At 25.6% G+C, this 121649-nt stretch overlaps 18 protein-coding genes across 19 annotated transcripts; 10 read left to right on the forward strand and 8 right to left on the reverse strand.

Moving 5' to 3' along the window:
• Positions 1 to 5077: 5077 nt before the first annotated feature.
• OCT59_010188 (uncharacterized protein) lies at positions 5078 to 6382 on the forward strand (the record flags this gene model as incomplete). The annotated part of the gene is made up of 2 exons (XM_025308859.2): positions 5078 to 5479; positions 5582 to 6382. 2 exons carry the CDS (start codon positions 5078 to 5080, stop codon positions 6380 to 6382), a joined length of 1203 nt encoding a protein of 400 aa, XP_025168641.2.
• Positions 6383 to 8719: 2337 nt separating this feature from the next.
• Positions 8720 to 9777, forward strand: OCT59_010189 (uncharacterized protein; the record flags this gene model as incomplete). The annotated part of the gene is made up of 1 exon (XM_025330803.2): positions 8720 to 9777. The coding sequence occupies exon 1, from the start codon at positions 8812 to 8814 to the stop codon at positions 9775 to 9777; it is 966 nt and encodes a 321-aa protein (XP_025168640.2). The 5' UTR covers positions 8720 to 8811.
• Positions 9778 to 11784: 2007 nt separating this feature from the next.
• Positions 11785 to 13199, forward strand: OCT59_010190 (uncharacterized protein). The gene has a single exon (XM_025321535.2). It carries the CDS (start codon positions 11800 to 11802, stop codon positions 12430 to 12432), a length of 633 nt encoding a protein of 210 aa, XP_025168639.1. The 5' UTR covers positions 11785 to 11799; the 3' UTR covers positions 12433 to 13199.
• Positions 13200 to 14432: 1233 nt separating this feature from the next.
• Positions 14433 to 15701, forward strand: OCT59_010191 (uncharacterized protein). The gene has a single exon (XM_025321534.2). The coding sequence runs from the start codon at positions 14678 to 14680 to the stop codon at positions 15509 to 15511; it is 834 nt and encodes a 277-aa protein (XP_025168638.1). The 5' UTR covers positions 14433 to 14677; the 3' UTR covers positions 15512 to 15701.
• An 18777-nt stretch (positions 15702 to 34478) lies between these two features.
• Positions 34479 to 35514, forward strand: OCT59_010192 (uncharacterized protein). The gene is made up of 2 exons (XM_025321532.2): positions 34479 to 34613; positions 34750 to 35514. Exon 2 carries the CDS (start codon positions 34801 to 34803, stop codon positions 35263 to 35265), a length of 465 nt encoding a protein of 154 aa, XP_025168635.1. The 5' UTR covers positions 34479 to 34613; positions 34750 to 34800; the 3' UTR covers positions 35266 to 35514.
• A 5848-nt stretch (positions 35515 to 41362) lies between these two features.
• Positions 41363 to 42943, forward strand: OCT59_010193 (uncharacterized protein). Its single transcript, XM_025321531.2, has one exon. It carries the CDS (start codon positions 41741 to 41743, stop codon positions 42788 to 42790), a length of 1050 nt encoding a protein of 349 aa, XP_025168634.1. The 5' UTR covers positions 41363 to 41740; the 3' UTR covers positions 42791 to 42943.
• Positions 42944 to 45384: 2441 nt separating this feature from the next.
• OCT59_010194 (uncharacterized protein) lies at positions 45385 to 46763 on the forward strand. The gene has a single exon (XM_025321530.2). The coding sequence runs from the start codon at positions 45474 to 45476 to the stop codon at positions 46344 to 46346; it is 873 nt and encodes a 290-aa protein (XP_025168633.1). The 5' UTR covers positions 45385 to 45473; the 3' UTR covers positions 46347 to 46763.
• Positions 46764 to 57843: 11080 nt separating this feature from the next.
• On the reverse strand, positions 57844 to 58644 carry OCT59_010195 (uncharacterized protein; the record flags this gene model as incomplete). 2 transcript variants are annotated; one of them, XM_025311746.2, is made up of 1 exon in its annotated part: positions 57844 to 58644. In XM_025311746.2, one exon carries the CDS (start codon positions 58642 to 58644, stop codon positions 57844 to 57846), a length of 801 nt encoding a protein of 266 aa, XP_025168632.2. The 2 variants fall into 2 exon arrangements, with proteins under 2 accessions (XP_025168632.2, XP_066000470.1); XM_066132865.1 differs by having other exon boundaries at positions 57844 to 58293.
• Positions 58645 to 61338: 2694 nt separating this feature from the next.
• OCT59_010196 (uncharacterized protein) lies at positions 61339 to 62527 on the reverse strand. The gene has a single exon (XM_066132866.1). It carries the CDS (start codon positions 62450 to 62452, stop codon positions 61580 to 61582), a length of 873 nt encoding a protein of 290 aa, XP_066000471.1. The 5' UTR covers positions 62453 to 62527; the 3' UTR covers positions 61339 to 61579.
• An 11358-nt stretch (positions 62528 to 73885) lies between these two features.
• OCT59_010197 (uncharacterized protein) lies at positions 73886 to 74542 on the forward strand (the record flags this gene model as incomplete). Its single annotated transcript, XM_066132867.1, has 4 exons — positions 73886 to 74041; positions 74260 to 74293; positions 74367 to 74403; positions 74503 to 74542. 4 exons carry the CDS (start codon positions 73886 to 73888, stop codon positions 74540 to 74542), a joined length of 267 nt encoding a protein of 88 aa, XP_066000472.1.
• A 1994-nt stretch (positions 74543 to 76536) lies between these two features.
• OCT59_010198 (uncharacterized protein) lies at positions 76537 to 76812 on the reverse strand (the record flags this gene model as incomplete). The annotated part of the gene is made up of 1 exon (XM_066132868.1): positions 76537 to 76812. One exon carries the CDS (start codon positions 76810 to 76812, stop codon positions 76537 to 76539), a length of 276 nt encoding a protein of 91 aa, XP_066000473.1.
• Positions 76813 to 77852: 1040 nt separating this feature from the next.
• Positions 77853 to 78546, forward strand: OCT59_010199 (uncharacterized protein; the record flags this gene model as incomplete). The annotated part of the gene is made up of 5 exons (XM_066132869.1): positions 77853 to 77864; positions 78035 to 78040; positions 78135 to 78186; positions 78284 to 78446; positions 78528 to 78546. The coding sequence occupies 5 exons, from the start codon at positions 77853 to 77855 to the stop codon at positions 78544 to 78546; spliced, it is 252 nt and encodes an 83-aa protein (XP_066000474.1).
• Positions 78547 to 81256: 2710 nt separating this feature from the next.
• OCT59_010200 (uncharacterized protein) lies at positions 81257 to 81592 on the reverse strand (the record flags this gene model as incomplete). Its single annotated transcript, XM_066132870.1, has 3 exons — positions 81257 to 81313; positions 81397 to 81479; positions 81526 to 81592. 3 exons carry the CDS (start codon positions 81590 to 81592, stop codon positions 81257 to 81259), a joined length of 207 nt encoding a protein of 68 aa, XP_066000475.1.
• Positions 81593 to 83911: 2319 nt separating this feature from the next.
• On the reverse strand, positions 83912 to 84435 carry OCT59_010201 (uncharacterized protein; the record flags this gene model as incomplete). Its single annotated transcript, XM_066132871.1, has 3 exons — positions 83912 to 84039; positions 84109 to 84189; positions 84339 to 84435. 3 exons carry the CDS (start codon positions 84433 to 84435, stop codon positions 83912 to 83914), a joined length of 306 nt encoding a protein of 101 aa, XP_066000476.1.
• Positions 84436 to 86829: 2394 nt separating this feature from the next.
• OCT59_010202 (uncharacterized protein) lies at positions 86830 to 88523 on the forward strand (the record flags this gene model as incomplete). Its single annotated transcript, XM_066132872.1, has 2 exons — positions 86830 to 87610; positions 87679 to 88523. The coding sequence occupies 2 exons, from the start codon at positions 86830 to 86832 to the stop codon at positions 88521 to 88523; spliced, it is 1626 nt and encodes a 541-aa protein (XP_066000477.1).
• A 2411-nt stretch (positions 88524 to 90934) lies between these two features.
• OCT59_010203 (uncharacterized protein) lies at positions 90935 to 92249 on the reverse strand. The gene is made up of 4 exons (XM_025321527.2): positions 91990 to 92249; positions 91789 to 91889; positions 91478 to 91721; positions 90935 to 91407 (listed from the first exon to the last, which is right to left on the reverse strand). The coding sequence occupies exons 1-4, from the start codon at positions 92223 to 92225 to the stop codon at positions 91200 to 91202; spliced, it is 789 nt and encodes a 262-aa protein (XP_025168628.1). The 5' UTR covers positions 92226 to 92249; the 3' UTR covers positions 90935 to 91199.
• Positions 92250 to 100214: 7965 nt separating this feature from the next.
• On the reverse strand, positions 100215 to 100892 carry OCT59_010204 (uncharacterized protein; the record flags this gene model as incomplete). Its single annotated transcript, XM_066132873.1, has 1 exon — positions 100215 to 100892. One exon carries the CDS (start codon positions 100890 to 100892, stop codon positions 100215 to 100217), a length of 678 nt encoding a protein of 225 aa, XP_066000478.1.
• A 10218-nt stretch (positions 100893 to 111110) lies between these two features.
• Positions 111111 to 111474, reverse strand: OCT59_010205 (uncharacterized protein; the record flags this gene model as incomplete). The annotated part of the gene is made up of 3 exons (XM_025329101.1): positions 111111 to 111238; positions 111329 to 111390; positions 111455 to 111474. 3 exons carry the CDS (start codon positions 111472 to 111474, stop codon positions 111111 to 111113), a joined length of 210 nt encoding a protein of 69 aa, XP_025164069.1.
• Positions 111475 to 121649: the final 10175 nt, after the last annotated feature.

Genomic DNA, 121649 nt, shown 5'->3' on the forward strand with positions numbered 1-121649 from the left:
TTTATTATTTATCTATTTCTCATAAAATAATTCGTTATCAATTAATCACAAAATTTTTCCTTAAAAAAAAAGGACCCCTGTTTCAAACTTTCAAAATATTTGTTCAAACTCAAGGATTATTATTGGGTAAAATTTTCTTATTTGTGTAAATATCCTTTTTTTGTCTAGCCGCCAACAATGAATATCTCAAATTAATTAAGACCGGCTGTGTCACTCAAAATTTAAGTAATCAAATAATCAAATAATGTTCCCAAAATATTCGTTCTTGTTCTTATGACCAAACTTATGTTAATTTTTGGTATATTAAAAAGCGATGATCGCAAACTGAATATGATTTCAATGATTCCAAATGATTTCAATGATAATCTGATAATCTTATTAAGAAAGAAACGCGAATTTTATCAAAAATCAGATTACTATTCGAAGAAGTATTTTGACAAATATGGAAATTGTTCACATGAAGAACTATTATTATTTTCTCATTGACAAGTTATTCAAGAAAGTATAAAAATAAAAAAAATCAAGGGTCTGAATATATGCAAATTAATGCACGATTACGTTTCATGCATATATAAATCATTACGAGCATAAACCGTTTGCCATTAACTTAATTAGCGCCTCTTATATCACACAAAATATATTAATACTTATGTGATCATAAATTGTAATGACTTGTAGATTCTGGTGAGAGATTTTAATTGATACATTTAAATACATTTAAATACATTACAAACAAAAAAAAAAATATTTATTAACTTAATTAAGAACTAACGATACGGGTTTAATTGGTTTTAAATTTCATATATAGAAATTAATAATCGGACAATGGTGAAAAAGGGATCATTCTGATATTAAAATATAATTATTAACAGTGCATTGCTTTTTGACTCAGTGAAGACTCGGTTTTTTCCATTGTCAATACAAATATTTCGGTAAATTAAAATGTTTATGTTTGTTTTTCATTTTCCCCCACATTCTTCTAATTTATGGTTTGTCTTTTTAGCATAACAGCTTTACCATTTATAGTTGAATAAAAAAAAATATACTGTAATTAATTATGTAGTGATATCATTTTATCAAATATCACAACCCCCAGAATATGAAATTTTTTTTTAGAGGTACTGAATTTTCTTCCAAGCGACTTAAACCATTATGAAGGCTAAAGCTGTTAAAAATTTATCAATATTTTTGTTTAGATTTCCTTTCGAGACATTCCTTCCAAACTGATAAAAGATTATCGCGGAAATCATTTTCCAAAAATTAGTATACCCGTAAATATATAAGAATGTTATTTATTTTAAGATATTGCTATATTTCATCACTTTTATTTTAAAATTGAAATATATATATACTGTATATACACAAATAAATAATATACAGTAATATACACTACTGCTAACTGAAATTACTTTAAGATATAGAATTATAAACACTAACGAAATCTGCGAAGACGATGTCCTCACGATGAAATCCGAAATTTCTTTAAAAATGAACGAAACAGTTTGAAAATAATCTTAAACAACATACGTAAGACGGACATTTATTACATACTCCAGTTACTCCACGATAGTGGGAAATTTATTTCCGTATTAATAAAACAACGGCTCGGGTTTTACCGTCGATCGACTCGATCGTGACTAAGCGTTGTGCACGTGTTCAGGAGTTGGATATACAATGTACACCCGTTTATTGGGGTAACATATTTTGTATAAATAAGATAAATAATTCTCTATTACTAAATGCTAATCTGAATAATAAACATAGCATTCGCAATTTATGGACCATGTTTTTTTAGAAAGCTAATAGCAATGCTATTAAATTTGTAGGTAAATACGATAAATTTTCATCATTTCATTATTTTTCTTGTGGGAATAGCAGATGTGATCATGTTCTGATTCACGAGAGTGACGAGACTTATCTGCACATGGTTTCGCGGATTCGAGTAAAGCGTGAGTAATTTTTAGCATACTATATACATGTATATATATGTATAGTAACTACTCATAATAATAAATTTATTAAAATGTAGAAATTTAACACTTGGGGACTGGTCCAGCAAAACAAGGGGTTGGGTCCAAAAAATTTTTTTTTGAAATTTTATTATATTTGTAATTTTTAGTGGAATTGACATATAATTGTCATATAAACTTAAAAAGTTTTTTTTAAGACCAAACCCCTTGTTTTGCTAGACCAGTCCCCACTTGCGTTCAATATTTTAACTCAAAGTCGAAGTCGAGTTAAAGCTCTTTTATCAATCATATTCGTTAACTAATGTGCTTCATGAAGTATTATTTCTTTAACGTTTACCTATCTAAGATGCAATTATTTTTGCAAAAATCACGATTGAGGGGGTAAGATTTTATTTGTTAATTAATAGAACATTTTTTGTAACGTATAATAAACACCACAAAAAATTTTTAGAAAATTGCATATCGGAGTTTTTTTTGGAATGAAAACTAAAAAAATGATCATTTATCGGAATTTTCCCTATTATTTTTGTGTTAAAATACTTTGTAAATGAATTCAAAATTAATCGCATTTATTTATTAAATGAAAATAACATTATGCATAGATTCGTCTACTTATAAACTATTACTAAATTTAGCTTAGAAATTACTTATTTGTATTTACCAAATTAATTTTTACCGTACGAACTTCAATACTAAAACATATTTCGTGTTACTGTTTGCATTTGGATATTTTTGGAGTTTATAATTGTCTAATATCTGTTAGAACTCTTAAGAATTGTTCTTTTTTACTTTGTCTATCTCGAAATTATTTATGCCAGTTCGTCTTAAACCCTATAAAAAATTTTTTAGAAAATTGATCCATGTTTGGAATAAAAACTAGTTTTTCTAGGGCTTCGATCCGTTATCCGAATTAGAATCGGGATTGAAATCCTAAATTATTTAATAATTATATTATATATTATATAAAGTTTTTTTTTTATTCTTTTAATAATATTAGTATGCAATATAAATTTATTACACTTATATTTCTAATACGCTTCATCTTCTAAGTTATTCCAATCTGGCGCGAAAACTTCCATAACTTTCATATTTCGTTTTAAAAAGTGCATTTTAGTCACTATTCCCTTTCATCCAAGAATGTACGTATGCATAGTTCTCCATTAACATCAAAACATTTTATGTGCGATACTTGTATATTTTCTTTTAGCACTGCCCTCTTTTATAAATATTAATTAAAAAAAGATAAATTTTTATTCTTTTTAATAAAAAGAATTATTTTACAACCTTTTCTTCTAATTTCATGGGCAGTAGTCGCTAAATTTGTAATTCTTTGAACTTAAAGGGCTTTGTAAACTTTTATTAGGAAATTCTTCATTATCCAAATCAATTTCAATATTATTATTTTCTATTGTTTACAATAACTTAAGTGAGACGTAAAGAATTTTGTTTACAAGTAAAAAGTGATTATTAAACTATTTATATACTAATCCGGATTACACAATCCGTCGTAAGGATCATCCTAATTAAAGCTCGGATAACGGATTTATCCGGATAGCTTAAAAAAGGATCGAAACCTTAGACTTTTTTCCAAAAAATTTTTTATAGGGAAAGTTGCATAGTTTCATTAAACTTGAATGCTGTCCTTTAGTTAGACGCTCTTTATGACAAATTTTGATATTAATGAATTATTTAATACAACGGATTTTTCTGTTTATCATATGGTATAAAGAAGAAATCACAATGAAATAATAAAATTTTGCAAAATTTGTCTTGAAATTTGGATGATGACAAATATTATCTATCGGCTGCTGAAAGATAAAATGTTCAACAGTTTAATTCTTATTTATATTCAAAATTTTATTCACAAATAACAAATCCTTCTTTTATAAGTTGCATATGATCCGCTTATAACCCAATTTTTTAATGGGTCTTTCCTTCGTTTAAATACAGTATATAATGGATAAAAATGATACTACTTCCGTTAACGACAATGTCGCTTGAATATTTCAATATTTTTGAGTACGATTTTTACTTCCAACAAATCGGAATAGATCAATTTTACCGATATATTTAAAATTAATTTACCAAAAAAAAAAATTTCAAATTTGGGAAAGCGCCTAAATTACCATTAATTATTTTAGGAAAAATAATTAATTTATGTGAAAATATTTTGGTTATTAAAAGTATTTTATTTATTTATAATACAATGTTACAATGTTTTACATACTGTTTTACAATTGAAACCTCGATTTTTGATTTCTAGTCACGTGACTTAGATTTTTCCAGAAAATTTTGGGTCTGGGTCATTTCACCGACACATGCACGTACACGTGACCATCACGGGGTGAAAAAATGTCGGTGAAACGTCTGTCGGTGAAATGAACGGTTCCCGAAAATTTGAAACAATTTTGAGTATAGATTTCCGGCACCATATTATAACTAATAGATAATACAAACATGACACTTCATAATTTATGCTTAAATTTTAATTTTTACATAATTATCAATTTATTTACTATAAAATATTCGATGTAAAATATTCATATATATATGATACAAGAAAATTATACCGAATTTTTCCAGAAAAGAGCAAGTGATAATTACAATTTTCTCGTAAGCATTCCACTCTTCTGTTATGTTTACATGTGGTTCATTTATTCGTATTGATATAAGAAGAAAGACGAAGTTCGCGAGAGGAAAAGGTAATATAATTACTTGTTTTAAATATCACGTATATCACGTATATCACATATGTGAAATGATTAGTATCCCTCTCCCTTATAGTATCTCTACTGCATTTGAAATTCACTCATTGTCTAAATCAAGTCCAGATTTTTTTCCAGAAGCTATACGGTACTGAAATCAATCAAATAGTATGTATGTATACATACTTTTTTTTTTTATAAACTATTTTAAATAACTATGCCGATCGGGTCTGATTGTTATGTTTCCTTTTTTTGTTAACATTCAAAATTCATCTTCAATGATCATTCATGGGGAATCATGGCTATCATCTAATCAGTTTTTTTAATTATAAAAAGGCACTACATTTTTTACCGGAAAAATTAACTATCAATACTATTCAGTAAATAAATAAATAAATAAAAATGCCCTATCAATTTATTTCAAGAGAAACAAAAGGTTGTCCGGACTGTAAAAAACCTTGGATCTCTTTTAGATGGTGTAAAGATTGCGAAACCAATTCTATGAAGGGAAACTTTGATTATTGGACATCAGGAAATAAAGAGATTGATGAGCTGATCCGTCATACTCAATTAAGTACCTCCCAAGCCTGTGATTACTTAGAATGGTTCCCATTTGATAATTTTGAATTTGTTAAATATAATGGGAGTGGTGAATTTAATAGTATTTATTCTGCTATTTGGATGGAAGGACCGAGGTCTAATTGGAATAATACATTTAAAGAATGGACTCGAACTGGTCCAATCAAAGTTGCATTGAAACGCCTCGGTAATTCATTAAACATGTCGAGTTCTTACGTTGATCGGGTAATTATACTTATGTTAAATGATTCTTATTTTTATAGTAAAATAATATCTTACTACAATTAAATTTTGGCGTCATTTATTTTTTTATATTCCCTATAATAGATCAAAATGTTTCATAAATATATTAAGTCAGCTTCATTGGCTGAAACGTTTGGAATTACAAGAGATCCAACATCAAATTATATGATCGTTATGAAATATTATGAAAATGGTAACTTGTACCAATACCTTGATCGTCACGGTGGAGTTCTTTCTTGGAAAGTTATAATAGATTTGTTACGAGAAATCACCAGTAGACTTGAAAAAATTCATTTTGAAAACAAAATTCATGGAAATCTTCATGGAGGAAATTTACTTGTTGAGGATGAAATGATCGTTCGTATTGGTGACTTGGGCATTTATGGGCCAAGTTATATTAATTTTGAAAATAGAAATTTAAATCAAATTTATGGAGTTTTGCCATATATTGCACCGGAAATGTTACGTGGAGAAAACATTACTATTGCTTCTGATATATATTCGTTTGGTATTATCATGTATACTTTTGCAGCCGGAAAAAGACCTTGGTATAATAGAGCACATAATATTAGTTTAGCAAAAGATATTTGTGATGGTAAAAGGCTTGAAATTCCGGGGGATACACCAGATTTTTACGCCAAATTAATGAAACAATGTTGGGATAACGATCCAGATAAACGTCCAAATGCAACTGAGTTATATGGCGGGCTAAACTGGATCAATTTAATTCGTCATAATCCAAGTCCATTTGATGATAATTATTACATTTCTGAAGAAAACAGATGTAAATCGTTCAAACCATATACTCATCCAGAAATACATCCCGAAGCATATTATACAAGTAAATTTTTTCATTTTCCTGAATTAATCAAACATGATCACTGATTTTACATAGAATTTTTGAAATAATTATTTTTGGAATTTTAACTGTTGATATATTTAGTTTTGAGTAATATTTATTATTATTATTATTAAATTAATATTATTATGGGGAAGGCGCTACCGCTAGATACAACACTAATACATACTGAACTAGACTAGTTGATTTTATATAATTTGTCACAATGGATATAGACGACATAGACGGAATTCAATTTAACGAACTCCGGTCTAATATAAGGGCAGACATATATTACGTAATATCTTACGAAATGTGTACCGTATGATTTTTCCCAACATATGCAGTCAAAGCAAGCAAATTTACTAAAATTTTACTAATTAAACCTCTTCAACCATTTTTTGTGTGTATGCGGTGCGGTGTATGTGATTAATAATTAATTTTCTTAATTCAGTCTGTATATACAGTATATATATATAATATATTTTTTTTTTCCATTTTTACTTTAAAAATTGTATCGGCGGTGTGAATATTAATTAATAAATTTACTTAGCGAAAAAAAATTATATTTTTTTTTTTTGTCAATAATCTCTAATAATAAAAATTTTAATTTTATAAACGATTCTAAAAAATTTTCACAAATTTTTAAATTTTGAAGTTAAAAAATTTTTATTATGCATTTATTATGAATTTTAAAAAAAAATTATTTTTATTACGTTGAGAAAATTAAAAATTTCGTTTCGTTTCACCAATTTTTTTAAAAAGTAATTTTTTTTCAAAAACAAAAGATAATAAATGTAAATTTTTTTGTTGATCATTTTTTAGAGCGAAAGGTCACTAAAGGTTCACCGATTTTAAAAAAAAGTTTTTTTGTCAATCTTTTTTTTAAAAAAAAATTACTTTTTTTGGGAAACATATTCCCTGCTATGTTTAGTTTCACATAATAACATAACATTTATAAACATGGTTAAAATTTTATGAATTTTTTTTTATTTTATTACTTTTTAGGCAACCAACTTTTTTCAAGAAAAAACAGGCAATAATCTATAAGTTGTATTATTGATTTTTTTTTTTTAAAAAAAAAAAACAAAATTTGATCGTCGTGGAACGGGGCGGGGAACGGAAGGTGGGAAATGGAAAATCGGATACTTTTTTAAGAGTTGATATTATTTTAATTTTTTGGTCATTGTATAACAAGGGTTAATAAAAATAAACCTGTTTAATACTGTAAATAATCGTAATCAGCAAAAAAAAATTTTTTTGATAAATCTAAATTTATCGTAGGTTAAAAAAAAAAAAATCTAAAGATAAAAAAGTTACTTTATATAAAAAGACGTTAACTAAAAATTATTATATTCGGGAAAATAAATATCCAAAAATATTTTTTTCTAAAATCCAACTAAAAAAAAAAATACAATGAATAAGGAATAAAAACGAAAAAGTAAACAACGAAAATACGAAAATAAATTTATATATTTTAATAAATAAATTTTTTTTGTCGGTTTTTTTTTTATTTACTAAAATTTGTTGTTTCCTACATTTCATTTATTTGATTATAATGATTATGAATTATTCTACTCTGACATATTAAACACATGTAAAAAGAATTAATGTAATTTCCTAGAGGAAATTTATGGAAAACACATGGAAAGAAAAAGAATAAGAAAAGGAAAATGAAAGATTATTCTTTTTCTCTAAAGAATAATAACTGTAACAAATTGTTTAGATACCATTTAAGGATACTCATTTTACATATTCTTAGGTAAATGGTTCTTTTTGTTTATCATGCATATACTATTTCTTTGTTTTAAAAACAATGAGAATTTTTCTTCGAATCAGAGTAAGAGTTATGGAATTGTGAATTAAAAAATGAATGTTTGAAAAGGAAATTACATAATCAAATTGACAATAAAGAAACCTTCTAGAAGGGTTACCTTAAACACTTATTCCACTTATTCAGGCTTCATACCTTTTACAAAAAGGAAAATAACATTCCATCTTTGGTAAAAAGTATAACTGTAGCCCATTTTCATGAGTTCTCAAGGATTGTTCGATTTTTGGTAATATACGGCGTAAAGAAGCATGACGACGATTAAATTCGCTTTTTTGAAATTACCAATAATGGAAATTTTATTTAACACATGGACATTTTGCTTTATCTTACCTTCCTATAATGGATGAAAAATTTTTTATTCGTTACAATTTTTTTTAAAAAAAACTGCCTGTTTTATAAAATAAGTAAAAAAAATGTCTCATATTTACTATTATGGTAATTTTTATATTTTTTATTTTATGATTACTCTTTTTCATTATTTTCATTATTTTTTAATGTTTTCATTATTAAATTTTTTATAAATACGACCTAATCAGTTCATTAAATTTTTGAAAAATTGAAATTGATCTTGTAAATTAAAGATCTAACAGATCAATTTAATATATTTCTACGTCAAATAAAATATATAAAAAAAAAATTACAATGCCGGTTACGTTTTCAAAACCCATTCAAGACATTCAAGGCGACTTGTCTGCAAGAGTCCTTACAGAAAAAGAGGACGAGTTGGAAACTCTTATACTCTTATTTGAAAGCAAAATTGATAATAATAAAATGCCTACAGCTAATGAAATAGTAAAGCATCAAGATTCGAAGAAAAAAATCAAACGTCCGCCAAATTCCAATATAATCTACACAAACCAGCTCGGAAAGTGCGGGCTATTAGATATTATCAGGAATTTTTGTGATCATCATGGTATAAATAAGCAAAAATTAGTCCCCATTTCCAAAAAAGTAAGCAAAACATTATGGGAAAGACTATCACCAGTTCACCAAGGATTTTTTGAGGAATTGGCTTTAAAAGTCAGTAAGGAACATAAATTAAAACATCCAAATTATAAGTATCAACCCGAAAGAAAAAAAAAGAAAACACCCACATACAAACATTATGATCCTGAGAAAAAGTTAAAACATAATACCGATTCAAATCATCACGTGGAAAATCCTTCCGCCGATAATGAAGTAAATGAGCAACAATATGAAGAATCAAATACATCAACCGATAATGAAGTAAATGAACAACAATATGAAGAATCAAATACATCAACCGATAATGAAGTAAATGAACAACAATATGAAGAATCAAATACATCAACCGATAATGAAGTAAATGAACAACAATATGAAGAATCAAATACATCAACCGATAATGAAGTAAATGAACAACAATATGAAGAATCAAATACATCAACCGATAATGAAGTAAATGAACAACAATATGAAGAATCAAATACATCAACCTCATCTGCAAATTCTTCACCAACTTTTTCAGATTTATATTATTCATACGAATTGGATCCACCTACTTTTGTTGATTATGACTTATCGGAATATTTTGGTGAAGGTCTACTAAATAATTTAAGTACTAATTATGATCCAAACGCCTTTTAAATATTTTATTTATTAGTACCTATTCATTATATATATATTTATTATAATAGTAAGCCTATGTATGAACAATTTAACAAATATAGAATTAAGATTTTTTTTTAAAAAAAAAGTGTTTTATTTAAGGAAATTTACTTACTTTAAAAAATCAAAAAAATCAAAAAAAAAAAAAAAAAATTTAGATTTTTTTTCTTCCTGTAATTAGAATTATTATTATAAATAAAATAGGAAATTTTTTTTTTAAAAAAAAAAAAAAAAAAAGTAAAATATGATATCATATCTTATTTTTTCAATGTTATTTAAAGTCTTTACTTACTTGTTTGCTTCAGTTGTTTGTTTTCTTATTCAAAATGGGTTGCATAATATGGAATCTTATTTTTTTAAATCTTTACTAACTTGCTTCAATTGTTTGTTTTCTTATCAAAATGAGTTGCATAATATAGAATCTTAAAATTAGTTATTTAAAATCTTTACTTACTTGCTTCAGTTAATTGTTTGTTTTTCTGCATATTAAATATAGAATCTTATTTTTTTTTTAAAAAAAGTTATTTAAAATCTTTACTTACTTGCTTCAGTTCATTGTTTGTTTTCTGCATAATATAGAATCTTGTTTTTTTTTAAAGTTATTTAAAATCTTTATTTGCCTTAGTTTATCAAAATCAGCTGCACTAGTTTCAAAATTGCGAATTATTCGTTATTAGTTGTAATGTGAGACGAAAATTCGAATATATAAAAAATAAAATGAAACTAAACTTTGTGAGCCTACTCGCTAGGAATAATTAGAAAAACTATAATGAAACTAATGAAATTAATGAAACGAAACGTTTGTACAATAATCCATCGGTTACGTGACTATTTTTATTGTAGTATATTTAGATGAAACTATAAATAATCAGAAAATTTTTTAATTGTAAATAATCGACAAATATCTACAATATCGTACCAATTAAAGTAATAAATAATGAAAATAACTTACAAAAAAAATCGAAACATGCCAAGAAACGCTTTCTCATTTCTCAATAGAATAATTAGAAAAGTTGTAAGTGAAAGAAAGAAGGAATGAACCTCCGTCATAAAATCAAATATTAATACGGTAAAAATACAAACAAAATAACCGGATGACGGAAAATTTTATAATTGAGTCTGTTTAATTCCTTATAAAGTAAATAGTAATACTAAAATAACAAATAATAATATCAGTATTTTTGTGAAACATTATGAAATATTATTTACACATTTAAGATAATATTGTTTATTTCTTCTTGTACGAAAATGTATCTGATTAAATGTTCTTTGTGATGAATAAGAATGTATTAAAAATCTGATATGCAATGATCTACAAGTTTTGAAAGAGATAGATTCAAGAAAGTTACTATTTATAATTTGTATTGAACAAATTAAATTATTTTGTTTTAGGTTAAATTTTTAGGAAAAGAAAAGAAATAAAAGAAATAAATAAAAAAGAAGAGAAAGAAAGAAAAAAAAAAGTGTAAGAATAGAAAAGAAGAGAAAGTTTTTGTAAATAATAATTTTCAACCTGAAGCCGTGTAACGAAATTGTAATACATCAGTCATTTGCATTATTTCTTTTTTAAATCTATCACCAAAAAGCCTCAGAACATAATTAGTTGTTTTTTACTTTGACTTAACATTCGGGATTATTCTTATATTATATTGGGTTAGTTAGATATTTGGCTGTATCGGATTCCGGAGATTTTGTCCTATTAATATTTTTTTTTTTTCATATTTATAATCAAAAACTAAATTTATCTTGTTGTTGTTGATTTTTATAGTATTTAAATGCATTGTTTCATCCTTTTTTTTTTTTTATGTATATAATATTATAATATTATTTTAGTTATAATATTTATTATTGTTGTTATTTTATTTTATAAATAAATAAATAAATAAATATACATATATATATAATATATATTGTTAATTTTTTAAATATGTTGGTACTTTAAATTTTCCAATAAATACTTTGCATTTTTTGTAATGACAATCCCTCACCCACGTTCTAATTATGACCAGAGCTATAAAGAAAGCTTGTAGTAACGAAAGTAACGAAGACCTCATTAAGAAATATGGAAAGGTCCTCGATGAAGTTCAAGATACTTTAACGATCACGATCTCAAATGGGCAAACCCCAACCGCTAACGAATTATTAATCAAGGGAGATTTGAAGAAACCCACTAATTCCAGTATGTTATGCATCAATCACCTTATCAAGACTTGCGGATTGATGGATGAAGTTCGAAAAGTTGAAGGAACTTCAAAAAGAACTATGCAGATTACCAGGAGGCTAGGGGGGATACTATGGAAACGCATGGACTGTCACGGTCCAAACAAATTATTTTTTATCAAGCTCGCACAGGAGCTTAGACAAATCCATAAATCGAAATTTCCTAATTACAAACCAACTTCAAAGAAATCGGCAATACGACAATTCAAATTTAAGCAATTTAAGCACGTTAATGATCACATACATATTATGAATGATCATCAGATTCAACCCAATATAACTAATCCTCAAAATTATTTACCTCAACAACAACAAATTTCACCACAATTAACACAGCAAGATTTTTCATATTCATCACCATATCAGCATGAAATCCTTTGTTATTCCGACGGAAACAACCTTTATATTTTTTAAATTTATAAGAATTCCTTTTTTTATCTAAAAAATGTCATCAAAAAAAAATTTTATGATATTTTCCTAAGGAGTATATTTGCACCCGATTTCTTATGGAAATTTTACTATTCGGAATAATTCGTTTTTACAATTGACTTATTTAAATTATAGTACAACGGAAATGTTATTCACCTTTTTTATGATTGTAGTACTACGAAAATATTATTCACGTTTTTATTTATACTCACGTTTTATAGATCGACAAATTCAAAAATCTCAATTTATTTTAAATTTTATTCGCGTTTTTTATTTCAAAATCACAATTTTTCTTCTTTTTTCTACGAAATTTTTCTTCGCGTTTTTATTGATTTACAAATTCAAAAATCACAAATTCATTTTTAATGGAAATGGTATATATGTACAGTAAAAAATATATATTTTTTTCTTTCTTTTTAAATAAAATTCGTCCCCCGATAAATTCTATCGTGAAAATTTTTTTAAGATATTTGTCATATTTGTCACGTTTTTTTCAAATTATTTTGTCACATGACATGTATTATCACATGATAGACTAGAAGAGGTACGCGAGACGCAGCAACAATTAACCAATAAAGTACTAAAAGTATTCGCCAACGACATCATTTTTTTACAGATATTTTTTTTTCTTTTTTTCTTTTTTTTCTTTAACATAGATACATCAATTAAATTTATTGTAATTATTTTTATTTTTAAAAGAAATAAATTCAAAGAGTCAGTCACATTAATGCAATTTTATGCAGAATTTCATTAAAGAAAAAAAGAAGTTATGAATAAATGATTATCTCTTATTACATTTTTCTATCTAGAAAGGTATTTATTAGATATACTTAGTGATAATTCTTTTTATGGTAAAAAGAAAATTAATTTTTAATCAGTTTGAAAAATAATAATTTATTATTTCCTTTACAATGTGACCAATGAATTTCTATAGAGCGAACAAATCCCATTATTGTATGACATCATAAGCAAGAAGAAATTTATTTCTTAATACAGTAATCAAGATATATATTAACTAGAAGGATATTGAAAATTTATTATTTGAATACTCGTGAAATATTAAAAAATCAATTTATTGGTTTAAAAAATATGAAACATTATAAAAATATATATATATATATATATATATATTAAAAACTAGAATGGCGTAAGTTTCTCCTAAAAATAACATTCCTTTTATGAGGAAGAAGTTTTTTTGAGAGATCGACATTAATTTTGCAATTTTTCATTATATTTATTAAAATGATGAAAATCGACGTAACACAACAATAATGAAAATAATAAGCCTACAAAAAGAAAAAAAAGAAATTATTATTTATTAAAAAACATTTATATAATTAAGAGAACGTATACAAGAAATCACCAATTGAGGGAGTTACGTTACTCCCGTTTCGATAAAGATTAATTATTGGTGTTGTTTAATAAAATCAACGTCAAATAACGTGTATATATTGAGTTACGAAAACTTTTTAAAAAAATACATTACACAATTAGCACAGCCCGATTCTAAATTTTTTTTTTTTTATTAATATTATTATTATAATAATTAATTTAAAAATTTCTTTTTTTATTTGTAAAATGTTTTCATGATTTATTTTACTATTGAAGGATATGAAGGATATTTTAAATAAATAAAAATAAAATTTTAATATAATACCGATTTAATTAAAATTAAAATGAAATATCACAAATCTTTTTATACAAGGGATACAGGAAGTGATATAATAAAATATATAAAATATATACACATTATATACATACATACATACATATATATATATATATTATATAAATTTATGTACTTTTTATTTATTTATTTATTTTATACCGTTACTTAATATATTAAAAAATTTTTTTTTTTTTTATCATAGATTAGTAATTTATTTTATTTTATTTTTTTTTAAATCGTAAATAATAAAAAAAAAATTTTTTTTTATATTTTTTTTATATATATATATGCATTAAAAAATCACGAATTACGCGTATTTTATTTTTTATTTTATTTTTTCCAAATCTCTTTCACGAGATAAGATATTATTATACAACTGATAACAAAAATATATATATATATATATATATCATTTTAAAAAGAGTTGATTTCCCCCATTTTTTATTTCTAAAAAATAATTATTTTTTTTTTCACAAATTTTGAACTTTCCCTTTCTTTTTTTTTTTTAAAAAAAAATAAATCTTGTTTTTTAAAAAAAATAAAATCTTTGCTTTTAAAAATATGAGTTCTCTAGTAAATTCTAATTCTTGGCAAAACAAACTTAAATCATGTAAAGGAGACTATCCAACATTAAAACAACAAAAAACAATTGAAGAAAATTTTCAACGAGATGATATCTTTGGACACAAATATAACGTTAATGATCTATTTAAACAGTTCTACAAAGTTTGGCCTGAAGAATCTCAAAGAGTAAAACCAAAAAGACAACCAAATTCTTTCATGATATTAAGAGCCGTCTTAGGATTAGTGGCAAATGATAAAAATATTAAGTCCAAAATTGGAGATGGAACAGAACAGAGTAGGCTTGCATCGTTTATTTGGGGCGGAGCGAGTGAAAATGAAAAAAATAAATTTGAACAATTATGCTCTGAATTTAAAACATTACACCGCCAACTCTACCCTCAATACGTTTACAAACCAACTCCCAGAAATACAAAAGTTGGTTCCGTCGTGGAGATAAAAACGGCAGAATCATACCAGTCTCTTGGTATTTCAACAAGTATATCCGCTCCCATGGGTCACATAGGGCATTCTTTCCAAACAGAGATAAATGACACTTACCAACACCAAGAAGAAATGGAGATGGAAATAAATACAAGTGAATTAGATCAGCACACATTCTTTGATGGTTATTTCCCCTATGTACAATATAATAATCAACATTATTCTTCGATTTCCGTAAATTGCCCAGATCCAAATGATGGTCAAACATCATTTAGTGGCAACGTCGATCTACTCACACCATATTTCACCACAGTCCGTCATCCTTTTGGAAGTTATCAGGATCTACAATTTCCCCGTGCGGGACAAAATAATAATAAATTTTATAAATAAATAAAATAAATAAATATAAAATTTTCCTTATTTCTTTAAAAAGAGAGAAAAAAAAAAAAAAAAAAAAGAGAGCCTCTAAAGAATAATATTTTAAGCAGATTTTATTAAGCATTCAATATACGATATAATTATAATTATATATATTTAAATATGTTTTTAATTTTTTCTGCATCTCTTTAGTTGAGAGAACAAGTAAGGGTAGTAGTATTCTTCTTTAAAATTTTTAAGGTCAAAAAATATGTTTTGTAGGGAATTTTTTTTTAAAAAAAAATAAAATAAAAAAAAAAAAATGTATATTAGATATATATTTTAATGTGTGTTTTTATTAAATTTTAATATTTTAATAAAAGAAAAATAAAAATTTTTAAAAAAAGAGAAAATTTAAAAAACTCCTTTAAAAAAATGTATATGCAGTGTAATATTAATTCCTAGAATTAAGTTTTGTACGTTTGTATCATCACACAAATTACAAATTTAGACATGATTATCAACTGAACTTTTTGCTTTGTATTTTTTAACAAATTTGAGAAAACCTTTTATTTCTAAATTGCTTTAAAATGAGATCATAATTACGTTCTTGGTTGCATATTTATTTATAGTTCGGCCGAAGTCCGAAGGGTAATTATTGTTTGTGTTAATGTTTCATTTTTTTTCTCTTTCAAAACATTCCAAATCAAACTCACCAAAAAAATTCTGATAAATATTTTGCGGCCCGGAACGCATAAATATAATATAAATGTGTATAACGTTATGCGCAGTTAATTATAATTAATTATTTACACAAAAAATTACATAAATTTTTTTTTCTTTTTTTTTAAAAAAAAAAACTTGAGCGAAATTTTTTTTTTTTTTAAAAAAAAAGAGATTAATTATTAAGAAAATTCTATTAATATAAATGGATAATATGAAATTTTATGTACTATATAATGCCATATTTTTTTTAAGGTTACATTTATATTTGTTCGGAACTTAATTATTGTTTAAAACTTAAAAAAAAAATAAAAATTTTTTTTTTTCGGAATAAATTTTATCCGTATGTTTTTTTAATTAGGCAATTGCGTTTTATTTTTTATCAGTTGTACAAATATAACACTGTTCTATATACATAGTAATCTTAATGATAATTTTGGGAAAGAATTTGTCAGTTTCAGTGTCGAAGAGAATGGAAAACGAATCATATAATTGGTATTTAAGGATAATATCATTCACTCCGAGGTGCAATGGAATTATTATAAGAATAGTTCCGATTCATATTGTTATAAAATATGAAAAAAGTAATAAAAAAAATATTATTATAATTTATATAAAATATGAAAAAGTAATAAAAAATAGTTTTATAATTACAGTAATTCGAATAATCTTTATAAAATATAAAAAAAGTAATTTTATAATTACGGTAATTCGAATAAATCATTTGTAAAATCTTTAGTATATTGTATAAACTGTGGCCGAATATTAAATCGAGTGATTAATGAATTTTCTAATCTTTTTAATCTTTTAATATTTCTTTTTGTTTCCTCATTTTAAATTTTTTTTAAAGTTTATTTTAAAAAGGCAAATCTGAATTGTAATGGTTGACTCAGAGTATTTTCATCATTTTGGATAAGAAAGCAATGGCACATGTTAATCCTTTCATTACTATCTATTTTCTACGGAAATCATGAACTCTAAATGGTTTACAAGAAGGAAAATGTATTATACTTTCATATGATTTGATATTTTCACCTCTCCTTCTTCAAGACAAAAAAGATCTTATCTTTTATCAAAAAAAAATTATTCATTGTTAAAAAAGAAAACAAAAACAGGTCATGAGGTCAAAAAATAACAAAATAATTATGCAATAAACATTATGCGAGTCATAATCAAAGTAATAAAATAAATATTGTTCTAAAACTTTCTGACTGATAAGATTAAAAAAAATGAATTTTATTATATTGCTATATTAGGATTAGTTCCGGGCAATGCAGTTGCCGGGTTATCGGCAAATCTTTTATCCGATTTATTCCGATTTATCCGATATTAAAAAAAAAAGAAATTTGTATTTTACTTTTACAAGTTCTTTTATTATTATTATTATAATAAACATATGACGCGTATTTTCTTCTTTTCTTCTAGAATATCAAATTTAGTAAAAATTAATCAATCGCGTAAGGAAATTTATTGTGAGTATGAGTTATAATTATTTCATGACTCAGAACTGACTCTGATATTTCTGTATTTTATCATTGAATCGCGTGAATAAAAAAACTATTTAAAATAACCTGCATGTCAGATGTTCATTATCGTAAATATAATCATTTTATTAATGCATAAATGCGGCGAAGTAAACAATATTTATTATCATTGTTTGACAAAATATACCAATCATTTATTATTAATCGATCGGTGTAATTTAATAGTACATTTTACTTTCTCATAAAATAAATTTATAAATATCACATACTCTTGTAGTATGCCGAAATTTGCCCGCTTAAATAATTGACATATCGAACCTATGTTCTAGATTTCATGCACTGTGGAATTAAGAACATCCGTTATAATGTTCTAAGCTAAATTTAGAAAATTGTCATTAAATCAGGTGAAATTATATAATGGGCGTTACTAATTACCATTAAACGCGATTTTCCAAGTTAATATAAAAAAACTAATTGATTTCAATATATCCCAGTATAGGTCATCTGGTCATCTGCCCTTTTGTAATGTTATACGAAATAAAATGAATGAAAAAAAAAATCTTGTTTAATCTAGTATAATAATTATTTGACTCGGTGAAAATAATGAAAATAACTAAATATTCGGATATAAATTAAATTAATTAAAAAAGGCGTCACAATTAAATTGATGCAATATAATTTATTTATTTGTAATATAACAGGTTTTTTCACGGAAAACGGGGTCCGATAGATTTTAAGTTTGAATTTTTTTATTAAAAAAAAAAAAAAAAATTTAAAATAATAATATAATAGTAAGCAATCTGATTTGCCACAATGACGCACATGATGTGGCGTTAAATATCTTTTTTTTGGAAATCATTTGTCTCCAGTCTTGTTTTAAACAGGTTTTAGCCGGAGACAAACTGCGATGATTTTTTAGCCACTGTTATTTTGTTTATACATTTTAAGCCCATTAAACCGCCACAAATGGTTAGGTACTAATAAATAATATTCAATTGCATATTTTTTCTTTCAAAATTTCTTAAAGAGAAATATGTTATTGATAGTATTGTCTGTACTCACAAATTAAACAGGTTGTTCATATTCAATTACGGGACAAGATAGTTGATGGATGTTCTCAGTTATAACTCGGCAACCCTCAGGGGGATTGTTTCAAATAATGGGATAGTATTTGTGGCGCATTTATAGCATTTATATGTGACAACACAGTTATCATTTCCTTTTTAAGTTTTCATTGAAAAAATTATTTTAGTTTAAGGAGCTGCGCTAATTCTGTGTAATCATCTGGGCTGGGAATTTTTTAATCAAAAAAAAAAATCGTTTTTTTTTTAAAAAAAAAATTGATGTGCATGATTATCGTTTGATTTTTTGATCGTTATTGTTTTAATTTTTAATCGTACAACATTTAATTAAAAAAAAAATGCTGTGTTCAATGGAATTTACGAAACTTTATTTTAAAAATGGAAAGCAAATATTTTTTTTTAATCAACCCCTTTGGCTAAAATGACTCATACTATTCATATATGAAGAAATTTCCATTGAAATAATGATTATTGATGAAATATTGTTTAGATAGAATAATAATATAGAATGATTTAAATCATGAAACGTTGAACAAAAATATAAATTTATACAAGACGGACAATAATAAGACGGAACTTTTTATATAATTAGCTATTCTTTATCAAAACAAAATTAGATAAATTATATATGCATGATGCACTTTAGTGCTTTTTTTGATGATGTATATCTTCAAACAATAAACCCTTACTAGGACGCAAATCGGAATCGAAATAACGATTTGATACAATACATCAAACATAAATTATAAATTTATCCATTACCATAAATTTCTTGATGAATGCAATCCTCCTTTATTAAGAAACAGGTCAACAAAGATTTTACATCTTAATTTGGATTTATATTATTTATATTACAAATTTATAACCCCAAAACTTGGTCTTTTTTTTTTTGAAATTGTAATATTGTAAAAATATTGTATAATATTGTACAAAATTTTCTTCTCCATACAAATAATCGGCGTATGAAAATTCCCCGATATAAAACTAGTTTTATTTATTTATGATTTTGCATACAATAACAAAAAATCATCATAGAAATCAGGTGTCATGTATAGCTAGAACGCACAGATTTTGTTTCATATGCAAAATTATATTATTTTCAACCAAATTAAAAAAAAAAAGATTGATTAATTATATTTGTTTGACCCGCGTCTTTTTTTATAAAGATCTACTTTTATTGGGTACTCTTAAAGGGGGTAATTTTTTATAGAATATTCCAATCATGCAAATTCATGCTGATCACGTCTGTATTACGTTTCTATGGAAGGTTTGCATAACATTCGAGAAAACTGTTCCATGAAGATTAATTATTGTTTCATAAAAAAAAAATCAACAAAACAAATAATTAAATACCAGGAATTCTATCTTTTTTTTTTCATCTCATTCACCCCGTCTTCAAACAATTCCACAAAATTAATTATTTTAATTAATAACATCAATGAACATAATAAAACATAATAAACACAAAATAATAATAGTACCTTTTTTTTTTTAGATTTACTAAAATAAGTAATTAATTTATATTTAGCTTTTCTAGAAATTAATAAAATTGAACAGTGCAAAGAAGCATATTAACGTCACAAGGAACGCCATATTGCATCACACATATTTCATATGAAATAATTAATTGTTTTTAATATTTTGCATTGCATTAATAATACACAAAACACAAAAAAAAAACAAATCAAAAAAAAATTTTTTTTTTGTGTATCGATTGAATAATATGAAGAGTCCAATCTCAATCTTTTCTTTAATTTAATGAATCGCTTTCCTAATTGGTTTAGTATATGTATATGCTAATTAACTAAACCTTGTATTTTTAATCATCCATTGTATAAAGGTTAAAGTTACGAACAATTTCACTTACTTTGATTGTTTATTAGAAACATAATACAGCAGTATACCGCATACATACAATAAATATGAAAAAAGAAAAAAATTTTTTTTTCTTTAAGAAAAAAAATAAAAAAAATAAAAAAATTTTAATATCGGAATCATTGACGTAAAAAAAAAATCAAACAATATTACGCAAAATCGATTGTATCGATAATGAACCGAAATGAAAAAAAAAAATGTAAATGTTGTGTAAATCTTGCCTGTCAAATAAATGTCAAAAAAAAAACAAAATAAGTAATTCAAAATAAATTTAACTTTTTCTTTCACAATAACAACAATATAAAGGATATTGTTAATATACAATTATTAAGCTTTTGATTTTTTTTTTTAATAACAAATAAGCATAAATATGGTATATCAATTAATCTAATTATAAAACAAAGATATGTTTATTTGACATATGTCCTACGTGATTAGTGAAAAAAGTGGCTTATTAAATAATATAAATGGGATATTTGAGATATTCTTCTAATAGTAAACGCGTTAACTAATAGAAAATCGCGTCGCGTTCTGTTTGCGGTGTGGCTTATGGTTAATTGGCTTAGATTTCGCGAGGCGGATCAACCCGTGGCTGATATCAAAATTTGATATTAACTTTTTACACGACACATTTGAACAATTAAAACTTCTTAGAGTAAGTTGTTCAACACATACGGAAATATCAAGAATATCAAGTCAAATTTCATCTGAAATTGAACAGTTATGACATTGAACGGTTATGATCTATTTTATTTATACAAAGGTTAATACATATAATAAAATAAATATCGCAATATATAAATTAAAATAAGCATAGGACAGTTATTTCTAATTATTGAAATTTACCAAACTTTTAGTACTGTAAAAAGTTAGCCAAATAGTACAATTCTATACTAATAATTTTAGTTTTTACATTGTGTTCCAAAATTGGTACAGTACTTCAGATTCCATACTTTTACTATATATTAATTTTGATAAATGAATTACAAATTAAAATATAGCCAATAGTAAAATTTTATTAATTTTTTTGTTGCACCTACCTGTTCATCTATCAGTTTTTATTGTCCGGGCTCAACATTTTTTCCATTTCAGTTTCTAGTACTATTTTAAAAATTAAAATGATCATTTAATTTACACGTTATAACTGATTGTATCAACATTAACTGTTAATATTAAAATGAGCTGATCTACAGATCGGCCAAAATTAAGGATTTATAAATTTATTCTATTTCGATTGTGTTACATGATCATCACGTGTAAAAAAAAAATTTTGTACTTAGATTTAGAACCATTACTTAATTTTTTTTATATAATTTAAAAATTAAATACTTTCAAAGTTATTTTTATTTATTCCTGAATTTATAACTAAAAGAAAATGAATAAACAAAAAAATTGTATTTTATTAATTACTAATATTTGGCTATTAATTAGTTATTACAATTATTTAATATTAATTTCTATTTTTCTGAATTATTATTTTTTTATTTTTTATTTATTATACTTATTATACATTTGTATTTTTTTTTTAATATATTTTCTAAAATAACATAGAATCATAGATATGTAATAAATATAATTATTTAATTTTTAAAATTTTTTAAATTTATTGGCAAAAAATTATTAGTAAATATAAAATATTAAGAAAATTTTATTATTTTATTTTCAAATTAAAAATTTATTAATCAGAATTTTATTATATATATTGATTAATTTTTTTTTTTATTTAACTTTAAACTTTCTAGTATTTATATATTAAAAATTTTAAAATTTGTAAAAATATAATATATTGTAGTTCAATAAATTTTAAAGATTTAAATAATTTATTTAAATATAATTAAATAATATTTTTTTTTTATATTTAATATAATTTATTTTAAATTTTATTATTATAATAAAATATAAAATTCAGAATATTATATGCAATATAATATACTAATAGTTTATATACTAATAGTTAATATTACTTATAAATTTTTTTTATTTTATTTTACAACTAATAAAAAATCTCATTATATTAATATTATATATAATTTTATAATATAATATTACTATAATATTTTTATTCTTTTACAGTAATATATAAGAATATATACTGATATTTTGGTTATATATACTAATACTTAATTTTACTTAATATTATAAATTTAGTTAATTAAATTTTAATTTGCATTATAATTTGCAAAATATTATCAGTAGTAATTATTACTATTAGTGATTTTATTAGTTTAATTTTTTAAATTTTATAAGATTAATATTAAATTAAATAATTAAATAGTATATATATTATTTTATATAAAATATAAAATGAATAATAAAAAATATGTATAATAATTATTTTTTTAAAAGTCATCTTAAACTTATATTATAACAATTTTTTATAATCAGTATCACTATATATTTAAATAAATTTTCTTATATTTTTTTTATTAATAAATTAGGGAAATTACATATATTACGTAATATTCAGTTTAATATAAACTTACTCCCCTTCCCCCTCTTGTCAGATTTAATAACCAATCAAATTTTATTATTTATAAATCATATAATCCCCCTTTGATAATTACGTAATATATGTAAATTCCCTTAGTAATATATTTAATATATTTATAAATTATATAAATAATTACTAATAAATATTAAAATTATTTTTTTTAAAATTTCTTATATTAAATAAATGAAAATTTTTTATAGAATTATATTATGAAATTTTATTTTAATTATTATTTTATTTCTGATTGGAATTTTCTGATTGTAATAATATAATACAATAAAATTATAAAAATCTTACTTATATAATAAAAAAAGTAGATAAAATTCTTATAGTTAATCAGTTCAGAAATTGTTATAATATAATGTAAAATTGCTTATTAAAATTAGTGAATTTTGTCATATCAAAATTGTCAAAATTATTTTTTTATTTTATTATTTGCATTTTAATTAATTTTAATAATAAAATAATTTCATTATTTTGTTATAATATCAAAATATCAATATTTTTAATATTTTGGCAATAACCTTTTTATTTTTGGTAAACAACTTTATGCAATACTTAGTTCTATGATTTGAATGAAAACTTATAATTGAAAACTGTTAATTTTATGAATTTTAAAATTAAATATAAGATGATTGGATTTATTTGCTTTATAGGAAAAATTTATAAATAGTATCTTTGTATAAAAAAAAAGGTGTAATGCGTTAAGATAGACTGTTTTAATAAATTATACTTTTTGAATAAAATATACCACCTAATAGTATGTATATAAAGTACTCTTTGCATGTATAATAAGTAATATGATAATTAATAATATTAGAGTAATATAAATAGTGATTTTTATTATATATATTTTTATTTCTTTTTTTATTTTAATAAATTATCATATACACCATACTGGCTGCAGAAAAAAAAAAAATATAAAATCACATAATTATACAAATATTATGTAAATATATTTACTATTATTATATTATTTAATAGTTTTAAAAAGAAATAATTATAAAGAAAAATTTAAAATTATTTAATAAACAAAATTATATATGTATTAAAAAAAAAATAATAATAAAAATTAACTGTATATTACAAAAAAAATTCATTGTATTTAAATTTTAATTTAAAATTAAATTATATAAAAAATTTAATTTAAAAATTGAATAATACTCAAAAATATATTTGTAAAATACTAAATATATAAGAAATTAAAATATAATTATTATTAAAATAATTAAAAAATTAATAGAATTACTAAAAGAATACTAATTAAAATAAATTTTTATATTAAGTAAAATATCTGAATTTTATAAAGAAAATACTATATATAATATTAAATAATAAAAATTATAAAATGCTTGAACATTACATTATATGTTCATATATTATACTAATCAGTTAATTATTTTTTTAATTATTTTTTAGATATGTTTATTACTGTATTTTTTTTTTGTTTTTTTTTAAATCAGTTTTTTAGATATAATTGCTTTTAATTTTAGAATTGGATAATAAGTAAGTTTTTTTTTTATCTTTTATTAACTTATTTACTTTTTTAAAAGTGATTGTTTTGGTTTATATTTTTAATAAAGATTCAAAATAAGCCTCTTTTTTTTTCTTTTTTTTTGCTTCTATTTTTCTTTTTTTTAAATACAGCTGTTTTTAGTTTTTCTTTTAATGAAAATTTAAGATGAATTTTACTTTTTTTGTTTTTTTTTTTGTTTTTCTTATTTAATTACTAACCTTTTATGTTTTTTTTAAATATATACTATTAGAATACTATTTATTTTTAATAAAGGTTTTTGAAAATATAAGGTAAAATTTATATTAAAAAAAAATTTAGGTCTCTTAATAGCTTAAGGTAAAATTATATATGCAATAGATAAAGGTCTTCAGTTTTATTATTAGATAAAGTAAAAGTAATTTTTTAGTATTATAAGATAAATTTGAATATAAGTTTTTGTAAGTTTTAATATATAATAAAGTAAATTTATATATAAATTTTAATATTTACCTATATAAATAGAAGAATTCTAATATAATAATACCAATATTTATATTGTTGTTATACATATATGCCAATTCGTAAAATTGGCCAAATTTAAAATTTTCATAAAATTTAACTATTGTCTATTTAACAGAAATTATATTTTATAAACATCAATTAAACTTGTGTTCATATGATCCAGTTTTATTAGAAAATAAAAAAAAAATTTCAAACTATATTCAAAACTAACAATAATAACTACTTCTTTTCTCAATCACTTTTTAATCACTTTTTCGTTAAATAAACTAAAAAAGTTTGTAAGCATATACAGTAGTTATTTCTTAACTAGTAAGTAAAAGAAAAAAAATTAATACTTTCTATTTATAGGAATAAATTGTTTTTTTTTATTTTTAACTTTAGTTCTTTTTTTTTGTAAAAATATGTATAAATATAAACGTAAGTTTAGATATAGGATTTTTTTTCTTTTTTTAAATAAGTTAATTTTATACTACTTATCTTTCATCTTTTTAAGATTTTTTATTAGTTTTATTCTATTGATATCTTAAATAGCAAGTAAAATCTTTTAATAAAGTGAAAGGAATTTAAGACTTTTTTATAAAATATTATTTAGTAAGAAATACAATTTTTGAAAATTTTTATAGCGAATTTTATACCACTTTACTGAAACCCGTATTTTTTCAGTTTTGAAGCTACCTAGTCACTGCCTTCTTTCTTTTCATAAGCTGCGACCAAGTAACTGTAATTTATTTATTTATAAATATTTCTTTTATGTTATTTTATAAATTTTAGTTAAGTGACCTATAATCCAAAACTCAGAATAATCATAAATTTTAATTATTTAAAATTAATATATCAAGTAAAAAGGTAAAAATTAGGCCGCTTAGGTATGAAATTGCAGTAGTAGCGAAATAAACAATGAAGATGATTATTAGAAATTTATTAATAACAGAATGATGTTAGTTATTAATATGATCATATGTACAAATACTTAGTATCCAAATATATATTTAAAAAAGCATCATTACATCATACAATTTATTAACACGTATATTTAATAAATTATAGCAAATTATTGTAAAATATATTGTAAATAAATATATTGTAAATTTAACATAAAATACAGTCAATTCGTTATAATTGGATAGCCACGGATTTTTAAGCGATCAATGTACTAAATTTCCGTTGACATAGCGCCTCTGGTGACACAACTATAACTGAATTTTTAGACACGTCTCTATTTATTGTATTCTCAGTAAATGGGCTTGCTCCCCTGTAACCATTATATCACCTATTTTCTTCCAGTTCTTACTCTTTAGTAGTGGTCTAAATACACTTCCGATTTTACTATCAATTTCGTTTACCTAACTAGAAACAATGTGAAATTTTACAAAAAATTTCGTTTATTTTAAAAACTTTTCATTTGACCATTACACACCCAACCCGCTAAGAATTAAAAAAACTTGCCCATTTGGAAAATATAACCCAGATGGGAAGACAGAAGATTTATTTGCATTACTCAATCATCCTCTATTCTCATTTAAATTTCTATGCACACTCTTCTCTATTTATTTACGGTCAAGTTTCTTTCTTTCTTTGTCAGTTACTTTGCATCCCCATAAGCGTTCATTTCTCTTTCACTTTCCTTCGTTTTTTTTTATTTAGACGTCAATACTATTAAAAGAATCAAAAAACTCTCTATAAAGAAACCAGAAGAAACTATCAATTAGTATAATCAGAAAAATATTATGAATTTTAAAGATTAATTGATAAAAAATATTTAAGATTACTACCTGCTTTAGTTTTTTTCTGATAATATTTACAGAAGATTCTACTAATTCAATTGGTTGATTCATTCTGCCATGGCCACGACCATCTTTTACGTTCTTCTAATTGCAATAATGAAAAACATAAATAAAATATCGTAATATGGTGTAATTCTGTAAATAAATACAGCTTCTGTTTCATTTGGCATAGTATTTTGTTGAGATTTTCATGTTCTCATCATTTTAATAAATATTTAAATATTTAAAGTTTAAAATGCTCGAAAATATTTAAAATTATGAAATTATGAAGTAAAACTAGCGTGAAAGTTTTTTATTTTATCGTACTAATCTATTCAGGTATTGCATATAGAAGTAGATAAAAAATAAGGTTATAAGAAAAGTCTATTTAAGCTTATTAGACGAATAATTTAGACTTTTGTGTATACTTAACAAATAAACTTTTATGTATATTAATAAGTAAACTTTTATATATAATTTACTTTGAAATATAAAATTATTATTGTTAATAAGAAAAAAAAATTTAAGATCAGGGAAAAATAATTGTTAACAAATTTCTTTCAAACGATTTTGATTAAAATAAAGCCTTAGTTCTTATGCCTTTATTGTTACACTTATTGAAGCATCATTATTGTTAATAATATTAAGATTTTTATTTGATCAAAATAATGGTTGACAGGAACTCTTTCTGATGATCTTTCATACCAATTTTTAGCGAAAGAAATATTCAACAAAAATACAAATATTATATACAAACTATATATAAACATGTCAAAAAATACAGATATAATGTTGGGAAAACAATTTATAATAGAGTTCTATCAAGAGTTTGACGATTTTGATTTTGAGAAGAGGTATTTGCAATATACTTACGCTATGCTGAAAACAAAGGAGTTTCAAGAGTTTACTAAAAAGACTACAGGTACCTGGGATGTAATACCAGAAGTATTTTCACAAGATATGTGAAAGCCATTCTCAAACCAAACAATAAATATTATAAATTTTATAATAAGGTGGAGTGCACATATCTTGAAGAAAAAATTACCACGATAATTCTTCATCTCAACTGAATGACCACAGCAATACTACAAGGTTACGTGAATTAGAAGGGACGTCAACAAAAAAGGAATTGGAATTTGCAAATAGTGTACAGAAGAGTTTCAGCAGCGAAACTCTTTCCCAAATATTCTGGAACAAAATTTTTTTCATAATATTGGACATTTATTTCTTTAAATATAACAAAAAACGTTCATTTCCAGTTAACTAGAAAGAGTTTCTATACTCAAACAACTTTACATTTTTTTTCTTCCTGTTGCTCTTCATGCTTAAACATTAGAAACAACCTTACTTCCCTTCAGTGCTATTTTTATAGGAACCACTATCTCTTCACAACAAATCTGCGAAGTCTTCTCAGAAGATAACTATATCTGAAGATAATACCCCTCCGCCTATACAGGCATCTAATGCCATTCTTCATCTTTACCAACCTTGTAAGGTCCATTATTTCACTCACACCACAAAATTGATCAACCCTTACACAACTTGTGATACACATGGATGCGGTACTCTTTATAATTCCAAAAAAGCAATTAAATGCCAAAAAGACGTTGAGCCTGTGGGACTCACCACCACACAAAAATCAATCAATATCATTTTTTTGGTGTTAACCATATAGTGCAAGGTCCCAATTCTAACTCGCAAAATTACAATTCCTGGTACACCAATTGAATATGAAAATCTTTATAAAAATTGCTGGAATAAAGAGGACCAATTATCTATGAAATATTGAATAAATTTAAAAAAATGAATGTTAGAATTGAATCAATTAAAGGTATATATTTACATAATTCTTTAATGAGAAACCTACGCGTTACTTTGTTAAATAACTTACTAATTTCTAACACATATTTAAAATTGAAGTATTATTGTAATTATTTTTCCGTATATTATTTAAAGTAGGTACCTTACAAAGAACAACTATTGAAAAAAATGTCCTATAGCGGTCAAAATAAACAGCTGCACGTCAAAGAAGTTCACTCCAACTGTTTAGGTGTTGGTTATACTGTTACTATTAAGAGATATACTTCCTACATAGGAGAATGCAACCCTGAATTGAAAAAAGCCATGAAAAAGTCTAATATTTAAAGACAATACTCAAACAATATTCAAAATTGAAATTCGATGTCATCACTTGCCCAAACAAGTAAAATATTAGAATCGTCTCACAAAAAGCTTCTTAGCTATGAGGTCCACAGCAACACAACCAAACCTGTCATACTCAAATATTATATGACATGTCTACCTAATCCAACAGTATTCAAACAGATCTAACACATACCTGAAAAATTTGAAATATATCTCAAATCACCACCATTTTGTTATTCTTCCATTCTCATAGATAAATAGGCTCAACAGCAGGAGAAAATTTGGTTGCGCAATATTAAAAAGTGTAACAAAAAGAAATATCTTTACCTTTTTTACTACCGGTTTATTACAGAAACACCTATAACATCAATCTGTTTGACTACAAAATCAGACGCCATTTTAATGTCAGTTCCATTTCTCAATACAATAATGGATACAAAAAAGCTTTAGAGCTTAGACAACAATACCAACAACACCAGAATTATTATATAGAAAATGTTACCACTAAATCCAATACTAACGCACATTATGTTATTTCTGAACAAGACCAGGTGCTTATTAATGCTTCGGACTTATTTTTACGTAGAACACCTCCTCTGGATGTGGATTCACATACCACCATGAGTGATAACTCGTATATATCTGCTGCTGAATAGGTAGTGACTGTCATCTACCGGCGCATGAATAATTCAACACTATAAAACACAACAATGGACTCTTTATTAAATGCAACATTCTATACCTGGCAGTATTTACGTATAACATCTGGTAGATGAAAAAAATACAGATATATGATTTAGTTAGAAACAATTTCTTTTTTTTTATTTTTGTGTGCTTTTTCCTCTATGTCGTTTCTTACAATGCAGGTAATGCTTAGTATTGTTTTTATAAATAATAGGCAATACGATCCTTATGAAGGTTGGGTCTATACAAAATTTTCTTCAAGCAAAAGGCGTAAAAATCAGAAAAATTCGGATACATAAAAATATTCAAATGGAAAATTTCCAGTTAAAACAACTTCTGATAAGAATTTTCTGGATAATAATTTTGCCGAGAAATCATGTGATATTACTTTCCGTAGTTCTGACTCATTTCAATTTGTAGAACCAAAGTTAAACTAATAAAGTCATTATCATCCCTGTATACTTTATACGTGATGAAAGTAATACAAATGGAGAGAATTATTGGTTTAAAAATCAATTTTTATTGTACGGCTATTTAGTTTATTACTTACTGTATTTATTATATTATTGCTATAATATAGTTGCATAGCTGCCATTAGGTGGTCTAGTAATTTAATAATCACACAAATACTTAGTAACCTATAAATATTGTAAAAGCTGCTAATTAGTAAATTATTAAACTACCTATAAGTAAATTACAAGTTGCTTATTTATAATTTAATAAGCTACCTATAACTTTTACAAACTTTTACCTAAAAGTTGCTTATCGAAAAAAGTTAAGTTACCTTAAAGGTAACCTAATTGTATTATTTAAACTTAAATTTACATCTACTAATAGACGGCATTTAGGTAATTAGTAGGTAACCTAGCAGTATTAAATTCTTAGGTTTCAGCAAAGCAGTGACTTAATTGTTAATTACTCAGCATACATGCATACTAAATAAATGATTTTATATTTATTTGAAAGTTCAGAACTTGCTCTATTTTATAAATCAAAGATCATTCATATTGAATTATTACATATAGAGATATTAATAATCAAATTCAAAAATAAAAAATAAATGTATTGAATATATTTATTTAGCAACTAGTAATTCAAATTTTGTGATTTTGGGTTCATTAGATAAATTTTGACATTCTCTTTCAAATAAATATAAATTAATTTGTCTAGCATATATACACGTTAAGTTATTTGCATTTTTGTTACAAGAATTCTGTTCTGATTTTTAATTTTTATATTAAAAATAAAAATATGTAACTAATTGACATTTTTTGCATTGGCTGGTATAGATATATCATTTTTATGTGATTTGGTTATAATATGGTTGGGATTTTATAATCTAAATTTGTTTATAAAATTTATTTTTTTGGCTTAAAAACCTAATTTCAAAAATTGGCTAATATAATTGAATTTTATAATTTTTATTAAGAAAAAAAATTTTTTTTTAATTAATTAAACTGAAATTTATTTATTTATTTTTATTATTTTTATTATTTTTTTCAATTTGTTTAAACTGAAACTTTATATTTTTTTTATTTTTTCAATTTATTTAAACTGAAATTTTATATTTTTTTTTATTTTTTCAGTTTATTTAAACTAAAATTTTACATTTTTTATTTTTTAGTTTGTTTAAAGTTTAAACTAAAATTTCTTTTTGTTTTTTTTTTATATAAATACTTTATTTATTTTTTAAATATACTTTTTTTTGTAAAACTGACAAATGAAATAACTGAATAGGTAAATGAAAATGGATAATATGTATTAATTAAGAAACATTTTTAACATTTTTTTTCTTTTATAAATATTGGACTTTTGTAATTAAAACATTTTCTAATGTTTTTTATCTTTTATTATAAAGATATCAGATTTTTGACTCTTAAGGTTGACTAGATTTTATGATATTGATGAGATAAGAAGAAGTGGTATTTTTTTAATTTATTTTATGAAATATTTTCTAATATTTTCTTTTTCTTTTATTATAAGAATACCAATCTAAAAAAAGAAAAAACTTTGAAATTGCAAATAAAAAGTAAAAATTTCATGTTTTTATTATTTTTATATTACTTTATTTTATTTGAGAATATTATTAATACTTTTTTTAAAAAAATATTAAACTTTTTTTTTTTTTTTCTAAGGTAATGCTATTACACTCCCATGCCAAAAGTTTAAAACTACTCTATTTTTATTATATTAAATAAAATTTTATTCTTATTTATATAAGTTTTTTTTTTAAAAAAATTCTTTATATTGTAATTTCTTGAATAAATATAAAAAATTATCATATTGATTTTTATAAATCATATAATACAAGATTTTTTTCTCAATGATGAATTTTTAACTTTTCAATTAGAATGATTATAATAAAAATAAACACAAAATTTAAATAGTTAAATTATATTTTCAAATTTCGTAAAGATCGAATCAGTAGTTATTGAGAAATTAACAATTAAGAATCGACAATTTATATATGAAAATCATTATTTATTAGGTCTTATATATAAATTATCAATCCTTAATTATTAATTTCTTGATAACTACTAACCCAATTTTCATGAAATTTGGAATATAATTTTATTGTTAGCTAAATTATTAGAATTTTGTATTTATTTTACTGTAACTGCTTTAGTTAAAGAGTTAAAATTTTACTAATAAAAAAAAAACTTTATTTTACATGATTTATAAATGCAAATATGGTAATTTTTTATGTTTATATAAATAAGAATAAAATTTTATTAATATAATTAAAAATAAGGTGGTCCTAAACTTATTGCATGGGAGTATATATGTAAAAATATAAAAGCATCTAATATGAATTTTAAAATCATAAAAAAACAAATTTCTTAGGTTTTTTTATTATTTTAGTAGTTTTTTTTTATTTAAATTGCTATTAATATTTTCTTCCTTTTTTTAAAAAGTTTACCTAAACTTTTATATGGGGTTTAAAATTACAAATATTATTATTTTAGTGTCTTTTTTATTTGAAAACACTTTTAGAAAAGCTATTTTCAAGTTAAAAAAAAAATAAAAATAAAATAAAATAACCAAAAAGTTATATGTATTTATTTATAAATAAATAATTAGCCAATTAAATTTTAAAAAATAAATTACATAATAAGGAATGCAGATACATTAAAATTTTAAACCCATTTATTCATTAGTAATTTGCAAAATAATAAAATAATAAAAAATATATAATTTAAACTGATATTATAATATTAAACTAAATTTAAAAAAATTTCTAACCAATTTTTTGTAAAAAATAAACTACAAATATAAATTTAATAGTTTATATTGAATTTTATTTTGTATAATACAGATTAAAATTAAATAATTATCATATAAAATTCTGGAAAATCTAAAAATATTTTTTAATTTATTATGATAGTTTTAAATAAAAATTTTTATTATTTAATTTTAATATATAATTAATTAGTTTATCTTCAATAATTTTACTAAATAAAAAATAAATGTATATTCTACTATTTTTTACTATAATCCTAAGAGGGATGTATTTAAAGAGGTGTCACCATATAAGTTTAACTGTATGTATTTTCTTTAAAAATATAATTAGTTATATAAGCTTAAGTTATATTGAATAAATATAATATTATAAATAATAGATTATAAAAATGTTTTTAATATAATGATTTTATATATTATTTTTAAAATATTATAAAATATTACTAAATAATAATAATAAGTTATAAGTTATAGAAATAATCTTTTAAAGATTATTAATTTTTTTTCCTATAGCAATTCAATTTTGCAGAGGACTATAATTTGGACCAAGATTAACAAATCACGTAGACGAAAAAAAAATTTAATACGGTATGCAATCACACGTTTTCTGTTAAGTGTCAACGTATTTTAAATAATCACTCATATTATTTTGTTCCCACGTAAAAAAAAAAGTATTATTTTATTCCCAAATTTAGAATATTCGATTATAGATTGAAAGATCAGATATTCGTATAGGAAAATTAGATAATTTTTTTTTTTTTGGCGCAAATTGACATGACTCAGTAATTTCTCTCAGTTATGATGGTGGGAAGGAAGGCAATCTTTTGTATATATAAATGTTTAGGTTCATAATATGATTGCTGTAATATAGTTAAATACGGTAATGCCAAACAATTATGATTTTTGATTTATAATTTTAAAGTGGAACTGCGCTTGTACGAACGTTAAATTTGTCAAGCTATGATTGGTACTTAGGCCAATCCTTTCCGGCGTTACTTTAGCGCCCGTTTTTATATTTTTATATCTGTATCATATCTCTGTACGTAAAAAACAATTTATTTATTATCAATATTCTTGTGTAAATAATCACATAAGTTATGAAATCAGAGTTGGTACTGAGTTGCACTTTATGTTCTGAGTTGGAATTACCCAGGTTGTAAAGGTAGTAAATACTTTATTTTGACCCTGGCCAAATTCCTAAGTTTAGTACAAATAATAAATCAATTAACATCATTATCTTTTCACCTCAACAGAATTTTATTATTATTTACAATGTGTTAAATTCTTTCGCTTAAATTTTATTGTGTGCTTGTTCTAATTTTATATTAATAAAAATGTTGTGCAATAGTGATACTAAAAAACGTTTTTAAACATTTGAGTCATAATTACTCAAGATCATGACTCATCATGAATAATCGAGATCTTCGATAAAATCCCCAGCAAATCTGAATTTTAAAAAAAATGCGTATTTTTTTTTGCCACGCATTTTTTTTGCCAGGACGGACAATAATGGGACTTATAAATTAAAATTTTCTTTAAAAAGGAAATTCCTTCGGTCCGATCTTATTTAAGCAAATTACAAGACGTACTAATTACAGTAAGTTGGAATTAAAAATGAAATTACATAAAGGGTAATTTGTATTCACATTTAAAGTTTGTCATATGATATTTATTAATATTGATAAATATATTTATGCAATAAACTAAAATAATTAATTTATCGAGGAAATTCTCTCTCATTTCAATTTTTTTTTTCCTTGTGTCCAGTTTTTTTTTTCAAAAAAAAAGAAAAAAATTTTTTCACGTTTTATTCCCGATATGGCCGCAAAACGAAATGTACCTAACAAACAAGATATTTTAAATCATTATGATGAACATTTAAATGAAATAAACGAAACCGTTGACAAGTTACTTAATGCGATTAAAATTGACGATATCCCGAACGCAATTAAATTCCTACCGAAATCCGAAAAAAAGAACGGTCGCGCCAAAAGACCGCCTAATTCAAATATATTATGTTCGAATCAACTCATGAATTTTGGCATCAGAAAGATTGCTGAAAATATTTGCGAAAAATATGATTATGATAAACAACGAATATTAATATTATCAAGACAATTCACGGGAAGAATCTGGAAAGAAATAATTTCCGTTGAAACAAAACAATATTTCGAAAATTTAGCTAAAGATATCGATAATCTTCATAAAGAAAAGTATCCGGATTATAAATTAAAGTCTCGCAGAAAAAAGTCAACTGTTAACTTTTCAGTTAAAATACTTTAAATATTTATCATTATGATAATTTTTTTTGTGCAAATGTTTCTGTTGATCATCAAACTTTATTTTTCTTTCTAAAAAATCATAAAAATATTAATCTCCTTTATTATTTTTTGTTATTTAAATTTAAAAAATTGAAAAATTGAAACTTTACATTTTTATATTGCATTAAATACTAAATAATTTAGCTGAAATTATATTTTAACTAATTAACCATCTTAATTAGTTAATTAATCAATTGGTTCTAATCTTTATATTAAAAAATGCATTATAATACTTTTATATAAAATATAATTGATAAATATTAAAGTTTTTTCTATTGTATTTTTTTTTACTAATAATTGTTAAAAATATTTTTTAATAATTATTAAAAATATAATTTTATAATACATTTTTTAGTATAATTTTATATATACAGTAGTCAATTTTCTTTAAGTATATTTTATTATACATATTGTCAAAATTCAATATAATTTGGAATTAGTAATTTTAAATTTAAATAGTATAGAAAAAAGTTAACTGTTTTTACATTTTATAATAACTAACATTTAATTTTTTTTTTTTAATAAATTTTTTTTAGATTTTTTTTTAGATTTTTTTTAAATTTTATTTTAAGTTTTTGTTTAAAATTTTTTTTTATTTAAAAAAGTTGCATATTATAATTAAACTAATTATATAAATAATTTTTTAAAATTATATAACTTTACTTTTACATTAATTATATTATATAATTACAGAATTTTAAAAAAAATTCTACACAAATTCTTTAATTTTTATAATATAATATAAATAAATAATAATCAATTAAATTTTATATAATACCTTGCTTAGGCATTTTTGCTAAAATGGTACATTTTATATATTATTTAAACAACTAATTATTTGTATAATTAAATTTTATCTTAAATTTCTATTTAAAATTTCTATTTAAATTTTTTTTTTTAATTGAAATATTTTTTTAATTTTTTTATTTTTTTATATTTTTGTATTAAGATAATATTTTAATTTGAATTTTATTTTAATTTTAATTATTTTTTTATTTTTATTTTTCAACTTTTTTAATTCTATACATTTTTAGTTTTAGTTTTATCTTTAATTTTATTTATTTTTAATTAATTAAAATTATATTATAAAATTATATTAAATTTATTTATATATTACTTTTTAAATAAAAGTTAATATAAAAATCTTTATAATAATTACAAAATAATAATATTATAACAAATAAAAAGGAAATAATTTGAATTATTATAAAATATACAAATGGATTTCTTTTATCAAAATATTAATTAGATTTAATAATACCAAATACTATATTAAAAAGATTTAAAATGTATGCAAAATTTTTTATTTTAAAAAAAAAATAAAAATATAATTATAAAAATAAATATCAGTAAATAAAAATCTCTTTTAAAAAAAGTATTACAAAAAAATATATCAATAATTAATTAGTTTATATAATTTATTTCATATAATATAAATATACAAGTATAATTATTATAATAATAGTATATATAAAGTATAAAATAATTATTATTAATATGTTTTTATAGAACTTATTAGGCATATTGTATTAATGTTTATTATATAATATAAAAATTATACATTAAATTTATTGAAGTAAAGCTTATAATGATCATTTTGGTCCTTAATATTTTTAAAATAAATAAAATAATATTATTTATTTAGTATGCTTTATAGTATGCTTTATATAATAATATATAATTAATTAAATTAATAAGTAAAAAATTTCTATTTTTGCAAAATAAAATAAAAAAAAAATTAAAAATAGATAAACAATATAAAATAGTTTATATATTTTTTAATGATTTTTACTTTTGTATTAAAATGCTAGTAATACATAAAATTATATAAAAAACCAAAATATATTTTCTTGAAAATTTAGTAGAAATAACAAAAAATAAAGAATTGCACTTTATATAGTACAAGACAATGTTGTAAAAAAAAAATTTATACAAAATAAATGTATACAGTATGTATAACATAATTATTATTAACCATTATTTGCTTAGTTAATCTGGTATAACTTATTACCCTGTAATATTATTTATAAGTTAGCTCTTGGTATTGTAAATTGAAAGTTAAATTCATATATTAAAAGATTTAAAAGACTTTGCAATAAATTTTGAGAATTTGACATTAAAAATCATTTACAATTAATATGTTGTAAATTCCTTCTATAAAGAAAATATTAGATCTTAGGTACTTATAAAAATAATTCAACTTAATCTCCACAACTGATTAGAATTAAGAATTAGAAGTTGATCTACCTTCTAAATCATAGGTTACTGTATATTGATTCAATGATATTTCAGGGTTTATTCCGTGATGAACCCATTCTAATTCTCAAATTTGGCGGTTTGAGTGTATCAATTTTTGTTTTTTGAAAAATTATTAGAATGATAATGATCAGTTATATACTTTCTAAAGTAATCCACGCTTGACATAATATATTTTTAGATTAGTTATATACACACCTCTCTCGGTGAACATATCAAGAATATTACCGAAGTACCAAATACACGTGGAAATATTAAATATAAAAAAGTGACATTAAGTTTTATTAGAATAAAATCATAATATCACCAAGCCACAATCCGGAAATTCTTTTTAATTGAGCTATAAATGGTAAAGCCGAAATTTAAGCATAAAATGAAAAAAATACAAACATGTCATTTATCCGAAATGTACATTGAGAATGTCTTTATCCTGAGTATGTACCGAGTCAACAAATCTCATTGTTAATTTAGTATTATTATTTGTTTTCCCGAAAAATGAAATTATCTTTCATTACTAATTAAGAACCTATTTATGGACTAACGTGTATTTTACAAAATCAACATTGTTATCATTTACAATTGGCAAAATTTTTTTTTGTTGATAAATTTAAGAAGATGCACAATATCAAACGTCTAATTTGATCTAATTTATGATTATGTATTAATTGCATATTTAATTGCCCTGCGTTTAATATGCACGGTTTCTTTTAAATTTCCGATTATGAGATCGCAATATGCATGATGACATCATTATTTTTATTGCAAGACGTTTTTCTTTACAATTATTTGATTTCTCTCGCGTTTATCTTTTGAGATCATAGATCATGAGAATAAAAGATTTTTAGAAGATCTATTTATTATGTATAAACTGGTTTTTTTTAAAAAGAATTTCATGAGTCATAATCACAAAAACTTGTGTGTCCAAAAATCCTGTTAATACACTAGTAGAGTTTAAAACACAGAAGATCGTCTCATGAAAAAAAGAATTTTTTTTAGAATGCTATAGTACATGCGATTTTGTAAAATTAATTATTTATTTGCGCGCACACAAAAAAAAAAAAGATTTTTCTTTGTTACACGCCTTACGTTAAACAAGTTTGAATTACCACTTTTCAGCCAAAATACTTAAAATACTTATCTAATATTTATATTTTGTAATATGCCCAAATGTTTCATATCAATAAAAATGTTGATCATCAAATCTTATTTTTTCTTTCTAAAAAATCATGAATAAATATTTATAATACATTGATATTAGAGATGAACCATATTTTTTTTTGTTTATATATTTTTACCGGCTGATTTCACATTTTTTTTTTGCTTATGAAATAATTGAAACAATTACGAATCATAATTTAACTATATTTATATTTGAAATAAATATTATGTTTCATCATCAGAATGCACATGTTATAATGTTTCATAAAGACGTCACAGATCAGCAAATGGGCGTTCTTTTTGTTTTCGCTATTAAAAAACATATTTACAGCAAAAGCCGTAGTCATAAATATTAAAAAGTTTCAAACGAAATTTTACACATCTTTATTGTTTATTGTTATTATACCGCGAAATAATATCTATTTAATCATTTTAAACTTTATAGATCAAAGGTTTTTTTTGGTATTTCCATTACTAATGATATTGTGTTCGAGCGTTCAATTAAACGAGTCGAGGTAGGAAATATTAATATAATCTACATTATTAGTGTAATCCATGAGTGAATATCACGGTTTAAAACAGTGAAGATTTTTAATTTCAATTCTGATGGGTTATTTAAAAATTCTATTAGTATTGAAAAAATGTTCATTTAATAAAATTATTAAACATTATCTATCATTATTTGTTCCCGTACGTTAGTTAATAATAATAGCGAGGGAGTATGATTGGATCCGGTTCTAAACGAAAAACAGCTAATTCCATATACTGTAACTGGTTCAGAGTGCGATAACGGTTCCTTATTTTTCAAGTTTATACTACGTTAACATCGTAATAAGGTTGCAATCGTACGTTAATAAGAATAGCGAGGCCCTAACCCTAACCGCACCCTCGCTGCGAGGGTGCGGTTCTGGTGTAACTGGTTCGTGGGCGATACGCCGATACCGGTTCCTTTATTTTTACTACGTTAACGGATAATATTCATAATGAATCGTAATAAGACTGTTGTATGATAAAATAAATGATTTTATAACATTTACTTATTTCCTGTACGTTTAGTTAATAGGTGTTCTGCCGAAAAACTGGAGCATAGCTAATTCCATAGATCCATTCCAATGGTTCGGAGTGCGATATCGGTTCCTTATTTTATTAAGTTTATATTAGGTTAACGGATAATATTCATAAATAAGATTGATTTATTGCTTAATTGTTTACCCGATTATATTACTAATAAATTACAATGAGGGAATTATGCTCCAATCGAATAATAAATAAAATTATTAAGCATATACTTACTATACATATATATTTTTTCTTTTTGTCGGGTTGGCAGTTCTGTGTTCCGGGTCACTCCTTATCTCCTATTCTCCTTATACCTTTAACCTGTTAATTAAGGATAAATTTGGTATCGGTTAACGAAATACAAAATCTAGGATGAATAAAATTTTGCATTATTTAACATCATTGACTAATTTGTTATGATTTCAACTATTTCGATTACTTTTGATTACTTTGCACCACCTCATATGAACGCCCAGTTCCCAAATCCATAATACGCATTTTATGTAAAGATATTTTTAGCTCAACCCAAAAAAAGAAATAAATTTGCGGAAAAAAAAAGAATATTATATTTGAAAATTTTTTAATGTCTTTGGACAATTAAAATTTCTTTTTTTCACATGAATAATAAATTCTTCCCCAATTTAGTTATATGAAATTATTATAAAATATTTTCTCTAAAGAATCAGAATAGAATAACGAATTTCTTTGAGAGTATTCCATAAATTTAAAAATAGAAACCATAGAAAACATGTGTAAAAAATTTAAATATTTGTTTACTTAAGTTATTTCTGATAGGAATTGTTACTTTTCTAAGAAAAAGGGAAAAAAACAAATTCAGTTAGAACGAACGGATGTAGTGTCCCCCTGCTGAGTTAACCAGCAGGTAAAAGAATATTCTCTAACTTTTCTAAACAATGAAGTAAATTATTTGTTCTTATGCTAAATTTGGTGATTTATAAAAAAAAAGAGATTTTCCTAAACAATGAAATTTTAACTTAATGCGGAGTTTTGATCAAATTACAAAATGAAAATTTTTTATAGAAAGGATGTAAAATTACAGCCGTACTTATTGATCATCATAGCGCATATCGGAGTAGTTCGTTAATAATTTTTTTTCGATATTTTTCAAATAACCAAACCATCATTTTTTGTCAAATTCTTCGATCCTTATGAAATAATTTATTAGTGTTAGTATAAGAATTGCGTATCTGTGACATAATTTAATTTAATTTTAATTTGTTCATAAAAAAAAAAAATTTTTTTTACTTTACTTTATTTAGAATGAATTATCGAATTATCTCATTGAATCCATTCCTAAATTTGGTTAAAGCCAGATTTTTATCACTTAATTTCATATCACATTTACTTTGAAAAAATTACCTTTTATTTTTTCGAAGTTTTTTAATATAAAAAAGGGTATATCGACTTTGTCATTATAAATAGATTTTTATTTATATTGTTTTTTATAATACTTAGGCTCGGAATTGATATTCCAATTTAAATATATATAAATTATTATTTAATTACTTATGCCAATTTTTTAATAAATAGTCCGTTTAATCGAATATTTTAGCCCTCTGACTTTGAAAACTTTATAAGAATTCCAAAATTGTAAATCAAGCAAATTTATTCATTGCTTTTTTTAATTATTTAATATATACATATATTTACAAATATATATATATATTTGTTTTATGTATATATGTATATATGTATATATGTAATATAATAAAAAAAAAAATTTTTTTTTTATCAAATAATTTAAATCATCACTTTGTTGAATAAATTCGAAAATTTCTATATAAAAACAGTTTTCGGTTTTTGCAAATTTTTTTTTTTTTATTGAGGACAAAAAGTTCTTCTTCATTTTAATATATTTTTTTTTCGTGTCCTTGTGTCCTTCAGTTTTTTATCAAAAAAAAAAAAAAAAAAAGAAAAAAAATTTTTTTCACGTTTTATTCTCGATGGCTGCAAAACGAAATCCTAACGAACAAGATATTTTAAATCATTACAATGAACATTTAGACGATATTAACGAAACCGTTGACAAGTTACTTAATGCGATTAAAACTGGCGGTATCTCGAACGCAAGCGAATTCCTACCGAAATCCGAAAAAAAGAACGGTCACGCCAAAAGACCGCCTAATTCAAATATATTATGTTCGAATCAACTCATGAAGCTTGGCATCAGAAAGATTGCTGAAAATATTTGCGAAACAAATCATTATAATAAACAACGAATAATGGTTGTATCAAGACAATTCACGGGAAAAATCTGGCGAGAAATAATTCCCAATGAAACAAAAAAATATTTCGAAAATTTAGCTAAAGATGTCAATGAACTTCATAAAAAAAAATACCCGAATTATAAATTGGTAAAGTCTAAAAGAAAACTTAAGAATATTATAATTAAACAATATGATACATCAAGTAAAGTAAATAAAACGAGACAAAGAAAAAATTCGCTTGTGAAAAATGAAGCAGAAATTTTACCTGCCATACCACTCTTATCTTCACTCCTCCCATCACTCTCACCTTCACTCCCGCCTTCACTCCCACCTTCACTCCCTTCTTCGCCCCCATCTTCACCGCGCTCAGACGAAGATGGATTAGTTAGCATGTCACTTACATCACTTACATCTGCACAATTTTATCCCGATTTATATTCACATACTATACCACCTACAATGATTTCGAAAATACCTTCACCACAACTTTTTTCCCAATATTTTACAAATCAGACTTCGACTTCTTTCCCATTACCTCGCTTGAATAATCAATCGTCAATTCAGCCAGGTCATAACGTTCAAATGACAAATCCTCATTTTATTCCTACGACGTGGCTTACGCCAACTTATCCTAATCCAATTACTAGCGAAGTTACTCCCCCTACATTTAATATATATCCTTCACCTTCACCTTTGTCATGTGAAGATAAACTTCACAATTTTGGAAAATATAATGATGAGATTTTATCCTCTAAGGATCAGCCATCATCATACACATATTATTAATCAATTAATTATAAGCACTTTCAATTAATCTTTTTCGTATGTACACTATAGTGTATAATAGTATAATAGCGCGCATATAAATAAGTCATATATATCATTTCCGATTCTAAACCTACATTCACCTTTTTTATATAGAGAAAAAATAAGAAATCAATATAAAAGAAAAAAAAAAAGAAAAAAAAATTCAATAAAAAAAAAAAATCTCACAGTTATTTTCTTTGACTTTCAAATTCGATGTACTTATAATGAACGCGAAAAAAAAAATTTATTTTTTTTTCATCCCATAAATCATTCATATTTTTAAAAATAATCATTGTATCCCAAAAAATAAATAAAAATTTTATTTCAATTTCAACAAATGATCATACTTTGATGAGTTCAATTTATCGTAATCTTTTTTTTTTTTAACCATCACGTGCATTTTTTGGTAAAATTCCTTTTTACAGAGTTTCTAGTACCTTAAAGCTCTAAGAGTGTTCCAGCATATAGTGAAGTTTAATGAACAAAATGCGATTAACCACTTTCTCCTTTCTCTTTTGAACAACCACAATAACATGATACTTACAATATTAATAACCAGTGTATTAAATTTTTGTTACGCGGCAATTGCGATAATGGTAATCATTAGTCAATTATATTCTTAATTTTTACTTTATTACAGGTATCGTGGGAGAAAGCATGAAATTTTACTTGAAATAAAAAAAAAAAATAAAAGGCGAAGATTTACAGAAACATTCTACAATTATTAACGTATATATATGCTTTAGCATGTTATAAATGCGTATTGTAAATGCGTAATTAACGTATTTGTAGATGATAATATCATGAATTTAAAAAATTTTACTTGAAATAAAAAAAAATAAAAGTAGATGATAATATCATGAATTTTAAAAATTTTTACTTGAAATAAAAAAAAAAATAAAAAGCGAACATTTACAGAAACATTTTACAATTAACGTATTATATATATGCGTAATTAACATATTATAAATGCGTATTGTAAATGCGTAATTAACGTATTTGTAAATGATATTAAAAAATTTTTACTTTAAATAAAAAAAATAAAAAGGCCAAGATTTACAGAAACATTCTACAATTAACGTATTATACTGTATATATGCGTAATTAACATATTATAAATGCATATTGATATTGTAAAATGCGTAATTAATGTATTTGTAGATGATAACATCATGAATTTTACTTTAAATAAAAAAAAAAATAAAAGGCGAAGATTTACAGAAACATTTTACAATTAACGTATTATTATACATATTATAAATGCATATTGTAAATGCGTAATAATCAACATATTTGTAGATAATAACCTGTTTATCATCACGAAAAAATATTGATAATGATAGTACGCTAATTAAACTATTTAAATTTATCAATTGCTCCGCAGGATCTAAAATCGATTGATAACACATATGATATTTTAAAATTCGACCTTCTTCTTTTGGTCATCGCGCACGAATTATTATTATGTCGTTACCATTTATATACGGTATTATTACTGCGCTCACTATATATATAATTAATTAATCTTGATAAAAAATCATACTAATTAACATATTTAAATTATCGCAACACTAATTGGTTCAAATCGAACAAAGAAAAAAACTTTCGAACCAATGATTTTTTTTTTAGGATTGACACTAGGCTTATTTGAATTTCCCTTTCCTAAAAAATAACTTAACGTTTTTAAATCATGAGATTTTTTTTTTTTTTTGGAATAATAATCAATATTTATGTAATTTATTAGGTAAACATTTGTATAGATAAAATATAGATAATATTTTAACGTTTTGTGATTATTAAAAGGTCGGTATATGCCGAACTTTTGTCAGATTGGTTTGAAGTTTTTTTTATTTATTAATTCATGTAATATATTTTATTATGATAAATTGCTAACCACAATTAGTAATATGAACAATGTCGTCGAGTGATGATCTGATTTTTAAACACATTTGACGGATTTTATCCCACTTATTATTTATTATTATTATTATTTTTTTTATAAAAAGCCCAAGTTAATAATTATTTATTAGATTCACCATTTCTACATTTTTTTAAAATTATCGCGTTTTGGTATTACTAATTTTGATTAAATATTATTATCTTCTTGTCTCCTCATTTAAGAGTATGTGTTCAACCAACCTATTTTATTACTTATACTACCCGTTTTCTAAGTATTTATTTTAAAGTAATAAAAAAAATTTTTGATTTAATTAAATCTTAAATGCTTATTCAAACAAAGTAAATTTATTATATAAAAGTTTACTTTAAAATTTTTTTTTTTTTATTAATATTAGGATTGAGTTAAAAATTGTTTACTTGTTTATGTTTACATATTTTTTTGCAGATCTCATTCATTTTTGTAATAAAATATAAAAAAAAAAATTTTTTTTTTATATTTTTTATATTGAAAATCAATATCATTGTTTTTTTTATTGAAAAATTTTTTTTTTATTATACTTGACTAACCCTTTTTCTTTCAAATTTATATATCATATGTATATAATAAATCCGATAAATCTGACATGATTCGGGTATTTAAACGTGCGATTTCTCCCTTTTTTTTTTTTTTTTTTACAAGAGTTCAAATTCCCTTTTTCCTAAAAAAAAAAAATTATTTAAATTTAAAAATTGAAATTCCTTTAAAAACATCATTTCAAAAAATATGACTTTGTCGTTAAAACAAGATTGGGAAATTAGACTTAGACCTCTTTATATCAAATATGCTGAAAATGATAGAATAAATTTGTTCAATATAATCAATCAATTCGAATGTAATGAAATTTATAATCCTAATATTGACGTACATGAAATATTCGAGCATATATACAAACAATCCTCTCATGAAGGTGGATTAACAGCAAAAAGACAACCAAACCCATTTATGATTTTCAGGACTGCCTTGGGAATAACCGCATCACGTAAATGTGTTAAACTTCGAGACGGAACTTGTCAAAGTAAAATTGCTGGTTTATTATGGAGAGGAGCAACACAACATGAAAAAAAGAATTTTGAAACTTTATCTTTAAAGTTTAAGAATTTACACAAACAAAAGTTTCCAGGGTATGAATATAGGCCGAAAGCAAGAAATCCAGTCTCTGGCACTTTTGTTGATATGAATAATAATTTTGGAACTAGAATCGATTCTAACAACCAATCAATGTCTCAAATATCCCAACAAATCCAGCAGATTTCTAAAGATAACAATGCCACATGGGATCAACCATCTTCATTCACGTTTACAGGTTATGCTGCTGGATTAGAAGGATTAGATTCAAATTTTATGATAGGTGGTTTGCAGTATCAACTTCAGCAAGAACAAACTCAATTTTACCAAATCCCTCAATTCCCGTTACCTGAAATGTATGTACCTCAAACATACTTACCTACGGAACTCTATCCAACAAATCCGTTGAATAATGAGATTAATATAAATAAAGTCGAATATTTCCAACAAGCACCTCCTCCATCCATCGCTGAAAATTGCCCAATTCAATGTTTTGATTTTAATAATGGAATAGATTTTCATTTTGGATAAGATTTTTCAAATTATCATTATTTTTATTTTTCGTGATGCATAATTATATATGTACAAAATTAAAAAAAAAAAGAAGCAGTTTGAATTTTCGTTTCATTTTCCCGTTTCCTCCATTTCCTTTCTTTATTATAGTAATTAATTCATCGGTTTTTCTATCAATTTTCTATTAATACGGTTTTCCGTTTCTTGCTCGCTTATTTTATAAATTAATCAATTGATTTTCCGTTTCTTACCCTTATTATTTTATTTTCCGGTTTCTTGCGTATTCATCGATTTTCTTTACCCGTTAAGGTTCCCACCCCGTAATTTTATGGAATCTCTTTTAATTTTTTAGAAATTCATCAATTTTATTTTTTTCTTTTTTCAAATATATATCATGTAAAAATTCTTAAGTAAATATATATAATTACCTGTAACAAAAAAATATCCACATATAATAAATTTTATAACATTTAATAAAAATTGTTGAAAAAAAAAATTAAAGTGGAAGGAATAAATTCTAAATAAATTATAAAAAGGAACTTGATATTAAATTTTATCGATTCTCAACGGTTTTTTTTTTTAAAAAAAAATAATAAAGTAACTTTCGACGTTAAATAAGAAATCAATTTTCTTAATAACGGAAAGAAAATTCGATTTTTTGGTTAATATAATAATATATGATGATCATATTAATGCAAAATGTATATAAATGGCACTCCTAACAAAGGTCTTTGTTAAAATTGTCTTTATTGTCATACGGCGACATTTTATTTCATCATTGTGAAATGTTTCATCAATTTCTCATTCATGAAATACCAAATTTCGTTCATAAGATACTCTTTCATATGGGCGTTTTCTGTTTACTACTTCTTTGAAGATAACCCTGATTTAGTTCTATAGTAAATTAACTAATTAAAATAAATTTATTATAAAAAAAGGATTTGGAAAAAACAAGGCTAAAACTTGTTTTTACAATCAAAACCTTTTTTTTTTTTTCCTTAATTTTTTAAACTCCGTTTTTTTTAATGTTTGTTTCCAAATAAGGGATAATTCTTTCATTTAACAAATTTTATATTATTATTTTTTCTTTTTCCTTTCTTTTAAAAAAAAAAGAAAATGAAATGATTTAATTGAATTTCTTCTACATTCGGTATTAAATAAAGATAAAATTCTCTTTCTTATATGTCTAAATTAAAAATATACATCATTTAAAAATTGAATAATTCAATGAATAATATAACAAATATGGAAATATTTAATTATTATTTTTTTTTTTAAAAATAAAAAATTTTTGTCGAATTAAAATAATTAATGGTATCATCTCAATAATGAAAACTGATAATTCGATAATTCATTTTTATTCCGGCCGAAAGGATAATCCATTTATAATAAGATAAACTTTCTTATTTTTAACTGTTAAGTTCCGTTTGAAAGCGGAGAATTTTTATTATTAATTAAAACATGTGTTCAATCATTAATTCATTATACATATTTTTTTTTTTTGTCAAATTGCCTAAAAGTATTTTCTAAATAATAATCTATTTAATATGCCAAGCCGGAATTCCGAGATAAAATTCCGAAATGATATTCCGAAATAATATTATTATTTAAGGGGAAATATAAAAGCCAAGCGTTTATTAAGCCGTGAAAATATATATATATATATATATATTTCCACATAAATTTATCATTTTACGTTAAATTTTTCCTAGACGAAACGGAACGGATTAATATGGTCTACGTATAGCTTTTAATTTTAAAATTTTCTTCTTTTGTTTATAATTAATTAAATTAATTACATTTGTCGTAAAGCGATATTGTGTGGTGTCTATCCTCTTATGTGTAGTATTCCCCCACCGCTAAAACTAAATGTACCAATACGAAGCATTGAATATGTGGTCACTATGAAATTACATGTGTGCAAAATATAAAAACTCCTTAAATTTTCTCTACTAAACAAAACGGTTTGCGATAACCAATCATACGTGCAGAATTCAATTCAAAAACTTTCTAAATTTATAATTGTGTTTAAAAAAATAAAATTTTCGAGTTTTTGTAAATATAAGAAGGTTTAATTAATTAATTATTTTTTTTTTACTCGGAAAATAATTTTTTTTTTTTTATTATTGTTAAAATAAAAATAAACATGTTAATTCTTCCACTTTGTAATATAAATGGACGACAAGAAGAATTGAATAATAATAATTTTCATACGATCTTTGTTTTTTTTTTTTCATGATAAAAAAAAGATAAAACTTTTATTATCGGAGTCGACAAAATTATTCCAATTTTAGTTAATTTTTAATTACAATGATTATCAATGAATAATTAGCCACAACGATCATCAAACATGCTTGGCGGCGTGTTTTCTAATTGGAATTAACGGAAACAATACACCGTTGGCGCTCGGAGTCAATTTTCCATGGCTTGTATTCAAAGAAAATGAGCCATGTTATTATAAGAATTACCCGAATATATTTTACGTGATAACAAAATCACTATCATTTGTCATAATGACATAGTAGTAATAATAAACGAAAAAGCGCTAACTAATCTAAATTTCAAATTCCGACAAGATAATGCATTTAATAAACATTCTAAAGACGAAAACGTAGGAATACAAAACACAAGTATGTAAAGTACACACTAAACCCCAAATAGTATTGGAGGCTTGTAACAATATGCGCATTTCATTATGTGGCTAATCCTATGCATATAATCAGGTGATTCCGCGCCAATCATCAAAGGAAGGATAAAATCCCAATAATATTAATAATATCAACTCTTTTGCTTATTAATAATTGTGTTTCTAAAATTTCATTTTCGAGCTTCGTGTTTCCATATAAAATGTTATGATAACAAAAAAATGTCCAGAGTCAAGTATCTCTGAGTTATTGCACTATCCTTTATTTCGAATGCAAATTATAATAATTATACATATACATAGATATATTATATCATTCACGAATAGATATATATGTATAATTAGTTGTTAACACGGGGGGACACGTTTGGTGAAACTTTTATGAAACTTTTATTATAGTAAATAGTATTTCCGTGACTATATGTTGATTTTTGGAAATGGAATTTACTGTCACTACCCTTATACATGTGACTGTATTAGTAACGCAAATCATTTATAATGTCCGATAAACACGTGCTAAATTTTATACATAGGGTTGGCTAAACTGAAAATTTTGATTGGATAAGCAATATTTCTACCAAGAAATAAAGATCATCGAATAATTCTATCAAGAAAATCAGATCATCGAATTTTCGATTTCTTAAAAGAAAACTCAATTATTTATCATATTTTGCAAAACTCCCCTATTTTACTATTTTTATATTACATTTACATTTCCATGTCGAAGATATATTATTTCATCGCTACCGTAGTACCGTTAAAGATTTAACAGAAAACGTAAGTAAAATTAAAAAAATGATGTTTCAGAATAATTCTACTATTGTCAAACGACGCACATTTTTTCTTTCTTTCCTTTCTTTTTTTTTTTTTTTTTTTTTTTTTGAAACGTAAACATTTACATAAAACATTTACATAATTATCTATATAGAAGATGGAAACTATTTATTATATTACCATATCTATTTATTAATTACTTATTATTATTATTATTTTTTTTTTTGATGTCACAACAATCATACTAAAAACATCTCTTCATTGATAAGCTAATAGGATTAAGGCATATATGATCGCAAATTATGTAACGAGATACACAAACAAAACTCTATTTTTTCAATAATAGTTGTGTTATTGTGATGATAAGGCAATGTATTGTTTTTTCTTTTAATGGGCATTTTTTTATTACTCTCCCATGATTCTACCTAAACTTTGGTCATCTATTTTCTTTGTACATCATTGTTTGATAATCCAATCATGTTTTTTATTTCCGAAATTTACAGTATATTACATATATATAATCGGTTGAAAATATATACTAATATGTGGTCATCTGATAAAACCTATACATGTAGTAATAAATATATGATCGAAAATTAAAACTTTTTTCAGTATGTTATCGTACGTTGTGATGAATAATGAATTAATGATTAAAGTTTTTTCAGAGATTATTATTACATCAAAAATTAATGCCAAGAGCTTTTTTTTTTCCTCATTATTTAACTAAAAATATATATGATCATACAGTACATTAAAAAGAATTCTCTAAGTGAACGTAGGGAAATGGAAATTTTGCATTTCCTAATAGAATTCAGAAAAAAAACCTAAAGATTACATAAATGCAAATAAATAAATAAACAAATTTTACATAATCTGTTGCGCCTGGTTTGATTTTATTTTGTTTACTAGATTTCTATGAGAAATTTCTGTGGGAGATTTCTATCGAAGATTTCTCAAAATCATTGAAAAAGAATATGTAGATCCTATACATTTTTGGATTTTTAACCAAAATAAGCAATTCCAAAGAATTTTCTTAGACTCAATAAATACATATCGTGTTATTTTTTAGTAAATAAAATTTATTTAAATACTCGGTATTCAATTTCTTTTTTTGTTTCTCCTTGTTTCATCTAACAATTAAATAATAATAATAATAAAACAAAAACAAAAACAAATAATAATCACAATGTAACAGAAAATAATCAATTATTTTTTTTTTATAAAAGAAAATTATTTGTTTCCGGGTCATGGTACGTGCGAAAAAGAAGGTTCTATGCAAAGAATGTTTCTATTATTAAATTAAATGTTCAACTAATATTCCGTAGATCAATTTTTTTAAAAAAAAAGTGTATCATCACAATCATATGTAGTTTAAAGTTGTTGTGACATACATTACTTTAATTTTTTTTTTCATGTGATATTGTGATATTAAAAAGATTTTTTCCTTTAATTAAAGACTTTTATTTAAGGGAAATCGACATTTATCAAAAAAAAAGGAGCACGGAGAAAGAATTCGTATATGTGGAATTTAGTGCGTGGAAATAAAAAGGGATCAAATTGTAATCTGCTGCTTATCATTTTATTCGCACTAAGAAGAAAAGAATTAATAATAAATGTGAAAATCTGCTGCTTATCTTTTTTATTAAGAAAATTACCCTATATGATAATGGATCGGATTTCATTGTTGTTTTAAGTATTTGTTGTTATATTTATTATTTCAATTTGTAATTAGCTTTGTTTATTTGATCATTTTGAATGTACACATGAATATTGTATATGTATAAAGGTTAAAATTCATTGGTGATCTCCGAAAAATAATTTGCGATGACAAATATTAATAATCTGTTGATATTTTGGCGTGAAAAAAAAAACAATATACAAATTTACAATGAATCTGATTAACGTAAGTCGGTAATAATCAATTTTATACTTGAACTTTATAAATGACGATATAATATTATAATAATAATTCAAAGCAAACAATGAAAGATTTTTTAGATCATCAAATAATGGTTATTATGTATGTTAAATGGCTAATTTCATACTAATCATACTAATTTTGTCCTAAAATAGAAAAAGGCATTTGTTATATGATTGTTCCAAATTAAATATAGGTACGTTCTGTTATGCAGGATAGTGAGGATACTATGACGAAACGCTCCCAAATATAATGCCGTATCGTGAGCAAAAAAGAATAATATTATTTAAATTCGAAAAAAAATTTATTTTCTCTTGAAATTTTACTTAATTCACTCTCACGTGATAAAAAGTGCGACTTTCAGAAATTAAAATCAATTCATAATGTTGGCCGGAATTAATAATTAATTTCAAATTACAGTAGTAAAATTAAAAAAAATGCTAACTGGTATAATACAAAATAAGAGTATCGGGACTTTTCGCCGAAACCCGTTTCGCTGAAACCATTTTGCCGAATGGACATTTCGTCGAATGGATATTTTTCTGAATGAACATTCCGCCGAAAAATTACTTATTCCATTTTGTTAATTTATTCTAAATAGAAATCTTTTCTAGATTTGAACTACAGTATACTCTCGATATACCGAAGCCACGATATACCGAAGATCACCATATACCGAAGATTTTTGTATAACCATTTTCATTAATAATTAAAATTTTTTGATATACCGATTTTACTATAAAATTTTATATAACATTATACCGAAGTTTTCATTTTTACCGTTTATAATAGTATATAATAAAAATAAGTTCGTTATACCGAAGATCAAAATCATATGATCAAATGATGTTTAATTTGCGTAACTTTCGCAACTTTATTCTCTCATTTTTATTTTTCAGTATTAACGTTACTTTGAAGTTAAATATTTAGCTGCTTTAGCTTCTTTAAAAGATATGAACGTTAGATAATTGGATTAGCAACAAGTGATTTGTAAAATTTGTTAAACGTAAAATATGTAACGATTTTCATAGTATAATAAAGTCACATGATTTTAATCTTAATATAACGAAGTTTTCTAAAAAAATTATATAAACTTCGGTATATAAAAAAATTTGATATACCGAAGATCACTATATACCGAAGTTTTAGTCTTGAACGGCGACTTCGGTATATCGAGAGTTGACTGTAGATGATTTTTATTCGTTGTTATTTATAATATATTAATCTATTTTTACTGAATAAATGTTTTCAGGAAAATAAAGTTATTCATTTATTGCTTAACAATTAATATCAGTTACTTGAATGTTAAAGTGATAATATCCTGGAAAAAAAAAGATCACTAAAAATAATTTATTTTTTATTTTCATTGCGCGATGAATATTTTTTATAAAAAATGATGAAAAGTGGATTCGGTGAAATAGGATAAAATGCATTTTCGGTGAAACGTCCTTTCAGCAAAACATCCTTTCAGCGAAACATCTCCCTTCAGTCCAAAATAAGAAATCTTAATTGAATTTTTAATTGGCGAAATTTGTATAAATAAATGAATAAATAACCGGAAATCATAATTATTGGGTCGTATGACGATATTATGTATGTAACATTTATGTAACTCCCGTCGTCGTAAGTACTTTTTAAAAACTTGATTTAAAAAAACAGTCATATTTTACTCAAACTGCTAACCAAATTAACCGATGTTAGGTAACCGATCATTAACTTAACGATCTGTTATTTCAAATTGTGCAGACCCACAACTTTGCTAATATGGGTAAAAAATTCCGAAGCTATAATATATCTTGATTATAAAATCACACCAGTAACCGTTATAAGAGTTTTTTTGTCCATCGGTATTATGTATACACCGATGGATTTTATAAAAAAGTATAAAATCTATATAAAATCTATCGGTATACTGTACGTAATACACAATGAGAGCCTTGCATATGAGCATATCTAAGAAAAATCCCCGATATCCATGGAATAAACAAGTATTTATTAGATTCGTTATTCCAAAAAAAAAATTTCACTGTAAGCCAATGATTAAATTTTTACTAACAATGTGCAATTTTGTGTATGTCATATCTTATTAAAATATCAAATATGATATTTATGTGAGTGAAATATGAATTTTAGTAGATTTGATAAAATTTGAACAATTAATGTCGCCCTACAGCGTACCGGTTTATGTATACACTTGGGAAGTATACAAAGGGTTTGTTATTAAAATACTGAAACTTCGCACAATATATCTGCTGATATATATATACCTAACAAACTTAAAAAATGCACCATTTAAAACGTATCCTCTTTGGAATTATTCTCCAGTCCTCTGGTTCAGCTTTTGCTAATGAATATGTTCCTAAACAAGATGATTTTGATCAATTAATCAATGCGCTTGTTCCTATACTGCTGATAATTTTTTGTTTAAATCAGAAAGAAAGAAATTTCGGAAAAAGAAAAGGGTATTAAAGAGAAAGAGGAATTTAAAAAAGAAAACATATAATTACAATAAATAGAATTTGTCGAATCTTCAAGTATACTAGTTTTTTAAGGATTTTGCAACGCCCGTTTGCAATTGGATTTCAATCTTTTTTTTTTTTGAATTACAGCCAGTTCTGTTTTCATTATAATTATAAATAGATATAAATAAAGGTTCAGAATTAATAATTATTTTTAATATTTGTCTCTCTCGCAATTCAAAAATATTCCTGTGAATAATTTCACGAATGTTTTTATCTACTCATATGCCGTGACTGGGGTTTTAAGCATACCATTTATGTTAAAGAAGACGTTATATCATGCACAATTTTTTATCATATCATTTTGTTTGAACGTAAGTTGTTACTGATTTTCTAGAAATAGTTTCATAGTTTCTGTAAAATTTTAAGATCTCTTTGTGTTTTAGTGATCCATCAGTGACGGAGATTTATTTAATGAACTTAACTTGTTTAACTGAGCTTTATCGATAATTCTCCGAGATCTATTTCTAAATATTTATTATAGCTCCTAGAAGTTAAGTTGTAAAAACTGCAAGTTTATAAGTAATTGCAAAAGTTATTACTAGTTATTGTAACAGAGTAAAAAGTAAAAACTTACCTCGAATTTTATTATAAGTCTATAATATTCTAAAAATTCGAAAATTAGAATATGTTTGGTTGTTCGATCAACACCTACCTGGCCTGTATTATGATGATCTTGGCATCAGAAAAGGTGCCAATATTACATATATCACTATCTAACGAGGAGATTATTTAATATTTTTATGAAATAAAGATGAAAAACGAGCGTGAAGAAAAAAAAAATATCAAACTAGGTTGTTAACGTAAATTCCAATGTAATCCGTTATTAAAAATTTCAAATTTTATATGCTAATCTAAATTATTGGTTCCGTCATATTTTAGAATTTAATTATCACAGATCACGGTCTTTGTGAATTGTGATGTGGGATACGAATTTTACATAACTTTATTCAGAACCTTAGAAGGAAACAAACAATTATTTCATCGCGCACTTACACAAAATGATGTTTGTAATTTCTCAGGACTAGCTTAATAATTAAATTTAGATTTCCTTTTAACGCTAGTTTATTTGGTATTTGTGGTGGCGTGAGAAGTAATATGTGGGAGAAATCCAGGATTATACTAAATATTCGTATCTTGTGATCATTGATCGACGATCTCATGATGGGATTTTAATAAAGCTTAACTAACTATGGCGTGACTATAAATGTATTATTATGCATGTCTCTCAATCATACTAGATAACATACAATATTTGTCATTTTTTTTTATACATTAACGAAAAGTTTAAAAAGTTCTTTTGATTTGAAACGTTTCTCTTTTCATAATGTTTCATGCAAAGTTAACTAACTACTTGCTAAAACATGTGTTAAATCTATTCAAGGCTTCTAATACAAAATATTATCAGTTTAATTTTTAGCCAAATTTTTTTTTAATGTGTACTATTTCGGGCTTCCACCCTTTCAAACCAATTTTAGGTTAAAAAACTTAATTTTGCTGTAAACATATCATTTAAATAACGTAGGCTGAAATTATTGCACGATTTCTCTTTTCTATGCATAGTTCTGTCCTCAAGGACTGTGATATGAATCATTTCTTTCGTAACAAAATTTGACCACTGTAGGACTTGTGCCCATCCAAAAGGATGTTTGCCATCACAAGCTACATCGCCTGTATCATTTTTTAAATTAAAATGTTGTGCTAATATAATTTATTAAATGCAATATATCCCGAGTTTCATAACAAAATAAAATGAAATAATTCCAAAACAATCCTAACTAAAACTACTAAATCAAACTGCGATAATTTCCCCTTATTAGTAACTACAACATACCCTTAATTATAATAATTAAAGTGGCTCTTTTCATCATAAGAAAAAGGTTAAAAGAATCGACCAATTAAAAGGATAGTGTGAAAATCTAATTATTATCCGTTTCAAGGTATTTATACCTCCTAATGTTATACTAAGTTCTAAATAAGGGCTTCCATTAATAATACCGATTAAATAATAATTCCCCCGTTCTAATCACAAAGAAAAATCAATTAAAATGAAATAATAATTGCGGATCATTTCAATAATGCACGTAATTACCCTGACTATTACCATCATTGACCATCTTAATCCCCTATATAACCCACTTGTTGATCATTCCGGACCGCAGCAAATAAAATACAGAGAAAATTTGTTTTTTACTTCGAATCACCGGGGGTGATCATCACCGTTGGCCAGAATTATCAATTTTTACCGGCACTATATTGTAAATTCTAAAATTAAATATAATACTGCGCCCCAAAATTAATAATTTCACGTAGCTACACCATCTAAAGATTTTCTCGTCATTTTTTAGCAAGAACCAAATCTCATTATTTACATTACTAGAAATTATTACAAATTCATTATTTTTCGCCTTTGTTTCAAGTTGTTTATGTTCGTAAATTGCGATCACTGGGGCCGAACGTCACAGATTGCATGCAGTAAAATGTTATTCGAAAAGTTACATGCAAATTGTTTTTGTACTAAATTTTTAAAATGTACAATACTTCAGTATTACATCAATATTATAATATCGTTATTATATTTCTTTTTTGAAATTTAAGAATAAAGTAACTTCTCAATAAAAATTCAATAATTTGGTTCTAATGTTTAAATGTACTGTACTTCTTTCAAAAGCGCTTAATATTTGACACGATCGACATCACTTTCAGGAGTTAGATGAATAAAATTTGTATTTATGGAAAGTCATAATAGGAATAAATATATAAATCGCGCTCTAGACAAATAATTCAAGAAGAAAGGCAACTTAATTATAGTCGTTACACTGAACGATTTCAAATAATTATTATCTAATTTTGGTAACAAATTTCAAAAGCAACGCAAATACCTTATAGTTAATCTAATTTTTTAATGACTTCAAAGATTAATCCATGCATATTAAGATATGAAATCGTGGTGCGTTTAAAGAATAAACCTTTCTCTTATTATTTAATATTTAATTATATAATGTGAAAAAATTCACGAATTCACGTACTATCTAAACGGCTATTAATTTCAGATCTTAATTAAATTAGAATCGTTAAACAAAAAAGACAAGAAGAAATATGCAAAGGATATAGAAATAAAAGTAATATTTCAAAAATTCTTAAATTTCAATAAAATTCAAAGACTGGAGCCACGATTATTAAATTTGGGATACAAATAACTTAATGATCAATTAGTGATCACTCGCTCGGTACGCAATGATCATATTAAATTACAAGAAATACACGATGATCAATTGTTTAGTTACGATTGAAACAATGCAAATTTTTTTTTATTTTTTACTTGCAATAATTGCTTGTAGTAATAAAAGTAATAAATTGCATAGCTTTCATAGATGTTAAAATATGTACCATATTGCGTAATAATATACACAGGCGATCTCGATAACTGAAACTCATCCGTTCATACTTCCATTAGAAAAAATACGATATATCGAAAATAAATCTATTATTGTGCTATAATACTCCGTTCCAGACCCAACTCCGGTATATTGAAGGTTCAGGTTTATCAAGATTGCCTGTGTAATTGATTTCATGAACTAAAGAAGAAAATAATAAAAAGCTTATGTATTGATAAAGAAATTTGAAAATGAGTTTTTAGTGAATATCTTAATTATCAATTCAATCTAACAAAAATGAGAAAATCGATTCTTGTAGATTGAATGTTTCATTGGGAATTGAAATTTCATATATATTAATATCCTGCGGGCAAGTAAAGAAATTATCTAACGGATGGTGGTAATTAATATTCTGATCGGAAAATTCATAATTTGGATATATGATTCGTTCAAAGTCTAAATTATCAATATTATATATAAGTTGTTGATTTACTTGATTCGTGGTATTTTTTTGGATAATTTTAGGTTTTCTTGGTTGTTTTCTAGTTGTACTTTTTTTTGACTTACGTTCTGTATCTCGAAAGTTGCCGTCATGCATACCAACGAAAATCGAACCAGCTGGCTTGTTTTTACAATAGATTTTATCTTTATGGTATTCATTTTGCAGATTTTTAACTTCTGTGGCGAGCTTCTTGTATTTTTCACGATCTTCCTCCCCCAATTTTTTCCACATTTCACTAACGACTTGTGTAAAAAATACTCCATCTTTTACTTCCTCTATGAGACCTTGTTCCAATACTTCAAGATAAACGACATGCCTAAAGACAAAAAAGCAGTTCATCGACCTTCTGGGTAGTCCTTCTTTATTCAAATCTTTGACCATTATTTTATTCGCTGAATACTCTGGTGGAAAAATTTTCGTAAGGTTAAGTTTTTCGATAAATTTGATTACTAATGTATTATCCATCTTCTTGGGTCCGGACCCTTCTATATTTTCTGCTGAAGGCATAAGTTTACAATGTAACTCATCTACTTCATTCACTATTACAGGGTCAATATTTTTGAATTGTTCAAGCTTTTCCATTATATTGAAAAGAAACTTTTAAAAAAGACAAGATAAAAAAATTGACACGAAGTCTATGAAAAAAAAAATTGCGGTTTAATACTATCGTTATTATTTTATACAACACTTGGGATGTCGTGTTGTAAAATCTAAACCAAAAGCTTCCTTTTTTTATATGTAATTTATCTATTTTAGTAATAATTTATGCACATAATTAAAAATCAATGCTATATTAAACTATCACGAAATTAGTTAAAGGTAAAATGACCAAACCTTATTCTTTGAATTTATTATGATTTTTTAGATTTTAGTAAAACTAAGGATTTTGATTTCACCCATTCCGTTGTGTAATAGTAAACAATTATCGGATACATTTTTGCATAAAAATAGTTAAAAAAAATCGGAGAAAAAACCCGTTAATGCATAATCTGAGTATCACTACTGACCAATCACTACTAAATTTATTTATTCATTTGATTCGTTTGACAAAACTAGCTTATTTTGATTATTGTGTCATTTTATCCGGATAATTATCGGATATTCGTTATCCGAGGATTGGCAGAAATCCGGATTAATTAACCGTTACGCGGAATTTTCTGAGATTTGTACAGTATTACTACTGTATTACTAATGTAAAATTTGCACAGATCCCGATAATTCCTGCAAATGCCATGGGAATCCCATCACTAGTACCATCCCTCCGGCAAGAACGGCGCAAAAATTTTCTATAGATTCGCAGTGATAAATTGTCAAATTGCAAAATTTGCTTATGATATTCTACCAAAATTTGTTCCTGCAATCCAACATATTCGTTTGTAACTATTGTACAAATACAATAAATATTATAATAATGAATTTTTTAACTAAGAGTTATAAGAAAGTCTTAAATGCAACTTCGATTGAATAAAAATTTTTATTGTACATTTATCAAATAATTCTTATTCTGTGTAACTTTTGTAACTATAACCAGAGAGGTACTAATAAACATGATATTTTCGTTGCAGTGCTTATTAAGAGTTTGTTTAAAATTTCGGTATTGATCGTTACTTTAAAAGTCTGTCTATTCAAGATTTATTCATTTTTTAGACTCATGATTTGATTTGTATAACATTACGCTTTCAAACGATTTTGGGGTCAAATGAGAATTTAATTTTGCTGTATAAACAACGTAGGCTAGAAAGTGATGATCTACGTGATTTCTCATAATTCGTGGCCAAGGATTGTGAAATGTGAAGTGAATCGCTTCTTTCGTAACAAAATTTGACAACTAAAAACTTTCCCGTCATTTTGATTAACAAATATTCAGAGAAAATTTTACACTGACAAAAAAATTAAAAATATTGAACTATAAATAATTCTTGTATAAATATTTATAAATTATAAACATCTTTTTTTTTCTTTAACCTATTAAACAAAAAAATTTTTTTTTCCTAAATTTGTAAATTTCAAATCCCATTATTTTCATTAGTACAAGTTCCCATTTTCTTCTAATGCTTTTTTATTTATTTACTTTTTTACCTTTGTTTCAAGTTTGTTTATATTTTATAAATTGTGATCATTGAAACCAGAATGTCACTGATTACGTGCATACAAATGATTCGAAAGTTTAAATCTTGTTTTTGTATTGTACTCAAAAAATAGAATTCCAAATTTCTTTAAAAGGATACTTTATCATATACTGTATATTATGTCAGTATTATGTAAAAATTAATGTGTCATTATTATTGTTCTTTTTTACTTACGAAATTTTAATAAAAATAATTTCTAAATAAAGGATTTCTAAAGTTTTGTTCCCAAATATTTAAAACACATCTTTTCTAATGTACACTTTCAATTACAAAGATTTCACAAAGAGACAAGTCTAGAATGAGACACGATCGACATGATTTACTCCACAAAATAAAATTTGTACGAAATTAAACATTGCCCAGGAAAAATCATTTCCAATAAAAAATTATATTTGTTTTTGTTTTTCTATTTCGTTTCGAGTTTTTATTTGTGAAATTGAAGAACCAACCATAATAATAATAAAGCCCAATAAATAAATTTTGGAAAATTTAAGGACTTTCCTAAGCTGCGCTTTCTGAATTTAAATTCTGTTTGGGTGCTTACATAATAATTCGTATAATTCGGTACTTTTATTATTATTATTTTTTAGTGCATACATTGACTGAGTAATTGAAATTTAAATTGTACAAATGATAAATTATAAAATTTTATTAGTGGGATAAATAGAATCAAAATAAAATTGTATTTATGGAAAATCATAATTGAAATAAATATATAAGAACGCGTTCTAGAAATCATTGTAGTCGTTACACTGAACAAATCAAATATTTCACATTTTTATTAAGAAAATGAACGTATAGTTTATTTGCAAATTTCAAAGGTTAATTCGACCATGCATATTAAGTTACGAAATTGCGGTGCATTTAATAAGTAATAAGTTTCTTATTATAATGCAATTTTTTAATTATACGTGAAGATTAAAAAAATTTACAGAATCGTTAAACGGAAAGAAAAAGAGAAATAAGCAAAGAATATAGAAATGAAAATAATTTTCCAAAAATTTTAATTATAACAAACAAACCGAAAATCCAAAGACTGGAACCACTTGTTAAAATTTGGGATGCAAATCATTTAGTGAACAATTAATTGATTGATCACTCGGCTCGTTACGCAATGATCATTTTAAAAAATTACGTGTTATGATTAACAATGCCAATTTTTTTTTATTTGCCAATTTCATATAATTTTATTTATCTTAATACAACGTTATTTACCCATAAACAAATCCATATGCTTAAAAATTGAATGAAATGAAAAAAAAATACATATGTAATAAATTGCATAGCTGTTAAATATGTACCATATTATGTAATAAATAAAAATCTTATGTATTAATAAAGAAATTTGGAAATGAGTTTTTAGTGAATATCTTATTTATCGATTCAATCTAACAAAAATCAAATGGTAAAAACGATTCTTGTAGATTGAATGTTTCATTGGAAGTTGAAATTTCATATATATTAATATCCTGCGTAAAGAAATTATCTAACGGATGGTGGTAATTAATATTCTGATCGGAAAATCCATAATTTGGATATATGATTCGTTCAAAGTCTAAATTATCGATATTATATATAAGTTGTTGATTTACTTGATTCGTGGTATTTTTTTGGATAATTTTAGGTTTTCTTGGTTGTTTTCTAATTGTACTTTTTTTTGACTTTCTTACTTTATGTTCTGCATCTCGAAAGTTGCCGTCATGCATATTAACGAAAATCGAACCAGCTGGCTTGTTTTTACAATAGATTTTATCTTTATGGTATTCATTTTGCAGATTTTTAATTTCTTTGGCGAGCTTCTTGTATTTTTCACGATCTTCCTCCCCCAATTTTTTCCACATTTCACTAACGACTTGTGTAAAAAATACTCCATCTTTTACTTCCTCTATGAGTCCTTGGTCCAATACTTCAAGATAAACGACCTGCCTAAAGACAAAAAAGCAGTTCATCGACCTTCTGGGTAGTCCTTCTTTATTCAAATCTTTGACCATTATTTTATTCGCTGAATACTCTGGTGGAAAAATTTTCGTAAGGTTAAGTTTTTCGATAAATTTGATTACCAATGTATTATCCATCTTTTTGGCTTCTATATTTTCTATTGAAGGCATAGATTTATAATGTGACGCATCTACTTCATCGTTAATGAATGGGTTGCTTTCATGTACCACTTTATTGGGTTCGATTTCCCCTCTACTTTCCGATGAATAAAGTGACATATCTCTGCTTTCTTCATAAAAATCATTATGAGGGATTGAATTCATTATAACTATAGGTTTTATCGTAAATATTAAATGTGTAATTTTTTTTTTACTTTTTATTTTTTTATTTTTTTTATTGTTTTATTTATTATAAAGCTATATTTTACATAAAGCTAACGTTAAGCAGCTCATCTACAACATGTCTATTTATAAGAAAATTTATAATAATAAAAAAAAAATAGAATATTTTTTAATAATTCAATTAAAAAAAATGCAGGAATTAAAAAAAAATAGCGGGGAATATAATTAACCAATTGTATTTAATTGATATATTATTTATTTATTTATTTATCCAACTCATTTAATAAAATAGATCACAAACAATAATGGTTACATTTAAAGTTTTTTGCTGAGAGATTTTTTTCATTCTTATTTTTTTTTTTTCTTTGAAAACTCTTCATTTATAGAAACGATAATCGAGAAGTATTATATAATTGCGTCAATTAAGTTAACCATTTTTTGTTTTTTATTTAAATCAAATGTTTCCGAATATGAAAAAATACGTCAACTTTATTTTAAGAATTAAAATTTTAGAAAAGAGGGTGAACAAAAAGGCGTTAATACATGTACATATACACATATATATATATGTATCATTAGTTAAAATTAAGATTCTACAATCATATATTAATATATATCTGACTTTAAATCGCGAAGATAATGATGAATTATTTATTTACGTTATGTTTTAGCCGAAACTCCGAATTTCCGGTGTGCCTAAATAGGATTTCTTTCATTCAAAACTAAATTTATCATAGTGTAAGTTACGTGTAACAGAGGTTTAAGGTTTAAATAGAACCATAAGTGATTATTTTTCAATGAAATTCAAGGAGATTAAGCCAATAAAAAATTATCAAATAAAAAATTATTAATTATTCAATTTTTATTTTATTACAAATTAAGGCGTTTATTATAATTTATCTTTCATATATGAAAACCTGTTTTTTATTGGAATACTAAAAATGTCTCCAATGATAAAATCGATAAATTTACACAATAGAAAAACTGTTAATTAATGAATAAAGAAAAAATTTTTTTTTTTATCAGTTAACAGAAAATATATATATATACATATATATATATATAAATAAAATAAAATAAATAGTATTAAAAGAACAATATGCTCTCTCTCATTGTTTACTAATAAAAAGAAAAATACATATAATACGTGAAAATCAATGATGAAATATGCGTGTAGTAAGTCTCTGAAATGCGCAATTATAATTTAAAAACTATAATTATTATTTATGTATGTTCTGACGCTAAACGGGAATCACGCGAACCTGGAAATTTGTGACACGATCGATAGGATATCATCAATATCGTTGGCGCGTGGAAATTGAATCAGAAAAAAAAAATGTACCCCAATGTTTTTAGTAGTAGATCATCAAATCTTTTCATAGCAAGCATATAAAGAATTATCTTTAAAAAAAAACGACAATATGATCAGAAATAGAAAGAAGACAAAGCTAAATTTCAACATATCAAACTTAAAAAAAATTTTTTTTTTTAATCATGAGGAAAACATACATTTATTTGTTTTATTGTGGCTTTTGATAATTAATGGCAAAGCGCGTATGTAAATCTAACTTTATTTGAAACAGAATAATGCATGAATTTTACTATAAATAATATATTTTTTTTCTTTATTACCAAATATTTTTTTTTCTAGTCTTTCATAAATGATATCATTTATTTGACCTTGGTGCATTGTTTCGTAAATTTGCATAATGTTGATTAAACAATGAGGAATTATTTTGCATTCTTTTTTCTTTTTACGAACCTTCTAAAATAATATGTTTATTATTCTTGTAATTTTCGGGATCTTTGGATTTAAAAGTTTGAAATGCATCAATAATAACCATTGTGTAATTTAAAATACCTGGTTTGTAAAAATTTTTTTCCCTCTAGTTATACCCATTTATTTTGAATCTTTAACTAAATAGGAACCAAATGAAAGAGTAATGAAAAATTGTTTCACAAAAATGATGATCTTCCCAAAAATCTTTAAAAGCACTCTCTATAAAGATGAAAATTGGCGTTTTTTTGTTTTTGCATAGTTTCACAATAATTAAATACTCTTTAAATGGAATAGAATAAGGAATCATGTCATAAATAATAAATACGTATGGGGGAAATATGTTACCGTATCATAGTGATCACTTATGCTAGAATCAATCAACGTGGAGAATAAATTATTTAGCACGCGGCAAGAAAAATTCACTAGTACATGTTACTTTTAAAAAAATGTATTGATTACATGATTTATGATTGTCATAAAAAAATTTTTTAATTTGTGAATATTTTTACTTTCACGTGTAACTATCGCTGCATACATTAATGTTGATAAGCTCCCTATTACCATTCCTACATATTATATTATTATCATGCTTATTATAAAAGGAAAAATATTTCATTATCAAAAATATCACGTTTATCATCCATCCTTTGTTTAAACAATTTAAAAAGAAATTTTTAACCCAGAACTTTAATTTGAAACAGAAATGCCACTTTGATTAAAATAGTTAAAAAAAAATAGGGGGAGCGGAAATTTGAAACAAAGAAATATATATATATTTATCTATTTATTATTTAAAGAAGTCACTTCCATATAATTGATATTCATTCTGGAGCTAATTATGTGTCACCATGTAGAATTTGCATGATTACACTTGAATTCCGGAGTGTTTAGTTATTCGATGGGCCGAAATATTTAACATCGTACAATGTCGTGACATCTATCTTAACTTATTAGGTATTTTTGTATAATATGATGATTTATTGTTAAATGATTGGCTGTCATTGTGACACTGATGATGACAATCATTCAACTATCATAAACTGCGCTAATTTACCACATATGTGATAGTAAAGTATTATAATATTAAAAAATAGCGTGTAAAATATAAGACTTTTAAACAATTAAATGAAAATATTGGCTAATGAAGAAAGTATTTAAACGCCAATATACATAAATTATTAATAAAATTAAAATTTTATAATTAAAATATTATTAATTCAAATTAAAAAAGTAAGATCATAGTTCTTTCAACGTGATAAGATTTGTATAAATAACGCGCATTATGTACTAATGAAATTGTATTAATTTGACTCAGAGTTTTGTGTTAAAAGTGACAGAACTTTAATAATATTTATATTTATTAATTATTTGTTTCTATAATAATCAATCGAGGCAAAAGTGATTGATAAAAATAATAGCAGAACAAATAAGATTAAATAAATTTGAAAATTTTAAATGAGGAAATCAATACAATAAAATGTGACTTCACGATATCAATAATTAATTTAAATTGTATAATCAAAATAATAAACAATAAATACTTGCTTGAATGCTATTATTAAATGAACAAAAATTAATTTAATTATAATTACATTAAGGTATAATAAATTACCAAATCACGGTGAACAACTCCTTTCAATTAAAATAATTCAGAAAATACTAACTATACAAATACAACTAAATGAAAAACTGAAGACTCTATAGGAAATTAAAGGGCTAACTTTTTAAATTGAACTTATTTATGCAATACAACCAATTTTTTCTTCTTGAAAATATTAATAATTCAGTGCAAGTCACACGACAACAGCCATTCAATATTGACCGTAACGAAGAGCATAATAAGTACTATACAATAATCTATAATGATAATAATATTTGTTAAACAAAAATTATAATTTTTTATCACAAAATAAAAATATTCTAATTATTAAGAAAAAACTTTAATATTAATTGCGTGTAAAATATATAAGACTTTTAAACAATAAATGAAAAGATTGGCTAATGAAGAAAGTATTTAAACGCCAACATACGCAATTATTAATTAAATCAAAATTTATAATTAAAATATTATTAATTCAAATTAAAAAAGTAAGAAGATTCTTGCGACGTGATAGAATTGTATAAATGACGCGCATCACGCACTAGTGAAACTTTATTAATTTGACTCAGAGTTTTGTGTTAAAAGTAACTGAAATTTAATGATATTTATATTTATTAATTATTGTTTCTATAATCAATCGAAGCAAAAGTGATTGATAAAAATAAAAATAGCAGAACAAATGAGATTAATAAATTTGAAAATTTAAATAAATCATACAATAAAATGTGACTTCATGATAACAATATATAAATTTAAATTGTAAATCAAAATAATAAACAATAAATACTTGCTTGAATGCTATTATTAAATTTAAATGAATAAAACTTAATTTAATTATAATTACACTAAGGTATATAATATAAAAATCCGAATCAGGAACTCTATTACAAATATAACTAAATGAAAAAACTGAAGACTCTATAGGAAATTAAAAGGAAGTTTTTAATGTCAACTTTTAAATTAAACTTGTTTATGCAAAATACAACCAATTTTTTTCTTCTTTAAAATATTAATAATTCAGTGCAAGTCAAACGACAACAGCCATTCAATATTGACCGTAACGAAGAGCATAATAAGTACTATACAATAATCTATAATGATGATAATATTTGTTAAACAAAGATTATAATTTTTCATCACAAAATAAAAATATTCTAATTATTAAGAAAACTTTAATATTATTTGCGTTTAATATATAAGACTTTTAAACAATTAAATGGAAAGATTGACTAATGAAAAAAGTATTTAAGCGCCAACATACATAAATTAAAATTAAAAATTTATAATTAAAATATTTTTAATTCAAATTAAAAAAGAAAGAAAATTCTTGCGATGTGATATGAATTGTATAAATGACGTGCACTATATACTAATGAAGTTGTATTAATTTGACTCAGAGTTTTGTGTTAAAAGTAACTGAACTTTAAAAATAATAATATTTGTATTATTTGTATTATTCATTATTTGTTAAAGAATCGAAGAAAATGATTGATAAGATAAAAATAGAAGAACGAATAAGATTAATAAATTTAAAACTTTATAGTTAATTAGGAAATTATACAATCAAATGTGACCTCACGATATCAATATTTATTTTAAGATGAAATCTAAAAAATGACAAACAATTAAATACTAGATTAGTGAAACTGTCAAAATAACGTTAGCTCTATAGTACAATCACAGCTAATAAATGAAAACCTGAAGTAATAAATCTCCTCTATAGGAAATTAAAGGAGAATTCTTTAACGCCAATTTCTTAATTTGAACCTACTTATGTAAAAAATTAAAAATATAAAAACAAACAACCAACTATTTTCTTACTCATATTAATAATTCAATTAACTAATTTGATATTTTCAAATTCTTTATCATTGAATTAATAATCCTCTTAGCATACAATGATATATTTCATTTGAGATTTTCCATCAAATTCAACCAAGGTGAAAGAACGAATGAAAAAGTCTTTGGCGCTAGAATTTAATTATTCAAAATTAGATATTAAAAAAAAATACATACAACATCTATATATTAATCTTGATACCACTTGGGAGTGAAATTATATTTTTATTTTCTGAGTTATCACATTTCCTTATCATTTAAAATAAATTTCATGCTATTAAAACTCATTATACAATAATAAAATATTTGTTTCACAAATGATTGCACTCCAAAATACTTACTTTAATTGTTAAAAATTAAAAATTTAAAGTAATATTATTAATTTGCATTAGAAAAAAAAAAGAAAGTTTAATATAATTGGCATTCATTTGTGATAATATTGATAGAGCGACACTGACTCAGAGCTCGAAAAAACGAAACTAAACTTAAATAATATTTTTAAAAGACGGAATTGAGAAAATCTAAAATAGTAGAACAGAACGAATAAGACTAGTAAATTAAATCTGTCACATGCCATGTGATCGCACGTTTAAACACAGATTTTCATTAGAAACTTTAATTAATGAATAATTCAGGAGACTTTTGCAACTCTTGCAAATAATAACCATTCATAGTAAATTAAAGGAGAAGCTTTTAACGCCATCTTTTTATTGAATCTATTTAAGTAAAAAAATTAAAAATTATCAATTAATTTTCTTCCTTTTGGAAATATTAATAATTATCAATTTGAAAATTTCCTATTCCTTATCATTGAATTAATAATCTTTGGGAACTAATCCAACATACAATGATGCATTTTTCTTGAAACTTTCTATCAAGTTATGACCAATTTATTTGAGTTTGGTTAGTTACTACTAGTTATAAATGTCTTAAAACTTTGAAAGAACGATTGAAAAACTCCAAACGAGACTAAATATTAAATAAAATATATATACCGTATATCAATTGAAATATCTTTCCCTAAATGTTATATGAACGACACCACTTGATATCATTTGAAATGTAAATAATGATACAATCTTTATTATTAAACCATGACATATCCTCACGACGAAATTCAAATATTTGTTTCACAAAATGAGGGATTTATTCAATATCTAAATTTGAAATATTGAAAGATTATTCTTACCTAAATTATATAAGTATTTGTATGCGAACGACATCACTTGATATCACTTGAGCGTAAATGTTGATGAAATGTTTATTGACTCGGAGAAAATATACAAATAAAATTGTATTTTAGTTTAATTCTCAATTATCACGAATAATGAGAATCGTTAAATTTAAATTCTAAAGGCTAAAGAATCTAATACTGCATTACACAATTTATTTATTTCACAAAAATTGCGCGAGGTCTTATTCATAAACGAAATGTAAGACAAAATTTTCCATAATTAAATAATACCTTATCAATTTTATCAATTTACGAGATTATCTACAGATTCCATGAGTTGATACCGTAGTCGATAGGGTAAGATTTAATAAATATTATGCAAATATTTCCATAAAAATTGTAGATCTCAAATTAAAGTTAGACAACTTAGAGATCGCGATTGTTGAACACGTGACTTCCGAAGTTCATTCCAGGACCCCTGAATATGATGAAGGTATCACATCACATTAGTTTCAATCATTATATGAAAATGTTATTTTTCTTCAATGATAGAGAAATGTTATTATCATATGTGATGACTCTATATTATCACTGTTAAGGTTCCTCCTATTCATGAGCCTTGATGGACGATATGTAAAGAATAGATTAAACAAGTTAAACGACTAATAATTATGTCTTTTATTAAACGCTATTAAAATGCTAAAATGCTAAAATGCTTAACAACTTACAATTTTTAATTAACTTATTTAACATCATCACAAGACTAATTATCCTATCGATGATTGGCAATCATGGTCCAAGTATTTGTGCCTGGATCAATTAAACAAAACTTGTAGAAGTACATGACTTTGCGGTAGTTCTTGCTGGACAAAGTAATATATTAATATAATCGAACTAAATAAAAAAGTTTTTGCATAGACTTGACCAATTAAATTTAGTTCAAATAAACGACAGAAAATAAGACCGACTGAAATTTAAATATATTATTCAATATTCAATGTGCTTCTTTAATGAAATGCTTTTAATGTTAATACATCGATTAGGTATGGCTAATCAATTTTGATCAATCATGGACCACCGAAAACCAATAAATTCTCTAGTTCTATCAAATATAAAAAATATAAATGCTATTCAGTAATTATAGCCATTGGCGTAGCAATCATAATCAATCTAAAGCCTACAATATGGCCGGCCGGCATTATGGCATTAAGTGAAATATCACGTGACTTTACTTGCTTTCAAAGTTTTGACAATTAATAATTTTACGCGTAATATGATATGTTTTTTTCAAAATTTTTCTTCTCTTTAATGTAATAAGATCGTGTTCTTTTATAATTGTTCTTTTTAATTCTCCCTAATATTATTTTCTACTATTTTGTCGATTTTATTATAAAGTACTTATCTTGATTGAATTAACATGTCTTTAGTTTTAAAACTATAGTATGTTTTTTTCTCAAGATTTCTCATCGTCGACGAAATCCATAATTTGTTCCCAATTTATTGACTTTACCACCTTGAATATTGTAAATTAAAATCATCAGAAATTATTTGAATATTTTAAATAATTAAAAGTACATTAATAATTTTCATAATCTGCTAAAAGAAATCTGATATACGATCTTTTTTATTAAATACTTAACATAAATCTATACAATATAAATATTAATTTTTTGATTTTCCTAATTAATTCATTTTAAATATGCCAACAATTTCACCTTTCCTCGTTGAAAATAGATATTAATACGAGAATTTCAAGAGTAGGTGTAACAAATTTTATAAATTCTATAGAAAGTTTAAATTACACTATTAAAGAAAAACTATTTTTAGTAGTTGAACGCCATTTAACATAAATAATTAATTTAAATAGTAAATTCTGCGATTTTCCAACAAATTAAAATCTCTAGGTGGTTAAATAGTAGAAAATATAAAGTTTAACCGTGCAAATACGGTTCTTTAGAATATGATGGATTCAAAGCGCATAAATTTTCACCTCAAGAGCGGTATCGATCTTAATTTCATAATTTCGATAAGATTGAATAAAATAATTCAAATCCAACATCTTTATATTCAATCTTTTTAAGCACACTTTATTCATTTTAATCTGGAAATATAAATATCTTAGTCATGAACTTTTATTACTTAATACAGTTCACCCTCACTATAGTGAATCCCATGGGCTGGAGATTAAAATTCGTTATAGTGAGAAATTCACTATACTGAGGGTCATTTTATTATATATATAAAAAATCTGTACCTGAACTTTTCTTACTTTTCTTCATTATAGCAAGTTATTCACTATATAAAATTCACTATAGAGAGGGTGAACTGTATAGCCTCAAAATCTAGTAATTTTGTATTATAAGGAACGCTCACCAATTGATATAAATGCTTTCAATCAATTTTGGTCAAATTTCGAAGTTCAATTAATCGTTATTTTGAAAACAATTCTCTTCCGACAGATGTTTAATATGTAATATCTGTGCCAATATTTTTCGCTTTCATGTAGTCATAGAATATAATTGATAAAGATTCTGGATAGAATTAAGAGAGCTTAGCCTTGTTCAGCTTGTACGTATAAATGTTATGTGGTATTGAAAAATAGGGTTTCAGTTTATTAATATCGTAATTCAGAAAATATTAGATTAATGAAAACATTAGAATCAAAAAAAAAAATTTTGAATTTTGTCGTAATATTTGTTGGGGTTGAATTGGAAAGTTTAAAAATGAAAAAGTTTGTCTTAAAAGCTTTTTTAATTATGGAACCAAAACCGAGCATAAGGGCTTTCTTTAATAGGAATATATTTTATTTGATACGGCAGTAGGATATAAACTTTTTATAATATTTATAAAACTTGTTGTACCTAATCTTGAAGATCATATATTATACTAAGTAATCATTCGAAGAAAGAGGATTTTGTTGCATATTTAATATGAAAAATTATAATTTTTTATTTCTAATATACAATTTTAAGAGACTGGTATTTATAATAATTGAAAAAAAGCAACGTGCTTATTAAAATAAATAAATAAATAAATAAATAAGTACTATGTTCATATATGGAAAGATTAAAAAAAAAAGACAATGGAAACAATGGTATATTGACGCGATTCACCATTATTTATACATAGAGATTAATTAAGTAAATTTTTTAAATCCGGAACGGTCCGAAAAGTGGTTGGAATTAAAGTTCGTGTTTTTTTTGGATAAACATCTATACAAGCCACAATTTTTAGGCCAATCGCTTTTGTTGCAGATCATACAGCTTGGTTAGATTAGATTTCACAACTTCGTGAAACCTTGATTTATCTCACTTTTTGAATTATTTCCTTCTAGTTCAAAGGTTTCTATAAACTTTATGGTTAATTAGGTGAGTAATGTGTAAAAAAAATAATAGTAATACTTAATTAGTTTTGGTTATTGTACTTATTGATATTAGTGTTTAACATTATTTTCTTGATTTCTTTCTTTATTAGAGTAAAAAGAACATAGGCAATTATTGTATCATGACCCCTTTTATAGAATTTTATTTTGATTTCAGCGGTTACCCAAGGACCATCAAATAATAAAGGAGAATAAATAGGTAATATCTTTAGTGTAATTATGAATATTGTTTTTAATTTATATTAATAATTCTTTTTGTGATGGCCTAAGATATTTAGTAATTTGACCGAAAATATGTTTCAATTGTAAAATGCAAAATGCCAGTTCTGAAAGAACAATTCATTCCATAAATCAGAAACCACTTCTTCGACAAGAACTCGGACACATTATGCACAGAAATGTAGATAAGTTTTTTGACTTATTATTTCCAGTGACAGAAAAATATAAGTGTGTAGTTGACCGAATTTAGAAGAATGTAAACAGGAAGGAAAATGGAAAAACAAATGGGTAGAGTTACCAATAGACGGATCAAAGGGAAAAGATTTTATTCGCCATTACTTCGATAACAAATTTTATCATTCAACACCGTAATAAAATCCGACCCGTTAGATTCCTAGTCCATGCAAGTTGTTGTCCCCTCTTAAGAAGAACAGGATGTAAACCAGACATTGTTCTAGTTAACGAGGAATCACATCATAAAAAAAGGATCGAACGAAATGGTAAACTGTGCGGGATCAACATAATAGAAGGTTTGTCTTTGAGTTCACATTGTGTGGTAGTCTTATGAGAGTCTGGCTTTTTGACCGTTCAAGCTGCATTAGTTCGAACGCAATTAATATCCATCGTGATCCTGCCATGTTTATTAGAGTAATTACTGGATTTGCCACTATGGGATTATCCTATTATGGATTTTCCTTCCAGACTTGGATGCATTGAGATAGAGAAATGGGACGAACAGCAACCGGAAAATAAAATGACCGAAAGGTTATTGTTGATTGAAACGATTTTTCATCGGACAGTAATAAATGGGCGGGATACTATCTGTTAGAGAGCATACCGTTTGGATAAAAAAGGGAAGGAAATGACAGACAATGAGTTTATCATAAAGGATTCGTGGCGACCCATCTCACGACAGATCGTGAAGTATTATCATCACGAAGATGTTACTTTGAAGGATGGAGACAACCAAGACAAAGCAGTTGATGACACCTTCGTTTGTATTCGAAAACAATTACATCTTCCCCTCAATCACATTTCAAGTAACAACACGAGAAAATAGTTCTAATGAAAATTATACCAGTTTCTGGAGATCAAAGTCATCTGGTTCCTTTAAAGGGCAAACCTTTCAGTTAAGAGAACCGGAATATCGTAGACTAATTACCTCTACATGTGGGAAACTCATTTACCGCTTCAATGATCAAGTAGAACTGCTCACCACCCTCTATGATGCCATAGAAAGTCATAGCAATTTATTTCGCATTATATTTCGTTATACAATATTATGATAGGAGCAGATGGCCGGGGATTTATCATAGATTTGGACTATGCTATTGATCTTTGTTTTGACCAATATTCGGCTACGAAATGTGATTAAAAAAAAAAAGGATTCACAGTGTCACAGAACCGGAACTTTACCTTTCATGGCTATAGAGATTCTAAAACATAATGCGGAACACACGTTTCAACATGACCTAGAATCTTTCTTTTATGTGTTATGCTGGATTTGCTGCGAATATGAAGGTTCTCGTGGCAAATTACGTGCTAGTGATTGTGGACGAAAGAATCTGATGAAATGGGTTGAAGGGTCACCAGAAACGATAGGTACGATCAAATCGGGAATGATTTTAGATTTCGAACGTGATATCCTTGAAACTCCCTCCATACTTTGATAACCTTAAAGGGTTTATGGCACAATTTCGCAAAATACTTTTATAAACCAATACTAAAATCGTTTGCTGAAGAGATTCAGTAAAGAAAAAATTAAAAAATTCTGACAAATGCATTCGAAAATTAGTTATCTGTTATAACCAATTTGTATCATGTGAAAGGTAACATGACTTCCATTTGTATCAAATGTTAAGAACTCTGCGTTTTTTAACTTGTACACTTCTCGTGATTTAGGTACAATATATATATATATCCCGCTCTACTTAACTAGGTAAAGGAGTTTATTTTCGGGAAAAATAATGTGTTCAAGAAATTTCCAAACGTGCTAACACTATGTCTAACTATTTATATATCACCATCTAATGACCAGTAATACTACAATTATTACATCCAATATAGAAAGAGGATAATACACTACTGAGTGGTTTTTTTCCGATAATATCTTGATTTGGATTTTTTTGGAGAGGTTATTAGCAAATCTGTTTGTAATATTTGATTGTGAGAAGAAAATCTTTATTATGTACTGATACGTTGAATCAAACAGATGAAATTGATGAAGCATTTTGGGATGAAATGGAATTACAAGATTTAATTAGCAAACTACCATTTGATGATCCTATGGATGCAGATGAGTTGCTTCATATTGATGATTGTTTAAAAAGTAACAAAGGGGTTAACTGATGATGAAATTGTATCTATGGTAAAGTCAAATAATAATAATGAACCAAAAGCAGATCCAAATGTAGTCCTCTAGTAGTAATTTCAAAGCTCAGTATATAGGGGATTGACTGTATTTGTTTGATGACTGATTTATTTGTATGTTATGTAATTTAATTATTATTGATGTCAATTTAATTCAACTTCAAGTTCCAAGTTTAAAGAACCTATAAACCAAAACTCTAATGATAATTTTAAAATTACTCAAATTGATTGAAACAAAATACGCTTTCATGTATAATCAAAAATATAATTGTAATTAACTAGATGAATAAAGTATTTCATACCTTATTTAAAAATTCATCTGTAATATTTTGAAAATTATGTAAACATTTTAAGATAACTTTTTTATTTTAGTTTCGAATATATTCATTTTTGCTTTCATCATAATTTAATTAACCTTCCATCCATATTTCTGAATACACTGAAGTCAAATTATTTATAACTTTTTCTTTATTAATATTATTGAATTGATCAGGTATCCATTCAGCCACAATATCATTTGATAATTAATTTAATTAATTTTTAATTACATTTCTTGAATGAAATTATCAATTTTTTTCATTTCTTTTTTATTATTTTCGTTTGGATATTTACCGTATTTAACTATATTAAAATTACAGCTCAAATATACAATTTTCAACGAAAGTTTTAAAAAAAAATAATCTATTGGCTTCCTTTCATTTTTGATTCAAACTTTGATATCTGATATAATTAATTTTCGACACAATTTCTATTCTCTTCAACCTAACTTTAAAATGTAGAATTTAAGTATTGTTCAAATTCATTTGTCACAAAAAATATGCTTAAGATACTTTGAATATGTAGAATCATACTTACAACCATTTTGCTACTTATGTGCTTATATTAGCATTATTCCATTCATAACCCTTCCCCTATAGTATTCAGCGCTCCCCTATAGTATATGTATAAATTAGTTTACTAACCTCATTACAATATGACACTAAATTCACAAACTTCTATAATACAATTATCTATTATATGTAATCGAAACTATCGTCTCGTCACCTATTAAATGAAAGATAAAAAAGGTCACTTTCGTAGTAAAGATGTTTTAACTGTGAACTAGATTAATATACAAAAACCATAAAAGATATAAAATTACTTAAACTTACCAGACACTAGTCTAATAATAATAATAAATAATAACAAAATAAAATAAACGTAAATAGATCCTGGTCAAGAAAAGTGTGTAAATGGGAAATTCATAACGTAAAACGAAGATTTACAATTTTGAACACTATTAAGTCGTTGTAAAAGAAGATACAACGCCTTTCTAATATGTTTATTTTTACTTTCAGTGTTTACATATTCACTTTAAAGGACTTTAAAGAAAAGTAGAACTTTTTTTTTTTAACGCCAAGATTAACTGTTAAGTCAATTTATTAAAACAATAAAGTAAACAGTACAAAACCATTAATACAAACTACCATTATACCATCATACAGACGTTTAATATTCATACAATAATACATCACACCTTATGAATATAATGAGTGACATAATAAAAAAAATAAATAGAAACGAAAAATAAGAATATGACAAAAAAAATCTACCAATAATGATCAAAGATATAATTATGTAATAAGAAACAAAAGTAACGGCAACTGTATAATAAATTACGCAGATCCAATAATTTTTGTTGTATATACTGTATACTAATAAATCAGAATGATGATCCATTGAACATTTGGTTTGCGAATGGATTAATTGTATTTTGTGAAGGTAATTGCGCAATTCTGACCAAAGTATCCGCGTTATTGATCGATGAAATCCCTCTATATCTTCTATACATAATCCTAAGTCTTTGACGCTGAATTATTCTATTCATGGTTCTACGTCTTTGGCGCTGAATTCTTCTAGCGCGACGTCTACTTAGAATTACTTGAGTAAAATTAACGGAATAACCGTGTAAATTTCTATGATTATTATTTAGCGTCATTTTTTTTTATACAATGAATTATGAAGTTGAGAGATATAAAGAGTTCAGGAAAAAGATTAAATGAATAATTTATTAATTTGCTGGTATTTATACAAAATTAAAATGCGCGTAATACAAAAAAATCAAAAAAAATTAGGTATACTTTATCGGCAAATTTTCTGGTAAATCAGAAAACTCGCGAATTACATTATTATTGTAACTTAACGCCTTAATTTGTCTATTTAAAGCTTATGTCATTAAAAATCCCACCTACACAACAGTCAACAGGCGAAGAATATGATGTCCAAGATTTTCATCCCCAAAAAGTTAATTCTGGTCAGAATCAACATAATTTCAGCCTTAAATTTTGGCTGTTAAATCAAATTTGATTCACATGATGTGAAAATCTCTTATTTAAGAAATTTAATTGGTTCGTTGCTGATCTCAAATTCCAGTCAAAAATCCGAAGACAATAATATCACGTGTGTGACTGTTATAATCCAATTATAAGTCACATTGAAAAAGTTGTACTTTTTGTATGATATGTGTATCCTACTATCAAACGAATGATTCGATAAAGAAAAAATAAAGAGGATATATTTATACATAAATTCTTTTTAAGGAATATCACATAATATCACATATGAATGATTTTTCCTTAATTTGTTTAATTCATTGATTTCAAACCAAAAGGATAAACAGTTGAATGAACCAGAAAAATATTGAAATATATTAATTGTATAAAAAGTAGCTTTTTCCTTTTACAGAATGAGAAAATTATTAACATATATAAGTACATTAATCTTTTAATATTAACTACTACCATCTCCTATCTACAAGTTTGCGTTATTAAGTCTATTGCTTAGTTTTTGAATTATACTGAATAGGAATCCTGTGATTCATTTCAAAAATTTATTTTATGTTATTGGTCAGTCTATTTTTGTTAATGGCTAAATAATTGATTGGATTTTTATTGGTGATCCCCACCGTTTTCAAAGTAAGTGCTGTGGCTTAGAATTTGATCAACGTTGTAACACGATACCATTTAAATAAAAAAAAAAATGATATACAAAGTTGTTATTTGAATATACATTTAGAAGCAATTACTCTAAACATTACGATTACAAACGTTTAAGTAAAATTCAAGAAATTGGTTTGGAAAAGTCTATCGTACGAACTGGAAAATTCTCATAAATATTTAGCATTGAAATCTTTTTAATTTCAATAACGCTACGGTTAAAAGATTGAGGTATTGAAAAAATTATAATATGATAAATCTTTTGATATATATTCACTTCTTAAACTTTTAACAAAAAAATTCTATTTTGTTTTTTAAACTTTAGCGAAAAGTAGATTTTTATGATAATATTATTCGTTTTTGTGGCGTTACAAGAGGTATATTTAAAAATTTTTTATATATATAGTTTAACTTTTTTATGAAAAAAAAATATTTAATATTCTAATGGGAGCACTCCTCAAAACTATTTAAAAGGATTGATCATGAAATTACAAGCTTATGATTTTGATATTATTCATCGCTCAGGAAAGAAACATTTAAAGAATATTACTATTTGGACTTTGTTTAGTAATCTCGGAATGATAAATTTAATCTTGCATTTCAATTGGCGTATGCCTATCATAATTGCCATGATCTGGTACTGTAATTCATTAAATTATATTACGAATAACGTGTTAAATTATTTTATTTACTAAATTTAATTGTTTATAATAAATAGCATTTCAAGAATACATTGATCCATCAAGATATCATCAAGTTAGTTGATTTTGGATTGTCAAAAAGAATCGTAGAAATATGGAACCTTTAATTAAAATTATTTGGATTAATTCCTTATATTGATCCAAAAAGTTTTCGTATAAATATTACTAATTAAATGAAAAAAGTGATATTTATAGTATTGGTTGGAAATATCTAGTGGTAAACTACCTTTTTATAACAAATTATATGTATTTTATATTTAGAAATAGGCATTTTACAAGGTCTTAGAGAGACACCTTTTCCTAATACACCTAAAGATTATGTAAAAATTTATATTTGGTAAATATAATTAATTTCAATCATTACTTATAATAATTATTATTATAATTGTGTTTATTTTAAAATTGTTGGAATAATGAGCCGGATAATCATCCAGCTATCAATCAGATCATTACCAAATCAAAGGATTTTTAGAAATATAATTCAAATACAGATAAGCAAAAGGATCAGTTGAGCGATGTTGATAGAGGCGTTACAGTTCAGCTTGTAAATGATATTTTACGTTTACAAGATGCCTTAGAATTTACGTCACAAACCTAAGACCAAATATTGAAATCAATTCCAATATGTAAATAATCTTCTTAATAATTATGGAAGTAAGACCAGATTGACCCCTCATTGAGGCTGTTTTACAACGTCATGTTCTTGAAGAATTTTTTTGCTATGTTTCCATGACTCTCATTCTTTTGAAACATAAAATGTACGTAGGGCAGATGATTTGATTCTATTTATGAGAGAATTCGAAAAAACACGATAGCATTACCCCTGCTGTAACTGCAAAAATAGGGTATTCGTCACTTGAAAATCGTGGATTCTCTAATATTACTAATATTACTAATATTACGATCGAAAAAGAAACATATGAACATAACTTCATTCATAAATTCAAAACTAAACTCAACGAGGAAATGGGGCAATATCGTAAGATTTTAGATACTAAAAGGAAAAGAGAAATTGAAGAAAAAGCAGCTAATATTTGATGTAATCAGAAATTTTTTTTTTTTTAGGATTCAAACACAAGAGCCTATCTGGCAAATTCATTGATTTCTAAATGAGGATAAAATAAATCCAAATTTAATGGTTGGAATATGAGATGATGATAAATTAGATGATTTCGAAATTGACATCTGTTAATTCCCATTAATAGGAGGAACTGAATGGAAATGGTGATTTAAAGCGCAGAATTTACGCGCACGCAATTGTACATCCCGGAAGGTTCATTCCGAAAAAATAAATAAAAATATTCTATAATTTACTATAAGTAATAAATGTTAGATTACTTGAAATTTGTCTTACAACGATAACAGTTATACAGTCAGACCTCGATATACCGATATTCGATATGCCGATATACAGTATATTAAGAGCTAGATATAACGATAAAATTTTACTCCCACTATATGAATATCGGTATAATTTTGATATAACGATATTTTTCAAAGATTTTCATATATCATATCGTTATATTGGAGTTTGACTGTATTCTAATGAATCAGAAAAAGACACATTGAAATATAATTATCTCTTATACTAGTACCACATATATTTCACTATTTCATATAAAATAAATATATATGTGTGTAAATAAACCATTTAATATTAACCTAACCATCACTGCATGGAATTATTTAACACTTATAGATTTTAGATTTTTATTAACTACGGATTTATAATAAAAACAATATTAAATGATTTACAAACATGATTCATAAAAGTGCGCCCCCTTACAGTTATTCAAATCGGTTTTTGTACGATTTTTGCATTATTAAATCACAAAAAGACCAAGGATCAATTAATTAAATTTTTTACTTAATTTGCTTCGTTAGTCATCATCAATTTTACGTGACCAACAATATACTAACCGAATAAATTATTTATAACTTTTAGTAAAAATCATTCTTTACAGCAACATAAATTGGGATGTCAAGGAGTTTAATGACCATTTGATCTGAATCATCCAACTTAATTAGAATCGGTCATCAATGAGAAGGATGAATGGTTAACTTAATATATTAGAGTCGATATTTCCAAAATGGTAAAAATCAAATTACAAGGCATTTCATTTATCAATACTTTCTGCTTATATAATTCAATACAACGCTTACTTCACTTTAAGCATAAAAACTGGAGTAATAGTATCGTACATTTGAACTTCTACAAATGATAGGATAATAATTGAGACATTAATTTATTAATCAAGTGGAAGAATCTTACATCTGTGTCTCTTTATCAATTACAATGATAAGGTGCACTTTGGCCAGCTGTGTCTCTGGTTTTTTCAGCCATAGGCTTCAAAAGATAGAGTTAAAAAATTTCTTGGCAAAAAAACAGTGAACGGTTTTCACGATATGTGAAATGTAATTGTGAATCGAAATGTACATGATGTTTAGTAAAAAATTTAAAAATTTTATCCGTAATTTCATGTGTGAATGATACATTACGGAAATAACATGGAATAAAACCCGGAATAAATTTTTTTATAGAATTATTTTGAGAACAAAAAAATTTGCAATTTAATTAGCATACGTAATTTACGTGAAGCGCTTTTTGTTAGCAGAAAAATACATATAAACTTTATTTCATTAAAAAATAAGCCCGATGTGGGCAAATATACAAATGCTTTATTAATACATGTTTACAAAAATTTTAATAAGGACATAAAATTATGCATAGAACAATAGAACACGTTTAAAAAGGACACAAATAGTCATAAATTATGAATAAAAAAAGCCCGTGACGTGTTTCCTGAAGCAATAAACAATGTTAAGTAATTATAGAAGCAAAAGAAGTGAGTAACTTATTAACTAAAATAATCAGTAAATTCTTACATTGATTAGTACTAGGATAGCTGGAGCTGGAGTCGGAAGAGCTGGTAGAGCTGGTAAGGGAGGGCGTAGAAGTGGACGTGGTGCTGGAAGTGTCGGAAGAGATGTATGCTACTTCTCTTGCTGCTTGACTTACAGTCTGCTTTTGTACAATAGCGTCTGCTGCCCTTTGTGTCGCTTGTTTTGCTTGGTCAGACATAGTAGTATAGTAATAAGTTTATCTGTTTTATAATAAGTTATCTTTTAAAGAAGTATAGAAGAAAACTAATAAAAATTTGTAAAGAGGAAGGGTGACTATATAAGTAATTTATTGCAAATGAAATTTCGAATTTTGCATTTGATCCACATCTATAACTCACGTATTGAAATTTCGAATTTGGTATTTGATTCACATCTATTTCTATTGAAATTTCAAATCTGGCATTTGATTCACATCTATAATTCGCATCTTGATAAGAGAAGGGTAACAATATAAGTAACTAATGAAACTTCGAATTTAACATTTGATTCATGTCTATGAGTATTGAAATTTCGAATTTGGCATTTGATTCACATCTATAATTCGCATCTTGATAAGAGAAGGGTAACTATATAAGTAATTAAATGAAACTTCAAATTTAACATTTGATTCACATCTATGAGTATTGAAATTTCGAATTTGGCATTTGATTCAACATCTATAATTCGCATCTTGATACGCCTATAATTCGTAATATCTTGATAAGAGAAGGGTAACTATATATGTAATAAATTGAAAATTTCGAATTTGGCATTTAATTAATCTACAACTCGCATCTTAAGAGGAGGGTAACTATATAAGTAATTGATTGCCCAATGTAATTTCGAATTTGGCATTTGATTCACATCTTGGAGGTAACTATATAAGTAATGATTGCCCAATGAAATTTCGAATTTGGTATTTGGTTAATATCTATAACAGATAACCGCGTCATTAATTTCGAATTTGGACGTCTTGATATACTACTATTGAGTAATTGATTGTGTATTGAGATTTCGAATTTGGCAGTTGATTCACATTTATGATTCAATAATCAATGATTCATCTTCATTTATTCATTATAATTGTCACACAGATTGATCTTCGCAGTATAGTCGTAATAGTTGTAACAGGTTGTAAAGGTTGCAACATAAATCCGTAAAGATGCCGTAATTTGTGTAAAGTTGAAACGGGTGTAATGTTCGGCAATTCTAGGTCACATAATTGTTAGCTTAGTACAACAAGAAAGAAAGAAGTTGACGAATTATTTCATTAGTAATTGGCACTAAATAAAATATCATAAATCCGTACAAATTATTTTTTCTTCTTGAATAGGTGGAAACCGAGGTATTATTCTTCTTTAAATAGAAACTGAAAAATATTGTTAAAATAGACACATTAATTTAATATATTGCTATCACTAAATTGATGAAAATAAAGCAATTGGAATATATATAAATTTATCCGAAAAGGTCAAATTTGATTCAATAAATCTTAAATATTATTATTAAAAGATTATAACATATAGTCAGAATTCATCTTTTTCTGCTGCTTTTTGATACCAATGAAAGGCTTTTTCTAAATTTCTTTTCTATTCCTTCTCCATTATAATATCTATTGGCTAGATTAAACATTGCGTCAATATGATCTTTTTCTGCTGCTTTTTGATATCAATGAAAGGCTTTTTAATATATGGTTCTCAATATATCGAACTCATTAATAAATTCTTAATGAAACAAATTTACTTGATAAATTTCAACTTGATTCGTTTGTAGTATCAAATTAGATTCTTTAAATTAATTTACCAATCATAAAAAATTGTAACTCGCATAAAAAGAAATACCACCCATTTTGTGGAAAAAAAAGTAATAATTTATAATTAGAATGCTTCTAAGAATGACGAATATATTTTGTTAGGATACAATGAAAAGAAAAGATTAAACATGTAGAGAATTTTTACTATAGTAATTAATTTCGCAGCCGTAACCATATTATAGTTTCGACAACACCACAGTATATCTCTTAATAAAAGTGACTTGCATTTGTTATGACCGACATATCAAGATCAATAATTTTGTGCTCTTGATTTTTCAAGAGGAAACAAACCATGCTAATAATTTACTTTTGGTTTATTATTTATTTATTACAACATTAAAATGATTAATACGATTAAATTCATCTAAATATTAAAAAGTTTGAAGAAATCTCCGGTGCGTTCAGATAACGTGCGTGATAAAATCTCCGATCGTTTATTTAAAGAACATTACAATATAGATTTAAGAATATGCTGAATAATAATTTGAGAAAATAGGCTGATGAATAAATTTTGTCACAACATACTGTAAAAATATTTTAATATGTTAAAATCCTTAAATTAGGCTAATTATTATAGTGATCAGAACCAAATTATGCCCAATGTTAGTATTAGATGAACCGGAAGCTTTGTCAGTATTCAATAGTGCTATTACTTGGATATGGCGTATTTGTTGTTGGTTCAGAATCGGAAACAACTATAGATGTTTAATTCATTTCACATCTGATGACATCGTTAACTATACCACATAGTAGTAAAAAGGACCCTGGTCCTAGACTTCCGCCATGAGTGCTCATAGTTTCGAAACCAGTACCTGATCCTCTTGCAGAAATTACTATAATATTATAGAAGTTAGTTTGCATAAAAGACCAAAGTAGAGGAAATCACTTAAGCTTACACGTACCTTTAGCTTGATCATCACCCGATTTTTCATTGTGGCCTACAAAGTACCCAAATGTCTCCCATGAGTTGTCACTATAATCTGCTACAAAAGAAATAAAATCGGATTTGTGTATGTTAACAGTAGAAGGAAAAAAAATTTAAAATTGAGAGTATCGGCAAGAATATTTCGTATTTGCATCAGTTGGATGGAGTAGGAGATTGAGTTTAGTGATTTTTTGAGCAAGAACGAACAGAATGAGGCAAATGAGTGCTTTTGAAAGTGTAAACATTTTGATGAATTGATAGCAATCATGAATTTGTCTAATGTGTATGTATTATTTATATTCATAGTATGTAATGTTTTTTGTTTACGAGTTCAAAAAAGAATTTTCCTTCGTCTGTGTTCTGGATAGCGGGTAACCTTTTTTGTTACGGATTAAAAAATTTACGATTTCTTCGAAGTTAATATTATATCTAAGATTATCGATCAACGAATACGATCAAATAATGAATGTGTTACAAATGCTATTTCGTTTAATTTACTAGTACAACCCATTCACTAAAAATTTTGGATAATATTTAAGAAATTTTACATTATAGTACGTTACTGTCTCTGATCTTGAAAGTGAAGTAAGAAAGAGATTAGTGTCTATCAATCGTAAACGACTTCCTTCATAAAATTTATCCTGCGGAGAAGCCTATGCGAACGGAAGATAGGATTTCCCCCTATTTTAATGAGACGCATAATTAAGTTGTTATTCACATCCGAATTCTCCTTTGAATTAATCAAAAATTCTTCGATTTATTTCATAAATAATAAAGCATCAATATATTGGGAATGTGCCATTCCCGGCCATTAATTTTTCATGTTTGCTTCAGCAGGATCGATAACTATATATTTAGTAGGATCTAGTTTCTGGAGCATGTAACTGGAATTTACTGCTGGATCCCTTCATATTTGATAATGATTTTATTTTGACCATAGTCAATATTAGCATTATCCATTTTTAACCATTCATTTTCAAACAACACATTATATTCTGCTGAATTGGTAACTATCATATTTACATAAACTTGATATCTCTGGTGCTTGTCAACCCATTTCAATAGGACAGTTTTTTGTCCAGTTATATTGATAATTTTAATATTGGTTGGTGCTTCAATTTCTTTGTTAGCTTGTTCCAGAAATCATACATTCAACAGCCCTCGAGTTAATTAAAACATTAACAGGTTGGTATAGAGCTACTTCCGCTCTCTTTTTCGATTAACGTACACAGTTCTTCTTAGTGTAGTAATCTTAAGAATTAGTGAATGTACTTTTATTATCATTAGTTTATTAAATTTGTCACATTTAGACGAACATTTTAATCTAAATTTCATGAAAAAATGAGCAATATTGACCATTTTAAAGCCAAGTTTAACTTTTTTTGTCTCACTCTCATACTTGCTAATAATTACTTTTTTGAAAAAGTGACTGTAAAGAAATCAGAGCAAACAATATTATTGGTAAAATACGCGTGTTACCAGAAGTTCGAAGCAATAAGCATACAGCATACATGAATTTCTCTAAATTATGCTTAACTCATCTAATGATAGTATTACAAAAATGAATTTAAATATTATTAAATTATTTATACTTGTAATAATTACTTTCAAAAAAAAAAACATTAGGTAAAATTATATCAAAGCAGAGCTTTTACTATGATGATTCCAATGATAAACTAAAATTTATTATTTATAAAGGGTTAAGAAAGTTTCAAATTTTGATTAATGAAATTCGCCTAAAAAATCAACAATAATATAATCTTCATTATTTAGATTATTTATCTTTTATGATATCATACAATTCATAAAAGGAATTTTGGTTTATGGATAGTACTGCACTTGTAGAAAACAAAATAGTTACTATTTTGTATAATTAAACATCAAAATGCTTTATTCTTTTCATTCTTATTGACTTATTACCATTCTATTAAAGGTGTCTACAAAAAAAAATTTCGTCTACCTGCACTTTCTTCCTACAATACTTCATAAATATATGTTACAAAATTGTTAATCATTATTTAACAAAAAAAAATGTATCAAGAAGCATGTTATTGGATATAATGATATAATTTTAAAAATCCAGATAAACAAGTATTCTTGAGCATGATTAGAATATTTAACCACCCAACTAGAGATTTTACTATAATATACGTAATGATCTATTTCTTTTTTAATAAACTGGAATCATATTAAAAGCATGTCACTTTTACTATAAAAATTGTTTATAGTAAAATTAACATCTGAAATCTAATTGAGAAACAAAATTATTTTTAGAAAAAAGTATAAAGTTTTAGTATATAATAAAAAATTGATTTGAAATGGGAATAAAAAAAATATTAATGAAATATCTCCTTTTGAAATTTTTGCATTTGATAAAGTATCCAATAAGCTTTCCAATATATAATAGTAGTTATTAAAATTGTCATCTATATAATTCAAATTAGTTGGCGTAAGATGATCATGTAACGCAATTGAAATGTGGGAATTAAAGTTTTTTATTTAAGAATTATAACAAACGGAATCATCCCAATTATGGATTATTTACACAACGTACACAACGTAAAAGTCGTAAAACGTATGACAATTTGTAAACGAAAGATTTTTAAATACCCCTATACCCCATACTTCATGTTGTCGAACACATTAACTTCGTTAATTAATATTTCCTTCTACAATTAAATTTCATTTTAAAGAAGTTATGGAATCGCAGAATAACTATTCGTTGGTAAATCCACCCCTTTTCCATAAGGACGGAAAAAATAATCATGACATACCCAAACCCATAACATATTGCCGTTCGCCAATATTTCAAGGTATCATCCTTGGTTGGTCTGCTTCCATTTCGATAGTGATATTAGCTATCTTTGCGGGAACATTAAGCCAGATGATAGACTTCAATGTCATATGGGACTTGCGTATTGGTATCTTTTTATCGATAGTAACAGTAATCACAAGGATAATGTCTGTTGCTGTAGGGTTCATGTTGCCAGCTATTTTAGCGGGAATACTTTCCTTCATTCAAATACCAATTCTAAAAGTACCAGGTGCAACAATCATTAAATTAATGGATGCATCCATGACCCGTGGCTTATGGAGTACCTTAACCGTCTGTTTTAATTCTGGTCGAACTTATAAACTCACAATAATTGTTGTCTCAGTATTGACGTGGCAATATATAACATCAGCAGTTGATTTGTACGTCCATATCACCGCCACTGGAAATTTTCAAAGATTACCTGGTCAAATAATCACAAGCGCGAGGGCAATAAACATAGCAACCAATTGTTCTGAAGATTCACCAGCCTTTGATACTTGTGGACAATGGCAAGCAGCTACCAATGGTGGGCTATTGAATCCTGCCAGAGCATTGGAGACTTACCAAAACAAAAGCAAGACTTTACAAGTTTGGCATGCTGATGGTGGAATTTATCTTTTACAATCCTCGCCCCCACAACAAGCCTATTCATACTCTGGGTCAGGTATTTTCTTTCTTGTAAGCCTATCAGTAAGATATGCAATTTAGAAGCCAGTTATGGTGCCAGGACAGGATACACTTGCCCTGAGACATTATGGTCCGCTTCAGGAAACACACAAGCTTTTGGTCTGAATGATGTAGGAGTGAATGTTACAACATTTACTTATGATCTAGCAAAAGATAAATACACATCATCTAATCCAATGCATGCAATTGTTTCCGCACGATATCCCAGAGGGGGATTAATGAATTATGATTCTGAATTTATAAACGAAGTACATGGTGACCTTTCAATCCTATTGCATTGCCAAATACTTTCCTCATTAATTGAATATGTGATCACTCTTGGAACAATAAAAGCAACTACATTTGGAAATCTAACCAACCCACAGCTTGTAGCCCTTGTAGGTGCATCAACTCGTATGAGTCAACGAGCAGCTCAGGATATTGCAGATATAGTGTACACAGGAAATAGTACATTATTTGCTAATGCGTTTGCACAACAATGGGCTTTAGCAACTATTGCTTCATTTACTGGCGCAGTACAAGAGAATGAAGAAAATGGAGGAGGATATAATTATGTGCTTGAAGTGAATAAAGACCAAACTGTTGTTCCACTTCCAGTTGTCTTACTCTATGCTATTGTTATCATATTTCCACCATTAATCTATTCTTGTATATGTCTTTATTCTTTCAAAAATTGGTCAGATGATATAAATATCAACTGGATACTTGCTGAATTCATCTGTATACCACAGAGACTACTTTATCAAACCTTAATTGGTGAACATTATGTAGATGATGCTTGTTTAAAGAGCTTGGCAATGCAAGAAAAAAATCTTAAAAAGGTTGAATTTGATATTAAAGTGGAAGATGGGCATGTAATATCACAAAAATTAAAAAAAGAAATTCAATAATAAATTAATAATGCATTATTCTTAAATTATTTTTATTTACACAAGTTAAAAATTTAATTAATTAAAATTCTAACTTTATTTTTTTTATATTTGTAATATTTGTAAATTTGTAATATAATTTTATATTATACATTTTTCACCTAAAATTAATTTTTAGATTTTTTAATATAATTTAATATAATTTTGGTAAATTGGTAATATTAATACTTTTTTTTGAAAATGATTTTATTATTTTAATTATTTATTTTAAATTTTAATATAGTAAATTTATATTGCAACTGATTTATCAAAAAATTCAAAAGTATAAATTAATACTATTTTTAATAAAATAAAAACTTTTACCTAATCATGTGATTCTATTATTAAATTATAATAAGCTATTTTTTCTCATAAACTGCTTCTCTTTCTTTTTATTGTTAACCTACTTTCTTTTATTTCTTTTTTATTATATAATTTATATAGTAGATACAAATAAATATATTAATAAAAATTCTGTTTCCAGTGCAGTAATGAAGAAAATAAGTTTGTATTATATTAATTGCAAATAAAAAATTTCAAATATAAGAAAAACTTAAGGCTCATCTGGAATATTTATGATAAAACTTTATTTAATAAGTAAATATTAGTATTAAATTACTAGTTTGAAAAGTATAAAATTTAATAAATATACAATTAGGATTAGAATTTTGGAATATAAAACTAGGATTAGAAGTGGAATTAAGACTAAAATTTTGGGATTAGAATAAGTATTAAATTAAGGATTAAGAATACCTTATAAAAAAAGTTAATCCATTTTTTTTATTCCATTTTTTTTCCATAAAAGACTCATATTTCTGGAATTAATAACTTTATATTATGGAATTTATCAAATTATTTGCATTTTCTGTAAATAAATCAGTGAAAGGCTTATTTTCACAGAGTTTTTACAGAAACAACAGATAAAATTTTTTATTAGGATAGTTGAATATTACTAATATTTTTCTGCTTTTTATATTTTATATTTTATTTAAATTAATAATATAGAAATAGAACATAAATTATAAAGATTATAAAAAGATTTTTATATTAATGATAATAGCAAGTTTAATATTACTACTAAAAACTAACTTTTAAAGTAAAAAAATCAATATTTTTTTCAAAAATCTACTAGTTTTTATAAATATTATGAAAGAAAGAATAAAATTTCTATTTTGCAAAAATATATATTTCTTAAATAGTTTGTCAACAAAAAGCCACTTTTTAAAATTTCAACATGGACATAAAATTAATCAAAAAAGTAAGAAATCCAAATTATTTTTGCAGTATTAATACAAATAAATTAATTTGTAATTCAGATAAGAAGAGGTGAACTATTAAGCAATTTTCAAATATGCATATTTTACATAAATAAATCTATCAATTTTCATTTTAACCAATTTTTACTGAAAAACTTTAAGATTGGCTTTATCTTATGCATATATTTAAAATAATCTTTATAAAGTTCAAAGTTTTGTAATTAATTTTTAAGAATCATCAATTAGTAAAATTTCTAATAAAAATGCACATGTATAATTTCTGTCTAGTAAGCATTAACTATAAGTTGCCAAATTTATAAATATATACTTTTGAATATATATTAATAGATTATTAAAAAAAAGTAATATAAAAAAAATAAACTTTAAAATTATAAAATTTTAAAATTTGAGTTATTTTTATATCCAGTAATTATAAAAGAATGAAATATTTTCTGTTTGAAACTTTTTTGGATAATATGTTACCTATTATTAATTCTATAAAAATAAATATAATACAATTTAATGTGTTTTATTAAGATAAATCTAACAAATTATATTTTATCTATTGAATGATAAATTAATGCAATAAATTTTAAATAACTGGTATTATCACCTGGCTACTAATTGGTATTTAGGATTTTTTCCGCCAGTTATAAACTGGCGGACCAATTAGTATATCTAGGATGATAAAAAAGTTATTTACTGATCTAGTTTAGTATATAAATGGGCCATCATCCTTCGGATGATAACCCATTTATATACTACTAGATTAGTAAATAACTAATACTTAAAACCTGTTTATAAATATATAATATAAAAGAACAATATTTTAATTTATATTTTTTAGCCAATTGGAAAATTTAATTGTAAATTAGAGTTTTTTATTTGATTTATTACTTTTATTTTATATATATATATATATTTTTTATAAAAATAATTTTTTATTGAAGGTATTTTGTATTTTTATATAAATTATAATCAAAAAGTATAAACTAATTAATTAGTTGCAAAACAAACTTTTTTTTTCTTTTTTTTTCAGCTGTAAAAAATTAGTATTTTAAATAGAATGAAATTTAAAATCCTTTTTTAATAAAGAATATATTCATTATCTTTTTTTGATAATAAACTTGAAGAATTACCAGAAAATAGAAATATTTAATTATTGGAAATTCATATCAAATTGTCTGGGACAATAACAAGATATGGTTTAATTCATATAGTTTTCAATAAGAGTTAAATTACAAGACCAGAAAAAGTGAATCTAATAATGATGGCATTATAAAACAACTTAATATATGGGTGTACCAAAATATGTTTTGTTCAAGTAATGGCTCAAAAATTTGTACTCAATATATTTCTGAACTCGAGACTATAATAAATAAATAAATTATAAGACATAATTTCACGCGTAAAGATCATCATCTTCGCTGCTCTCGTTTTCAAGTTCCATATTTTCCTCTTCCTCTTCTTCCTCTTCTTCTTCCTCCTCTTCATATTCATCAAGACTATCGTCGTATTCATCATCTGAATTATATGGTGCATAATACTGACAAGTCGGTGCATGATAATGATTACCATGCGTACGAATATTTTCGTAGTCGCCAAGGCACCTATTCCAATGTAAGGGAAAGTTAAGAAAGTGACAAGAATTTTAGAGAGAGAAAATAATTAAATACTTACAACCAACAGAATTCGTAACCACAACGGCAACTCATGTGATCACATCCATCATTCTTCTCGATAGACATGTAACAATTTGGACATTGTTTTGTATGCCGTTCATGATAAGCGCGATTGGCGGTAAAATCTTCGGTTTGCAGTTGTTCGTTGAATTGTGTGCAGGTTAAACCACTATGCCAAGGCACATCATGCGTGAAACAGGATTTTGCGCCACAAGCCCCACAAGTAATTATAGGAAATCTATCTATTATTGATAATGAAAAATTAATATAAAAAACCGAACAATTATAAAATGGCTTAAATTGGTTTACCTCCTGTCGTATGTTCCTGACCAGAACCACACTTTTGAGCCTTGCACCAACGAAAATCGGGAAGTTTACGAATGGCAACGCGCAATAACAAAGTGTCGTACCTTTATGTTAAGGAAATACATTTAGTAACTTGCACAGGTGAAGGACTCTATATAAATTTAAAGTTCAAAGAAAGCGAAAAAAAAAAAAATTTTACGTCACCTTTCAAATAATTCCTTTGACGCCAGTCTTCGCACATCCTCGTATGTTAATTCTATCGGACAGCGGGACTTTGGACACCGCACTTGAACATCTCCTCCCTTAGAATTCAATTCGGCTTCAATGTGACGCTTGATACAAACAGAGCAAATGTCATTATGGCCACAGGACGAAGATATCTGTTGAATTATTGAATAGTCTTCGCAACAAACACCGCATTCTAGTGTCGTTTCCGTCATTACAACAATAATCGGTTGTGTGCAGGAAAAAAGGTTTGTTGGTTTAACCTTTTTATATCAAAAGCAGCACACCCCAATTCGGCACGTCAAAAACCGGTTTGTATTTGCGTGTACAAAATCATATGGTTTGAATACTGCGGTCAATTGAAAAAAGTCACACGTTATTTGTCACATGGCAAATTCTTAATCCCATATATTGCATTTGAATTTTTACCATCCAAAGACACGCATAATTGATCTTGATCTATTCAAAAATTTCCTTTTAAGCCTGCAGACGATATATCTCGAATTTCTCAGTGTTTCATAGAGACGGTAGATGAGCTTAAAATCTGTAAGGGTCACCAATAATTAATAAAAGCTACGTATTTTATTTTGAATTATCCATATCTTATTGAATTTGGATAGTATGGACATTATTCCAGTTGGATTTGGCATACATCAATTAGATGGATGTTCAAGATTATAAGTCCACATCCTCAATTCACCAATATAGGCAAACCTCATCAATTGCCATCTGATGATTCTGATCTTTTTGTTAATTTCGATAATTTGACTTCCTTTGAATATTGTTGTCTAAAGGCTAAGATGGCCCTATCAACTTATACGTCGCGGAAACAGGATTAATAAAATTAATATATAACCATTTACAGCTGGTGCAACTAAATATTCCACAAGTACAAATTTATTGATATACTAAAAATATACTGTTAAATATCGACACATAGTGTCATCACTGTCATGGGTCAAAAACTTAATCTTGATTCGCAAAAAAATTACAAAAACTGCGGGATGTAATTCTTTTTTGAAATATCTTGTCTTCCTTTTACTGGCTCTATCTCTCAATTTTCCACCCTATCTCTTCAATAACAAATAACTAATAAGACCGTTACGCAATTTTTAATATTCCACGCACTTAGAGTGTAAAGCAGACCCGAGCTAATAATAAATGCTTTCTATTAGTAGTGTACGTTTTTTTTTCTGGCTTAGAGGTTGGGAAATGGTTACATACTAATTGTGATAATGCCGTGTAATAACGAAAACATCTTCACCAAACAGTTTACGTTTTCTCTCTCTACTTCATGTAAACTTTCAGTTGATTAAAATTGTTGGCAAAGTATCATCTGTGATGAAAGTGAGATCCTCAACTTTCAAAAAAAAAGGATAAGTCGTCTTGAATATTATTCATGGTTTTAGCCAAGGAGATTCATCCCGTACCCAGTCGCATGATCTTAAGGTCAAAGTTCCGTAGTTTTTCCAGCCTGAACAAAATATCCATCATACAAAAGTACCAAATAAATTTCCTCTTGAATTGCGGTCAAATAACGCGTGGTCTATTCTTTTTTTTAGCTGTACAATCTGTATAACCTGTACAATTGTGTGAAACTATTTTTTTCTGAAAAGAAGGCTTCCGTTTCTACTTCCAAATACGGTTTGTTTCTACAATTCACTATCGACTTTTGGACAACAAACCGAGAAATTTTACAAATATGACACGCAATGATTTCTTTAAATATTTGCATTCTGAGAGTATATTTGAAGCTTGATTTGGATGATAAATACGTTGATATTCTTAAAAGAACAAGAAGCCTCGTGTAAAAGGTTCATAAATTAACTAAAATGATCTTATTTGATCCTACTTTCAGCTTTCCTGCTGGCCTCAATTTGGCTAAGAAATTAAAAGATAGTCAGTACATATGAACGTAATAAATTTAACTTCTATAGCATTTAAGTTTATAAACAAAATCCAACCTACCCTGCCTTTTTTATTTTAATTTGCATCTTATCTTTTATTTCGCACTCACTAAATAAAGGCTTTTCCGAATAGTTCTTTCCATTACTCTGAGAGGGAATAGGTATAGCATACACAGGGAAATAATAATTAATTTTTGTCTTTTGGAACATTACTCTAGAAATTAAAATTATATAGAACCACGAATTTGTTGAAGAGTTAAATACCCAAATGTCAAAAAAATCGCGTTTGGAATTGGTTTAGGAGAGGTACAATTGCAACACCAAGCAACTCAAGCCCGCCAACTTGCGATTTACGTTTCTCAATATTCTTGAGGGATAACAAGCGAGCGTGTGACATCAAAATTTTCCAAAAGTTCATAGCTTCGAAATCCATTAAAAAACAGCCAAGGGATTAGGAATTATCAATATGACGAAATTGAACTATTTTTACGAAGGACACACGTAAGGACAGCACACTACGAATCTTACGAGCACACCGCAACAGAGCAACAGACAGACGAAGCGCGAGGAGTGGTATCACGCACGGACGCACCACCGCGAGAAGGAATCGAAAAGGAACAATAGCACCCTTACAACACTCGCAACGTCGCCTTTGACAGTTCAGAAGAGAATTACAGAAGGTGACAGACTTGTCGCGATAGAAAAACCAAATATTCACGATTCCTTTGTTTTTATTTAAAGAAGCTCTATAGATGTGCTAAATATTTCTTTCTAAATATGGAGTTTTGATTCTTGACGATTAAAGACTCGTTCCCAGCCAAAAATCCGTTGTAAGACCATCTCTCGGGAATTTGTCTCTTAAATAAATTATCCATAACAAGTAGTGTTAAAAAAACAAGAAAAGCCTGAGAAATGAATAGTGGAGGGCAAATTTCACATGATGATAAACACTAGAAATTTCTGATTTCACGTGATAATTAATTTTGACACGGAAACTACTAAAAAATCCGCAGCAAAGTTTGTTTTAAAAAAAATTTTTAGCAATAATTCCTTTTACAATTCTACTCAACTAACCAATTCAGTATAGCATTATTTAAAACTCAATATTATTTGTTGAGTATACATCTCAAAATTTTTGAATAAGCATAATATCTGGGAAATCCAATATTATACCCGGAAAAAATATACTGTGCAATTTTTATTTAATTACTTTCATTCTTTCATTTACCCGTTGGCCACTGCATTCAGTACCCCTCAAAAATGGTATTAAGACCCTGATCTGATCACAGGTAGTACCCGGTATGTATGCAATGGCCAACGGTATTTTATTTCTTTATTTATATTACTATATTATATTAAGTATCGATACTTATATTTTTTTAAAAAATAAAGAAATTCATGAATTCAAACAAGATCTTCAAATTAGTTTTTCATTTCCATCCATTGGTTTTAAACATTTCAATTTATAAAATAAAATTACACGTGATTCAATATCAAAAGTGTAAACCCTTTGTTACTTCCGTTACTTATGTTTTCAAATGTTAGTTCATAAAAGAACCTCAATTTTCTATATGGAAGATAGTAAAGAAAAATAAAAATTATTGGTTAAATTGATTCGGAGAGGTAAAATTTCATTTATTGGTAGCTTTTTAAATTTATTTATAAATTGGTCGAATGAATGAGGTAGTAGTCGGTTAAGATCATTAGGGTAAAGCAACAAGTTTTTTACTTGGTTTAAGCATTTCTTCAAGAATTTCAAGAAATCTAGATCATTAATTGTATCATCTAAATGTCTAAATAGAAGTTCCATCTTACTGCAATTTAATATGATTGGTTGGACTAATTTCAAATTAAAATTTATCAGTTATTGTTTCAGTCGATTAGGAATATGCGGGATTTTAATGACCAATATTTTTATGAGACATCTAGTAGATGGGGGCATGTGAGAATGTGGGATGTCGGTCAAGACCGACAGATTCCTCCATCCAATAACCATTTATCATCATTATGCAGCCAAATAGGATCATATACTGTTTTGACATACTGATATTTTTAGACTAAGGTACAAATATTAAAATATATTTTTGACGCATTAAAAAATCACATTAAATTTTATTGAGTTTATTTCTATGAACCATGACCTTGGACGTCTGCATAACAGCAAAGTTATTGGATAAGGATGTTAAAATATCATCCGAATTGCTTCACAGTTTGGTGATATTATAACATCTCTATCCAATAATTAATATTTTTATTCAGTCCCTGTAAAAAAAGTCGATCCGTTTTTATATTCCGTCTTTTTTCCGTAAAAGGTTCATAACCTTATATCACGGAATTTATCGAATTATTTACATTTTCCGTGAGTGGATCCGCGAAAGGCTCATTTTTACGGAGTTTTTACAGAAATAACGGATAAAATTTTTTATAGTGAGTCGGCGGGATTTTAATGACCGATATTTTTAATTTTTATGAGACATTCAATATTGAAAACGTTATTAGTAGCAGTAGATGGGGGGGGAATAAAGTTATCGGTCTCTGCCGATATCCATCCAATAACTATTTATCATTATGCAGCAAAATAGGATCATGCCGTTTTTGAATACTGATATTTTTAAAATAAATACATTTTTGAAGCATTAAAAAAATCACATTAAAATTTTATTGAGTTTATTTCTATGAAGCATGAACTTGGACGTCTGCATAATAACACAGTTATTGGATAAGGATGTTAAAATATCATATTCACAGGTTAGTGATATTCTAACATCTCTACCATATAATTAATATTTATTTTGTCACTGTATAGTACTATAGAGTATAGTAGTATTGCATAAAATGAGCATAATTAAGCATTAATCAGTAAACTAAACAATAATCTGCATTCTCAATTGTGAAAGTATATATTCGGCTGAAGGCGTCAAATTATCTCGGGATATCTCGGAAGAGGTTAACTCGACTAACAGTCACTCAGTCAGCTTAAGTTCCTACATCAAAGGGAATCAGTCAACCATCGGTTAGAGTTTCTTTCGTTTTTAAACCATATATGATATACATATTAGTGATATTACAATATATATCATAAGATTTTTCAAAACTTAAAGAAATATAATATAAGATCAATATTTTTAAAATTCTATACTATCCCTGTCCGAGCAGTAAAATTTCATGTAATCAAACCTAATAGAAGAATCGCAGAGAAGCTTTTTCCAGTTAGAACATCGAGATTTATGTTTAATTTTCGCGATATTACATATGCAACATACTGACGCGATAAAGCCAATGCGATCTTAACCTTTGACGATCAGAATTAACTTAGTTTCGGCCCGCATTATGGGTCACAGAGATTATTCATTACTACTATCAGCATAATGATAAGATATAATATTATTAATATATAATAATAAAGAGAAAATATTTTTGTTACGATATGCAATATTAGCAAAAAAGAAGAGACTCCTTTCGGCCAAACCAAATCACGTTAGAAATTGATTATTAATTGTGCGATTTGTACCCCATTTTTCCATAAATGTCTTTGTTATACAACAAAAAAAAAATTTTTTTTTTTCCCCGGAAATTTTTTTTTCCTTTATTCAAACATGTATGGTACAATATTTGATTTTACATTGTTAATAAATTATTTGTAACTTTTTATTTAACCGCATTTCTCAGAATTACAGTCAACTAAATATAAATGCACCCCTCTTGGGACCATATACATAGTTTTTGTAATAGTGCATTTAGAGAGGGTGTGCATTTATAGAAAGAGATCATATAAGCTTGAAACCGAACCAGAGGGTGCATTTATATAATGAGTGCATTTATAGAGACTTCATAGAGGAAGGGTATATATGATGAGTGCATTTATAGAGACTTTATAGAAGGTGCATTTACGGAGAGTTAACTGTAATAAAAAAAAATTTATATTATACTGTAAGTTCGGATTTTTATCGAATATCAATATAACGAGGATTCGTTCTAACTAATCAGAATTCGTCAAATATTAATGTATTACTGTAATATGTTTTTTTTTTACAAAAAAAAAAAAAAAAAATCATCAAGAGATTCTTAAATAAATTAATTATCTAATAATAAATAATATTGTATAAAGTAAAATGATTAATATTTTTTTGACGATATATATGTATGCTAAATCACATTTCATTTTTCATTTTTGATAAATTAACCCTAAATCTTTTTAGAATAAAATTGTTTTGTTCAATAAAAAACAATAAAGATAATATGACCCACTATAAAAAAAAAAAAATTTTTTCTCTATTACTATCAAGTATTGTATGTAGTCTACAGTACTCAACCTTATTATAGATTATCCGTAATTAATTCATTTGCAATAACAGATAATAACACAGCCCATTCATAATTAGCATATAAAGTATAATTGAAAACGTAAAAAGGTAATTATTGTTTCCTTTAATTTATCGGATAAATTTTTTTTGGGATGACACAAAACGCCGATCAAAAATTTCAAACGAGAAGGTCAGTTAAATTTTTAAAATCAAAACAAAAAGTTATTAGTTTAATAAATAATGATAATAATAAAAAGATAATTACGAACTCGGAAAAAAATTCTCTAATAAGAAATCAATTAATATAATATTCATGTAGTATAAACGAATACTTGAAAGAAATAACGCTAATTATTTATGCTAAATTTTCAGTTAACTACGCCACTAATAAAATAAATTTACGTAAAACACATATATATACATAAATATATATATATAAATATCTGAAATTGATGGAATTGGCAGTTATTTGATTACTTTCAATTGTTACTTCTTTGCGCCTTCTTGTTTACGTAAGTTGGGAAAAATTATTAGTGTATTAAAAATTTACGCCACTTTGTCGATATAAGGAACCATTATTCTCCTAAAATTAACATGTATTTATATTCAACTAAAATCTATCTTAACCGGTAATTACCGTATTATTTAGATGTAAATAAACATGAAAATAAAACTTTTCAAGGATTATAAGGATCTTAAAATGGTCAAATTCTCAAAACGTATTAGATTATCATTCGTGAGAATAAAAAATAATTATTAAAAAATTTCGATCTTTAGAACTTTAGGCGCACAAACTTAAAAAAAGTTAATGATTTTATTAAATCCTATTGTTCTTCGGTTATTTCAGATTTAGAAATTATGGTTAAAGTGTATGAATATACATTTATGTTCAATGAAAATAAGTTAAGGAAAAGAAATCTTTTACAGAATTATTTGAAACCTTAAGATAATAATAATAATAATCAATCTGAACACACACGACAACAGAGATGTAATAAATAATGATACCAATCAATAATTAGGAAAAAAAAGGAAAGTATTTGCATTCTGATAGAGTTAAATATTATATTTTATGCAGGAAAATACTTTTGATCATCAATTCTAAGGAGTTCAAAATCCGACTTTAATATTGCTACGTTCCAATTATTTTCTTTTTATTATTGTATCTTACAAATATAGTTAATGAATATAAAAAGAAGGGTTGCACAGGTTTGTGTCTCCATTCAAAGATGTAATTGGTTAGTATCAACTCTTTTTTTTTCTCGGGAAATCTTCGTTAGATAATTCTTTTGCACGTGATACAGATCGATCGAAAAGACAGGAAATAAAACACGAAAAAAATTCGATTTTTAATTTTTAAAACGAAATAATTAACCATTTGGTATAATCAAATTTCTAAATATATCGAAATCAAATATTTGTTTTTTCTTAATCGTAAAAAACTTTAATCTACAGCCTTGCTACTGTATTTGACTTATTATCAATCACTTTGAAATTAATTAATTAAACATAGCACAAGCATTAATAATAATGAACATAAATATATATATATTTTTTTTTATAACTTATATGACATATATAATAAAAAATAAATAATGTACATAAATAATATTTATAAGAATTTTTCTCCCATCATTCTTTCCACCGTCAAACAAAAAGTACAAAGAAGCTTAAGAAATATTAGACATATGATAAAGCTGAAATTGCCAGCGAAAAGGAATGTGTGTGATGAGAGTGATGGAAAGAACGATGGGGATTATAATAGTCTTAAAATTTTAAATTTCTTAAGCTTATTAGGGTTTTATATTTCACCGGTAAAAAAAAAAAAATTATATATATATATATTTACTATATGAGATTATATAAAATAGTTTCTTCTAAAATCAAAAAATTGTAAATTAATCCCATTCCCATTCTATCCAATAAATAATTTAAAAAAGAAAAATAAATAAAATAAAAATATAAAAATATATATATATACAAAAATAAAATTTTAATGGTACAGGTAATAATCATGATAATTTATATTACCATGATTGTAATTTATGTTATTATAATTTATATTATTATAATATAAATTATCATTGATTATAATACCACTGTTGTGGTAATTAAAGGAATCATTGCTAGGAAGGACCACATTGACATCCATCCCAGGTAAATAAACCTCTTCTGAGAGTTGTGGCGTTGTTGGAGTTGGTGAAGAAGAAGAAAAAGAAGAGGTTGAGGAGAGTGAAGGTGAAGATGTCGTTATAGGTGCCGGCACAGATGAAAAGGCGCTCATACCATTATTACTAGGGGGAACGAATTGCTTGAACCGGGTCTTTTTTTTGGGTTCAAACCTGTAGTTGGGGTAAACCCTCTGATGTAGAATTTGCGCTTGAATAGCAAGCGCGTCGTACATATTTTTCGCGTCCTGAGGGATTTCCTTCCAAATTTCTCTCGCCATTTTGCATAAATTAGGCATAGTGATCCTATGTCCACTATGCTTAAGCTCCAATAGGAGACAGTTTTTCATTAAAAAAAATGAATTTGGCGGCCTCGGAATATTAGTCCGAGTTCCGCTTGCAAATGGCCTTCGTCTAGTTGATATCAGGTCTACCAAATGAAATCTCGGATTGTAGATATAATTAATATCTACAAAAGGGTTATTTTGGTTACGGTTCGACATTTTTTCCAAATTAAAAGGAAAAAATATTTTGCAGTAAAAGTTGATGGAGTGGAGTGCTCTTTAAATATTTTGTCGGAGTGAGGAAATGAATTTAAGGGGTTATTTGAATATTGATAAACCCGGCGAATGAAACCCTGTACTTTTTGTTTCGTTATACGTACGTAAGAGGAATGAATAAAATGAAAGAATTTTTGAGCTCTATTTATGTTAAATGTGATTAATGTAAAACTGAATAAATAGGCTATAATATTTTTTGTTTGTGTAATTATAAAATTGAAAAAAAAATTTCGGTGCATTTTTAATATGCAGATAACATATTTAAAGTATAGTTAATTCAAAATTTTTTTTTTTGCCGAATATCTTGTACAACAGAAGTACATACCACAGAGTTTTCCTTATTAGTAAATTACTTATCGTTCTTGTATTTTTTTGTTTTATTTTATTTTTTTCATATTTTAATCTAGAAATTCCATTTCTCATTATTTATCAGAATAAATGCTATTAATCAAGCGAAAAAATTAATTTATTATTTATATTATTATATGAAATTAACTGAAAAAGATTCATGAGATCATAATAAATTTTCACGCGATAAAATAATCACGCAACAATTTTATTATTCATAATTTTAAGGAAATGTTTAAGTCAAAGCCATCTTACTTAATACAACATGTCAATCCTTTAATCCTTTTTTTACTCCACATGAATGCTGGATAAATTTATAATTCCTTTTTTCTTTTTTTAATTTTTAATTAATTTTGCATATTGCACCACGTTACAAACCTTTATTATTTGTTAATGATAAAAAAAAAACAACAAAAAAAATAAAAATAAGCCATGCAGAAAAGATTATTTTGATGATAAACAAGTTGTTTTATGATCGCAGTAATGCATACATGGGATAAGATAAATATTTTATCGAAAAAACATCTCCGTTAGAAATTTGCTTCCATCATGTTATAATCTGATTCGCTCAATTTCTTACAGAAATTGTAGCAAATATTTGTACTGCAAATTGATTTTACAAAACAATTTAGATATTGTTGTTAAAAAAAATATGCAGGAGATAATTTATTTAGTATAATATATATGAATTAATAGATAATTTTTTTCTTAAAAGAAATTTAATAAAATTAAAAAGAAACTGCGTAATCATCATTCAATTGGACTGTTCAGTGAAGATAAAAACCATTTCATTGTTATTCTATATTAAAAAAAAAGAATTCAGGAATTAAAGGAATTAAGAAATTGCTCATCAGTATCTCTGTTTGGATGATCAAAATTCGGATTATGAATTCCGGATATAATACCTTTCAAAATCTTACCATTACACTTCAAACAATGAAAATCTCTTATGTACCTTATATTATCACGCCCCAGTACTATGTTTGTTATTAACCGAAATTAATTCTAATGAATTCTAGACTCAATAAATTATTAATATTTAATTATTATCCAATTATAAAATTTTGTAATTCATAACACAAGGGTACACAGATGTTTGTAATTGCATTAACTTTAACCTGTTGTAAGTTGTAATGGAAATATAAAACTCCGGAATGAAAGATTTCGATACCATGTGATAGTAATCTAAAAATATATTTAATTTAAAAAAAATTGTGGCTATGATTTTATAATAAGTTTTATTTATATGTAAAATGCAAAATGTCCATTACTTGGATCATAACTTTTTTAGTTAAATAATATGAATTTTACATTTTTCAATTTTGGAATCTGATGATTGGGTTCATCACAAAAAACTATTGGTTACACATTCCAGTTGATCCAATTATTTTTCCAGTAAAAAAAGAATTTACTAACTATAATTATACTAAAATGATCGTTTGTATAAATTTAGAAATCTTTATGATGCCGATCATATCTTAATTATTTCAAAAAAAATTATCGTATTTTTCAGATAAGTAAATTATAATTTTTTTTAACAAAAATTTGAACTTCTTTCATAAATTTTATGTTAAAAGTCAGAGTGATTCGAAACGTGTTCCATATGCTGTATACACATAAAACATGAAATTTGTGGCTTGCCCCCTTAGGTTCTTTGCATATATATAAACTTCAATTTATCATACTGTACATCCATACTATTTGTTTTTTCTTTATTTTGTTAAAAATAGATTTATATCCAATTTATAATTCAACTATCCAATAAAATTAAAGAAATATTTATTGTATTTGTATCCACAAGCCACAATTTTTGTGATTTTTGTGTTAACCTATCGGGACTTCCTTCGGATGTTGATAAAATTAATACAGATTTTCCATGATATGTAATGTTTTTATGGCTTTTTAAAAGGGGAGTTGCAGTTTGATCTTCATTAACATATACTAACGCCACTATATAGAAATTTCTTAATTTGGTTGTCTTAAAAAAAGTTAAATATTTTTACATCAAAATCGTAACTTATCAGTTAGTTAGATATGTATTTCATATTATCCCATATTTTTTTAATTCAATTTAATATTTTTTACCTTTTTTTTATTATATTTACTTTCGATCTACTTCTATTTCCTTCCTTTTTTTTCTCTCTGATTTCTTACCTTTACAAATTTTTTATTTCTCGTCTGCTTATTATAACAAATATTTTATAAAATTTAATAGAAATACTTCCTTTTTTTTTTATTTTCTTTGACATTAATTAGATTGATTTATTTATTTCTTTCTTTTTTTATGCCAATTTATATCTTGAATATACTTTAATCTTTAATAAAGTTACGCTTTTTGTATTTTACAAATAATTAAATTTCATTTTTTTTTCTCTCTAATGTTATGAAAAAATACTATTAAAATGGTACACTTTTATTTCTTTAACTCTTTTTGTCTTTAGGGATCGTTAATAAAATTGTCATAAATTTCCTCTTTTCAATTTTAGAATCTGTCATAATTGAAAATTTTTACGAATATTTAAATTTTGGTCGAAAAACTAACATTTTGGAAAAGATTTCTTAAAAACATCGACTCGAGTTAAGTTTAGTAATTTGATGATATTAAAATGCAAATACTATATGTTGAATATAATTTTCATGTTTTTTATTATTGACATATTGAATAATTTTTATTTATTTATTATCTATTTCTTTCAGATTTTCTCGGTTAAGATTGTTAGTTGTAACATTGATCATGAATGGTTTCAAAATGTTGCAATGTGTTGCAATACGTAAAAATGGTTATAATTATCGAATTTTACCTTTATCATTACTTTTCGATTTGAATCAAAATCATGAAAATCAGTAAGTAATAATGATAAGAGGAAGCTAATATCAGAAACAAAAAAAAATCTGGTTTTGAATTTGATGATAACGCTGGAAGAATATGAATATAGTGAATATAGTGTGAACTAGAAGATTAAGTCATCAATTACTGATCGTGTTATTACTATATGCAGTATAGGTATTATTCTAGAAAATTGAATATTACCATTGGAACATTGTAACGGGGGTATGAGATACTAATCACATGATAATTAATAGATTTTAGCAGGAAAAGTTTTAATACAACGATCTGATCAACCTTTTGAAAATATCGACATTTTAATAATAACTATTGCGAAAGTATCGTATGCAGAACTATTAATGGTAAATAGAGTTTCAATTACTTTTATTATAAGATTTTATTTGTAGAAATTCAAATTTTTAATCATGACTTTTTAAAGTAAAAAAAAAACTCTGAATTCGAGTATTAATTTGGGATCGAAAGCGCAGTAAAAAGTTAAATTATTGTTTCGAAGATTCTTACCGAATACAGCTATTGCCGACACTACCATAAACAGTGGACTATGATACTATAATATCCTAGTAATATTGGTATTTCCTGTATTTCACAAAATTTGTGAAACACAATCGCTTTAACAATAATTCCTAAAATATTATGTAACTTTTACGTATATACCAGGTATTTGGATATTTGAGTAAAGTTTCTTACAAGTAAGGTTATTAGCAGATTATGATCGCTGTTTACCTTACAAACATTACACCAGCCCTATTGATTAAGGAGTACCAAATTTTTGAGTTCCAATTGAACATTCTACTTTCAACGTAAGTTTTTGATTGGTGGAGATGGTATTGTGGAGGTTAGTATTGGGTAGTAGATATACCACCTGATCTACTTGGTTGGATGATGTTTCGTTCATAAATGCGTCAGTAAACAAATTTTTTGTTGTAAGACTATATCCAAACAGGTACTGGTACTATATGCGTCAACTAATATTATATCGTAATCATGTGTAAGTTTAGGGGGGGTGCTTAATGCTTATTTTTAAGTTTTTATTAAACCTTGTATTATTCAAAGTTAGGAAAGGTGCTTATTTTCGAGGGCTTTATTTCACAATTTATGGTATATTTGAAATTTTTATATAAACTAACATTAATAAATGACAAAATTGTAACCAAGTCATTTCGATTATAATATATAGATACCTATAAACTGAACTTGAGCTGAGAGTTGGACTTGAAACTAGAGAATCTGGCACCCAAGCAGTTATTATAAAATTTTGTTCAATTTAATAAAAAATCGGGATGAGAAAAAATGGTGAAAAAAAATCAAGTGTGAAATGGTATTCTTAATTCTTTGCATCTTTTGATTCCAAAAATATATTAATTTTTCAAAGTATAATTTTACGTCCATCATTAGCCTTAGTGCAATTTTTTTTGTGTAATCGATTTCTTTATATGGCTTTTAAATTATTTCCTTTTCATTCTTGATTCACCTGCATATGTATATATAAATATGACTAGCATTGAATTTTTTAATCATTATAAAAATAATCATTTTTTTTTATTATTATTTTGTATATACATTTATAATGTATTTAGAATTATATATTATTAGAAGAACAAAATTTTAGAAAGAGCTTACATCAAAAAATTATTATTTTTTTAGGTGACCTTATAAGTTTCAATGTAAGGAGTAAGTTAATTTTTTTTTTTTATTTATTTGAATTTTCCAAATTTTCCAGAAAAAAAAACGCTATAATTCTAAATAATAATCAGTATTCAGATTTTTTAAATTAAGAAGGTATTAAAACTCTATAAAGCATTGAGTTATTAAGATATTGTAGTTGTATACTTATATCAGAATCAAATATAATGATTTCAAAACTATGGTTGGATAATATTTGTAAGATTATAATAAATTGTATTTATTTTACAATTATCTCATTTCTTGATTTTTTTTCCCTAAGTAATGATATGATTTTCGTGTTATTATTAGGTAATGTCATTATATCGTGTATATCGTGAATAAGGAACAAAAATTAATAAATTCATTAAATTCATCGTCAAACTTTATAATTGTAAGAATATTTAAAAAGTACCAATAATTATTCAATAAACCAACTTAAGAATAAGATATATTTGGAGTTTATAAGTGACGAAGAAATATATTTTTATTGAATGCTAATTCTTTTTTTTTTTATTCATTTTCCTGTTAGACCCTCCGAATTTTTTAAAATAAAATCTATCAAATTTACTATAATAATTTCAGCACTGCTGAAAAAAATCAATATTTATGGCTAATATACAATCGTTTTGTGATACTAGCATTACAAAATAAATTTGCGATTTAAAAATTCTCAAAATTTTTTTACTCCACGTCCTCTTTCAAATAATGAAGAATATGGCTTTTAAAATTAATCCATTGAAAATTTGAATGGCATTTAATTTATCATCAACTTATTTTTGTTTAACGTTCAAATTAAAAAAAAATTTTTCCTTACATTATATACCATAATATAATCTAATAGGTGATTTTTTCTTAGTATTAAAACAAAAAATAACACCAACTCTCAGAACCTAAAGAAGAAAAATCTAGTAATGAAGAAATGATGAAATTGCATGACAATATCAATAAAATTATTAGTAACAAGTTAAGAAGCAAGTGTTTCTGTAGAGAAAAATTTTTAGTCTCTCTTATTTTTAACAACCTCATTGGCTTTTTAAATTCCATTAAAAAAAAGGTTGACCAGAGTTATAAGAGATAATTTTAAGTAAAATTATTGATAATTCTGGTTATGTCCAATTTTATTAATTTGGGACTACAGTAAATATATGATATAATACTTATTAGTACTTTTGAAATTTTTTTTTTTTACAAATTTTTTTTAACTAGAAGAATTTAAATTTTAGCATTATTTAAACACCTTGATATTTTAAAAAAAATTTAGACTAAAAAATTGTAAAATCTATATAACCCTCGCTCAATAATGCCTATATAAATAAGTTTTTTTAGAGTAATTAATTTATTATAGATGTGATCTTGTTTTAATATAATTACATTTACTTACATATATTAAACTTATAAAGAACTAAGAATTATGAAAAGTTGACCACTTAAATGATTATATCATTATTATAATAATGATACAACTAAAAATTTTTAGATTAATTCTAGCCTTTCTAATTAAAAGCTAACTACATGTAAATACTGTTAGATATAGAATATTTAACTTAAGATAAATTCTATCTAAAAAGATAAAGAAAAAGATACAAACTTAGAACAAAAAGTTCTGTTTCTAATCTATTAAATAGCTAGCTATTACTTATTATGCGACTTCATTTTTTTTCTTTTGTACGTTTAGTGGTTTTAGTTTCTGTTAATTCTTCTATTTATTTATCATGCTATTGGTTAATAATATTTATGCCAAAAATTATATTATCATTCAAGCATTTCAGTCTTATTAACTGTTCTATTTTATTAATTAAGAGACGACTCTTTATATATAAATGTTCTATACATTTATAATTTGTTCAGTTACCAGTTTTCTTTCAGAAAATCTTCTTATATAAATTTACATGTTATATAAAAATCATTTTCATTATATATATAGTTGAGGATGATTTTCTGATTTAATCTATTAAATACATATCAACTTAAAACCTTATTAAATAAAAATGCTAGGTCATTTAATTTAATAAACTGCTCTTTAAGTATTAATTCTTTTTTTAAATAAATAATAGGAAGGATGAGAGGTTGCCAGCATATCACTATCATTAAGTAGTCTTCACTTTTTCATATTATTAGCTAAATCTTTAATTCATCTCTTCATAAATAAATCTGCTTTCTTTATATTTAGATTTAATTTATCTTTTTTATATTCTGAATAGATTACGTGATGATACTATATCAGTCCATTACCTTTATGTCATTCATAAAATCTTTTTTTTTTGTATGCAAGTTATTTTGTATAACTAATATTTTTAAACTTTGAATAAACTCTTTCTACTTGCTACATATATCTTTATTAAAAATGATTTTTACTAATAAAACTTTAGATAAGAATTGAATAACTTGTTTCTTACATTTTTAACAAACTTTACTATTATTTACTAGTATAACAATGCATAATTGCAAATATAAGTCATATGGTAATCTAAAACTAAAATACCATGTAGTATATTTAACTAAAAATCTAATATAGATTGTTATTTCATTATTTTTGAATGATATCAAAACTAATTATTTAATTAATAATAAATATTTTTTTAATAATAAAACTGAAGTCTGTTAAAATATTTAGTTCTCATTTCCTTTGATATTGGGAATACAAACATTATTACAGTCAGATATTTGGATATATAAAATTTAACATTCACATGTTTTCTGTCACTGATAGTATTATATAGGAATTTATATCTTTTCATTATTCATTTATTATTTGTAAATACTTATAACTTTATATTTTCTTTCCTTAAAGAATTAAAGTCTAAAGAGACATAAGAATTGCCTTTCTTTATATTGTATAACATATTTACACCTAGGTGATTTAGCATTAAAATATGTAATATTGATAGATAATCTAAACTTCTTATTGACCATTTGGATGAAATACCATACTAAAATGAAGAAAATAAAGAAAGCATATATAATAAAGTGAAATAAAGTATTATTAAAAATTATTAATAAATAATTTTTTCTATACTTGTAGAGTTCACTTGTCTATTTATTGTTATCTTGCCTATCTGTTATGTGAAGTAGTGTATATTTAGTTTAGCAAGTCTAATACTACTACTGAAAATAATTTTCAATGTAAAAAAGTCAATATTTTTTCAAAAACCTAAGGTTTTTTTTATAAATATTGTAAATAAAAAGTCAAGAATTCTATTTTTTAAAATAAAATACATATTTTTTAAATAGTTCAGCAACAAAAAGCCACTTTATAAAATTTACAAAATGTTTAAAAATATGAATGTAAGATTAGTCATTATAAAAATAATAAAAATATTATATTATTAATAAAAAAAAATATAAAAATAAAATAAATTAGTATATAAATATATATATAATATTGAAATAAAAAAAATAAAAAAAAGTATAGAAATTTGATTTTTTCTAGATCCCTTGTCAGACCATTTTCTGAATACTATTTTCCTGAATATATCTTTTCTCAAATCCAATTTTCTGAATGTCTATTTCCAGAAATTGATCATTTCCTGAAACTCCATTTTACCAAATGCCAATTTATTGAATCTCAATTTCTGGAATTATATGAAACATCCAATTTCCCGATTTCTTTTATCCTGAATTATTTTATCCCAAATTCCAATATTATGAACCCTGATATTCTGAATGGACATTTTACTGAATTTAATATTATTTTGTATAATTTTACATTATAAATTAGAATTATTGATTTCATAAACTCAACCTTTATTTTATTTAGTATATTAATCAATAAATTATTATAATATATATAATGTAATATGTAATAAACTAACTTGTATTAAAACAAAATACTTAAAATAAATAATGCAAAAGTAAGCAGATTTTATTATTCAATCAAAGTATCTGTTTAAATTTATACCTATACCAAATCTTTTTCTCCTCAAATGTAAATTAATTATATTTACTTGATACATGTTTAGGAAAATATTATTAAGCACTTAAACTTAGTAGGTCAGGACCCCGGATATCTAATATAAAGGTCATAATGGACTTTTGGCCAAAAACACCCCTTTTTGCTGAAACTCAAAAAATCGTTTTTTGTAAATATCTCAGCATCCAGTAATTCAATTTTAATGAACTTTTTTTTATTTTGTAGCCCTCATTTAGCTCTACAATTTAAAAAATACTTCATCAAAATTGGACCACTGGATGCCGAGATATTTACAAAAAACGATTTTTTGAGCCCCTGAAAAATGGGCCAATCTGCCGAAAGTGTGACTTATGACCTGTTTTGGAGATATCCGGGGTTCTAGTAGGTCAGAGAAAAATTTTATTAGCTAAAAATGCAATATTTCCTAATTAATTGTATATTGCCTTATGTTTACTTCATATTTACTTCAATTAATCATACTTGTATAGGCAAAGGATGCTTGAAAAAGCCACTCCCAAATTACATATAACATGTTGACGTTTATACAATTATAGCAGAGATGTGCAATGAGCAACATTAAACTCATTTGCTAGCAGAAATAAGGATGGTGCCGCAAATAGGTAATTGCGGAATAATTGCGATTTACGGTATTGCGGAACATTGCGAATTTTGAAGTTGAATTATTCGCAATTCCGTAATTAGCAATTATCAGCAATTCCGCAAGTATTCCGCAATTCCGCAAATATTCCGCAAATATTCCACTATTTATATCATATGACACACGTAGATAGGGAATTTAAATTTGTAGATTTGTCAATTAATCTTTTATCGATCAATTAATTGGGAAAGGATCATCGATCAATTAAATAATTTCACAAAAAATTTTTTTTCGCTAAAATTTAATAAAACCGTGTAGTTGACATTAAAATTTGAGATTTTACTGGTTAATTAATTAATATATCTCCATATAGTTTATATTCGCAAATTTTTTTTATTATTATAACAACATAACGAAGCTATATACGGTAATTTATACAAATGGATTTATGTATTAAATATCATCCCTAATTGAGACAAATTTTTATTGTTAGGAAATTCTCTTATTATCACTACAAATGGTAATTTTAAAATAGATGGTTATGGATTTAATGTGTTAGTTGAAGCAATTCCTATAAAGAATACTCGAGCAATCCTCCGAGTCCTCCTAATCTTCCTAATCCAGAAATTTAAATTTTAACCTTTCTATTAAAAAATTTCAAATTTACCATTTTCTTCTAAGGTTTGTACCAATTGTGTAATAGCCGAACGTTTTTGACCTTGATTTTATTTAATATATGATTTATAATTTATATTATTTTATTTTATACTTAAAAAGACTTACTAATTATGGCTAAATCATTCTATATACAGATGAGTAAGAATTTTTAGAAGAAAAAGGAGTACAATTAAACATAGTTCTAAAAGTTGATAAACCACAATAACCCAATGATATGGCAGAATTATTAGCAAACCACATTCCTAAAATAAAAAATAATAAATAATAATTAATTTTTTTCTAAAAAAGACTTTCAATTCCACTCTCTCTATTTAAAAAAGATCAGTACTTACTTCCGTTAAATCTACTATATTTTCCTTGATTACCATTTTGTATTATACCACACATACCACAACTAAATAAACAAAAATTATTATTCCCAATAAATCGTTGAGGATTATTACAACTAATTTTTGTACCATGGAACAATAACGTTCATTGGCTATGAGCCGCTGATCGGTTATAATTTTTTAGTAACCACGTCGTAAGAAAATTCTTCATAAATTGGAATTTGAGATCGAGGATCACGAAAATGAGATTTAATCCAAAACCGGAATCGTACCTATAAAAATAATAGTCAGTTAAAAATATAATAAATATATACAGTATTTCATTTAAATTCAAAACATACCATTAAATTCTCCAGCTTCTTTGCTTAATAGTAGTTAAGCTTTTGTCTTAAAAAAAAATAATTTATTAATTATTAAAACTTAACATTTCACGTTACGAAAGTAATAAAACTAGTTTCACAAATAAAAATATTTTATTTTTATTTTTATACCTGGTCTTGAAGATGAAGAGAAACGGGAGCAGCCTGCGGAACTAGTCAGCCTAAAGCCGGGAAAGATTATACAATAGGAGTGACATAAAAATTAAACTATCTAAATGATGGGTCTCGTGATTAAAATAGAATAATTAAAAAAAGAAAATAAATTTATATTATCGAAAAAAAAGTTATCCTTATGGGATTCCCATGATAGGGTCGTGTAGTACCCCCAAACGGTCGTACGGGAGAGATGGAGGATGGTGGTTAACGTTAGCGTGGCGAACAGCCTTGTTTTTACTTGAGGAGCAGAACCATCAGATCCACTCTGAATAGGGACGTGCTGGGAGTATCGCTTGCGGTAAGTTTTCTTTTTCCTCATGGAGATCCCAATAGTTTTTCCCATTCTTTGAAATGTTGGCGTCTATTATTCCATATATGAGTATCTATCTCTGATGTGATACAGTTCATGAAAGAGTGAAAAGCCTGATAACGAGCTTTTTCTTTCGCACAAAATTTATAAATATACAAGATAGGTCTTTTGGGGTTAAATGGTGTATTAACAAATAAAGTGGGTGATTTTTGGAAAGAGTAGTGTTCAAATTAGTCGAAAACATAGGTGAGTTATCGATTGTTTCCATTATAGAAGGCAAAGGAGCGTCATTAATATCTTTGATGGTGTCATACAATATGTGTTTGTATTTGATCAATAAATTACGACAAAAATCTCTGTGCACTCTACAGAGGCCTATGTGTTCATTATCGTCGGGAAGTAGTTGACATTGCGTACACGGGAGCGTGTTCGGAGGATATAACTTAGGGTAATTTCGCTGTTGTATGTCCGCCGTTGGGTAGATAAAGTTGCATTTTTTAATATGTGATCCCTGGATTTTCGATAGTTTTTCGCTGGTGATGACGTCAAGAGGATTATAATTAATCCATTCTTTGGTGAAGGTCCAATCTATTTTGTCTTTTAAATGATGTCTTTAATTGGAGAATAGTCGAATCGATCACTGTGTTACGGCAATATTATTCCATTTAAAAATAAAAATTGAATTATCGATCACGTGTGATCGATCATAATTGAATTACCGAACATTGACTCGATTAAGAATCCTACATGTAGATTATCGATATCAGTAAATCAGTAAATCGAAAATTTCCAATTCCCTCTTTTCATAATTACTGCTCCAGAATGTCTAAGTAAATAAGTTTTAGCAGCAAACCTAATAAAATGAATTCCTGGAGGCGCTATTAAACAAAAAATATAAAAAAATAAAAATAAAAATAAAAAAAAATAAAAAAATGATTAGAAAAATTTGAAAAAAAGATAAAATATTTAAAAATTGATTTAAAAAACCGAAATAAAAAAAATTTGCTACGCAATCAGAAATAAGATAGTGACATTCAGAATTCCAGCTGATCGATTACACAGGCTGTAGATTTTTGATAAACTTCAACATTTCTTTCCCCCTTTCCTCGTTATTTTTTTTTGACTTTCAAAATTTATTTTCTCGTTTCTTACTTATTATTTCTCCAGTTTCTTGCTACCTTAATTATGTCTAATCCAGATAGAGGTCGTCCATTTTCGGATGTGTGGGAATACATGATAAAAGGCCAGCAACAATCTAGAAGACATTATACCGCAACTTGTACATATTGTAACTGTACATGGAAACATGGAAAACCTTGTGTTCTTCGACAACATCTTGCCAATCATTGTAAAAACTGCCCGCAAGATGTTGCGCTATATTTTGCTAGGATTGTTGGTCAAAAAATGGGAGAAGATGAAGATGACGAAAACGATAGTAATTCTGACTCAGAAGTACCTAAAAAAAAGCAAAAATACAGTAATCAAACATCTCTCTCAAATTTTTACAAAACAAAAAAGTTGGAAAAGGGATATTCCGATAGCATTGATCGTTCAATAACAAAAGCGTTTGTTATGTGTAATATTCCATTCAGTACTATTGAGAACCCGTGGTTCGTCGATTTAATGAAAACATTACAACCCGGGTATGATCTTCCTTCAAGACATACTTTAAGTGGCACCTATTTGGAGGCAGAATTGTCTCGCGTGAATATACGAATTGTAAATGAGTTAAATAATGAATCCAATCTTACAATTGGTAAGATTTTTTATATTATTATTGTTTAAATAATTATATTTTTTATTAAATTCAATTTACTAGCGCTGAACGGGTGGACTGACCCACGCGGAAATAGTCTTTGGGCGTTCATGTTGTTGACAGGTTCAAGAAAAGAGTACCTTTGGAGTCTTGAAGATCTTTCAAGTACTAAACATACAGGTCAACACATAGCGAACGTCATCGATGAGGTTATTAAAAAAGTTGGAAATGAAAATTTTGTCGCTATAGTTTCTGATCATGGGTCTAACGTTGCTTCAGCCCGTCGAATCATCACTGAAAAATATCCAAATATCATCAATGTTCGGTGCATCGCGCATTGCATTAACCTCATTAGTTCTGATATCATAAAAATACCACAGGTTAAAGACCTTGTTAGACGCGCTAACATTATTACAAAATTTTTCAAATATTCAACTCTTGCCGCATTCTGGTTAGAAGAAGCCATTAAAACAAAAAATATTCAAGGCGGCGGCCTAAAGACTTACGTGGAAACCAGATGGACCACGGTATTTGAATGTACAAGTTCCATATGGCGATTGAAAGATGCTCTACAACATGTATTTTTTTTAAGATAATTATTGTTTCGAATAAATTATTTTAACCATTAACAATACAATTTTTTAAATTTTAATTAGGTTTTAGATAATCACGAAATTTCAAGTGATAACGTCAAGTCTATCTTAAAAAAACGAGGTTTTTTTGACGATATGCGTGTATTATCTGATATTTTAAAACCAATAAAAGAATCGATTCTAGTGTTGGAGGGTACAAAGACAAATTTAGCAGATTGTTATCTGCAACTTCTTAAAATGGCTGCTAACGTTAAATCAATGCCTATTGATGATTATAAGACTTTGAAAAACTCTTGCATTAGAATTTTTAATAGAAGGTAAGTTATAATTTAATTATAAAAAATTGTAACAAATAATATATTTTATTATATTTTCAATAGATTTGCAGAATACGATGAAGATATTTATCTTCTGGCATTTTTTCTTCATCCTTACTATAAAGGTAATTAATAATTAATAATTAATTTAAATTTAAAGGCACCTAGGTGGTTTGTAATCCACATAATAAAAAATTTATTTAACATTTATTTATTGCTTGTTTATTAAGGATTAGGTGTTCGTAATCAACAATTTGATCGTATTCAAAAAGCCGCACTTAGGCTCTGGAAAGCTCTTGGGCATAAAAAAGCATCTGGTTTAGAATTACATTCTCAGATTCGTTCATATTTTGATAATGCTAAACCCTATGATGCACAATATTCGCCTGAACACGATGTGCCTTATTTATGGTGGAATTCAATTATTGATGGAAAATTCTCTTCTTTATCACGTCTTAGCAAAGTTATTTTTTCAATTACGCCTCATTCCGCTAGTTGCGAGCGTCTTTTTTCATCTCTTGGTTGGATGTTTGGAAAGAAAAGAACGAATTTAAGTGCCCAAACAATTGAATCAATGGCGAAAATCTATCGTTATAACCTTAGTACAAAAGGTCAAAAATCTTTAAATCATGCTGATTTAATATCAAATAATGACGTTCAACAAATGTTAAATAATGTGTTTGAAGAAGGAGATTTGTTTAATGAAAGTGATGATGATGAGGAATTAATTCCAAATGAAGGTAATGAAGTGGAAACAAGTGACGTTGATGAAATATTAGATATCGAAAATGTAGTAGATTTGGGCCCATAGGGTACTTATTGATAATACAACACTCCCTATTGTTACGCGTCGTAGATGTAATAGTGATGATGAAGATGACGAGGATTGGAATCCTGATGAAATTTAATTTTTTCTTATTTTGTTTGTTATAATAATCATAATAATTCGCATAATTTCATATATAACAATATTATATAGTTTTATTAATAAAATAAATAACTTTAGTTGAGAAATTGTATTGCGCGTTTAAAACTAGTGATTTGATCATTTGTGATCACGTGACACTTACATAACATTTATTAAGATTCGATAATTAGAGATCATCATATACCTTAGCTCACTCTAACAACGCAGAAAACGACTTGACAGATTCTTTAGCTAACGCAGGATCTGAAATCAGAGATCCTATTATTATTAATCACACATTTTTCGACAAACAAGTCTAGGATACATTAATTGGAATAATATCACGGTGGTAGACCGCAACATTAGAAGATGGAGCAATAACGTGTTAGATTCACTACTATTTAATTCGTTAATTAATAATTCTTCATTATCCCTTATTCACGATCTCATCAAATAAGGTGACATAGATTGGACTTTCACTAAAGAATGGCTGAATCATAACCCTTACGATACGATTACAAGCATTAAATTATCGAAATTACAAAGTTCACGCATAAAAAAAAGCAATTTCTTATACCCTACCGCTAATATTCAATTTTCCTAGACACCTTTAGGACACTATAGACTCGTCCTCTTTTTTTAACACCACTTTTGATCATACATTACCAAAAACCCACCCATTTTACCTTTTAATACACGGTTTGATACCATGTGCCCTTACCGACATTTTCTGCAATTATATCCTTAAGAAAACTTTACGTTTCAAGAGTTTTATAACTTTTATGAATCTCATCATGAATGACATTAAAGATCACATCTGGTCTCCACGCGCCAAATTGTATAAAGAATGGGAGAAAACTCACAACATTTCGAAAGAGATAAGAAATTTTACTTTCGAAAGAAACGTTCTACTAACACACGTCGCACGAATCCTGATCCTGTTACTCTCTCTACTTACTCCGCAATTACTACGTAATTCACGTCATACTCGTCTCCGTTTATTTTCTTTCCCAACATTTTTCTTTACACTTTCTTTATCTATGGCTAAAAAAAACAGCTTACAGAATTCGAACGTGGCGTAATTATTGGTTTTTACCAATCAGGAGACTCTGAAAGAACCATATCCAAAAAAAAAACAAACAGCTGTCTATGGTACAATATCGAAATTGGAAAAATTCACGTTTGGCGCCTCCCAAAGGAAAAATATGATATTAATTGCCTTCCAACGGTAAAGCATGGTGGGGTATTATGATGTGGGGATGTTTTTTATGGTATGGATTAGATCTGTTGGTAAGGATCGATGGTCAGATTGATATAACAGATACATAGAAGATTTTCATCGAAGAAAATGCGATAACTCTTTTACCATAGCTGGGACAAAGTCTGACCTTAATCCTATCGAACACTTGTGAGATGAACTCGAACGTAGCATCCGATCAAGAAAAGAAAATTCAAAAATATAATCAAATTAGAGAGATTTTTACAAGAATTATGGTCACAAATTTCTAGTGAGGTTTATCAGAAATATAATCGCCTTTCTCGAGACCATTTTAATCGAAAACGTCTGTTTGTTTCACTTATTTAGGGCTTTCTGAGGGCAACTCGACTATAACCCATTTCATAAAGGGTTATTTATACACACACTTCCTTACCAGTTGATTTTACAAAAATTTCCCAAATTTTTTCTGCTGGTTCACACCTTTCTTTATTGATAATAAGCTTTAGATGCCGCTTATCACGTTCATTTAATTTTTAAGGTCTTTCAGTTTGAGAAGCAATAGTAAACGGTTAGCAGTATGGAAAACTGAGTAAAAGCAGTTCTAAAGGCACGTGGCTTTCCAACTAAGTATTAGCAAAAATTTTAATTAAAATTTTATATAGGTAAATATAAATAAAAAATTGATTTGGTAATTAAGTTCTTTTAAGAAAAGTTTTACTTATATAATTTATATACTAGCTATAGATAGAATTATTTATTGGGCCGAAATTATATCAACTTGGGACTGAAATTAAATTATAAAATACAAGGTAAAAGATAGCGATCATCGGGTAACTTAATGATTAAATTACATAGTAATTACGCGATTAATAATTTTCTCTTTTTTTTTGTAAAAATAAGATTTTTGTCAAATTTCTAATTGTGACTTCATAGTGACCTCAGAATTATTTCATGTTTTTTAAAAATTCTTTTAATATCATTTTAAGTATAACGTTCGTAAATACTTTTCCAAAACGATACTTAAAAAATGCAATTTCTGGTTAAATTCTATATATAAAACGCTGAAGTATTCATTAAGGAATGAAAATATTATATACATTTATTAGAGTCCAATAAAAATTAATGATAAAAAAAAATTTATTTTTTAAAAAATCGCATATAGTCTTAAACTTTTTGGTAGGAAGTGTATATGTATGAGAATTTTTAAAAGAAATGTACTAATTGAAAGGTATTTATCATTTGCTTTAGAAATATTAATAAGAATGCAATAAATAATGAATTTACAATTACAGAATTGCGGAAGAATTGCGATAAAATTGCGGAATTGCGAAAGAATTGCGGTACTACCGAATAATTGCGGAATTGCGAAAGAATTGCGGTACTACCGAATAATTGCGGAATTGCGAAAGAATTGCGGTACTACCGAATAATTGCGGAATTGCGGAAGAATTGCGGTACTACCGAATAATTGCGGAATTGCGGAAGAATTGCGGAATTGCGAAAGAATTGCGGTACTACCGAATAATTGCGGAATTGCGGAAGAATTGCGGTACTACCGAATAATTGCGGAATTGCGAAAGAATTGCGGAATTGCGGAATAATTGCGGAATTATGTAATAATTGCGGAATTGCGAATTATTATACGTAATTCACTTCAAAAATCCGCAATACTGCAAATTTAAAAAAATAATTGCAGCATCATCCTTAAGCAGAAAGTATTCTTCGTGAAAAACCTTTACCATACAAATGCAAGCATCTAATAGATCATGAAAATCGAATTTTAACAGTTTTTAATAATCAGAATAATTACATACTTATTGATTATTTGAGAGGAATTTCACATAATATTTCTCTCTAATTACTCACTAATTTTTAAAACCATATTTTAGTAACCATAATATTTTTAATGCTTTCTATTACAACAAATTGATGTGTGGAAATTTTAACTATACTAGATAATTATTCATAGTATGTAAAAGAAATAAATTAGTGTAAAATTTGGTGTTTTTATATAGATAAAGTGTTCATTTAGTAATTTTTCTATGCATAATGCGAAATTAATAAATGTTTAGTAACATACAGTTAGTTTAATATTACAAAAAGTTGAATTATATTAATAAATCTCTAATAAATTTCATTTATAACCAGTACTTTAAAAAAAATTTATAATTGTTAACATTATATCTGTTTATAAATACTGTATATTTGAATAATAAAACTTATAATTATCAATAGTTCCTTATTTTTTAAATTTATTATATATATAGTTTATTTATAAATCATACAAAAATATACAGTTTATTATATAATTCAAGAAATTGTCCATTCAGAATATTAGAATTTGGAATATTGGAATTAAGGATATTTGAATTTGGGATATTGGGATTCAGGTAAGGATGATGCTGCAATTATTTTTTTAAATTTGCAGTATTGCGGATTTTTGAAGTGAATTGCATATAATAATTCGCAATTCTGCAATTATTACATAATTCCGCAATTATTCCGCAATTCCGCAATTCTTTCGCAATTCCACAATTATTCGGTAGTACCGCAATTCTTCTGCAATTCCACAATTATTCGGTAGTACCGCAATTCTTTCGCAATTCCACAATTCTTCCGCAATTCCGCAATTATTCTGTCGTACCGCAATTCTTCCGCAATTCCGCAATTATTCGGTAGTACCGCAATTCTTTCGCAATTCCGCAATTATTTGGTAGTACCGCAATTCTTTTGCAATTCCGCAATTATTCGGTAGTACCGCAATTCTTTTGCAATTCCGCAATTATTCGGTAGTACCGCAATTCTTTCGCAATTCCGCAATTATTCGGTAGTACCGCAATTCTTTCGCAATTCCGCAATTTTATCGCAATTCTTCCGCAATTCTGTAATTGTAAATTCATTATTTATTGCATTCTTATTAATATTTCTAAAGCAAATGATAAATACCTTTCAATTAGTACATTTCTTTTAAAAATTCTCATACATATACACTCCCTACCAAAAAGTTTAAGACTATATGCGATTTTTTAAAAAATAAATTTTTTTTTATCATTAATTTTTATTGGACTCTAATAAATGTATATAATATTTTCATTCCTTAATGAATACTTCAGCGTTTTATATATAGAATTTAACCAGAAATTGCATTTTTTAAGTATCGTTTTGGAAAAGTATTTACGAACGTTATACTTAAAATGATATTAAAAGAATTTTTAAAAAATATGAAATAATTCTGAGGTCACTATGAAGTCACAATTAGAAATTTGACGAAAATCTTATTTTTACAAAAAAAAAGAGAAAATTATTAATCGCGTAATTACTATGTAATTTAATCATTAAGTTACCCGATGATCGCTATCTTTTACCTTGTATTTTATAATTTAATTTCAGTCCCAAGTTGATATAATTTCGGCCCAATAAATAATCCTATCTATAGCTAGTATATAAATTATATAAGTAAAACTTTTCTTAAAAGAACTTAATTACCAAATCAATTTTTTATTTATATTTACCTATATAAAATTTTAATTAAAATTTTTGCTAATACTTAGTTGGAAAGCCACGTGCCTTCAGAACTGCTTTTACTCAGTTTTCCATACTGCTAACCGTTTACTATTGCTTCTCAAACTGAAAGACCTTAAAAATTAAATGAACGTGATAAGCGGCATCTAAAGCTTATTATCAATAAAGAAAGGTGTGAACCAGCAGAAAAAATTCGGGAAATTTTTGTAAAATCAACTGGTAAGGAAGTGTGTGTATAAATAACCCTTTATGAAATGGGTTATAGTCGAGTTGCCACTCGAGAAAGCCCCTAAATAAGTGAAACAAACAGACGTTTTCGATTAAAATGGTCTCGAGAAAGGCGATTATATTTCTGATAAACCTCACTAGAAATTTGTGACCATAATTCTTGTAAAAATCTCTCTAATTTGATTATATTTTTGAATTTTCTTTTCTTGATCAGATGCTACGTTCGAGTTCATCTCACAAGTGTTCGATAGGATTAAGGTCAGACTTTGTCCCAGCTACGGTAAAAGAGTTATCGCATTTTCTTCGATGAAAATCTTCTATGTATCTGTTATATCAATCTGACCATCGATCCTTACTAACAGATCTAATCCATACCATAAAAAACATCCCCACATCATAATACCCCACCATGCTTTACCGTTGGAAGGCAATTAATATCATATTTTTCCTTTGGGAGGCGCCAAACGTGAATTTTTCCAATTTCGATATTGTACCATAGACAGCTGTTTGTTTTTTTTTTGGATATGGTTCTTTCAGAGTCTCCTGATTGGTAAAAACCAATAATTACGCCACGTTCGAATTCTGTAAGCTGTTTTTTTTAGCCATAGATAAAGAAAGTGTAAAGAAAAATGTTGGGAAAGAAAATAAACGGAGACGAGTATGACGTGAATTACGTAGTAATTGCGGAGTAAGTAGAGAGAGTAACAGGATCAGGATTCGTGCGACGTGTGTTAGTAGAACGTTTCTTTCGAAAGTAAAATTTCTTATCTCTTTCGAAATGTTGTGAGTTTTCTCCCATTCTTTATACAATTTGGCGCGTGGAGATCAGATGTGATCTTTAATGTCATTCATGATGAGGTTCATAAAAGTTATAAAACTCTTGAAACGTAAAGTTTTCTTAAGGATATAATTGCAGAAAATGTCGGTAAGGGCACA

Source organism: Rhizophagus irregularis, chromosome 18 (genome assembly GCF_026210795.1).
Source record: "Rhizophagus irregularis chromosome 18, complete sequence".
Classification (NCBI taxonomy): Eukaryota; Fungi; Glomeromycota; class Glomeromycetes; order Glomerales; family Glomeraceae; genus Rhizophagus; species Rhizophagus irregularis.

What these genes read in the sequence shown, in the direction of transcription:
- OCT59_010190 (XM_025321535.2), top strand. Translation starts at nt 11,800, where the DNA reads ATGACCAGAGCTATAAAGAAAGCTTGTAGTAACGAAAGTAACGAAGAC.
- OCT59_010191 (XM_025321534.2), top strand. Translation starts at nt 14,678, where the DNA reads ATGAGTTCTCTAGTAAATTCTAATTCTTGGCAAAACAAACTTAAATCA.
- OCT59_010192 (XM_025321532.2), top strand. Translation starts at nt 34,801, where the DNA reads ATGGCCGCAAAACGAAATGTACCTAACAAACAAGATATTTTAAATCAT.
- OCT59_010193 (XM_025321531.2), top strand. Translation starts at nt 41,741, where the DNA reads ATGGCTGCAAAACGAAATCCTAACGAACAAGATATTTTAAATCATTAC.
- OCT59_010194 (XM_025321530.2), top strand. Translation starts at nt 45,474, where the DNA reads ATGACTTTGTCGTTAAAACAAGATTGGGAAATTAGACTTAGACCTCTT.
- OCT59_010196 (XM_066132866.1), bottom strand. Translation starts at nt 62,452, where the DNA reads ATGAATTCAATCCCTCATAATGATTTTTATGAAGAAAGCAGAGATATG.
- OCT59_010203 (XM_025321527.2), bottom strand. Translation starts at nt 92,225, where the DNA reads ATGACGGAAACGACACTAGAATGCGGTGTTTGTTGCGAAGACTATTCA. An exon ending in TCAAAGGAATTATTTGAAAG is followed by an intron (nt 91,890 to 91,989) that starts GTGACGTAAAAT and finishes CTTAACATAAAG; the next exon opens with GTACGACACTTTGTTATTGC. An exon ending in GGTTACGAATTCTGTTGGTT is followed by an intron (nt 91,408 to 91,477) that starts GTAAGTATTTAA and finishes ACATTGGAATAG; the next exon opens with GTGCCTTGGCGACTACGAAA.